This window comes from Chiloscyllium punctatum, chromosome 36, assembly GCF_047496795.1.
Source record: "Chiloscyllium punctatum isolate Juve2018m chromosome 36, sChiPun1.3, whole genome shotgun sequence".
NCBI classification, from domain to species: Eukaryota; Metazoa; Chordata; class Chondrichthyes; order Orectolobiformes; family Hemiscylliidae; genus Chiloscyllium; species Chiloscyllium punctatum.
Window position 1 is genome coordinate 4,957,312 of NC_092774.1, and position 144,179 is coordinate 5,101,490.

The window sequence follows — 144,179 nt, forward strand, 5'->3', positions numbered from 1 at the left end:
AGCGGCAGACACGCACACACAAACACACACACACGAATATTCATGCAACATATTCATGCAAATTATGTGTAATTGCTGTAAACTTTGAAGATTTTGATGCAAACTTGGTCTTTAAAATGGACTGAAACTTTGACTCCTGTTCTTTGCAGCCCTAAGACGTCCTGAAATCCCAGAATGGGAACTCTCAGGATGTGGCCAACTGGCTCCAGCTGCATCGCTGCTCCTGAAATGCATAATTCAGATCATCTCATTCCCCTATTCTCTCTACAGCACACATTGAAATATTTAACTTTTCTGCTACCTGTCCGCGTATTTTTTGGAAAAGGGAACTGAACAGTCTTCAGCATCCAACATTTATATCACTACAAATTACTGCTAAATTAAGCTATCTCCCTGTCACCCTCATTCCTTTGCGAAGTATATGTACCACTGTGAGTTCACAAGCTGTCGATAAATTGACAGGATTGTAAAGGAAAATTATTGTTTACAATGTTCCCAGAGTGCTAATTTTAGAATCTAACGAGTAGAGCAGGAAATGCTGAGTCACTGTATTTTCCAAATATGATGTTCCAGAAATCTTTTCAAAAATTCCCACATGAGGCATTATTGGCTAAGAGTCAATTTCAAGTTTCAAGGGATATCATGTTGGCATGGAACATAAATAGAAAAATATTTTTTTCCATTCACAGGATGAGGGTGTTGCTGGTAAGGCAGCACTTAATTGCCCAGATCGGAGTTAAGAGTGTATCACATGTGGATTTGGAGTCACATGTAGGCAAGACTAGGCTAGGATGGAAGAACACTTGCTGAAAGAACATTTTGAACTCAGATAGGTCCCCCGTACCCTCCGACAATCAGTTCACAGTTATAATTAGATTCTTAATTCCATATATTTATTAAAGGCAAATTCCACCATCTCTCTTGGCAGGATTCAAACGGGTCATCTGAAAGCGTCACCTGGATTTCTGGATTAATAGTCGAGCGATAATACCACGAGACCACGCTTCTCCTCAATGCAGAATCTGGAGTAGAAGAAGTGATAGGTCTTTTTATGCTGATGTTAAATTGGGCTCCGTTAATTATCAGACACTCGTGATACCTCATATATACCGAAATATGGCCTTCCACAAGTCAGAAATGAATGAGGATTGTTTGCTGGAGAGTTACTATGTAGGTTTAAAAAGATAGGTTTATGAATAAAGTATATTTTTGAAATAAATTCAGAGAGTAACTGTTAATTTTCCCAGTTTTCAAAATATTCTCAATGAGACGGTGCTGTTGTGCATCCCCGTGGGGACAGTAAGAAACCCATATATTTACATTAGGCGCCAATGGCAGAAAACTAAGATACGATGTCCTCAAACCCGACCTTTCCCTTCTGTGGATTCATAAAATCATGTCACTGATGATCAGAATCCACATAACCACCAAACCACTTGGTCAGTGGGAGACTGGAAGACAGAATGATTCAATTAACACAACCTCAGGAATCATGCTATCACTGAGATCTCTCCCTCTCCTTCTTGCTTTCTTCGCCAGTGCGTCGGTACAATTGCTTTTCTTTCACTCCAATTGTAACGTGATAATTCCGGTCCTCTGTTTATGCCTATCCTGGAGAGAGTTACAAGACCCGGAGTCACCCTGCTCTAAGAGATTCTGCTTTACTTTAATAGCCGTCCAGTCTGATGCGCTGTTGACTTAGTCAGAGGTAGCGACAAGAATCCAAGAATACTTTCTGAGGCATACCTGTAAAACCATTTGGTTTGACCTGGGCAGATACTGCATGTTTTGATACAGAGAACGCCTCGGTGATGGCCTGTAATGGCTAGTTTCATACTATTATGAATACACCAAAGGTTTAAATTCAGATCCTGAATAGCGAATTGCTGTTTTTAAAGACCTTAGGAACAACACATTTACTTTGCATATCTGGCCATTGAAGTTGTATGAAATACAGTGTATTATTGTGCACGCAACAGACTAAGACACATCAGCTCCAGAGCAGTGCAAAACACACGAGAGGAAATGCAGCAATTTACACTTAAAGCATCACAAACAAATCATTGACAGCATTTCATCGAATCGGCAGAGTGAAAAGTGCAAAGAGAGAGCATTTGGCCCTTTATATTTCTCATCTGATGTATCAACTAACTGACCAATGACTTTCTCTCCAGTAACATTTGTACAGGTTCAGTAGTTTGTCTCGATATTCATGATCACATTCAGAAAGCGCTGCTTTATTTTCCTCGCGAGGAGGCACAATGTCGTGCAGCCAATGTTAAACAAATCACTGCATAAATGTACATACCCAGGGACCTGTCTTCTCTTTTAGTTGAAAACATAAAGCCTTCGGAACACGGGTTAAAAATCATACAACAACATTTTATATTCCAACATGTTTAATTGGAAGCATTAACTTTCAGAGCGCTGCTTCTTCATTGGGTGGTTGTGGAGCAAGACTGTAAAACACAGCCTTTATAGCAAATGTTTACAGTGTGATGTAACTGAAATTATACATTGAAAAAAGACCTGGATTGTTTTCTTGCTAAAGAATTCCCAAGATTAATTTAGTTTTGAGAGAAAACGTTTCTCCTAATCTCACTCTGAAATGGGTTGTGCCTCCTTCGAAGATTGCACCATCTTGTTTTGGTCTTTCCTGCAGGGGAAAACTATTTTTCTGTATTAACCTGGCCAGGAGTACTGCACAGTCCTGGAGCAGTTGGCATGTTAACGCGAGCCTCCTGACTCAAAGGTAGGTACACTGCCCATGACGCCACAATAGCCCCTCACTCCTTCGGATTCTCCATGGAAGTATTGTCGTCATTCTGAAAAAGCCAAAGCACGTTTGTACCAATCATCTCTCTACAGACATGCAATCCTGGAATAACATAATCTAATTTTGTGTTACTTTAGTCTTGTTTTATCTGAACAGTTGCACATCTTAACATCCACTGGCGGGAATGAATGTCTAGTTTGCAAACAGTCACAAACAAATCAACAATGAAAGAAAGAATATTTTCCTGCAATCCCGTGGACAGCTTGAAGTGGAACCAACATTGTGGATAATCTAAATTTTTGTGTGCTGTAATGATCAAACTCATTGCATCGCCAGTTCTGCCCAGTGTGTTCAAAATTTCCTTCATCCACAAAGTGACTTAGAGCAAATGCACACTTTAAACAGAGTGTGGTCAAAATTCATCTGAACAAAGGGGAATTACGGCCAAGCGAGTTGAGAGCAGCAAAGATCTCATGCTGTCCCTTTGTGTGAATTGATGCTGCTGTCAGATTGAATGATGGTATCTGCTGGTATCCTCACTCTGACTGAATTCCCTGATATGTTTGATCTTCCTGATGTGCAGTAGCGGACATACACGAGCAGATGGCAGAATTTTAACATATGTAGAAAAATCAGGAAATAGACAGCGTTTTATTTCATTGATGCATTCATTCTCATTCCTCTCAACAACTTTTATTCCAAAGCAATTGCCAATTGTTTAAGTCCGGGTGTTAGACTCCTGAAGCAACACTCCAGCTGAAGTTTTGTAATCTTTTGAAAATGGTTCCGATAAGTTAATAGAACAGACAGAAAAGCAGAACGGCAAACACATTGAAACACAGACATAAATCTACAAAAACAAATGTGCACATCTAAATATTCGTACAGACACGAGGACACGCTGATTTAAGCACTTACGCCGAAATGCACAGACGCACAAATGCACACACTGGATGAAACACACAGAGGTACAAATAAACACTCGAACACGCGAATGGACACAAGCACACATACAGAAAACTACGAAATACGCACAAGCACAAACAGACAGACAGACACACACACGTCCACACACAGGTGCACACATGCTCTTTCTCTCACACACAAAAACATGCAGATACTGAGGTTGCCAGTAACTATGGAAACAAGTGTGAAATTTTTCAGTACAACATTGGATCCTGCTCCGTGAAGCCTCACTGTTTCGTGAGATAGTAAAACATGCAGCGAGCTGGAGGAATGATGGTGAAACCACTCAGTGAAGATATCTGAGAGGAACCAAACAAAAACCAGAGGGGTGATAATCTTGAGCACGAGTAGAGAAAACAGCAAGAGAGGAATAGAATAAAGGTGAATCCAGAACAAGTGATTTCAGAGATATTGCTGGATAAGTTTGAGATTAACGTCAGTGATGGGGGAGATTGAATTGGAGGGATGGTATTTTGAAAGAGGCAGTTTGTGAGCCCACAAGGATCACATGAACTGTCTAAATCCTTCGTGCAGCTTGTATGGTCAATTTCAGTGCACCCATTAACTGGTTTATCACAAGAATTGGCGTCAACTGGGGATAAGTGGCAGTAAAAGAAAAGGGTCTTGGGAGCATGACCACGAGGAATTGAGAAATTGCTCATCAGAGATGAAAGCCATTTTCTTAGAATGTGCAAGGACAGTTGCTGAGGACAGTTACTCCAACCCTGCTCGGCGAGTGTAAGTTAATCAGGAATTGTCTCTCCTCCTCCACGGTACCCAACATATCGCCGAGAAAAGGCAGTGAGTTGGGTACATGCTGAATTCCGGCAGGAAGTATATTGAGGGTGGACTCATAGAACAGCTGTCTTTAAACTCACAGCAGCCCTATTCCATTAAGGGCAAAGACAATGTGACAACTCAGTATCTGGGTTGTGTGGGGATCAATTCTAACAGGTAAGCACGGAGGAAATACAATTCATATTATATTATTTGCTCATATTTTGCATTGATGTCAGCCTGACATTCTGCAACGTATATCTGTTCTCTTTTCAGACCTGAGTCGTGGAAATTCAATCACTCAGTTACTCTCCTCAGATTGTCACACAGAAGGCGAGGCAATGACTCTAACTTGTATTTATAGTACGACAGAGAGCTATTATTGGTTATACTGGTACCGACAGCAACCAGGCACACAAACCGAGTATATACTGAGGAAACATGCAAATGGAAATGAGGATAAAGCAGATTTTGCTAAAAACCGTTTCTCTGTAGAACTCCAGACTGCAAACAAATTCACCAATTTGACTATCACGAGCCTACAACTGACAGACACTTTCGTGTACTACCGTGCTTTTAGGGACACAGTGATGAGGAACTGTCTCACCCCTGTTCAAAAACTGCTTTTTGACCAGAGGTTGATTTGTCTTTTGAGGTTTTCTCAGCATCTTGGAAGTTACTGTGTGCTGCAGGAAGTTAAACACACCGAAAGGAAGCCACATTAACATCAGGCTGTCAACATATTATAATGGGCACTGCTGAGAAAATAAACTGCAGATTCTTAGGTTGCTCACAGACAGGGAACATCATATATTTGGTCACACCCATTTCAATTGACGGCCTCATCTATTTGCTGTGGTTTGATTTGTCGCCAGTGAAGTTGCAGACGGCTCTCCTTCTCCAAGTTTCTCGCACAGGCCTCCACCAGGAAAGAATGAGTGGGATCATCCAGAAACACGACATCAGTTGGACGGTCGCTGGGGTTTAGAAGGGGGACCACTGAAGATGCTGATTCAGTGGAAGGAAAGTTTAGAATGATCTCACTGAAGAATTCTGAGAGGAATTGACAGAGACAGACAGAGATAATCTTGAGCCTGTGGAACAGAGAAAAATATTCAAGATATTGATGGATACTGTTGAGGTTGAGTCCAGTGCTGTGTAAGGAGAGGTAGCAATTTGTGAGGGGACAAATGTAGTAGTGAAGTTAATGTTTGAGGTGGAAATCTGGGGCTAGTGCGAGCAATTTGGGGCACTCGTTAATTGGTGATATAGAAACATAACTTCAGTTGAGGAATTTTCGAAGTAAAAGAGCAGAATTTCAAGAGTAAATTGTACAGCGAGTCTGAGTAATTGCTTATCTTGGACGGAGGTTAATCTATCAGAATTTTCAGTCCTCCATTTTTGATGCAGTGACTGCAACACAGATCGGGATGCATCATTTCACAAACAAATTCAAATTCGGCCATTGAGTTTAAATTATGCCACGAGATAATAAACTGCAATCAAGTTTCAATTTGGTATTTTGACCACCTAAAACCTAATGCTATGAAGCTATCTTTTGGTGTATAAATATTAAACAAATTAACCTGAAAAAAAGTTGTGGGAGCCAGATTGACAAGGTAAGGTGACGAGTTTATTTCATAATACTTTTTTAAAAATTAGTCACTTTGCGAGTTAGAATAGTGGGAATGGAGTTTAGGACAGTGGAAAGTTCCTCCTGCAGAATGTGGGCAGTAAGGCTCATCACTAGTGTCCCTGCTGACTACATCTGAGGGAAGTGCACCCTCCGCCAGGTGGTCAAAAACCACGTCAGGGAACTGGAGCTGGAGTTGGATGAAGTTCGGATCATTCAGGTGGCAGCGGGCGTTATTGACAGGGCTTACAGAGAAGTAGTCGCTCCCCACATAAAAGAAAAAGTCAGATGGGTGACAGTTAGGGGACAGAAAGAGAACTGGCAGGCAGTTCAGGGATCCAATGTGGCCATTCCCCTCAACAATAAGTATGCCGTTTTGGATACTGTTGGTGGGGGTGGGGACGACTTACCAGGTGAAAACAGTGGGACACCTGCTGCTCAGAAGAGAAGGGGGAAATGGAGCAAAGCAATAATCATTTGAGACTCGATAGTTCGGGGAACGGATAGGAGTTTCTGTGGGGACGAGAGAGACTCACGGTTAGTGTGTTGCCTCCCGGGTGCCAGGGTCCATGATGTTTCTGATCATGTTTTTGGGATCCTTCGAGGGGAGGGAGAGCAGCCCCAAGTCGTGGTCCACATTGGCACCAAAGACATAGGTCGGAAGAGAGATGGGGACTTGAGGCAGAAATTCAGGTAGCGAGAATAGAAGCTTAGAGCTAGGACAAACAGAGTTGTTTTCTCTGATTTGCTGCCCTTGCCACGTGCAAGTGAGGTGAGGAATAGGGAGAGGAAGAAGTTGAACACGTGATGACAGGGATGCTGCAGGTGGGAGGGTTTCGGGTTTTTGGATAATTGGAGCTCTTCCTGGGGTAGGTGGGACCTCCAAACCAGAGGGGTACCAATATCTTGAGTGGGAAATTCGCTTTACCATTAAGGTGGATTTAAACTAATACAGAAGGTGGATGGGAACCAAAATTGTAGGATAGGTACTGAAGATGATGAGAATAGGGAGTTCCCAAATCATGTATCTGACACTGGCAAGTGAGAACCTGGATTGAAGTGTGTGTACTTCAACGCGACGAGCATCCGAAATAAAGTGTGTGAGTTGGCAGGTGAGTTGGTACCTGGGACTTTGATGTTGTGGCCATTAGGGAGACACGGATAGAGCCGGGACAGGAATGGCTGTTGCAGGTTCCAGGAATCAGATGTTTGAGTAAGAACAGAGAAAATGGTAAAAGTGGTGAAGATGTGGCATTGTTGATCAGGGACATTATTACTGTTGTAGAAAAGATATTTGTGGACTCGTGAACTGAGGTAGTATGGGCTCAGGTTAGAAACAGGAAAGGAGAAGTCACCATGCTGGGAGTTTTTTAATAGTCCTCACAATAGTCCCAGAGATGTAGAGGAAAGGACAGCAAAAATGATTCTCTAAACGAGTGAGAGAGACAGGGTAGTTGTCATGGGGGACTTCAACTATCCAAATATTGACTGGGATCACTACAGTACGAGTACTATAGATGGGCCAGTTATTGTCCAGTGCGTGCAGGAGGGCTTCCTAACACAGTATGTAGACAGGTCTACAAGGGGGAAAACCACTTTAGATTTAGTACTGGGTACCGAGCCTGGCCAGTTGTTAGACTTAGAAGTTGGTGAGCACTTTGCAGACAGTGATCACAATTCTGTCAGGTTTCCTTTAGTGATGGAAAGATTTCCTTCACCGAGCAAGAGCTTCAGCTGGGGGAAGGGAAATTGCGATGCAATTCGGAAAGATTTAGGAAGTGTAGGATGGGGAAGGAAACTGCAGGGGATGTGCACATCAAAAATGTAGATCTTATTCAAGGAAAAGCTCCTGTATGTCCTCGATAAGTATGTGCCTGTCAGGCAGGGAGGAGGATACAGAATGCGTGAGCCGTGGTTTTCTAAGAAAGTGTAATCTTTGGTCAAGAAGAAGAAGATGGCTTATGTTAGGATAAAATGTGGAAACTCAGTTAGGGCACTTGAGGGTTACAAAGAAGTCAGGAAAGACATAAAAAGATAACTCAGAAGAGCCAGGAGGAGACTTGAGAATTTGTTGGCGATTAGGATCAGGGTTAACTCTCAGGCTGTCCCTAGGTATGTCAGGCATAAAGCAATAACGTGAGTTAAATTTGGGACAAACAAGTATAATTGTGGAAAGTTGTGTGTGGAGTCAGAGGAGATAGGGGAAACACTAAATAAATATTTCTCGACAGTGTTCACGATAGAAGAAGAAAATGTTGGCGAGGAAAATACAGAGATACTTGCATCTAGACTAGAAGAGATTGAGGTTCTCAATGAAGTGGTGTTAGAAATACTGCAGAGTGTGAAAATAGACATGTCTCCTGGGTCGGATGGGATCTATCCTAGGAACCTCTGGGAAGCAAGGGAAGAGATTGCCGAGCCTTTGGCATTGTTTTTCAAATCAACATTGTTTACAGGAGTAGTGCCTGAGGACTGGAGAATAGCAAATATGGCTCACTTGTTCAAAAAGGGAAGTAGGGACAACCCTGGAAAATACAGACCAGTGAGTCTCACTTCAGTTGTTGGGGAAGTGTTGGAAAAGGTTATAAGAGATAGGATTTATAACCATCTAGAAAATAATAATCTAATCAGGGACAGTCAGCACGGTTTTGTGAAGGCGAGGTCGTGCCTAAAGAATCTTATTGACTTTTTTGACAAAGTGACCAAACAGGTAAATGAGCGTAAACCAGTTGATGTGGTGTATATGGATTTCAGCAAGGCGTTCGATAAGGTTCCCCACGATAGGGTATTATACAAAATGCGGAGGAATGGGATTGTGTGAGACACAGCAGTTTGGATCCGCAATTGGCTTGCTGAAAGAAAACAGTGGGTTGTAGTTGATGGAACATGTGCATCTAGGTGTCCAGTTACGAGTGACGTACCACAAGTGTTGGTGTTGGGGCCACTGCTGTCCGTCATTTTGATAAATGACCTGAATGGGGCTGAGAAGGATGGGTTAGTAAATTTGCGGACGACACGAAGGTCGGTGGAGTTGTGGATAATGACGAAGGATGTAGTCGGTTGCAGAGAGACATAGACAGGATGCAGAGCTGCGCTGAAAGTTGGCAAATGGAGTTTAAAGTGGACAAGTGTGAGGTGATATACTTTGGACGGAGTAATCAGAATGCAAAATACTGGGCTAATGGTAAGATTCTTGGGAGCGCAGATGAGCAGAGAGATCTCAGTGTCCATATACACAGATCCTTGAAAGTTGACACCTAGATTGACAGGGCTGTTAAGAAGGCATACAGTGTTTCGGCCTTTATTAATAGAGGGATTGAGATCCAGAACCAGGAGGTTATGCTGCAGCTGTATATAGCTCTGGTCCGGTCACACTTGGAGTAATGTATCCTGTTCTGGTCACCGCATGATAAGAAGGATGTGGAAGGTTTGGAAAGGGTGCAGAGGAGATTTACTGGGATGTTGCCTATTATGGAAGGAATGGTTTTCGAGGAAAGGCTGAGGGCCTTGAGGCAGTTCTCGTTCGACAGAAGGTTGAGAGGTGACTTAATAGAGACTTACAAGATACTCAGAGGTTTAGATAGGGTGGACAGGAAGAACCTTTTTCCAAGTATGGGAACGGCAAACACGAGGGGACACAACTTTAAAGTGAGGGGAGATAGGGATAAGACCAATATCAGAGGTAGTTTCTTTACTCAGAGAGCAGTAAGGGTATGGAAACTGTTATAGTATAACTGGTAAGTTTCTTTAAGGTCTGAAATTCCATGTAGAAACGATATTATGGAAATTAGCTTCATAACCAGAACCATCAGGACCTTTCCCCACAATAGGTCCGGGTTGTATTTTCGGGCGCTGTCGGTTCGAGTAAGATGCATAGGAGCTCTCTGAACGTTCATATTTACAACTATGAGTCACCTCGTCTTATTCTGTCCAAACATCTGAGCGACAGAATGTCCATTTCTCAGATCGAAAAGAGAAAACAGAAATCAATTGTAAACCATCAGGGTATGGTCAGTTTAAAGTATGGCTTGATGAAGAAATGCGAAATGCACTTCCTTCGTATTTACCTGTAGGACTTGCTGCTGAGTGGCTGCATTGTCGATGTCCTCTGCAGAATGGAGATTTGAAGAGACTTATTCTGTAAGCTTTGTCCACGATATAATGCCATCGTATCCATCGAGATTGAAAAATGTATCAACTTTATCACCTAACGATAATTTTAGCAACTCCTTGATTTTTTTCCCTTGGACTATGCGATCGCCTCTGTCTGGCATAGTACTTAGACCTTGGAAGCTCTACCGTTTGTACACTGGCCCTTTGACCACACACGCCCTCTGCCAACTCCCTAAAGTGTAACCCACCCAGACCCATTTCCACATTCCTCTATCTAATGTACCTAACACTACGGGCAATTTGCCATGGCCAATCCTTCTTTCCCACACACTTTTGGATTATGGGAGGAAGCCAGCGGACCGGAAGGATATCTACACAGACACGGGAAAATGTACAAACTCGACACAGTCTTTTGCATAATGCTGGAATCGAACCGGGGTTACTGGTACTGGGAGGCTGCAGTGCCAGCTGCTGAGCCACCATGCCGCCCCACCCAAATATCCTGGAGGAGTTGGCAGTTGAATGTTTGAAACAGCTGCATCACTTAGTGTTGAGGTAAAGACAAGGTATTATTGGGGAAGAAAAGGCACTCTATTGATCCACTGATACTGAAGGATGGTTGATACATTTCTAAGGCAGATGGGGAGTGACTTAGAGGGTAACTTCCCGCTGATAGTTTGTCAATCAATCTGCTGCCCTATCCTTCCGCATGGATGTCCTCATTCATTTGGAAGATGCTAGCAAACCTTTTTAGAAATTGAGTAATAATATTGCCTCAAAATAAAAAAAAACGAAAAGACGAACTAACTAATGCTGGGGAAGGTGAGACATCTGTAAACAGGATGCTCTTCACTTGAAAGAGAGGGTTTCCAATAACATTGGTGGGAAATTTGTGGTTGGCATTCGGGTGGGTTTGAGCTCGCTCAGCAGAGGAATGGAAGTACTTCCCGTGCAGAGGAGGATGAGAGTCGGGAGGGGATGGACAGTATTTCATGGTCACACGAATGTGCTAGCAGTCAGCAAATTTGTTTGAAGTGTGTCTCCTTTAATGCCAGAAATGTCCAAAGTAAGGTAGGCGTGCTTGCAGCATGGATAGGGACCAGGGACTTCGATGTTGTGGCTAATTCTGAGACATGGATAGACCAGGGCCTGGAATGGATGTTGCATTTAGGATCTAGGATTTAGATCTTTCATTTAGAACAGGAAAGGTGGTAGAAGATGGGGAAGCGTGGCCTTGGTTTTCAAAGGCAGTATAACAGTGGCTGAAAAAACTTTTGACGAGGTCTTGTGAACTGAGGTGGTTTGGGCTGATGCTAGAACAGGCGAGGAGAGGTCACACAGCCTGGAGTTTTTCAGAGATGCCGGCAGAGTTCCATGGATATGGAGGAGAGGATCATTTAAAGGTTTGTGGTTAGGAATGAAAGGAACAGGATAGTCGTAATGGGGGAGTTTTACTTCCCAACATTGACTGGAAATGCCGTATATCGATTGCGTTGTATGGATCAGTTTTTGTCGACTGTGTACAGGAAGATTTCCTGACAAGTATGTGGAAGGTCCGATAAAAGAGAAGGGCATACTGGATCTGGTGTTTGATCATGAGCCAGGTCAGCAGTTTCTTTTAGTGGCCGGTGAGCACTTTGGAGAGAGTGACCATAATTCAGTTACGTTTAGTTTAGCGATGTAAAGGGTTAAGTACATGCCAAAGGGCAAGAGTTAGAGATGGGGGGAGGGCAATTAGAATGCGATTAGGCAACACTTAGGAAGCATGGAATGGTGTTGCAAAATGCACGGGATGGAGGCAATCGAAATGTGGAGCTGGTTTAAGGAATATATATTGTGTGTCCTTGATAGGTATGTCCCTGTCAGGCTGGAAGCAAGTCTTAATGTAAGGTAACCGTGTGTTACTGAAGAAATTTCATCTCTTCTTAAGCGGAAGAAGGAGGCAAATGTCACGTTGAGACGAGATGGCTCAGATGAGGCGATGGAGAGCTACAGAGTAGCGAGGAATGATTTAAAGAGAGAGTTATGAGGAGCGAGGAGAGAGTATGTGCAGTCTTTAGCAGGTAGAATAAAGGAGAATCCCAAAGGCTTCTATAGGTAAGTGAGGAAGAAATGGATGACTACAGTAGGAATAGGGCCAGCCAAAGATAGAATTGGGAAGCTGTGTGTGATCCATGCAAAGATCGGGAGAGGTGCTAAACGAATATTTCTCAACTGTTTTCACTCAGGAAAAGGAAAATGTTTTAGAGGAGAAGAATGAGATACTGGATATTAGACCAAAAATGATCGAGATTAGTAGGGAGGAGGTGTTATCAATTCCAGAAGGGGTACAGTTAGACAAGTCTTCTTGGCCGGATGAGTTTATCCAAGGATTCTCTGTTAAGCTGGGGAGGTGATGTTGGAGTCTTGGTCTTGATTATTGAGTTGTCATTGTCTAGAGGTTTAGTACCAGAAGACTGGAGGATTGCAAATGTTATGCCCTTGTTCAAGAAGGGAAGTAGAAATTATCCAGTTGATTATAGACCTGTGAGACTTATTTCTGTTGCAGGAAAAGTTTTGGAAAGGATGATGAGAGATAAAATTTATAATCATCTTGCAAGCAACAATTTGATTGCAGAAAGTTAACATGGTTTCGTCAAGGGTAGTCATGTCTCGTAAATCTCATTGAGTTTTCTGAGAAGGTGAGGAACCATGTGGATGAGGGTAGCGCATTTAACGTGGTATACATGGACTTCAGTAAAGCCATTTTGATAAGGTTCCACATGTTCGGCTGTTGCACAAAATGCAGAAGCATGGAGTTAATTTTGATTCAGCAGTTTGGATTAGAAACTTGCTTTCTGTAAGAAGGCAGAGAGTGGTGGTTGATGGAAAATTTTCAGTCTGGTGACTGGTTACGAGTGGTGTGCCACAAGGATCTGTTTTCGGACCATTGCTGTTTGCCATTTTGATACATGAGTTGGACACAGGTATAGGTGTATTGGTAAGTAAGTTTGTAGATGTCAATAAAGTCATGGAAAAGTGGACAGTGTTGGAGGTTGCAAGGGGACTTGGATAAATGGCTGAGTTGTCCTGAGAGGTGGCAAGTGGAATTCAGTGCAGACAAATGTGAGGTGATTCACTTCGGGAAGAATAACTGGAAGGCACAATACTGGGCCAATGGCAAGACTTCTGGTAGTGTGTATGTGCAGAGGGAACTTGGAGTCCATGTACACAGATCCCGGAATGCTGCCACCCAGGTTGATAGTGCTGTCAAGAAGGCATACAATGCGTTTGGTTTTATTGGTAGAGAATTGAGTTCTGGAACCGGTAATGTCATGCTGCAACTATACAAAATGCTAGTGCCGCTGCACTTGGAATATTGTGAAAAGTTCTGGTCGCTCCATTACAGGAAGGATGTGGAAGCATTGGAAATGGTGCAGAGCAGATTTACCAGGATTTTGCTTGGTCTGGAGAGAAGGTCTTATGAGGAAAGTCTGAGTGATCTGTGTCTGTTCTCTTTGCAGAGAAGAAGGCAAAGAGGGGATTTGATAGAGATGTACAAGGTGATCTGAGGTTAGATAGGGTCGACCATGAACGTCTTTTTTCCTAGGATGGTGACATCAGATTGTATGTGGAGGCATAGCCACAAGTTGAGGGGTGATATATTTACGATAAATGTCAGAGGCAAATTGTGGTAAGGGCATGGAATGCTCTGCTTTCCAATGTAGTTATCGAGTCACATTAGGGCATTTAAGCAATCCTTGGATTAGCACATAGATGATGATGGGATAGTGTCGGGGAATGGGCTTTCACAAGTTACCGCAACATCGAGGGCCAACGGGAATGATCGGCACTGTATTGCTCGATGTTTCATGTTCTATGCTTTCTGATTATCAATGTCAGCATAATTCATATGTTTCAATGCAAGCAGCATGGAGAGATCTTGTGACATTGTGGTCGTGTCCCTATTTGTGTCAGCAAGCTTACATTCGACTCTTGCATGCTCTCGATGTGTGGAATGAAAAATTGACAGAATGGATACAGAATGGTTGTTGCACTGATGGAGAGTCTGGGAGCAATGGCACACTCTCAGAATGAGAGGTCACACATTGAAGATGGAAATGAGGAGATATTTCTTCTCTCAAATAGACAAGAATCTGTGGAATTATTTATGGCAGAGTTTTGGGACTAAATATGCACAAGACTGAGATAGATATAGGAGGAGTGCACAGCCTCGTGTTCTATGCTCTGGAGGTTGCAAGATTGACACGTGATTGGATTGTGGTAGATAATGTCTAAAGAGGACTTGGTTCGGAGAGTATGTTATCCACATCTTAAGCACGTCTGTTGTTTTCCAGTATGATCATCTTTGTGATCTCTACATTGGCCATTCTGTAATTTTAACAGTTCCCATTTCTCTCATAACCACACTGACCCTGTTTATCTATGTATGTTTTTGACACTTCTTTCAGATTAGATGCTGATGTCTGTTACTGCTCTACCTCTGGTCACAGTTGTAGTAACTCCTAGCCGCCGGCAGAGAGTGACGTGGCATCATTTCAAGGCAACTTAACGTGCAACGCAGGTATGCTTTGACACTAACAAAGGCTTGGCTAGGATCTCCGATTGCCAGAAAGTTAGGCGAGCAATTGTACAGCCCCTCACACTGTCTCTTTTTCTCTAGCTCACACACACACACACACACACACACACACACACACAGATGCACACAGCCACACAGTGCATGAACCAAAGATAGTAACTGTAAAAGTATTCAGATATATGACAGGTTCTACTGTGTGAGATCTCTGCTTTCAGTGAGTCAGAAAACACCTGCAGAGGATGTAAAGGAATTAGAAACTGAGCTGAGTGACGAGGTATGAAAGGAACTAACACAGGGAGAAAATGATAATGATGAAGCTCAGGGCACAGAAGCAGGAAGAGGAGCCGAATAAAGGGAAATTCAACTAAAGTGACAGTAAAGATGCTGTTGAACAAGGCTAGATTGTTTTCAGCGTTGTAGAAGCAGGGCACTTGAAGATTTGTAAGTTAAGGGGGGACAGAAGATATACGGCGGAAATCTAGGGGTGGCATGTGTAATTTTGCCCACCCCCTCCCCCGCAAAATATGTTCAGGACAAAAGTTGGCGTCATTTGAGGATATGGGGCAGTGAAAAGTAATTGTGAGAGTAAATGATTCCCTGATTCTGGGACAGAGCTTATCGAAGATAGACCATTATCTGTCCGAAACCCCTGGGCCATAACTGTCACCTATCTCAGGATGTGTCAACTCACTGAGAGTCAGCTCTCTTCCTCCCACCCACACAGCATCACCATTCACATCAGCCAATGAGGTGCGAACATTCAGAAACACGTCAGCATTTTACATGGGAGCAGATTTAATAGAATGAGTGCTTTTAAACATCAGAGTGTCCAGCTGCACAGAGGATAGTGACAATGCGGCTATTGACCATGTGGTTTGTGTGGGGCGCAATTCTAACAGGTAAACATGGAGGAAATGCATTTCACATTTATTAATTAAATCATAGTTTTATCTGAACGCAGCGTGACAGTTTACATTTGATATCTGTTTTCCCTTTCAGACCTGAGTCACGGAGATTCTGTCACTCAGTCACTCCCCTCAGACGTTCGGACAGAAGGAGATGCGGTGACACTAACCTGTACGTATGATACTACATTCAGCAGCTATACCTTGCTCTGGTATCGACAGCACCAAGGTTCACAGCTCGAATTTATTTTGTTGAAAGATACTGGTGGTAATGAGCATAAAGCAAATTTTGTGCAAGATCGTTTCTCTATGGAACTTCAGAAGTCGAAGAAATTCACCAGTTTGACTATCGCCAGGCTACAGCTGTCTGACGTTGCGATGTATTACTGCACTTTCAGGAAAAGCACAGTGATGATAAGCAGTCTCACCCCTGTACAAAAACTTCCTTCAATCATAGATGTGCTTTGGATTTGAGTTAGTGTACTTGGTGGGCTGACACAACGTACTGTTACATATTCAAACTCGCAACAAGAGGAAACCAAATTAACCTCGGATTAAACTGTCACCCACTTGTTTCCCAGATCCGCAGGGAAAATTAACTAAAGACTCCTAGCGCTCACATAGACACAGAAAATATTCAGGCTTGAGCGCTCCCGCACAAATCAACATCCTCATGTGATCTGTTAGGAGGTGAGGAGAATTCACCCCAGTGAACACAGCCACATTATGATTGGAGAAGTACATAATGGAAAGGTGAAGAGGTACATGATGGCGTCGGTATTCTCAATTTATTAAGTCTCTTTGCAGCTGCATGTTCAGAGTGGATACTCTCTTTACTGACTCCAAAATTGTTACCCCGGAACATGTAATATGGTGGGTGAGAGGTCCTGGGAACTTGCATGTTCGTTAATGTGAAGGTGAAGGCATAACAGCTGCACTTCCTGCTCTGATCTGCCTCTTCCAGGAAGAGAAAATCCACTGTCAAAAGGACGTGAAGACGGAGGCTCAATTAACATTTTAATGTTGATATTCTTTATTATACTGAATGAAATCAACGCGGGTCAGTTGCACTTGAAAATTCTGAGGGGTTACTGATGTGCAGTGACAGTGTCCCTACCCCTGTTTATTGATTCAGCTAATCTAAAGGTGTGCACAACACCTCTGTATAGGTTGGTTGGAAAATGAATATACTCCAAATTCTGACTGATTATGATTCATGTGATACTTTCAAATTGAAAATAGGAGCTCCTGAACATTTATTTTCATTCAGTTACCAGTGGTCTTCTGTAAGGTTGTTTTTCTAAGGTGGTGAGACTGTTGGTAAAGCTCCTGCCTGTATGTGGTTTCTGTTCTGTCTGCTGATTGGTTTATTTCATGCTGAGGATGACTGCACAGAAGGTGATGGCCGGATCCTCCCTCCCATTGTCTCTGAGGGGTAGGTGCTGCATTTCAAAGTGCTGCATTTCCTGGCGCAGAGTTGCCTGAAACCTCGCTGCTCAGGCTATGCTGCAAGAAGCGGTGACCAGAAGCTGCTGCTACCATCACACCACCTCACAAGTTGAGTAAGGTGCAAGATATGCAGATCATTGCCATTGAGAAGTATTTCACGGCCATCACTGCAAAAAGAGACTGTGGGGTCAGCTGTTTGGGCTAGAAATTTGTCGCATGGAAACAAACCCCATCGCATTACTGGTGAGAGGAGATCAGTGTGCAAGCATCCTGCTCCCTGAAAACACATTGCATTTCCCAATTGGGAAGCTGACCGTTCATTCCAAAGGGCGTACCCTGATACATATACGTACATCATGGTTATTCTTAATCTTTTCTTACAGTGTGTTCTTTGAACACCATATTTTTGTCTATCTGGTTGCTTTTTTAAAAAAAGACAGAGCGTTAACCTTACTGTGCTATATGTCAGTCTCAGATTCTCAACATCATTTTGAGAAAATGTCTGTGTACAGAGACCAGCTCTGAGGAAGTGTCGCGAGACCCGAAAAGTTAAATGTGATTACACTGCACGGGTGTTGGCAGACCCACTGAAATTTTGAATAAATTCCTCAAATAGCCTTTTCACTCCCTTCCGTTCAGTGTGATATAATTCTACCTTCTGCTGGTGGATGTCAAACGAATGTTGAAATTCAGCGTGGATTCAGTTCGAGGGAAAGTAACAACGGCTGAAAACAGCATCAAATCACACGTGGGGGCAGTGTGCATTCTTTTCATGTCTCAACCTGCAGAACCAGCTGAAATTCATAAATTTTCTGTTTATATATTAAGGTCTATTTTATTCTTCGCGACACTTTGCCGAGATGCCTGTAATTCCGATAATACTTTTCATCTACCACATGTCAGTTAAACAAAATCAAAGCCAACATTTTGTCAAGCCGATATGCGACTTTGTGAACGAACTTTGGCTCATACAGAATGGACAGATCTCACAATGAAATCAATCTGATCCTTAAAATGCAGAATCAAATTTCAATTAATTTCAACGCTTCATCAGCTGCCTCCGTAATGTTGAAAAACGTGATTACTTTGTTGATTTGTTTGTGATGACCAACATGCCAGGCACCGTCTCCCTAAGTGGGCTCTAAAGTCTGGAACCATTCGCATGAGAACATCAGGAATGTAACAAACATTACAGAATTGTATTTGATGCCTGGAGGGCTGTGCAGAGGAGAGAGTAATCAAACATGCTTTTTGTATATCAGCATGCGAATAATTCTTCAGACCTGGAGTAAACTGCGTGGAGGCATCGTGTGATGTTGTGGTAACATCCCGAACTCGAGTCAGGAGGTCTAACTTCAAGTACCACAGCTGTAGAAATGTTTAATCAAAACTTGACTAAAACCTGGTGAAATCTGGAAATGTCGTTTCAAATTGTGAGAGTACATTGGAATGGAATGCATAACCTCAGAATATGAAGGCACACATTGAAGAAAGATGAGCAGGCATCCAGAGGAAAATGAAACTGTGGAATTATTTGCACGGAGGTGGGTCTGTAGGTGCATTCAAGACTGATACGGTTGGTATCAAAGCTAACAGGTTCTGCCTATGTCCTCTAGAGTGTAGAAGAGTCAACCATGAATGAACAAACAGCAAGAACAAGAAAGAACTGAAACCAAAAGACCATACGACCGTCAGACATAGGAGCAGAAATTAGGCCATTAAGCCTATCGAGTCTGCTTAACAGTTCTATCATGGCTGATACGTTCCTCAAACCCATTCTACCGCTTTTTCCCCATAACCCTTGATCTCCTTGACACACAAAATCTATTTACCTCAGTCTTTAATATACTCAATGACCTGACCTCCACAGTCTTCTTTGACAATGAATTCCATAATTGCATCACTGGCCGAAGTAGTTTCTCTCTAAATCCGTTTTGTAAGGCCTTCCCTTTACTCTAATGCTATGCCCTCGTTGCGGAGTGTCTCCTACCAATTCAATGATCTTCCCAATATTTACTCTGTCCAGGCCAATCAGTATGCTGTGTGCGTTTTAACGAGATCGACCCTCATTCTTCTAAACTCCATCCTGTTCAAACCAACAATGTTCAAACGCTTCTAATGTGTTACGCGTTTCATTTATGAACCCATTCTGATGAACATCCTCTGAAAACGCTCCAAGACCAGTACACCCTTCCTGTGATATGGGGCCCAAACCTAAATGTAAATTACAAACGTGGTCTGACCAGAGCCTTAAGGAGTCTCAGAATAACATCCCTGCTGTTATATTCAAGTCCTCTCGTCATAAATGCCACCATTGCATTTGCCTTCCTAACTGCTGCCTCATCCTACAAGATTTCCTTGAGAGAATCCTGGACTAAAACTCCCAAATCTGTTTTCACTTCAGGCCTCTGAATTTTCTCCCCATTTAGAAAACAGTCCATGTTTCTTCCTAAAAAGTGTATGACATCACACTTCCCCACGTTTTACTCTAACTGCCACTTCTTTGCTCACTCTCCTAACCTGTCCAACTGCTTCTGTAGCCTCCCCAATTCCTCAGTGCTACCGGTCCCTCGACCTATCTTTATATCATCTGACAAAGTAGCCAGAATGCCCTCAGTTGCTTCATCTAGATTGTTAATGCAAAAAGAGAAAGTTTGCATTCTCAACATTGGGTTTTGCAGAATACAACATGTCAGCCTGAGAAGGACACTTTTATCACTAGTCTCTGGTTTCTTCCAGATAGCCAGTCAATGGGATCCTTCACAATTACAGTGATTACTGCAAGATTAGCGGTAACGCCTCGGCTAGCGCTTCAGTCAGCTCCCTTAAAATTTTGGGATTCAGTCTATCTTGTCCAGTCTATCTTTATCGACCTTTGGCCATTCAGTGTTTCTAGCACTTTCTCCTTGGTGCTGGGCAACATTCTCAACTCTGCCCCCTCTCTCTTAACTGTTTAGGATATTTCTCGAGTCTTCTAGGTTTGAATGACGCAAAATAATTATTCGGTTCCTCAGCCAGTTCCCTGTTCCTTATTACTATCTCTCTTTCGTCATTTTCCAACAACCCAGTGTCCAACTTTGCCTTATATGTTTTCAAAGAGACACTTGCAGTCTTTCTACGTATTACTGGCTTGCTTACCGACACATTTAACCTGCTCCCTCCATATTTATTTTTTTGTTCTTCTCTTTTGGCCTTTGCTGGCTTCCCAAACCTATGGATTCCCACTGCCCTTCGCCACATTGTCCTCTTTCTGTATGGCTTTTATGATAGCCCTACCTTCCCAAGTCAGCCATGGTTACCTCATCCTCTCTAATCCAGGTTTCTTTATCCTCGGGATGAACGTCAGATGTGTCTCCTGAATAAATTTCAGAACCTCCTGCCGTTGCTGTTCCCCTGTCTTTCTTCCATGTTCCTCTCACAGTCAATTTTACCCAGGTCCTTCCTCATGCCGCTGCAGTTGCCTCTATTCCACTGTCATACCGTTAGCTCTGATTTTATCTTCCCCCTTTCAAATTATAGAGTAAATTCAACACATTATGATTACTGCCTCATAAGGTTTCCTTCACCTTACGATTCTTTATCAGGTCTGCTTCATTGTGCTACATTAAAACAAAGTAATGCGTGTTGCTTATCAGTTCCCACACAAGCTGTTCCAAAAAGCCAACTCGTAGACATTCCACAAATTCATTTCCTTGCACTCCACCACGACTGTGATTTTCCCAGCCCACCTTGCATATTGAAATCGGTCATGATCACTGGAACTTTGCCTTTCCGAATCATTTTCTATCACCTGTTGTATTTTGAATCCCTGTTCCAGTCTACAGCTTGGATTCCTGTACACAACTTCAATTCTGTTTCATTTTACCTATGCTGTTCCTCAATTCTACCCACACAGATTCGAAACTATCTGAACCTACTTCATTTCTTACAATTGATTTAGTTTAGATTTTTAATCACAAAGGCAAACCCACCCCCTTTGCCCACTGGCCTATCTTTTTGTTTGAATGTACATCCTTCAATATTCATCTCCCAATTCTGATCTCCTGTCAGACGCGTGTCCGTGATGCCCACCACGTCAAAACTGCCCATTTCGATGTGCATTACAAGCTATTTTCCCTTATTCCCTATACTGTCGCAGTCACTAACACGTCACTGCATGAACATACACACCAAACACCTACTCATCATTTCATTGCACAAAATTTTCCAGCTTCTGAATCTCCCACCCCCTTACCTCACCCTAAGCGCACTCCTCCCACTGTACTCTGCCCCTTTATCCTGACCCGACATGTTCATATTCCTTCCCAACTATCGGTTCGACATGTCCCACTGAACAATCAGATGCAAACCCCACCTGCATCCCATCTACCTCATCCAGTCCTACTCATTCCAGACCTTTATTTCATATCCCCATTTCCCTTCCCCAGCTCTGATGGAAGGTTCTGACCAGAAATATCGGCACCCCTTCTCCTGCAGTGCTGCTTGACCTTCTGTGCTTTTTCTCATCCAACTCTTCGTCCGCTCTGAAGCTTCAGCATCTCCTGTTCTCTCTACCTCCATCATAAAGCCTTAACAACGTAAGACATAGAAGTAATTGATGACCACTCATAACAAAGAAGCATGAAGTCTGGTAAATATTAAAGTCACTGCCCTGTTTTCTCCATAGAACGCTTAGTTACTCTAATATGAATGCAGTCCTCTGTCTCGGCGTTAAACTTACATCGCAGTCCAACCTCTGTGGTAATTTCTTTCTTTGACTTATTTCCCATCGAGAGACGAAATTTCTGTTAACCTCAGTTTGAAACGTATGAACCATGACCCCAAGATTCTGCTGTCGGTCCTCGGCTCTTGCACAGGGAGAACAACTTGTCTGCTCGACCTTGCCGAATTTTCATTGCACGCTCTGAAGCAGGTGGAACCTGAACTTGGGCAACTCAACTCAAAAGATGGGAAATTACCGTCACGCTGAGATGCCAAAGAGTTATTCTCAAAGCATATTAGTTCACACTCATTTCTCAGCAGCCATCAAGCCCTGAAATACCAGGATCGATTTTTCTATTATATCAGTGGTGATGTGTTGGGAAATTACCCAAACGGTTGTCAGGCGTCATGAAGAGTGTCTGGTGTGTTAATTGTCACCAACAAACCAATCATTAAAGAATATTTTCCAGGAAGAGGGAGGCCAGTCTGAAATGCAACTGATGTTGAGGAGAATCAAAATTTTTGCGTGTTTTGATGATCAAACGCATCACATTGGACACTTTATCCAGTGTAAGGCAAGTATCGTTCAATCACAAACTTATTTCGAGTATCATCATACTTTAACAAACTGTGGTCCATTTCTTCAGTTAAAAAAAAAATACATAGGAGATGAGGAAAGGGCTGTTCAGCATTGTCGGAATGCGAGGAAAGAGAGAAAAGGACAAAATAAACGTTAAGGTATCACCAGTGAATTTATGACTATCAGCTGGACATGCGGGTTGAGACTAGCAAAGATTCAGTTACTGTGTGTGAGTCATTGCTGCTATCAAATTTGAAAGCTGTTCTGTGTTGCTGGTATCCCTCGAACTGAATCTTTGGTAAGTTTGACGTTCCTCTTCTTCAGGAGCGCTGATCTGCCAGCTGACGGTAGTATTGTATCAAGCTTCAAATAGGAAAATCATGGAAAAACAGACTGCGAGGACTTTCAATCAATTCATACGCTATCATTCTTACAGATAACTTGTCTCCCAAAGCAATAGTCATCAACTTCTGAATTAATATCCCAGATCCTGCTGGATAAGTTTGAGTTTGTGTTTAATGCGCCACAAGGATTACGCGTCGGGTGGAAAGCCAGGAGGTGACGTATCTGGGTAATTTAGCAACATCCATTAACGTTTTGTTTGCAAATATTGTTGTTTGTTGGGGATGTGGGACAGTAAAGTGACAGAGTCTTCAAAGTAAGGGCACCAGGAATATGATGGCAAAAAGTGAGGACTGCAGATGCTGGAGATCAGTGCTGAAAATGTGTTGCTGGAAAAGCGTAGCAGGTCAGGCAGCATCCAAGGAGCAGGAGAATCGACGTTTCGGGCATCAGCCCTTCTTCAGGAATGAGGAAAGTGTGTCCAGCAGGCTAAGATAAAAGGTAGGTAGGAGGGACTTGGGGGAAGGGGCGTTCGGAATGCGATGGGTGGAGGGAGGTCAAGGTGAGGGTGATAGGCTTGGACTCCTCCATCGCCAAACCATGGCAACACAACGGTTGGAGGAAGAGTGCCTCATCTTCCGTCTGGGAACCCTCCAACCTCAAGGAATGAACTCAGATTTCTCCAGTTTCCTCATTTCTTCTCCCCCCACCTTGTCCCAGTCAAATCCCTCGAACTCAGCACCGCCTTCCTAACCTGTAATTTTCTTCCTGACCTCTCCGCCCCACCCCACTCCAGCCTATCACCCTCACCTTGACCTCCCTCCACCTGTTGCATTCCCAACGCCCTTCCCCCAAGGCAGACAGAACAAAACCATATGTGAATGCACCTATGCTATTCCCCAACAAATTTCATGCACAACTCGTGTGAATTGTGGATAGTGAGCGAGAAGAAAGTAACAGAGCAAGGTGTTAGAATGGATGTCCATGATTCTGTTGATGTCGTTGCGTTGAGGGAATACTAAATCAATACTTTCAGCGTGGATGTGATCACTTATATGTGTTTGCTTGCAACACAACACCGTTCTTGGCTCTGTGTGATTCTGCGGCTCTGCCTATGTGTGTGCGTTCATGCATCTCTGTGTGCCTATGTGATAGTGTGTGTATGAATGTGTGAAGGTTCAATTTAATGGTAAATTTTTATCAAAATTACTCCCACACAGCACTTTGTACCAATCTCCCTCTTTTGGTCTTTCCCAACATTAGTGCCAGAGCCGAGAGTATAGTGTCAGAAAAACACAACAGGTTCGTCAGCATCTGTGGAGCAGGAGAATCGACGTTTCAGGCATAAGACCGTAATGAAGTATCTTATGCTGCTAACGTCGATTCTCCTGCTCTTCTGATGCTTCCTGACCTGTTGTGCATTTCCAGCACCGCATACTTGACTGTGACTTCCAACATCTGTCGTCCTCAGTTTTCTTTTTCCTGCAGTAGAGGCAGCCAACTCACATTTATTGGTCTTACCACTAGCTTTTCTGTAAGTACTCAGCGCTGTCTTTATTGCCACCTTTTAGCTTTTATCACTCTTGACTCAGAGTTTCATCACCACTCTCTCGTTTTTGGCTATTGTCTCCATATTAGTGAACTCAGCCTCAATTTGATTGGAGACATCATATTGGAACATCGTCTTCTGCGACTTCACACCGCACCCCATCCGCCCCCGTCCTCTATCACTGAAAGAAATATAACATGGCAGCTTCTTTAACCAAAATTTATCGAGTCTTTTTTCAGCAAAATTTTAACTGGGGTACCGTTCGTTACTGATTCCAACATTGTTCTCTCCTGAATGCAGTTTGTAAGAGGACCCAAGTCCTTGCATGTCTATTCGTTTGTCAGTGTATAGAAGTATAACATTTCCTTCTCTCGATTCTGCTATGCACTCTAAAGAACAGAGCCACTATTACTTTCAATGTTATATTCCTGTCAATCGGATATGATGATGGCTGTGCAAGAAAGATTGGTTATACTGATTATCCTGAAATTAACTCAAGTTTATAACACCTAGGAATCTTAGGGCCACTGATGTGCAGAGAAACCGTCTCTCACTGTGGATCAAATAGATCTGTTTCCCAGCGTCACCTGGTCTAGAAGTGTCTAAACATCTACGAACAGTCTGTTTAGAAAATAGATGCAGTCTTGATTCTCACTGGGAGAAATTCATTTAATGTTTCTATATTGACCATGAGGGCTCCACAAAATTCATTTCCATTCATTAATTGCTGCTCCTTTGTAAGATTCGTGTAGTTGAAATGGTGAGGCTGTTGATATCCCTACTGTATTCCCAGGTTTCTGAACTGGCTGCTCGTTGTGTTGCATCACGGTTAAAATCACCAGGCAGAGGTCAACGGCAATATCCTCCATCCCGATGTCTCTGATAGTCAAAGTGCTCTGTTTGTTTCCCCCTGAACATTACCATGAGCCCTCTCTGCTCTGACCACACCGACCAAAGCGATAATCAGTTTCTGTCTCCCATCCTCCAAGCCAAAGTTTGTCACGATAAACACAGACGAATGAAAATGACACAAAAGCTTGTCCTATTTTAACTTCAATAATATCCCAGACAAAACGTGCCAGTTCACAGAGAGACGCACAAACATAATGATAGATTTTGTATACACTGAGACATGGACATAGAAACACGCACAAAGAAATACAAAGCGGCAGACACGCACACACAAACACACACACACACGAATATTCATGCAACATATTCATGCAAATCATGTGTAATTGCTGCAAACGTTGAAGATGTTGATGCAAACTTGGTGGATGTAATGGACTGAAACTTTGACTCCTGTTCTTTGCAGCCCTATGACGTCCTGAAATCCCAGAATGGGAACTCTCAGGATGTGGCCAACTGGCTCCAGCTGCATTGCTGCTCCTGAAATGCATAATTCAGATAATCTCATTCCCCTATTCTCTCTACAGCACACATTGAAATATTTAACTTTTCTGCTACCTGTCCGTCTATTTTTTGGAAAAGGGAACTGAAGTGTCTTCAGCATCCAACATGTATAGCACTACAAATTACTGCTAAATTAAGCTATCTCCCTGTCATCCTTCCTCCTTTGCGAACTATATGTACCGCTGTGAGTTGGGGATTTCACAACGTGTCGAAAAATTGACGGGATTGTAAAGGAAAATTATTGTTTACAATTTTCCCAGAGTTCTAATTTTAGAATCTAACGAGGAGAGCAGGTAATGTTGAGTCACTGTATTTTCAAAATATGATGTTCCAGAAATCTTTTGAAAAATTCCCACATGAGACATTATTGGCTAAGATTCAACTTCAAATTTCAAGGGATATTATGTTGGCATGGAATATAAATAGACAATTTTTTTTTCCATTCACAGGATGAGGGTGTTGCTGGCGAGGCAGCACTTAATTGCCCAGATCGGAGTTTAGAGTGTATGATATGTGGATTTGGAGTCACATGTAGGCAGGACTAGGCTAGGATGGAAGAACACTTTCTGAAAGAACATTTTGAACTCAGATAGGTCCCCCATACCCTCCGACAATCAATTCACAGTTATCATTAGATTCTTAATTCCAGATATTTATTAAAGGCAAATTCCACCATCTCTCTTGGTAGGATTCAAACGGATGTTCCCAAAGCGTCAGCTGGATTTCTGGATTAATAGTCGAGCGATAATACCACGAGACCACGCTTCTTCTCAATGCAGAAACTGGAGGAGAAGAAATGATAGGGCTTTTTATGCTGATGTTAAATTGGGCTCCGTTCATGATTAGACACTCGTGATACCTCATATATACCGAAATATGGCCTTCTGCAAGTAAGAAATGAATTAGGATTGTTTGCTGGATAGTTAATATGTAGGTTTAAAAAGGTAGGTTTATGAATAATGTATAATTTTAAATAAATTCAGAGAGTAACTGTTAATTTACCCAGTTTTCAAAGAATTCTCAATGAGACGGTGCTGTTGTGCAGCCCAGTGTGGATAGTAAGAAACCCATATGTTTACATTAGCCGACAATGGCAGGAAACTACGATACGATGTCCACAAACCCGACCTTCCCCTTCTGTAGATTCATAAAATCATGTCACTGATGATCAGAATCCACATATCCACCAAACCACTTGGTCAGTGAGTGACTGGAAGACAGAATGATTTAATTAACACAACCTCAGGAATCATGCTATCATTGAGATCTCTCCCTCTCCTTCTTGCTTTCTTCTCCAGTGCGTAGGTCCAATTGCTTTTCTTTCACTCCAATTGTAACGTGATACTTCCGTTTCTCTGTTAATTCCTATCCTGTAGAGAGTTACAAGAACCGGAGTCACCCTGCTCTAAGAGATTCTGCTTTACTTGAATAGTCGTCCAGTCTGATGTGCTGTTGACTCAGTCAGAGGTAGCGACAAGAATCCAAGAATACTTTCTGAAGCATACTTATAAAACCAGTTGGTTTGACCTGGGCAGACACAGCATGTTTTGATGCAGAGAACGCCTCGGTGATGGCCTGCAATGGCTAGTTTCGTAGTATTATTAATACACCAAAGGTTTAAATTCAGATCCTGATGAGCGAATTGCTGTTTTTAAAGACCTTAGGAACAACAAATTTACTTTGCATATCTGGCCATTGAAGTTGTATAAAGTACAGTGTATTATTGTGCACGCAACAGACTAAGACACATCAGCTCCAGAGCAGTGCAAAACCCACGAGAGGAAATGCAGCAATTTACACTTAAAGCATCAACAAACAAATCATTGACAGCATTTCATCGAATTGGCAGAGTGAAAAGGGCAAAGAGAGAGCATTTGGACCTTTATATTTCTCATCTCTTGTATCAACTGACTGACCAATGACTTTCTCTCCAGTAACATTTGTACAGGTTCAGTAGTTTGTCTCGATATTCATGATCACATTCAGAAAGCGCTGCTTTCTTTTCCTCTCGAGAAGGCACAAGGTCGTGCAGGCAATGTTAAACAAATCACTGCATAAATGTACATACCCAGGGGCCTGCCTTCTCTTTTAGTTGAAAACATAAAGCCTTCGGAACATCGGTTAAAAATCATACAACACCAGTTTATATTCCAACATGTTTAATTGGAAGCATTAACTTTCAGAGCGCTGCTTCTTCATTGGGTGGTTGTGGAGCAAGACTGTAATACACAGCCTTTATAGCAAATGTTTACAGTGTGATGTGACTGAAATTATACATTGAAAAAAGACCTGGATTGTTTCCTTGCAAAAGAATTCCCAAGATTAATTTAGTTTTGAGAGAAAACGTTTCTCCTAATCTCACTCTGAAATGGGGTTGTGCCTTATTCTAAGATTACACCGTCTGGTTTTGGACTTTGCTGCAGGGGAAAACTATTTTTCTGTATTAAGCTGGCCAGTAGTACTGCACAGTACTGGAGCAGTTGGCATGTTAAGGCGGGCCTCCTGACTCAAAGGTAGGTACACTGCCCACGACTCCACAAGAGCTCCTCACTCCTTCCGATTCTCCATGGAAGTATTGTCGTCATTCTGACAAAGCCAAAGCATGTTTGTACCAATCATCTCTCTACAGACATGCGATCCTGGAATAACATAATCTAATGTTGTGTTACTTTAGTCTTGTTTTATCTGAATAGTTGCACATCTTAACATCCACTGGCGGGATTGCATGTCTAGTTTGCTAACAGTCACAAACAAATCAACAATGAAAAAAAGAATATTTCCCTGCAATACCGTGGACAGCTTGAAGTGGAACCGACATTGTGGATAATCTAAATTTTTGTGTGCTGTAATGATCAAACTCATTGCATCGTCAGTTCTGCCCACTGTGCCCAAAATTTCCCTCATCCACAAAGTGACTTTGAGCAAATGCACACTTTAAACAGACTGTGGTCAAAATTCATCTGAACAAAGGGGAATTACGGACAAGCGAGTTGGGAGCAGCAAAGATCTCATGCTGTCCCTTTGTGCGAATTGATGCTGCTGTCAGATTGAATGATGGTATCTGCTGGTATCCTCACTCTGACTGAATTCCCTGATATGTTTGATCTTCCTGATGTGCAGTAGCGGACATACACGAGCAATTTTAACATATGTAGAAAAATCAGGAAATAGACAGCGTTTTATTTCATTGATGCATTCATTATCATTCCTCTCAACAACTTTTATTCCAAACCAATTGCCAATTGTTTAAGTCCGGGTGTTAGACTCCTGAAGCAACACTCCACGCAGTCACCCTGCCTTAAGCAGTTATGCTGAAATGCACAGACGCACAAATACACACACTGGATGAAACACACAGAAGTCCAAATAAACACTCGAACACGCGAATGGACACAAGCACACATACAGAAAACTACGAAACACACACAAGCACAAACAGACACATACACACACACGCGCTCACACACATGTGCACACATGCTCTCTTTCTCTCACACACACAAACATGCAGATACTGAGGTTGCCAGTAATTACGGCAACAAGTGTGAAATTGTTCAGTCCTACATTGGATCCTGCTCCGTGAAGCCCCCCTGTTTCGAGAGATAGAAAAACATGCAGCGAACTGGAGGAATGATGGTGAAACCACTCAGTGAAGATATCTGAGAGGAACCAAACAAAAACCAGAGGGGTGATAATCTTGAGCACGAGTAGAGAAAACAGCAAGAGAGGAATAGAATAAAGGTGAATCCAGTAAAAGTGATTTCAGAGATATTGCTGGATAAGTTTGAGATTGACGTCAGTGATGGGGGGAGATTGAATTTCAGGGATGGTATTTTGAAAGAGGCAGTTTGTGAGCCCACAAGGATCACATGAACTGTCTAAATCCTTCGTGCAGCTTGCATGGTCAATTTCAGTGCACCCATTAACTGGTTTATCACATGAATTGGCGTCATCTGGGGATGAGTGGCAGGAAAAGCAAAGGGTCATGGGAGCATGTCCACGAGGAATTGAGAAATTGCTCATCAGAGATGAAAGCCATTTTCTTAGAATGTACAAGGACAGTTGTTGAGGAAAGTTACTCCAACCCTGCTCGGCAAGTGTAAGGTAATCGGGAATTGTCTCTCATTCTCCACTTTACCCAACATATCACCGAGAAAAGGCAGTGAGTTGGGTACATGCTGGATTCCGGCAGGAAGTATATTGAGGGTGGAGTCATAGAACAGCTGTCTTTAAACACACAGCAGCCCTCTTCCATTAAGGGCAAATACAATGTGGCTACTCAGTATCTGGGTTGTGTGGGGATCAATTCTCACAGGTAAGCACGGAGGAAATACAATTCATATTCCCTTATTTGCTCATATTTTGCATTGATGTCAGCCTAACATTCTGCAACGTATATCTGTTCTCTTTTCAGACCTGAGTCATGGAAATTCAATCACTCAGTTACTCTCCTCAGATTGTCGCACAGAAGGCGAGGCAATGACTCTAACTTGTATTTATAGTACGACAGAGAGCTATTATTGGTTATACTGGTACCGACAGCACCCAGGCACACAACCCGAGTATATACTGAGGAAACATGCAAATGGAAATGAGGATAAAGCAGATTTTGCTAAAAACCGTTTCTCTGTAGAACTCCAGACTGCAAACAAATTCACCAATTTGACTATCACGAGCCTACAACTGACAGACACTTTCGTGTACTACCGTGCGATCAGGGACACAGTGATGAGGAACTGTCTCACCCCTGTTCAAAAACTACTTTTTGACCAGAGGTTGATTTGTCTTTTGAGGTTTTCTCAGCATCTTGGAAGTTACTGTGTGCTGCAGGAAGTTAAACACACCGAAAGGAAGCCACATTAACATCAGGCTGTCAACCCATGATTCTGGGCACTGCTGAGAAAATAAACTGCAGATTCTTAGATTGCTCACAGAAAGAGAACATCATATATTTGGTCACACCCATTTCAAATGACGGCCTCATCTATTTGCTGTGGTTTGAGTTGTAGCCAGTGAAGTTGCAGACGGCTCTCCTTCTCCAAGTTTCTCGCACAGGCCTCCACCAGGAAAGAATGAGTGGGACCATCCAGAAACACGACATCAGTTGGACGGTCGCTGGGGTTTAGAAGGGGGATCACTGAAGATGCGGATTCAGTGGAAGGAAAGTTTAGAATGATCTCACTGAAGAATTCTGAGAGGAATTGACAGAGACAGACAGAGATAATCTTGAGCCTGTGGAACAGAGAAAAATATCAAAGATATTGATGGATACTGTTGAGGTTGAGTCCAGTGCTGTGTAAGGAGAGATTGCAATTTGTGAGGGGAGAAATGTAGGACTGTAAAGATAATGTTTGAGGTGGAAATCTGGGGCTAGTGCGTGCAATTTGTGTCACTCGTTAATTGGTGATATACAAATATAACTTCCGTTGAGGAATTTTCGTAGTAAAAGAGCAGAATTTTAAGAGTGAATGGTACAGCGAATCCGAGTAATTGCTTATCTTGGACGGAGGTTAATCTATCAGAATTTTCAGTCCTCCATTTTTGATGCAGTGACTGCAACACAGATCGGGATGCATCATTTCATCATCCTTTTTTTAAAAATAGTCACTTCGGGAGTTAGATTAGTGGGAATGGAGTTTAGGACAGTGGAAAGTTCCTCCTGCAGAATGTGGGCAGTAAGGTTCACCACCAGTGGCCCTGCTGACTACATCTGTGGGAAGTGCATCCAACACCAGGTGCTCAAAAACCGCGTTAGGGAGCTGGAGCTGGAGTTGGATGAACTTCGGATCATTCAGGAGGCAGCGGGGGTTATTGACAGGACTTACAGAGAGGTAGTCGCTCCACAGATAAAAGATAAAGTCAGATGGGTGACAGATAGGGGACACAAACGGAACTGGCAGGCAGTTCAGGGATCCACTGTGCCCATTCCCCACAACAATAAGTATAATGTTTTGGATACTGTTGCAGGGGGATGACTTTCCAGGGGAAAGCAGTGGGGCACCTGCTGCTCAGAAGGGAAGGGGGAAAAGGAGCACAGCAATAGTCATTTGAGCCTCGATGATTAGGGGGACAGATCGGAGTTTCTGTGGGGACGAGAGAGACTCACGGTTGGTGTGTTGCCTCCCGGGTGCCAGTGTCCATGATGTTTCTGATCGTGTTTTTGGGATCGTTCGTGGGTTGGGAGAGCAGCCCCAAGTCGTGGTCCCAATTGGCACCAACGACATGGGTCAGAAGACAGATGGGGACTTGAGGCAGAAATTCAGGTAACGAGAATAGAAGCTTAGAGCTAGGACAAACAGAGTTGTTTTGTCTGATTTGCTACCCTTGCCACGTGCAAGTGAGGTGAGGAATAGGGAGAGGAAGGAGTTGAACACGTGGCTACAGGGATGCTGCAGGAGGGAGGGTTTCTGGTTTTTGGATAATTGGAGCTCTTCCTGGGGTAGGTCGGACCTCTAAACCAGAGGGCGACCAATATCATGGTTGGGAAATTCGCTGAACTATTAAGGTGGATTTAAACTAATACAGAAGGTGGATGGGAACCAAAATTGTCGGATAGGTACAGAAGATGATGAGAATAGGGAGTTCCCAAATCAAGTATCTGACACTGGCAGGTGATCACCTGGATTGAAGTGCGTGTACTTCAACGTGAGGAGCATCTGAAATAAAGTGTGTCAGTTAGCAGGTGAGTTGGTACCTGGGACTTTGATGTTGTTGCCATTACGGAGGCATGGATAGAGCAGGGACAGGAAGGCTGTTGCAGGTTCCAGGATTCAGATGTTTCAGTCAGAACAAAGAAGATGGTAAAAGAGGGGGAGGTGTGGCATTGTTGATCAGGGACATTATTATAGTTGTAAAAAAGATATTTGGGGACTCATGAACTGCGGTAATATGGGCTGCAGTTAGAAACAGGAAAGGAGAAGTCACCATGCTGGGAGTTTTTTAATCGGCCTCCGAATAGTCCCAGAGACGTAGAGGAAAGGACGGCAAAAATGATTCTCTAAACGAGTGAGAGAGACAGGGTAGTTGTCATGGGGGACTTCAACTATCCAAATGTTGATTGGGATCACGACAGTACGAAGACTATAGATGGGCCAGTTTTTGTCCAGTGCGTGCAGGAAGGCTTCCTAACACAGTATGTAGACAGGTCTACAAGGGGCGAATAGTACTGGGTAACGAGTCTGGCCCGGTGTTAGACTTAGAAGTCGGTGAGCACTTTGGAGACAGTGATCACAATTCAGTCAGGTTTAGTTTAGTGATGGAAAGTGATAGGTGTACTCCACCGAGCAAGAGTTACAGCTGGGGGAAGGGAAATTACGATGCCATTAGGAAAGATTTCGGACGTGTAGAATGGGGAAGGAAACTGGAGGGGATGTGCACATCAAAAATGTAGATCTTATTCAAGGAAATGTTCCTGTATGTCCTAGATAAGTATGTGCCTATCAGGCAGGGAGGAGGATACAGAACGCGTGAGCCGTGGTTTTCTCAGGAAGTTGAATCCTTGGTCAAAAGAAGAAGATGGCTTGTGTTAGGATAAAATGTGGAAACTCAGTTAGGGCACTTGAGGGTTACAAAGAAGTCAGGAAAGACCTAAAAAGATAACTCAGAAGAGCGAGGAGGAGACATGAGAAGTTGTTGGCGGATAGGATCAGGGTTAACCCTAAGGCTTTCCCTAGGTATGTCAGGCATAAAACAATGACGTGAGTTAAATTCGGGCCAATCAAGTATAATAGTGGAAAGTTGTGTGTGGAGTCAGAGGAGATAGGGGAAACACGAAATAAATATTTCTCGACAGTGTTCAAGATGGAAGAAGAAAATGTTGGCGATGCAAATACAGAGATACTTGCATCTAGACTAGATTAGATTGAGGTTCTCAAGGAAGAGGCATTAGAAATACTGCAGAGTGTGAAAATAGACATGTCTCCTGGGCCGGATGGGATCTATCCTAGGATCCTCTGGGAAGCAAGGGAAGAGATTTCCGAGCCTTTGGCATTGTTTTTCAAATCAACATTGTTTACAGGAATAGGGCCTGAGGACTGGAGAATAGCAAATGTGGCTCCCTTGTTCAAAAAGGGGAGTAGGGACAACCCTGGAAAATACAGACCAGTGAGTCTCACTTCAGTTGTTGGTAAAGTGTTTTAAAAGGTTATAAGAGATTGGATTTATAACCATCCAGAAAATAATAATCTAATCAGGGACAGTCAGCACGATTTTGTGAAAGCTTTGTCGTGCCGAACGACTCTTATTGACTTTTTTGACAAAGTGACCAAACAGGTAAATGAGAGTAAACAAGTTGATGTGGTGTATATGGATTTCAGCAAGGCATTCGCTAAGGTTCCCCATGGTATGCTATTATACAAAATGCGGAGGAATGGGATTGTGGGAGACATAGCAGTTTGGATCAGTAATTGGCTTGCTGAAAGAAAACAGTGGGTTGTAGTTGATGGAACATGTTCATCTCGGTGTCCAGTTACTAGTGACGGATCACAAGGGTTGGTGTTGGGTCCACTGCTGTTCGTCATTTTGATAAATGACCTGGATGGGGCTTAGAAGGATGGGTTACTAAATTTGCGGACGATACTAAGGTCGGTGGAGTTGTGGAGAATGAAGAAGGTTGTAGTAGGTTGCAGAGAGACATAGATAGGATGCAGAGCTGGGCTGAAAGTTGGCAAATGGAGTTTAAAGTGGACAAGTGTGAGGTGATACACTTTAGGTGGAGTAATCAGAATGCAAAGTACTGGGCTAATGGTAAGATTCTTGGGAGTGCAGATGAGCAGAGAGATCTCAGTGTCCATGTACACAGATCCTTGAAAGTTGACACCTAGATTTACAGGGCTGTTAAGAAGGCATACAGTGTTTCGGCCTTTATTAATAGAGGGATTGAGATCCAGAACCAGGAGGTTATGCTGCAGCTGTACATAGCTCTGGTCCGGCCAGACTTGAAGTATTGTATACTGTTCTGGTCACCGCAGTATAAGAAGGATGTGGAAGGTTTGGAAAGGGTGCCAAGGAGATTTACTGGGACGTTGCCTATTTTGGAAGGAATGCTATTCGAGGAAAGGCTGAGGGTCTTGAGGGTGTTCTCGTTCGACAGAAGGTTGAGAGGTGACTTAATAGAGACTTACAAGATACTCAGAGGTTTAGATAGGGTGGACAGGAAGAACCTTTTTCCAAGTATGGGAACGGCAAACACGAGGGGACGCAACTTTAAAGTGAGGGGAGATAGGGATAAGACCGATATCAGAGGTTGTTTCTTTACTCAGAGAGTAGTACGGGTATGGAACGCTTTGCCTGCAACTATCGTAGATTTGCCAAGTTTACGTGCATTTAGTTGTCGTCATTGCACAAGCATATGGAAGTACATGAAATAGTGTAGGTGGGTCGGGCTTCAGATTAGTTTGACAGGGCGGCGCAACATCGAGGGCCGAAGGGCCTGTACTGCCCTGTAAAGTTTTATGTTCTATAAATTGAACAGTTAGAGGAGAATTGCCAAGCCACCAACTATTCAGACTGTCCGAAGAACAGCTTTCTAAAGGGTACCTTTATCTGTCGACCTAATGTGTAAAACAATCCTTTCGAAGATGAAAAGAAGGCAGATGAGGACAGAAAGGAAAGATTCGACAGCTGGCTGGTTTTGAAATTTGAATTTCTTTGGTAAATCTTAATGGGGGGTTTTATCGGACCAGTATTACAGAAGTGGATGTAAAATATAGTTTGAAGAAAGGAGCCTTAAATAGTTGTTAGTTTTTTCTTCTGTTTTTGACATTCAAAAGTCAGATTTTACTTTAAATAGCGACTTTTGGGACAGTTCTTGGCCTCTCGAGTTTTAACAGATTACAGCACGGGTAACTTACTTTTGTGTTGCAGTTTTCAATTAGCGGGAGGGGCGGGTGGGCTGGTTTACCCCATGTCATAACAACTCTGGGACTCTAAATTATGGACAGATTCTCATTAAAATCCCACTAACCTTGCATAACAGTACTTTGTATTGTTCCCGAGCTGGATGTCTGAAGAGAAATTGATGATTGAAATCTTCCTTTGTGTTTATCAACACCACAATAATTCGTCAGTGTCTGTGAAGCTTGGGAACTGAGGGTTCTGCTACTTCCACGCTTCCTGTCTCCAACTCACATGACAGGAAAGTGTTGACCGTGGAATTCGAAGGTGAATGTTCAAACATGACTCTCTTCTGTGCGTGTATGAGTGCTCAGAATCTTCAATATTTTTCTCTCAGAGCTCCGGGAAAACTTTGTCTAACAGTTTGACCAAGGTTAATTTGATTTCCTCTCTGAACGACTTTGAACAGATCGTTGCAACAGCCTGTGAATCATGCCAAGTGCCACAGGCAGAGAGCCAACTTATGGTTCAGAGAAGTTTCGTCTGCAGGAGTGATGCACTTTCTCATCACTCCATCAACCAATACCGTGCAGGAGTACATGGCAGATTCAGACAGCTGTAACCTGTTATAGTATGACTGGTAAGTTTCTTTAAGGTCTGAAATTCCATTTAGAAACGATATAATGTAAATTTGCTTCATAACCAGAACCATCAGTACCATTCCCCACAATAGATCTGGGTTGTACGTTTGGGTGCTGTCGGCTAGAGTAAAATGCATAGGAGCTCTCTGCAGGTTCATAATTACAACTTAGAGACACCTCGTCTTATTATGTCCAAACATCTGAGCGACAGAATGCCCATGACTCAGATCGAAAAGAGAAAGCCGAAATCAATTTTAAACCATCAGGCTATGGTCAGTTTAAACTATGGCTTGATGAAGAAATGTGAAATGCACTTCCTTGGTATTTACCTGTAAGACTTGCTGCTGAGTGGCTGCATTGTCGCTGTCCTCTGCAGAATGGAGATTTGAAGACACTCATTCTATAAGCCCCGCCCACGATGAAATGCCATCGTATCCATTGAGATTGAAAAATGTCTCAACTTTGATCGCCTCTGTCTGGCATAAAACTGATACCTTGGAAGCCCTACCGGTTGCACACTGGCCCTTTGACCACACACGCCCTCTGCCAACTCCCTGAAGTGTAACCCACCCAGACCCATTTCCTCATTTCTCTAACTAATGTACCTAACCGTATGGGCAGTTTGCCATGGTGGATCCATCTTTTCCATACGCCTTTGGATTAAGGGAAGAAGCCAGCGCACTGTGATCTACACAGACACGGGAAAGATTTACAAACTCCACACAGTCATTTGCATAATGCTGGAATCGAACCGGGGTTACTGGTACTGTGAGGCTGTAGTGCCAGCTGCTGAGCCACCATGCCGCCCCACCCAAATACCCTGGAGGAGATGGCGGTTAACTGTTTAAACAGCTGCATTACTTGGTGTTGAGGTAAAGACAAGGTATTATTAGGGAAGAAAAGGCACTCTATTGATCCACTGATACTGAAGGGTTGGGTGAGACATTTCCAAGGCAGATGGGGAGTGACTTAGAGGGGAACTTCCCGCTGATATTTTGTCAATCTCTCTGCTGCCCTCTCCTTCCGCATGGATGTACACATTCATTTGGAAGATGCTCGCAAACCTCTTTAGAAATTGAGTAATAATGTTGCCTCAAAATAAAAATGAAAAAGACGAACTGACATCTGACGATGAGAATTGAAAATATGACTCCAGTGGGATGATTGCTTTCACATTCCGGATAAATGCCAGAGGCAAATTGTGGTAAGGGCATGGAATGCTCTGCCTTCCAATGAAGTTATCTAGTCACATTAGGGCATTTAAGCAATCCTTGGATTAGCACATAGATGATGATGGGAAAGTGTTGGGGAATGGGCTTTCAAAAGTTACCGCAACATCGAAGGCCAACGGGGATGTTCTGCACTGTATTGCTCGATGTTTTATGTTCTATGCTTTCTGATTATCAATGTCAGCATGATTCATCTGTTTCTATGCAAGCAGCATGGAGAGATCTTGTGACATTGTGGTCGTGTCCCTATTTGTGTCAGCAAGCTCACATTCGACTCTTGCATGCTCTCGATGTGTGGAATGAAAAATTGACAGAATGGATACAGAATGGTTGTTGCACTGATGGAGAGTCTGGGAGCAATGGCACACTCTCAGAATGAGAGGTCACACATTGAAGATGGAAATGAGGAGATATTTCTTCTCTCAAACAGAGAAGAATCTGTAAAACTATTTATGGCAGAGTTTTGGGACTAAATATGCACAAGACTGAGATAGATATAGGAGGAGTGTACAGCCTTGTGGTATATGCTCTGGAGGTTGCAAGATTGACACGTGATTGAATTGAGGTAGATAATGTCTAAAGAGGACTTGATTAAGAGAGCCTGTCATCCACATCTTAAGCACGTCTGTTGTTTTCCAGTATGATCATCTTTGTGATCTCTACATTGGCCATTCTGTAATTTTAACAGTTCCCATTTCTCTCACAACCACACTGACCCTGTTTATCTATGTCTGCTTTATGACACTTCTGTCAGATTCGATGCTGATGTCTGTTCCTGCTCTCCCTCTGGTCACAGTTGTAGTAACTCCTAGCCGCCAGCAGAGAGTGACGTGGCATCATTTCAAGGCAACTTGATGTGCAACGCAGGTAGGCTTTGACACTAACAAAGGCTTGGCAAGGATCTCCGATTCCCAGAAAGTTAGGCGAACAATTGTACAGCCCCTCACACTGTCTCTTTTTCTCTAGCTCACACACAGACACACACACAGACACACACAGACACAGACACACACACACACACACAGATGCACACAGCCACACATTGCATGAACAAAAGACAGCGACTGTAAAAGTATTCAGATATACAACAGGTCCTACTGTATGAGACCTCTGCTTTCAGTGAGTCAGAAAAGAGCTGCAGAGTGGGGTAAAGGAATGAGAAACTGAGCTGAGTGACGAGTGATGAAAGGAACTAACACAGGGAGAAAATGATAATGATGAAGCTGAGGGCACAGAAGCAGCAAGAGGAGCCGAATAAAGGGAAATTCAACTAAAGTGATAATAAAGATGCCGTTGGGTAAGGCTGAGATTGGTTTCAGTGATGTAGAAGCAGGGCACTTGAAGATTTGTAAGTTAAGGGGGGACAGAACATATACGGTGGAAATCTAGGTGTGGCGTGGGTATTTTTGCCCACCCCTACCCTGCAAAAAATGTTAAGGATAAAAGTTTGCGTCATTTGAGGTTATGGGGCAGTGAAAAGTAATTGTGAGAGTAAACGATTCCCTGATTCTGGGGAAGAGCTTATCGAAGATAGACCATAATCTTTCAGGACCTCCGGTGCCACAACTGTCACCTATCTCAGGATGTGTCAACTCACTCAGAGTCAGCTCCCTTCCTCCCACCCACACAGCATCACCGTTCACATCAGCCAGTGAGGTGCGAACATTCAGAAACACGTCAGCATTTCACATGGGAGCAGATTTAATAGAATAAGTGCCTTTAAACATCCGAGTGTCCAGCTGCACAGAGGATAGTGACAATGCGTCTATTGACGATGGGGTTTGTTTGGGGCGCAATTCTAACAGGTAAACAAGGAGGAAATGCATTTCACATTTATTAATTAAATCATAGTTTTATCTGAGCGCAGCGTGACAGTTTACATTTGATATCTGTTTTCCCTTTCAGACCTGAGTCACGGAGATTCTGTAACTCAGTCACTCCCCTCAGACGTTCGGACAGAAGGAGATGCGGTGACACTAACCTGTACCTATGATACTACATTGAGTGGCTATGCATTGCTCTGGTACCGACAGCACCAAGGTTCACAGCCCGAATTTATTTTTCGGAAAGGTTCTGCTGGTCGTGAATATAAAGCAAATTTTGTGCAAGATCATTTCTCTATGGAACTTCAGAAGTCGAAGAAATTCACCAGTTTGACTATCGCCAGGCTACAGCTGTCTGACGTTGCGATGTATTACTGCGCTTTCAGGCAAAGCACAGTGACGATAAGCAGTCTCACCCCTGTACAAAATCTTCCTTGAATCATCGATGTGCTTTGTATTTGAGTTAGTGTACATGGTGGGCTGACACAACGTACTGTTACATATTCAAACTCGCAACAAGAGGAAACCAAATTAACCTCGGATTAAACTGTCACCCAGTTGTTTCCCAGATCCGCAGGGAATATTAAATAAAGACTCCTAGCGCTCACATAGACACAGCAAATATTCAGGTTTGAGCGCTCCCACACAAATCAACATCCTCATGTGATCTGTCAGGAGGTGAGGAGGATTCACCCCAGTGAACCCAGCCACATTATGATTGGAGAAGTACATAATGGAAAGGTGAAGAAGTACATGATGGTGTCGGTATTCTCAATTTATTAAGTCTCTTTGCAGCTGCATTTTCACACTGGATACTCTCTTTACTGACTCCAAAATTGTTACCCCGGAACATTAAATATGGTGAGTGAGAGGTCCTGGGAACTTGCATGTTCGTTAATGTAACGGTGAAGGCATAACAGCTGCACTTCCTGCTCTGATCTGCCTCTTCCAGGAAGAGAAAATCCACTCTCAAAGGACGTGATGATGGAGGCTCAATTAACATTTTAATGTTGATATTCTTTATTATACTGAATGAAATCAACGCAGGTCAGTTGCACTTGAAATTCTGAGGGGTTACTGATGTGCAGTGACAGTGTCCCTACCCCTGTTTATTGCTTCAGCTCATCTAAAGGTGTGCACAACACCTCTGAATCGGTTGGTTGGAAAATGAATGTACTCTAAATTCTGACTGATTATGAATCATATAATACTTTCAAATTGAAAACAGGAGCTCCTGAACATTTATTTTCATTCAGTTACCGCTGGTCTTCTGTGAGGTTGTTTTTCTAATGTGGTGAGACTGTTGGTAAAACTTCTGCCTGTATGTGGTTTCTGTTCTGTCTGCTGATTGGTTTGTTTCATGCTGAGGATGACTGCACAGAAGGTGATGGTGGGATCCTCCCTCCCATTGTCTCTGAGGGGTAGGTGCTGCATTTCAAAGTGCTGCATTTCCTGACGCAGAGTGGCCTGAAACCTCGCTGCTCAGGCTATGCTGCAAGAAGCGTTGACCAGAAGTTGCTGCTAACAACACGCCACTTCACAAGTTGAGTAACGTGCAAGATATGCAGATCATTGCCACTGAGAATCCTTCCACGGCCATCACTGCAAAAAGTGACTGTGGGGTCAGCTGTTTGGGCAAGATATTTGTCGCATGGAAACAAACCCCATCGCATTACTGGTGAGAGGAGATCAGGATGCAAGCATCCTGCTCGCTGAAAACACATTGCATTTCCCAATTGGGAAGCTGACCATTCATTCCAAAGGACGTACCCTGATACATATACGTACACCATGTTTATTCTTAATCTTTTCTTAAAGTCTGTTCTTTGAACACCATATTTTTGTCTCTCTGGTTGCTTTTTAAAAAAAAGACAGAGCGTTAACATTACTGTGCTATATGTCAGTCTCAGATTCTCAACATCATTTTGAGAAAATGTCTGTGTACAGAGCCCAGCTCTGAGGAAGTGTCACGTGACCCGAATAGTTATATGTGATTTCACTGCACGGGTGTTGGCAGGCCTACTGAAATTTTCAAGAAATTTCTCGAATAGCCTTTTCACTCCCTTCTGTTCAGTCTGATACAATTCTACCTTCTGCTGGTGGATGCCAAGCGAATTTTGAAATTTAACGTGGATTCAGTTAGAGGGAAAGTAACAACGGCTGAAAACAGCATCAACTCACACGTGGGGGCAGTGCGCATTCTTTTCATCTCTCAACCTGCATAACCAGCTGCAATTCATAAATTTTCTGTTTATATTTTAAGGTCTATTTTATTCTTCGCTACACTTTGCTGAGATGCCTGTAATTCCGATAATACCTTTCATCTACCCTGTGTCAGTTTAGCAAAATGAAAGCCCACATTTTGTCAAGACGATATGCGACTGTGTAAACGTACTTTGTGGCTCATACAGAATGGACAGATCTCAGAATGAAATCAATCTGATCCTTAAAATGCAGAATCAAATTTCAATTAATTTCAATGCTTCATCAGCTGCCTCCTTAATGTTGGAAAACGTGATTACTTTTTTGATTTGTTTGTGATGACCAGCATGCCAAGCAACCGTTTCCCTATGGACTCTAAAGTCTGGAACCATTACCATTAGAACATCAGGAATGTAACAAGCATTACACAATGTTATTTGATGCCTGGAGGGCAGTACACAAGAGAGAGTAATCAAATATGCTTTTTGTTTCTCAGCATGCGACTAATTCTTCAGACCTGGAGTAAACTGCTTGGAGGCATCGTGTGATGTTGTGGTAACATCCCGAACTTGAGTCAAGAGGTCTAACTTCAAGTACCACAGCTGTAGAAATGTTTAATCAAAACTTGACTAAAACCTGATGAAATCTGGAAATGTCGTTTCAAAGTTTGAGAGTACATTGGAATGGAATGCATAACCTCAGAATATGAAGGCACACATTGAAGAAAGATGAGCAGGCATCCAGAGAAAAATGAAACTGTGGAATTATTTGCACGGAGGTGATTCTGTAAGTGCATTCAAGACTGATACGGGTGGTATCAAAACTAACAGGCTCTGCCTATGTCCTCGAGAGTGTAGAAGAGTCAACCATGAATGAACAAACAGCAAGAACAAGAAAGAATTGAAACCAAAAGACCATACGACCATGAGACATAGGAGCAGAAATTAGGCCATTAAGCCTATCGAGTCTGGTCACAGTTCTATCATGGCTGATACGTTTCTCAAACCCATTCTAACGCTTTTCCCCCATAACCCTTGATCTCCTTGACACACAAAATCTATTTATCTCAGTCTTTAATATACTCAATGACCTGGCCTCCACAGTCTTCTTTGACAATGAATTCCATAATTGCACCACTGGCCGAAGTAGTTTCTCTCTAAATCCGTTTAGTAAGGCCTTCCCTTTAATCTAAGGCTATGCCCTCGGTGCGGAGCCAATCCTATCAATTGAATCATCTTCCCAATATTTACTCTGTCCAGGCCAATCAGTATGCTGTGTGCGTTTCAACTAATACCACCCTTATTCTTCTCAACTCCATCCAGTTCAAACCAACAATGTTCAAACGCTTCTCATGTGTTACGCTTTCATTTATGAACCCATTCTCATGAACATCCTCTGAAAACGCTCCAAGACCAGTACACCCTTCCTGTGATATGGGGCCCAAACCTAAATGCAAATTACAAATGTGGTCTGACCAGAGCCTTAAGGAGTCTCAGAATAACATCCCTGCTGTTATATTCAAGTTCTCTCGATATAAATGCCATCATGACATTTGCCTTCCTAACTGCTGGCTCATCTGACAAGTTTTCCTTGAGAACATCCTGGACTAAAACTCCCAAATCTGTTTGCACTTCAGATCTCTGAATTTTCTCCCCATTTAGAAAACAGTCCATGTTTCTTCCTAAAAGGTGCATGATATCACACTTCCCCACGTTGTACTCTAAATGTCACTTCTTTGCTCACTCTCCTCACCTGTCCATCTGCTTCTGTAGCCTCCCCAATTCCTCAGTGCCACCGGTCCCTCGACCTATCTTTATATCATCTAACAACGTAGCCAGAATGCTCTCAGTTGCTTCATCTGGATTGTTAATGCAAAAAGAGAAAATTTGCATTCTCAATATTGGGCCTTGCAGAATACAACATGTCAGCCTGAGAAGGACACTTTTATCACCACTCCCTGGTTTCTTCCAGATAGCCAGTTAATGGGATCCTTCACAATTACAGTGATTACTGCCAGATCACCAGTAACGCCTCTGCTATCGCTTCAGTCAGCTCCCTTAAAACTTTGGGATTCAGTCGATCTTGTCCAGGTGATTTATCGACCTTCGGCCATTCAGTGTTTCTAGCACTTTCTCCTTGGTGCTGGCCAACATTCTCAACTCTGTCCCCTCTCTCTTGACTTTTAAGGATATTCCTCGATTCTTCTAGGTTTGAATGACGCAAAATAATTACTCGGTTCCTCAGCCAGTTCCCTGTTCCTTACTACTATCTCTCTATCGTCATTTTCCAACAGCCCAGTGTCCAACTTTGCCTTACATGTTTTTAAAGAGACACTTGCAGTCTTTCTACGTCTTACTGGCTCGCTTACCGACACATTTAACCTGCTCCCTCCTTATTTCTTTCTTTTGTTCTTCTCTGTTGGCCTTTGTCGGCTTCCCAAACCTTTGGTTTCCCACTGCCCTTCACCACATAGTACGCTTTCTCTATGGCTTTTATGATACCCCTAACTTCCCAAGTCAGCCATAGTTACCTCCTCCTCTCTAATCCAGGTTTCTTTATCCTCGGGATGAACCTCAAATGTGTCTCCTGAATAACTTTTAGAAACTCCTACCGTTGCTGTTTCCCTGTCTTTCTTCCATGTTTCTCTCATAGTCAATTTTACCCAGCTCCTTCCTCATGCCACTGCAGTTGCCTCTATTCCACTGTCATACCGTTACCTCTGATTTTATCTTCCCCCTCTCAAATTATAGAGTAAATTCAACACATTATGATTATTGCCTCATAAGGTTTCCTTCACCTTACGATTCTTTATCAGGTCTGCTTCATTGTGCAACATTAAAAAAACGTAATGCGTGTTGCTTCTCAGTTCCCACACAAGGTGTTCCAAAAATCCATCTCGTAGACATTCCACAAATTCATTTCCTTGCACTCCACCACGACTGTGATTTTCCCAGCCCACCTGCATATTGAAATCGGTCATGATCAATGGAACTTTGCATTCCTGAATCATTTTCTATCACCTGCTATATTTTGCATCCCTGTTCCTGACTACAGCGTGGATTCCTGTACACAACTTCAATTCTCTTTTATATTACCTATGCTGGTCCTCAATTCTACCCACACAGATTCTAAACTATCTGAACCTACTTGATTTCTTACAATTGATTTAATTCAATTTTTTACTCAAAAGGCAAACCCACCCCCTTTGCCCACTGGCCTATCTTTTCGTTTGGATGTACATCCTTCAATATTCATCTCCCAATTCTGATCTCCTGTCAGACGCGTGTCCGTGATGCCCACCACGTCAAAACTCCCCATTTCGATGCACATTACAAGCTATTTTCCCTTATTCCCTATACTGTCACAGTTACTAACACGTCACTGCATGAACATACACACCAAACACCTACTCATCATTTCATTGCACAGAATTTTCCAGCTTCTGAATCTCCCACCCCCTTACCTCATCCTAAGCGCACTCCTCCCACTGTACTCTGCCCCTTTATCCTGACCCGACATGCTCATATTCCTTCCCATCTATCGGCTCCACATGTCCCACTGAACAATCAGATGCAAACCCCACCTGCATCCCATCTACCTCCCCCAGTCCTACCCATTCCCGACCTTTATTTCATATCCCCATTCCCCTTCCCCAGCTCTGATGGAAGGTTCTGGCCTGAAATGTCGGCACCGCTTCTCCTGCAGTGCTGCTCGGACCTTCTGTGCTTTTTCTTATCCAACTCTTCGTCCGCTCTGAAGCTTCAACATCTTCTGTTCTCTCTACCTCCATCATAAAGCCTTAATAGCGTAAGACATAGAAGTAATTGATGACCACTCATAACAAAGAAGCATGAATTCTGGTAAATATTAAAGTCACTGCCCTGTTTTCTCCATAGAACGCTTAGTTACTCTACTATGAATACAGTCCTCTGTCTCGGCGTTAAACTTACATCACAGCACAACCTCTGTGGTAATTTTTTTCTTTGACTTATTTCACTTCGAGAGACGAAATTTCTGTTAACCTCAGTTTGAAACGTATGAACCATGACCCCAAGATTCTGCTGTCGGTCCTCGGCTCTTGCACAGGGAGAACAACTTGTCTGCACTACCTTGCCGAGTTTTCATTGCACACTCTGAAGCAGGTGGAACCAGAACTTGGGCAACCCAACTCAAAAGATGGGAAATTACCGTCACGCTTAGATACCAGGGAGTTATTCTCAAAGCATATTAGTTCACACTCATTTCTCAGCAGCCATCAAGCCCTGAAATACCAGGATCGAATTTTCTATTATATCAGTGGTGATGTGTTGGGAAATTACCCAAACGGTTGTCAGGCGTCATGAAGAGTGTCTGGTGTGTTAATTGTCACCAACAAATCAATCATTCAAGAATATTTTCCAGGAAGAGGGAGGACAGTATGATATGCAACTGACGTTGAAGAGAATCCAAATTTTTGCGTGTTTTGATGATCAAACGCATCACATTGGACACTTTATCCAGTGTAAGGCAAGTATCGTTCAATAACGAACTTAGTTCGTGTATCATCATACTTTAACAAACTGTGGTTCATTACTTCAGTATAAAAAAACATTACATAGCAGATGAGGAAAGGGATGTTCAGCATTGTCGGAAGGCGAGGAATGGGAGAAAAGGACAAAATAAACGTTAAGATATCACCAGTGAATTTATGACTATTAGCTGGCCATGCGGGTTGAGACTAGCAAAGATTCTGTTACTGTGTGTGAGTCATTGCTGCTATCAAATTTGAAAGCTGTTCTGTGTTGCTGATCTCCCTCTAACTGAATCTTTGATAAGTTTGACGTTCCTCTTCTTCAGGAGCGCTGATCTGCCAGCTGACGGGAGTATTGTATCAAGCTTCAAACAGGAAAAACATGGAAAAACAGACTGTGAGGACTTTCAATCAATTCATTCGCTGTCATTCTTACAGATAACTTGTCTCCCAAAGCAATAGTCATCTACTTCTGAATTAATATGCCAGATCCTGCTGGATAAGATTGAGTTTGTGTTTAATGCGCCACAAGGATTATGCATCGGGTGGAAAGCCATGAGGTAATGTATCTCGTTAATTTAGCACCATCCATTAACGTTTTGTTCGTAAATATTGTTGTTTTTTGGGGATGTGGGACAGAAAAGTGACAGAGTCTTTAAAGTAAGGGCACCAGGAATATGATGGTAAAAAGTGAGGACTGCAGACGCTGGAGATCAGAGCTGAAAATGTGTTGTTGGAAAAGCGCAGCAGGTCAGGCAGCATCCAAGGAACAGGAGAATCGACTTTTCGGGCATCAGCCCTTCTTCAGGAATGAGGAAAGTGTGTCCAGCTGGCTAAGATAAAAGGTAGGGAGGAGGGTCTTGGGGGAAATGGCGTTGGGAATGCGATAGGTGGAGGGAGGTCAAGGTGAGGGTGATAGGCTTGGACTCTTCCATCGCCAGACCATGGCAACACGATAGTTGGAGGAAGAGCACCTCATCTTCTCTCTGGGTACCCTCCAACCACAAGGAACGAACTCAGATTTCTCCAGTTTCCTCATTTCCCCTCCCCCCACCTTGTCCAGTCAAATCCCTCGAACTCAGCACCGCCTTCCTAACCTGCAATTTTCTTCCTGACCTCCCCGCTCCCAACCCACTCCGGCCTATCACCCTCACATTGACCACCCTCCACCTATTGCATTCCCAAAGCCCTTCCCCCAAGTCCCTCCTCCCTACCTTTTATCTTAGCCTGCTGGACACATGTCCTCAAACCCGACCTTCCCCTTCTGTGGATTCATAAAATCTTGTCACTGATGATCAGAATCCACATATCCACCAAACCACTTGGTCAGTTGGAGACTGGAAGACGGAATGATTCAATTAACACAACCTCAGGAGTCATGCTATCACTGAGATCTGTCCTTCTCCTTCTTGCTTTCTTCTCCAGTGCGTAGGTCCAATTGCTTTTCTTTCACTCCAATTGTAACGAGATACTTCCGTTTCTCTGTTAAATCCTTTCCTGGAGAGAGTTACAAGACCCGGAGTCACCCTGCTCTAAGAGATTCTGCTTTACTTTAATAATTGTCCAGTCTGATGTGCTGTTGACTTCGTCAGAGGTAGCGACAAGAATCCAAGAACACTTTCTTAGGCATACCTGTAAAACCAGTTGGTTTGACCTGGGCAGATACTGCATGTTTTGATACAGAGAACGCCTCGGTGATGGCCTGTAATGGCTAGTTTCGTACTATTATGAATACACCAAAGGTTTAAATTCAGATCCTGAACAGCGAATTGCTGTTTTTAAAGATCTTAGGAACAACACATTTAGTTTGCATATCAGGCCATTGAAGTTGTACAAAATACAGTGTATTATTGTGCACGCAACAGACTAAGACACATCAGCTCCAGAGCAGTGCAAAACACACGAGAGGAAATGCAGCAATTTACACTTAAAGCATCACAAACAAATCATTGACAGCATTTAATCGAATTGGCAGAGTGAAAAGTGTAAAGGGAGAGCATTTGGCCCTTTATATTTCTCACCTGTTGTATCAACTTACTGACCAATGACTTTCTCTCCAGTAACATTTGTACAGGTTCAGTAGTTTGTCTCGATATTCATGATCACATTCAGAAAGCGCTGCTTTATTTTCCTCTCGTGGAGGCACAAGGTCATGCAGGCAATGTTAAACAAATCACTGCATAAATGTGCATACCCAGGGGCCTTCCTTCTCTTTTAGTTGAAAACATAAAGCCTTCGGAACATGGGTTAAAAATCATATAACACCAATTTTATTCCGACATGTTTAATTGGAAGCATTAACTTTCAGAGCGCTGCTTCTTCATTGGGTGGTTGTGGGGCAAGACTGTAATACACAGCTTTTATAGCAAATTTTTACAGTGTGATGTAACTGAAATTATACATTGAAAAAAGAACTGGATTGTTTCCTTCCTAAAGAATTCCCACGATTAATTTAGTTTTGAGAGAAGACGTTGCTCCTCATCTCACTCTGAAATGGGGTTGTGCCTTATTCTAGGATTGCACCCTCTGGTTTTGGACTTTCCTGCAGGGGAAAACTATTTTTCTGTTTTAAGCTGGCCAGTTGTACTGCACAGTACTGGAGCAGTTGGCATATTGTGGGCGGCATGGTGGCGCAGTGGTTAGCACTGCTGCCTCACAGCGCCAGAGACCCGGGTTCAATTCCCGCCTCAGGCGACTGACTGTGTGGAGTTTGCACATTCTCCCCATGTCTGCGTGGGTTTCCTCCGGGTGCTCCGGTTTCCTCCCACATTCCAAAGATGTGCAGGGCAGGTGAATTGGCTATGCTAAATTGTCCGTAGTGTTAGGTAAGGGGCAGATGTAGGGGTATGGGTGGGTTGCGCTTCGGCGGGGCAGTGTGGACTTGTTGGGCCGAAGGGCCTGTATTCCATACTGTAAGTAATCTAATCTAATCTAAATATTAACGCGGGCCTCCTGACTCAAAGCTAGGTAGGTACACTGTCCACGACGCCACAAGAGCCCCTCACTCCTTCGGATTCTCCATGGAAGTATTGTCGTTTTTCTAACAAAGCCAACGCATGTTTCTTCCAATCATCTCTCTACAGACATGCAATCCTGGAATAACATAATCTGATTTTGTGTTACTTTAGTCATGTTTTATCTGAATAGTTGCACATCTTAACATCCACTGGCGGAAATGAATGTCTAGTTTGCTAACAGTCACAAACAAATCAACAATGAAAGAAAAAAATATTTTCCTGCAACACCGGGGACAGATTGAAGTGGAACCGACATTGTGGATAATGTAAATTTTTGTGTGCTGTAATGATCAAACTCATTGCATCGTCAGTTCTGCCCACTGTCAACAGAATTTCCCTCATCCACAAAGTGACATTGAGCAAATGCACTCTTTAAACAGAGTGTGGTCAAAATTCATCTGAACAAAGGGGAATTACGGCCAAGCGAGTTGAGAGCAGCAAAGATCTCATGCTGTCCCTTTGTGTGAATTGATGCTGCTGTCAGATTGAATGATGGTATCTGCTGGTATCCTCACTCTGACTGAATTCCCTGATATGTTTGATCTTCCTGATGTGCAGTAGCGGACATACACGAGCAGATGGCGGAATTTTAACATATGTAGAAAAATCAGGAAATAGACAGCGTTTTATTTCATTCATGCATTCATTATCATTCCTCTCAACAACTTTTATTCCAAAGCAATTGCCAATTGTTTACGTCCGTGTGTTAGGCTCCTAAAGCAACACTCCAGCTGAAGTTTTGTAATGTTTTGAAAATGGTTCCGATAAGTTAATAGAACAGACAGAAAAGCAGAACGGCAAACACATTGAAACATAGACATAAATCTACAAAAACAAATGTGCACATCTAAATATTCGTACAGACATTTCATAAGCAGTTATGCTGAAATGCACAGACGCACAAATACACACACTGGATGAAACACACAGCAGTACAAATAAACACTCGAACACGCGAATGGACACAAGCACACATACAGAAAACTACGAAACACACACAAGCACAAATAGACACCCACACACACACGCGCACACACACGTGCACATATGCTCTCTTTCTCTCTCACACACAAACATGCAGATACTGAGGTTGCCAGTAACTACGGAAACAAGTGTGAAATTGTTCAGTCCAACACTGGATCCTGCTCCGTGAAGCCTCCCTGTTTCGAGAGATAGAAAAACATGCACCCAGCTGGAGGAATGATGGTGAAACCACTCAGTGAAGATATCTGAGAGGAACCAAACAAAACCCAGAGGGGTGATAATCTTGAGCACGAGTAGAGAAAACAGCAAGAGAGGAATAGAATAAATGTGAATCCAGTAAAAGTGATTTCAAGTTTGAGATTGACGTCAGTGATGGGGGAGATTGAATTTGAGGAATGGTATTTTGAGAGAGGCAGTTTGTGAGCCAACAAGGATCACATGAACTGTCTAAATCCTTCGTGCAGCTTGCATGGTCAATTTCAGTGCACCCATTAACTGGTTTATCACAAGAATTGGCGTCAACTGGGGATAAATGGCAGTTAAAGAAAAGGGTCTTGGGAGCATGTCCACTAGGAATTGAGAAATTGCTCATCATAGATGAAAGCCATTTTCTTAGAATGTGCAAGGACAGTTGTTGAGGACAGTCACTCCAACCCTTCTTGGCGAGTGTAAGTTAATCGGGAATTGTCTCTCCTCCTCTGCTGTACTCAACATATCGCCGAGAAAAGGCAGTGAGTTGGGTACATGCTGGATTCCGGCAGGAAGTATATTGAGGTTGGAGTTATAGAACAGCTGTCTTTAAAGACACAGCAGCCCTCTTCCATTAAGGAGAAAGACAATGTGGCTACTCTATTCATATTCCCTTATTCGCTCATAGTTTGCATTGATGTCAGCCTAACATTCTGCAACGTATATCTGTTCTCTTTTCAGACCTGAGTCATGGAAATTCAATCACTCAGTTACTCTCCTCAGATTGTCGCACAGAAGGCGAGGCAAAGACTCTAACTTGTATTTATAGTACGACAGAGAGCTATTATTGGTTATACTGGTACCGACAGCACCCAGGCACACAACCCGAGTACATACTGAGGAAACATGCTAAAGGAAATGAGGATAAAGCAGATTTTGCTAAAAACCGTTTCTCTGTAGAACTCCAGACTGCAAACAAATTCACCAGTTTGACTATCATGAGCCTACAACTGATAGACACTTTCGTGTACTACCGTGCGATCAGGGACACAGTGATGAGGAACTGTCTCACCCCTGTTCAAAAACTACTTTTTGACCAGAGGTTGATTTGTCTTTTGAGGTTTTCTCAGCATTTTGGAAGTTACTCTGTGCTGCAGGAAGTTAAACACACCGAATGGAAGCCACATTAACATCAGGCTGTCAACCCATGATTATGGACACTGCTGACGAGAGAGACTCACGATTGGTGTGTTGCCTCCCGGGTGCCAGGGTCCATGATGTTTCTGATAAAGTTTTTGGGATCCTTCGTGGAGAGGGAGAGCAGCCCCAAGTCGTGGTCCGCATTGGCACCAACGACATGGGTCAGAAGAGAGATGGGGACTTGAGGCAGAAATTCAGGTAAAGAGAACAGAAGCTTAGAGCTCGGACAAACAGAGTTGTTTTGTCTGATTTGCTGCCCTTGCCACGTGCAAGTGAGGTGAGGAATAGGGAGAGGAAGGAGTTGAACACGTGGCTACAGGGATGCTGCAGGAGGGAGGGTTTCGGGTTTTTGGATAATTGGAGCTCTTCCTGGGGTAGGTCGGACCTCTCAACCAGAGGGCTACCAATATCATGGTTGGGAAATTCGCTAAACTATTAAGGTGGATTTAAACTAATACAGAAGGTGGATGGGAACCAAAATTGTAGGATAGGTACTGAAGATAATGGGAATAGGGAGTTCCAAAATCAAGTATCTGACACTGGCAGGTGAGAACCTGGATTGAAGTGTGTGTACTTCAACGTGAGGAGCATCTGAAATAAAGTGTGTGAGTTGGCAGGTGAGTTGGTACCTGGGATTTTGATGTTGTGGCCATTACGGAGACATGGATAGAGCAGGGACAAGAATGGCTGTTGCAGGTTCCAGGATTCAGATGTTTCAGTCAGAACAAAGAAGATGGTAAAAGAGGGGGAGGTGTGGCATTGTTGATCAGGGACAGTATTATAGTTGTAGAAAAGATATTTGGGGACTCATGAACTGCGGTAGTATGGGCTGAAGTTAGAAACAGGAAAGGAGAAGTCACCATGCTGGGAGTTTTTTAATCGGCCTCCGAATAGTCCCAGAGATGTAGAGGAAAGGACAGCAAAAATGATTCTCTAAACGAGTGAGAGAGACAGGGTAGTTGTCATGGGGGACTTCAACAGTCCAAATATTGACTGGGATCACGACAGTACGAAGACTATAGATGGGCCAGTTTTTGTCCAGTGCGTGCAGGAAGGCTTCCTAACACAGTGTGTAGACAGGTCTACAAGGGGCGAATAGTACTGGGGAACGAGCCTGGCCCGGTGTTAGACTTAGACGTCGGTGAGCACTTTGGAGACAGTTCTGTCAGGTTTACTTTAGTCATGGAAAGGGATAGGTGTACTCCACCGAGCAAGAGTTACAGCTGGGGGAAGGGAAATTACGATGCCATTAGGAAAGATTTCGGACGTGTAGAATGGGGAAGGAAACTGCAGGGGATGTGCACATCAAAAATGTAGATCTTATTCAAGGAAATGTTCCTGTATGTCCTAGATACGTATGTGCCTATCAGGCAGGGAGGAGGATACAGAATGCGTGAGCCGTGGTTTTCTCAGGAAGTTGAATCCTTGGTCAAAAGAAGAAGATGGCTTGTGTTAGGATAAAATGTGGAAACTCAGTGAGGGCACTTGAGGGTTACAAAGAAGTCAGGAAAGACCTCAAAAGATAACTCAGAAGAGCGAGGAGGAGACATGGGAAGTTGTTGGCGGATAGGATCAGGGTTAACCCTAAGGCTTTCCCTAGGTATGTCAGGCATAAAACAATGACGTGAGTTAAATTAGGGCCAATCAAGTATAATAGTGGAAAGTTGTGTGTGGAGTCAGAGGAGATAGGGGAAACACTAAATAAATATTGCTCAACAGGGTTCACTATGGAAGAAGAAAATGTTGGCGAGGAAAATACAGAGATACTTGCATCTAGACTAGATGTGATTGAGGTTCTCAAGGAAGAGGCATTAGAAATACTGCAGAGTGTGAAAATAGACATGTCTCCTGGGCCGGATGAGATCTATCCTAGGATCCTCTGGGAAGCAAGGGAAGAGATTGCCGAGCCCTTGGCATTGTTTTTCAAATCAACATTGTTTACAGGAATAGTTCCTGAGGACTGGAGAACACCACATGTGGCTCACTTGTTCAAAAAGGGTATTAGGGACAACCCTGCAAAATACAGACCAGTGAGTCTCACTTCAGTTGTTGGTAAAGTGTTGGAAAAGGTTATAAGAGATTGGATTTATAACCATCCAGAAAATAATAATCTAATCAGGGACAGTCAGCACGATTTTGTGAAAGCTAGGTCGTGCCGAACGACTCTTATTGACTTTTTTGACAAAGTGACCAAACAGGTAAATGAGAGTAAACCAGTTGATGTGGTGTATATGGATTTCAGCAAGGCATTCACTAAGGTTCCCCATGGTATGCTATTATACAAAATGCGGAGGAATGGGATTGTGGGAGACATAGCAGTTTGGATCAGTAATTCGCTTGCTGAAAGAAAACAGTGGGTTGTAGTTGATGGAACATGTTCATCTCGGTGTCCAGTTACTAGTGACATACCACACGGGTTGGTGTTGGGTCCACTGCTGTTCGTCATTTTGATAAATGACCTGGATGGGGCTTAGAAGGATGGGTTACTAAATTTGCGGACGATACTAAGGTCGGTGGAGTTGTGGATAATGAAGAAGGTTGTAGTAGGTTGCAGAGAGACATAGATAGGATGCAGAGCTGGGCTGAAAGTTGGCAAATGGAGATTAAAGTGGACAAGTGTGAGGTGATACACTTTGGGCGGAGTAATCAGAATGCAAAGTACTGGGCTAATGGTAAGATTCTTGGGAGTGCAGATGAGCAGAGAGATCTCAGTGTCCATGTACACAGATCCTTGAATGTTGACACCTAGATTTACATGGCTGTTAAGAAGGCATACAGTGTTTCGGCCTTTATTAATAGAGGGATTGAGATCCAGAACCAGGAGGTTATTCTGCAGCTGTACATAGCTCTGGTCCGGCCACACTTGGAGTATTGTATACTGTTCTGTTCACCGCATTATAAGAAGGATGTGGAAGCTTTGGAAAGGGTGCCGAGGAGATTTACTGGGATGTTGCGTATTATGGAAGGAATGCTTTTCGAGTAACAGCTGAGGGCCTTGAGGCTGTTCTCGTTAGACAGAAGGTTGAGAGGTGACTTAATAGAGACTTACAAGATACTCAGAGGTTTAGATAGGGTGGACAGGAAGAACCTTTTTCCAAGTATGGGAACGGCAAACACGAGGGGACACAACTTTAAAGTGAGGGGAGATAGGGATAAGACCGATATCAGGGGTAGTTTCTTTACTCAGAGAGGAGTAAGGGTATGGAACGCTTTGCCTGCAACTATCGTAGATTTGCCAAGTTTAAGTGCATTTAGTTGTCGTCATTGGATAAGCATATGGAAGTACATGGAATAGTCTAGGTGGGATGGGCTTCAGATTAGTTTGATAGGGCGGCGCAACATCGAGGGCCGAAGGGCCTGTACTGTGCTGTAAAGTTTTATGTTCTATAAATTGAACAGTTAGAGGAGAATTGCAAAGCCACCAACTGTTCAGACTGTCCGAAGAACTGCTTTCTAAAGGGTACCTTTATCTGTCGACCTAATGTGAAAAACAATCCTTTAGAAGAAGAAAAGAAGACAGATGAGGATAGAAAGGAAAGATTCGACAGCTGGCTGGTTTTCAAATTTGAATTTCTTTGTTAAATCTTAATGGGGGGTTTTATCGGACCAGTATTACAGAAGTGAATGTAAAATATAGGTTGAAGAAAGGAGCTGTAAATAGTTGTTAGTTCTTTCTTCTGTTTTTGATATTCAAAAGTCAGATTTTACTTTTAATTGCGACTTTTGGGACAGTTCTTGGCCTCTCGAGTTTTAACAGATTACAGCACGGGTAACTTACTTTTGTGTTGCAGTTTTAAATTAGCGGGAGGGACGGGTGGGTGGTTTAACCCATGTCATAACATCTCTGGGACTCTAAATTATGGACAGATTCTCATTAAAATCCCACTAACCTTGCATAACAGTACTTTGTATTGTTCCCGAGCTGGATGTCTGAAGAGAAATTGATGATTGAAATCTTCCTTTGTGTTTATCAACACCACAATAATTCGTCAGTGTCTGTGAAGCTTGGGAACTAAGGGTTGTGCTACCTCCACGCTTCCTGTCTCCAACTCACATGACAGGAAACTGTTGACCGTGGCATTCGAAGGTGAATCTTCAAACATGACTCTCTTCTGTGCGTGTATGTGTGCTCAGAATCTTCAATATTTTTTTCTCAGAGCTCCGGGAAACCTTTGTCTAACAGTTTGACCAAGGTTAATTTGATTTCCTCTCTGAACGACTTTGAACAGATCGTTGCAACAGCCTGTGAATCATGCCAAGTCCCAGAGGCAGAGAGCCAACTTATGGTTCAGGGAAGTTTCGTCTGCAGGAGTGATGCAGTTTCTCATCACTCCGTCAACCAATACAGTGCAGGAGTACATGGCAGTTTCAGACAGCTGTAACCTGTTATAGTATAACTGGTAAATTTCTTTAAGGTCTGAAATTCCATTTAGAAACGATATAATGCAAATTTGCTTCATAACCAGAACCATCAGTACCTTTCCACACAATAGGTCCGGGTTGTAGTTTTGGGTGCTGTCGGCTAGAGTAAAATGCATAGGAGCTCTCTGCAGGTTCACAGTTACAACTTAGAGTCACCTCGTCTTATTCTGTCCAAACATCTGAGCGACAGAATGTCGATGACTCAGATCGAAAAGAGAAAACTGAAATCAATTGTAAACCATCAGGCTATGGTCAGTTTAAACTATGGCTTGATGAAGAAATGTGAAATGCACTTCCTTGGTATTTACCTGTAAGACTTGCTGCTGAGTGGCTGCATTGTCGCTGTCCTCTGCAGAATGGATATTTGAAGACACTCATTGTATAAGCCCCGTCCACGATAAAATGCCATCGTATCCATAGAGATTGAAAAATGTATCAACTTTATCACCTAACGATAATATTAGCAACTCCTTGATTTTTTTTTCTCTTGGACTATGCAATCGCCTCTGTCTGGCAGAGTACTTAGAACTTGGAGCCCTAACGTTTGCACACTGGCCCTTTGACCACACACGCCCTCTGCCAACTCCCTGAAGTGTCACCCACCCAGAGCCACTTCCTCATTTCTCTAACAAATGTACCTAACACTACGGGCAGTTTGGAATGGACAATCCTTCTTTCCCACAAACTTTTGGATTATGGGAGGAAGCCAGCGCACTGGAAGGATATCTGCACAGACACGGGAAAATGTGCAAACTATACACAGTCATTTGCAAAATGCTGGAATCGAACCGGGGTTACTGGGCTTGTAAGTCTGTCGTGCTAGCTGCTGAGCCACCATGCCGCCCCACCCAAATATCTTTGAGAAGATGGCAGTTAACTGTTTTAAACAGATGCATCACTGAGTGTTGAGGTAACGACAAGGTCTTATTTGGGAAGAAAAGGCACTCTATTGTTCCACTGACACTGAAGGGTTGGGTGAGACATTTCCAAGGCAGATGGCGAGTGACTTAGAGGGGAACTTCCCGCTGATATTTTGTCAATCAATCTGCTGCCCTCTCCTTCCACATGGATGTCCGCATTCATTTGGAAGATGCTCGCAAACCTTTTTAGAAATTGAGTAATAATATTGCCTCAAAATAAAAATGAAAAAGACGAACTGACGTCTGACGATGAGAATTGAAAATATGACTCCAGTGGGATGATTGCTTTCACATTCCGAATAATCAATGGCAATTACACCTGCATTTTCACGCTCTATTTTCAGGAGCACAACACCGATATAAACAGCCGCTCTCCTCTTTACAAAGCAAAAATAGCCAGTGCAGGAAGTGCTTTTGTCACACTTTAACAAGCATACTAACCAGAAGGCAACGAGCTGGGATTCCAATCATTTCAATCTGCAAATGCATGTATTAATGCAAATGTTTATTTGTGTGTGTGTATTTGTATGTGCGTGTGTGTGTGTGTGTGTAAACGTATGTAAACATAAGAACATTTATTTGCGCATATTTGATTTGATATCTTTACATATGTGTTTCAACCTGCTCGACTGCACATTGTTCTGTCTGTCTTACTGTCTGATGGGAAACACACTCCAAAGTTGAGAAACGTGCATCTGGAGAGTTTTATCACGGATCTACTGTGAGCCCAGCGGCCTGACTGTCACCTTTCGAGATAAATTGACTGGAGTGGTAAAAGTGAAAGTGTAGATTACAGAAAAACTCAAAGTCTTTTTCTTGTTTCACTCCCTCCTCCTCAACTCGATATAATGCCACTGTCTGCAGGCAGATGTCCGTTTCTGCACAAGAGGAAGGTCAAATTAATCAGTGATTCAATCAGAGAGACGATAGCAACCTGCAGCACAACTCAAACGCACAGTATGAACAACGCACATACAACTTCAATGTGCAGCATTTGCTGATCTCAACTCGAATGAGCAGCAATGATTCATAAATTCACTGCAGACATTCTCACGTTTATTTTGTTCTTTGTTTCTCTTGTTTCACACGCCTATCATTCTGACCCGACCTTTTCACATCTCCCATGTTCGGTTCTCGGAGTAGCAATCAACAGGTTGGTTAGAGGGTGCGTTTGTTAAAGGTTAGTTTTTGAATCAGGGATGCATTGTGCACATTGGACAGATCTTGCAATGTGATGAAGCTAATCCTTAAGTCAGAGTCCATGTTAGATCTTCTTGAATGATCTACATTAGCTATCTCCCAATGCTGGAAAACTCGATCAGATTCTTCACTTGTTCATGACCATTAAGAGACATTCATTTCCACTTTTGGATTCGAAATGATCGTCCTGCATGATGTTTGAGGTGAGGGACGCCATTAGTGCCCCATCCAAGTACATCTGCAGGAAGTGCAAACAACTCTCACTCTTCCAAGACCGCGTTAGGGAACTGTAGCTTGAGCCGGATAAACTTCGGATCATTCGGAAGGCAGAGGCTGTGATAGAGATGCCTTAAAGGGAAGTAGTCATTCCCAGGCATGAAGAAAGCTGGGTAACTGTTCGAAGGTGGAAAAAGAAATCAGTGTTGGAATCCTCTGTAGTCGTTCTCCTGAAAAACAAATATACTGTTTTGGATAGTTTGGAGGGGAGTGGGTGGGGGATGGGGGCAGACAACTCACCAAGGGCATGCTGTGGGGTGCATGTCACTGGCACATAATCTGTCCCTGTTGCACAGAAGGGAAGGTGGGAAATGAGGAGACTCATTGGGGACTCAATAGTTAGAGGTTCAGAGAGAAGTGTTGTTGGGAACGAACGTGACTCAGGGTTGGTGTGTTGTCTCCCAGGTGCCAGGGTCTGTGATGTCTCAGATCGTGTTTTTCGGGTCCTGAAGGGAGAGGGTAACCATCCCCAAGTCGTGTTCCTCATCGGTACGACGACATAGTTAGAAAGAGGGATAGGGGTGTAAGGCAGGATTTCAGGGAGCGAGAGTGGAAGTTGAGAGCTAGAATACACAGAGTTCTTATCTCTGATTTGTTACTGGAGCCATGTGACAACGAGGTAAGGAATCGGGAGAGATATGAGCTGAACACGTGGCTACAGGATGGTGCAGGAGGTAGGGTTTCAGGTACACGGATATTTGGAGCTCATTCTGGGGAAGGTGAGACATCTGTAAACAGGATGGTCTTCACTTGAAAGAGAGGGTTACCAATAACATTGGTGGGAAATTTGCTGTTGGCATTCTGGTGGGTTTGAGCTAGCTCAGCAGAGGAATGGATGTAGTTCCCGTGCAGAGGAGGATGAGAGTCGGGAGGGGATGGACAGTATTTCATGGTCACACGAATGTGCGGGCAGTCAGCAAACTTGTTTGAAGTGTGTCTACTTCAATGCCAGATGTGTCCGAAATAAGGTAGGCATTCTTGCAGCATGGATAGGGACCTGGGACTTCGATGTTGTGTCCATTTCGGACACATGGATAGAGCAGGGCCTGGACTGGATGTTGCAGCTTCTAGCATTTAGATCTTTCATTTAGAACAGGAAAGGCGGTAGAAGAGAGGGAAGCGTGACCTTGGTATTCAAAGGCAGTATAACAGTGGCTGAAAGAACTCTTGACGAGGTCTCGTCTACTGAGGTGGTATAGGCTGAGTTCAGAAACAGGAAAGGAGAGGTCAAACTGCCGGGGTTTTTTTTTAGAGATGCCGGCAGAGTTCCATGGATATGGAGGAGAGGATCAGTTAAATGTTTCTGGTTAGGAAGGAAAGGAACAGGATCGTTGTTATGGGTGAGTTTAACTTCCCTGATATTGATTGGAAATGCCGTACATCTAGTGCGTCGGATGGATCAGTTTTTGTCCAATGTGTACAGGAAGGTTTCCTGACACAGTTTGTGGAAGGACCGACAAGAGGGAAGGGAACATTGGATCTGTTGTTTGATCATGAGCCAGGTCAGCAGTTTGGTTTAGTGGTAGGTGAGCACTTTAGAGAGCGTGACCACAGTTCGGTTATGTTTAGTTTAGCGATGTAAAGGGACATGTACCTGTCAAAGGGCAAGAGTTAGAGATGGGGGAAGGGCAATTAGAATGCGATTAGGCAAGACTTAGGATGCATGGAATGGGGTAGCAAAATGCACGGGATGGAGGCAATCGAAATGTTGAGCTGGTTTAAGGAATATATATTGTGTGTCCTTGATAGGTATGTCCCTGTCAGGCTGGAAGCAAGTCATAATGTAAGGTAACCGTGTGTTAATAAAGAAATTTCATGTCTTCTTAAGCAGAAGAAGAAGGCAAATGTGACGTTGAGATGAGATGTTTCAGGTGAGGCCATGGAGAGCTACAGATTAGCTCGGAATGATTTAAAGAGAGAGTTAAGACAGCGAGGAGAGAGTATGTGCAGTCTTTAGCAGGTAGAATAAAGGAGAATCCCAAAGGTTTCTATTGGTAAGTGAGGAATAAATGGATGACTACAGTAGGAATAGGGCCAGCCAAAGATAGAAGTGGGTAGCTGTGTGTGGTCCATGCAAAGATCGGGAGAGGTGCTAAACGAATATTTCTCAACTTTTTTCACTCAAGGAAAGGAAAATGTTTTAGAGGAGAAGAATGAGATACTGGATATTTGACCAAAAAGGATCGAGATTAGTCAGGAGGAGGTGTTACCAATTCCAGAAGGGGTACAGTTAGACAAGTCCTCTGGGCCGGATGAGATTTATCCGAGGAATCTCTCGGAAGATGGTGGGGTGATGTTGGAGTCTTGTCCTTGATCATTGAGTCGTCATTGTCTAGAGGTTTAGTACCAGAAGACTGGAGGTTTGCAAATGTTGTGCACTTGTTCAAGAAGGGAAGTGGAGATGACCCAGGCAATTGGAGACCCGTGAGACTTACGTCCATTGCAGGACAAGTTTTGAAAAGGATGATAAGAGATAGAATTTATAATAATCTTGCAACGACAATTTGATTGCGGATAGTCAACATGATTTCGTCAAGAGCAGTCATGTCTCGCAAATCTCAGTGAGTTTTCTGAAAAGGTGAGGAACTATGTGGATGAGGGTAACGAATTTGATGTGGTATACATGGATATCAGTCAAGCCTTTGATAAGGTTCCATATGGTAGGCTGTTGGAGAAAATACAGAAGTATGGGGTTGATTTTGATTCAGCAGTTTGGATTAGAAACTGGCTTTCTGTAAGAAGGCAGCGAGTGGTGGTTGATGGAAAATTTTCAGTCTGGAGACCGGTTACGAGTGGTGTGCCACAAGGATCTGTTTTGGGACCATTGCTGTTTGTCATTTTTATGAAGAGTTGGACGCAGGTATAGGTGTATTGGTAAATAAGTTTGCAGATGACACTAAAGTCGGTGGAGAAGTGGACAGTGTGGAAGAATGTTGGAGGTTGCAAGGGGACTTGGATCAACTGCAGAATTGTGCTGAGAGGTGGCAAGTGGATTTCAATGCAGACAAATGTGAGGTGATTCACTTCGGGAAGAATAACATGAAGGCACAATATCGGATCCATGGCAAGACTTTTGGTCGTGTTGATGTTCAGAGGGAACTTGGAGTCATGCACATAGATCCCTGAAAACTGCCACCCAGGTTGATAGTGCTGTTAAGATGGCATACAATGTGTTTGGTTTTATTAGTAGAGGGATTGTGTTCTGGAACCCTAATGTCATGCGGCAGCTATATAAAATGTTAGTGCAGCTGCACTTGGAATATTGTGTACAGTTCTGGTTGCTCCATTACAGGAAGGATGTCGAAGCACTGGAAGAGGTGCAGAGCAGATTTACCAGGATGTTGTTTGGTCTGGAGAGAAGGTCTTATGAGGAAAGGCTGAGACTTGGGTCTGTTCTCTTTGCAGAGAAGAAGACTAAGAGGGGATTTGATAGAGATGTGCAAGGTGATCAGAGATTAGATAGGGTCGACCGTGACGTCGTTTTCCAAGGATGATGACGGCAGCTTGCATGTGGAGGCATAGCTACAAATTGAGGGGTGATATATTTAAGATAAATGCCAGAGGCAGATGGTCTACTCAGAGAGTGGTAAGGATGTGGAATGCTCTGCCTGCCAATGTAGTTATCTAGTCACATTGGGGCATTAATGCAATCCTTGGATTAGCACATAGATGATGATGGGAAGTGTTGGACGATGGGCTTACATTAGGTCACAGGTTACCAAAACATCGAGGGCCAAAGGGCATGTTCCGCACTGTACCGCTCTATGTTCTATGCCATCTATTTATCAATGTCAGCATAATTCATCTATTTCTATGCAAAATTCATGGAGAGATCTTGTGACATTGTCGTCATGTCCCGATTTGTATCAGCAGGCTCACATTCAACTCTTGCATGCTGTCGATGTGTGGAATGAAAACTTGGCAGAGTGGGTACAGAAAGGTTGTTGCACTGATGGAGAGTCTCAGAGCAATGGCACACTCTCAGAATGAGAGGTCACACATTGAAGATGGAAATGAGGAGATATTTCTTCTCTCAAATAGAGAAGAATCTGTGGAATTATGTATGACAGAGCTTTTGCGCTAATTATGCACAAGACTGAGATAGAGATGGGAAGAGTGTATAGCCTGGCGGTGTATTCTCTGAAGGTTGCAAGATTGACACGTGATTGAATTGAGGTATATAAAGTCCAAAGAGGACTTGATTAGGAGAGTATGTAATTAATATCTTAAAAACGTCTGTTTTTTTTCCTGAATGATCATCTTTGTGAACCCCACATTGGCCGTTTTGTAATTTTCACAGTGACCACTTCCCTCGTAACCACACTGACCCTATTTATCTATGCATGCTCTATAACGCTTCTGTCAGACTGGATGATGATCTCTGTTGGTGCCCTACCGCTGGTCGCAGTTGTAGTAACTCCGAGCCGCCAGCAGAGAGTGACATGGCATCACTTCAAGGCAAGTTGATGTGCAACGCAGGTAGGCTTTGACCCGAACAAAGGCCTGGCAAGGACCTCCGATTGCCAGAGAGTTCGCCGAGCAATCTGACAAACCCTCTCGCCGTCTGTCTTTCTCTAACCCTGTCTCTCTCTCTCTCTTTCACACACGCACATATATGCCTACACACACAGATGGACACAGAACTGTGCATGAACCAAAGATAGCAACTGTAAAATTATTCAGATAAACAGCAGGTCCTACTGTGTGAGGTCTCTGTTTTCAGTAAGTCAGAAAACACCTACAGAGGGTGAGAAAGAATGTGAAACTGAGCTGAGTGACCAATGATGCAAGGAAGTAACACAGGGAGAAAATGTTAATGATGAACCTAAGGGCTAAGAAGCAGCAAGTGAATCCGAATAAAGTGCGAATTCAGCTAAAGTGATAACAAAGATGCTGTTGGACAAGGCTGAGATTGCTTTCAGTGATGTAGAAGCAGGGCACTTGAAGATTTGTAAGTTAAGGGGGGACAGAACATATACGGCGGAAATCTAGGGTTGGCGAGGGTAATTTTGCCCACTCCCTCCCCCGCAAAAAATCTTAAGAACAAAAGTTGGCGTCATTTGAGGATATGGGGCAGTGAAAATTAATTGTGAGAGTGAATGATTCCCTGATTCTGGGGAAGATCTTATCGATGATAAACCATAATCTGTCAGAATCTTCAGTGCCGTGACTTTCACCTATCTCAGGATGTGTCAATTCACTGAGAGTCAGCTCTCTTCCTCCCACCCAAACAGCATCACCATTCACATCAGCCAGTGAGGTGCGAACATTCAGAAACACGTCAGCATTTTACATGGGAGCAGATTTAATAGAATGAGTGCCTTGAAACATCCGAGTGTCCACCTGCACAGACGATAGTGACAATGCGGCCATTGACCATGTGGTTTGTGTGGGGCGCAATTCTAACAGGTAAACATGGAGGAAATGCATTTCACATTTATTAATTAAATCATAGTTTTATCTGAGCGCAGCGTGACAGTTTACATTTGATATCTGTTTTCCCTTTCAGACCTGAGTCACGGAGATTCTGTCACTCAGTCACTCCCCTCAGACGTTCAGACAGAAGGAGATGCGGTGACACTAACCTGTACCTATGATACTACATTCAGCAGCTATACATTGCTCTGGTACCGACAGCACCAAGGCTCACAGCCCGAATTTATTTTGTTGAAAGATACTTATGGTCGTGATCATAAAGCAAATTTTGTGCAAGATCGTTTCTCTATGGAACTTCAGACCTCGAAGAAATTCACCAGTTTGACTATCGCCAGGCTACAGGTGTCTGACGTTGCCGTGTATTACTGCGCTTTCAGCAAAGCACAGTGATGATAAGCAGTCTCACCCCTGTACAAAATCTTCCTTGAATCATAGATGTGCTTTCTATTTGAGTTGGTGTACATGGTGGGCTGACACAACGTACTGTTACATATTCAAACTCGCAACAAGAGGAAACCAAATTAACCTCGGATTAAACTGTCACCCAGTTGTTTCCCAGATCCGCAGGGAAAATTAACTAAAGACTCCTAGCGCTCACATAGACACAGAAAATATTCAGGCTTGAGTGCTCCCGCACAAATCAACATCCTCATGTGATCTGTTAGGAGGTGAGGAGAATTCACCCCAGTGAACCCAGCCACATTATGATTGGAGAAGTACATAATGGAAAGTTGAAGAAGTACATGATGGTGTCGGTATTCTCAATTTATTAAGTCTCTTTGCAGCTGCATGTTCAGAGTGGATACTCTCTTTACTGACTCCAAAATTGTTACCCCGGAACATGTAATATGATGGGTGAGAGGTCCTGGGAACTTGCATGTTCGTTAAAGTGAAGGTGAAGGCATAACAGCTGCACTTCCTGCTCTGATCTGCCTCTTCCAGGAAGAGAAAATCCACTGTCAAAAGGACGTGAAGACGGAGGCTCAATTAACATTTTAATGTTGATATTCTTTATTATACTGAATGAAATCAACGCGGGTCAGTTGCACTTGAAAATTCTGAGGGGTTACTGATGTGCAGTGACAGTGTCCCTACCCCTGTTTATTGATTCAGCTAATCTAAAGGTGTGCACAACACCTCTGAATAGGTTGGTTGGAAAATGAATGTACTCCAAATTCTGACTGATTATGATTCATGTGATACTTTCAAATTGAAAATAGGAGCTCCTGAACATTTATTTTCATTCAGTTACCGCTGGTCTTCTGTAAGGTTGTTTTTCGAAGGTGGTGAGACTGTTGGTAAAGCTCCTGCCTGTATGTGGATTCTGTTCTGTCTGCTGATTGGTTTATTTCATGCTGAGGATGACTGCACAGAAGGTGATGGCCGGATCCTCCCTCCCATTGTCTCTGAGGGGTAGGTGCTGCATTTCAAAGTGCTGCATTTCCTGGCGCAGAGTTGCCTGAAACCTCGCTGCTCAGGCTATGCTGCAAGAAGCGGTGACCCGAAGCTGCTGCTACCATAACACCACCTCACAAGTTGAGTAAGGTGCAAGATATGCAGATCATTGCCATTGAGAAGTATTTCACGGCCATCACTGCAAAAAGAGACTGTGGGGTCAGCTGTTTGGGCTAGAAATTTGTCGCATGGATACAAACCCCATCGCATTACTGGTGAGAGGAGATCAGTGTGCAAGCATCCTGCTCCCTGAAAAGACATTGCATTTCCCAATTGGGAAGCTGACCGTTCATTCCAAAGGGCGTACCCTGATACATATACGTACATCATGGTTATTCTTAATCTTTTCTTACAGTGTGTTCTTTGAACACCATATTTTTGTCTCTCTGGTTGCTTTTTAAAAAAAAGACAGAGCGTTAACTTTACTGTGCTATATGTCAGTCTCAGATTCTCAACATCATTTTGAGAAAATGTCTGTGTACAGAGACCAGCTCTGATGAAGTGTCGCGAGACCCGAAAAGTTAAATGTGATTACACTGCACGGGTGTTGGCAGACCCACTGAAATTTTGAATAAATTCCTCAAATAGCCTTTTCACTCCCTTCCGTTCAGTGTGATACAATTCTACCTTCTGCTGGTGGATGTCAAACGAATGTTGAAATTCAACGTGGATTCAGTTCGAGGGAAAGTAACAACGGCTGAAAACAGCATCAAATCACACGTGGGGGCAGTGTGCATTCTTTTCATGTCTCAACCTGCAGAACCAGCTGAAATTCATAAATTTTCTGTTTATATATTAAGGTCTATTTTATTCTTCGCGACACTTTGCCGAGATGCCTGTAATTCCGATAATACTTTTCATCTACCACATGTCAGTTAAACAAAATCAAAGCCAACATTTTGTCAAGCCGATATGCGACTTTGTGAACGAACTTTGGCTCATACAGAATGGACAGATCTCACAATGAAATCAATCTGATCCTTAACATGCAGAATCAAATTTCAAATAATTTCAACGCTTCATCAGCTGCCTCCGTAATGTTGGAAAACGTGATTACTTTGTTGATTTGTTTGTGATGACCAACATGCCAGGCACCGTCTCCCTAAGTGGGCTCTAAAGTCTGGAACCATTCGCATGAGAACATCAGGAATGTAACAAACATTACAGAATTGTATTTGATGCCGGGAGGGCTGTGCAGAGGAGAGAGTAATCAAACATGCTTTTTGTATATCAGCATGCGAATAATTCTTCAGACCTGGAGTAAACTGCGTGGAGGCATCGTGTGATGTTGTGGTAACATCCCGAACTCGAGTCAGGAGGTCTAACTTCAAGTACCACAGCTGTAGAAATGTTTAATCAAAACTTGACTAAAACCTGGTGAAATCTGGAAATGTCGTTTCAAATTGTGAGAGTACATTGGAATGGAATGCATAACCTCAGAATATGAAGGCACACATTGAAGAAAGATGAGCAGGCATCCAGAGGAAAATGAAACTGTGGAATTATTTGCACGGAGGTGGGTCTGTAAGTGCATTCAAGACTGATACGTTTGGTATCAAAGCTAACAGGTTCTGCCTATGTCCTCTAGAGTGTAGAAGAGTCAACCATGAATGAACAAACAGCAAGAACAAGAAAGAACTGAAACCAAAAGACCATACGACCGTCAGACATAGGAGCAGAAATTAGGCCATTAAGCCTATCGAGTCTGCTTAACAGTTCTATCATGGCTGATACGTTCCTCAAACCCATTCTACCGCTTTTTCCCCATAACCCTTGATCTCCTTGACACACAAAATCTATTTACCTCAGTCTTTAATATACTCAATGACCTGGCCTCCACAGTCTTCTTTGACAATGAATTCCATAATTGCATCACTGGCCGAAGTAGTTTCTCTCTAAATCCGTTTTGTAAGGCCTTCCCTTTACTCTAATGCTATGCCCTTGTTGCGGAGAGTCTCCTACCAATTGAATCATCTTCCTAATATTTACTCTGTCCAGGCCAATCAGTATGCCGTGTGCGTTTTAACGAGATCGACCCTCATTCTTCTAAACTCCATCCTGTTCAAACCAACAATGTTCAAACTCTTCTAATGTGTTACGCGTTTCATTTATGAACCCATTCTCATGAACATCCTCTGAAAACGCTCCAAGACCAGTACACCCTTCCTGTGATATGGGGCCCAAACCTAAATGCAAATTACAAACGTAGTCTGACCAGAGCCTTAAGGAGTCTCAGAATAACATCCCTGCTGTTATATTCAAGTTCTCTCGTCATAAATGCCACCATTGCATTTGCCTTCCGAACTGCTGCCTCATCCTACAAGATTTCCTTGAGAGAATCCTGGACTAAAACTCCCAAATCTGTTTTCACTTCAGGCCTCTGAATTTTCTCCCCATTTAGAAAACAGTCCATGTTTCTTCCGAAAAAGTGTATGACATCACACTTCCCCACGTTTTACTCTAACTGCCACTTCTTTGCTCACTCTCCTAACCTGTCCAACTGCTTCTGTAGCCTCCCCAATTCCTCAGTGCTACCAGTCCCTCGACCTATCTTTATATCATCTGACAAAGTAGCCAGAATGCCCTCAGTTGCTTCATCTAGATTGTTCATGCAAAAAGAGAAAGTTTGCATTCTCAACATTGGGTTTTGCAGAATACAACATGTCAGCCTGAGAAGGACACTTTTATCACCAGTCTCTGGTTTCTTCCAGATAGCCAGTCAATGGGATCCTTCACAATTACTGCAAGATTAGTGGTAACGCCTCCGCTAGCGCTTCAGTCAGCTCCCTGAAAATTTTGGGATTCAGTCTATCTTGTCCAGTCTATCTTTATCGACCTTAGGCCATTCAGTGTTTCTAGCACTTTCTCCTTGGTGCTGGGCAACATTCTCAACTCTGCCCCCTCTCTCTTAACTGTTTAGGATATTTCTCGAGTCTTCTAGGTTTGAATGACGCAAAATAATTATTCGGTTCCTCAGCAAGTTCCCTGTTTCTTATTACTATCTCTCTTTCGTCATTTTCCAACAGCCCAGTGTCCAACTTTGCCTTATATGTTTTTAAAGAGACACTTGCAGTCTTTCTACGTATTACTGGCTTGCTTACCGACACATTTAATCTGCTCCCTCCATATTTCTTTTTTTGTTCTTCTCTTTTGGCCTTTGCTGGCTTCCCAAACCTATGGATTCCCACTGCCCTTCGCCACATTGTACTCTTTCTCTATGGCTTTTATGATACCCCTACCTTCCCAAGTCAACCATGGTTACCTCATCCTCTCTAATCCAGGTTTCTTTATCCTCGGGATGAACCTCAGATGTGTCTCCTGAATAAATTTCAGAACCTCCTGCCGTTGCTGTTGCCCTGTCTTTCTTCCATGTTCCTCTCACAGTCAATTTTACCCAGCTCCTTCCTCATGCCACTGCAGTTGCCTCTATTCCACTGTCATACCGTTAGCTCTGATTTTATCTTCCCCCTTTCAAATTATAGAGTAAATTCAACACATTATGATTACTGCCTCATAAGGTTTCCTTCACCTTACGATTCTTTATCAGGTCTGCTTCATTGTGCTACATTAAAACAAAGTAATGCGTGTTGCTTATCAGTTCCCACACAAGCTGTTCCAAAAAGCCAACTCGTAGACATTCCACAAATTCATTTCCTTGCACTCCACCACGACAGTGATTTTCCTAGTCGACCTTGCATATTGAAATCGGTCATGATCACTGGAACTTTGCCTTTCCGAATCATTTTCTATCACCTGTTGTATTTTGAATCCCTGTTCCAGTCTACAGCTTGGATTCCTGTACACAACTTCAATTCTGTTTCATTTTACCTATGCTGTTCCTCAATTCTCCCCACACAGATTCGAAAATATCTGAACCTACTTCATTTCTTACAATTGATTTAGTTTAGATATTTAATCACAAAGGCAAACCCACCCCCTTTGCCCACTGGCCTATCTTTTTGTTTGAATGTACATCCTTCAATATTAATCTCCCAATTCTGATCTCCTGTCAGACGCGTGTCCGTGATGCCCACCACGTCAAAACTACCCATTTCGATGTGCATTACAAGCTATTTTCCCTTATTCCCTATACTGTCGCAGTTACTAACACGTCACTGCATGAACATACACACCAAACACCTACTCATCATTTCATTGCACAGAATTTTCCAGCTTCTGAATCTCCCACCCCCTTACCTCATCCTCAGCGCACTCCTCCCACTGTACTCTGCCCCTTTATCCTGACCCGACATGCTCATATTCCTTCCCATCTATCGGTTCCACATGTCCCACTGAACAATCAGATGCAAACCCCACCTGCATCCCATCTACCTCCCCGAGTCCTACCCATTCCCTAACTTTATTTCATATCCCCATTCCCCTTCCCCAGCTCTGATGGAAGGTTCTGACCTGAAATGTCGGTTCCCCTTCTCCTGCAGTGCTAATCGACCTTCTGTGCTTTTTCTTATCCAACTCCTCGTCCGCTCTGAAGCTTCAGCGTCTCCTGTTCTCTCTATCTCCATCATAACGCCTTAACAGCGTAAGACATAGAAGTAATTGATGACCACTCATAACAAAGAAGCATGAAGTCTGGTAAATATTAAAGTCACTGCCCTGTTTTCTCCATAGAACGCTTAGTTACTCGACTATGAATACAGTCCTCTGTCTCGGATTTAAACTTACATCGCAGCCCAACCTCTGTGGTAATTTTTTTCTTTGACTTATTTCACTTCGAGAGACGAAATTTCTGTTAACCTCAGATTGAAACGTATGAACCATGACCCCAAGATTCTGCTGTCGGTCCTCGGCTCTTGCACAGGGAGAACAACTTGTCTGCTCGACCTTGCCGAGTTTTCATTGCACGCTCTGAAGCAGGTGGAACCTGAACTTGGGCAACCCAACTCAAAAGATGGGAAATTACCGTCACGCTGAGATCCCAAAGAGTTATTCTCAAAGCATATTAGTTCACACTCATTTCTCAGCAGCCATCAAGCCCTGAAATACCAGGATCGAATTTTCTATTATATCAGTGGTGAAGTGTTGGGAAATTACCCAAACGGTTGTCAGGTGTCATGAAGAGTGTCTGGTGTGTTAATTGTCACCAACAAATCAATCATTCAAGAATATTTTCCAGGAAGAGGGAGGACAGTCTGATATGCAACTGACGTTGAAGAGAATCCAAATTTTTGCGTGTTTTGATGATCAAACGCATCACATTGTCACTTTATCCAGTGTAAGGCAAGTATCGTTCAATAACAAACTTAGTTCGTGTATCATCATACGTTAACAAACTGTGGTTCATTACTTCAGTATAAAAAAAATTACATAGCAGATGAGGAAAGGGCTGTTCAGCATTGTCGGAAGGCGAGGAATGAGAGAAAAGGACAAAATAAACGTTAAGATATCACCAGTGAATTTATGACTATTAGCTGGCCATGCGGGTTGAGACTAGCAAAGATTCTGTTACTGTGTGTGAGTCATTGCTGCTATCAAATTTGAAAGCTGTTCTGTGTTGCTGATCTGCCTCTAACTGAATCTTTGATAAGTTTGACGTTCCTCTTCTTCAGGAGCGCTGATCTGCCAGCTGACGGGAGTATTGTATCAAGCTTCAAACAGGAAAAACATGGAAAAACAGACTGTGAGGACTTTCAATCAATTCATTCGCTGTCATTCTTACAGATAACTTGTCTCCCAAAGCAATAGTCATCTACTTCTGAATTAATATGCCAGATCCTGCTGGATAAGATTGAGTTTGTGTTTAATGCGCCACAAGGATTATGCATCGGGTGGAAAGCCATGAGGTAATGTATCTCGGTAATTTAGCACCATCCATTAACGTTTTGTTCGTAAATATTGTTGTTTTTTGGGGATGTGGGACAGAAAAGTGACAGAGTCTTTAAAGTAAGGGCACAAGGAATATGATGGTAAAAAGTGAGGACTGCAGACGCTGGAGATCAGAGCTGAAAATGTGTTGTTGGAAAAGCGCAGCAGGTCAGGCAGCATCCAAGGAACAGGAGAATCGACGTTTCGGGCATCAGCCCTTCTTCAGGAATGAGGAAATTGTGGAGTGGGCCGGAGTGGGTTGGGAGCGGGGAGGTCAGGAAGAAAATTGCAGGTTAGGAAGGCGGTGCTGAGTTCGAGGGATTTGACTGAACAAGGTGGGGGGAGGGGAAATGAGGATACTGGAGAAATCTGAGTTCGTTCCTTGTGGTTGGAGGGTACCCAGAGAGAAGATGAGGTGCTCTTCCTCCAACTGTCGTGTTGCCATGGTCTGGCGATGGAAGAGTCCAAGCTCCAGAGCAGTGCAAAACACACGAGAGGAAATGCAGCAATTTACACTTAAAGCATCACAAACAAATCATTGACAGCATTTAATCGAATTGGCAGAGTGAAAAGTGTAAAGGGAGAGCATTTGGCCCTTTATATTTCTCACCTGTTGTATCAACTTACTGACCAATGACTTTCTCTCCAGTAACATTTGTACAGGTTCAGTAGTTTGTCTCGATATTCATGATCACATTCAGAAAGCGCTGCTTTATTTTCCTCTCGTGGAGGCACAAGGTCATGCAGGCAATGTTAAACAAATCACTGCATAAATGTGCATACCCAGGGGCCTTCCTTCTCTTTTAGTTGAAAACATAAAGCCTTCGGAACATGGGTTAAAAATCATATAACACCAGTTTTATTCCGACATGTTTAATTGGAAGCATTAACTTTCAGAGCGCTGCTTCTTCATTGGGTGGTTGTGGGGCAAGACTGTAATACACAGCTTTTATAGCAAATGTTTACAGTGTGATGTAACTGAAATTATACATTGAAAAAAGACCTGGATTGTTTCCTTCCTAAAGAATTCCCACGATTAATTTAGTTTTGAGAGAAGACGTTGCTCCTCATCTCACTCTGAAATGGGGTTGTGCCTTATTCTAGGATTGCACCTTCTGGTTTTGGACTTTCCTGCAGGGGAAAACTATTTTTCTGTTTTAAGCTGGCCAGTTGTACTGCACAGTACTGGAGCAGTTGGCATATTGTGGGCGGCATGGTGGCGCAGTGGTTAGCACTGCTGCCTCACAGCGCCAGAGACCCGGGTTCAATTCCCGCCTCAGGCGACTGACTGTGTGGAGTTTGCACATTTTCCCCATGTCTGCGTGGGTTTCCTCCCACATTCCAAAGATGTGCAGGGCAGGTGAATTGGCTATGCTAAATTATCCGTAGTGTTAGGTAAGGGGCAGATGTAGGGGTATGGGTGGGTTGCGTTTCGGCGGGGCAGTGTGGACTTGTTGGGCCGAAGGGCCTGTTTTCCACACTGTAAGTAATCTAATCTAATCTAAATATTAACGCGGGCCTCCTGACTCAAAGCTAGGTAGGTACACTGCCCACGACACCACAAGAGCCCCTCACTCCTTCGGATTCTCCATGGAAGTATTGTCGTTTTTCTAACAAAGCCAACGCATGTTTCTTCCAATCATCTCTCTACAGACATGCAATCCTGGAATAACATAATCTGATTTTGTGTTACTTTAGTCATGTTTTATCTGAATAGTTGCACATCTTAACATCCACTGGCGGAAATGAATGTCTAGTTTGCTAACAGTCACAAACAAATCAACAATGAAAGAAAAAAATATTTTCCTGCAACACCGGGGACAGATTGAAGTGGAACCGACATTGTGGATAATGTAAATTTTTGTGTGCTGTAATGATCAAACTCATTGCATCGTCAGTTCTGCCCACTGTCAACAGAATTTCCCTCATCCACAAAGTGACATTGAGCAAATGCACTCTTTAAACAGAGTGTGGTCAAAATTCATCTGAACAAAGGGGAATTACGGCCAAGCGAGTTGAGAGCAGCAAAGATCTCATGCTGTCCCTTTGTGTGAATTGATGCTGCTGTCAGATTGAATGATGGCATCTGCTGGTATCCTCACTCTGACTGAATTCCCTTATATGTTTGATCTTCCTGATGTGCAGTAGCGGACATACACGAGCAGATGGCAGAATTTTAATATATGTAGAAAAATCAGGAAATCGACAGCGTTTTATTTCATTGATGCATTCATTATCATTCCTCTCAACAACTTTTATTCCAAAGCAATTGCCAATTGTTTACGTCCGTGTGTTTGGCTCCTAAAGCAACACTCCAGCTGAAGTTTTGTAATGTTTTGAAAATGGTTCCGATCAGTTAATAGAACAGACAGAAAAGCAGAACGGCAAACACATTGAAACATAGACATAAATCTACAAAAACAAATGTGCACATCTAAATATTCGTACAGACATTTCATAAGCAGTTATGCTGAAATGCACAGACGCACAAATACACACACTGGATGAAACACACAGCAGTACAAATAAACACTCGAACACGCGAATGGACACAAGCACACATACAGAAAACTACGAAACACACACAAGCACAAATAGACACACACACACACACGCACACACACGTGCACATATGCTCTCTTTCTCTCTCACACACAAACATGCAGATACTGAGGTTGCCAGTAACTACGGAAACAAGTGTGAAATTGTTCAGTCCAACACTGGATCCTGCTCCGTGAAGCCTCCCTGTTTCGAGAGATAGAAAAACATGCACCCAGCTGGAGGAATGATGGTGAAACCACTCAGTGAAGATATCTGAGAGGAACCAAACAAAACCCAGAGGGGTGATAATCTTGAGCACGAGTAGAGAAAACAGCAAGAGAGGAATAGAATAAATGGGAATCCAGTAAAAGTGATTTCAAGTTTGAGATTGACGTCAGTGATGGGGGAGATTGAATTTGAGGGATGGTATTTTGAGAGAGGCAGTTTGTGAGCCCACAAGGATCACATGAACTGTCTAAATCCTTCGTGCAGCTTGCATGGTCAATTTCAGTGCACCCATTAACTGGTTTATCACAAGAATTGGCGTCAACTGGGGATAAATGGCAGTTAAAGAAAAGGGTCTTGGGAGCATGTCCACTAGGAATTGAGAAATTGCTCATCATAGATGAAAGCCATTTTCTTAGATGTGCAAGGACAGTTGTTGAGGACAGTCACTCCAACCCTTCTTGGCGAGTGTAAGTTAATCGGGAATTGTCTCTCCTCCTCCACTGTACTCAACATATCGCCGAGAAAAGGCAGTGAGTTGGGTACATGCTGGATTCCGGCAGGAAGTATATTGAGGTTGGAGTTACAGAACAGCTGTCTTTAAAGACACAGCAGCCCTCTTCCATTAAGGAGAAAGACAATGTGGCTACTCAATTCATATTCCCTTATTTGCTCATAGTTTGCATTGATGTCAGCCTAACATTCTGCCACGTATATCTGTTCTCTTTTCAGACCTGAGTCATGGAAATTCAATCACTCAGTTACTCTCCTCAGATTGTCACACAGAAGGCGAGGCAAAGACTCTAACTTGTATTTATAGTACGACAGAGAGCTATGATTGGTTATACTGGTACCGACAGCACCCAGGCACACAACCCGAGTATATACTGAGGGAACATGCAAATGGAAATTAGGATAAAGCAGATTTTGCTAAAAACCGTTTCTCTGTAGAACTCCAGACTGGAAACAAATTCACCAATTTGACTAGCACGAGCCTACAACTGATAGACACTTTCGTGTACTACCGTGCGATCAGGGACACAGTGATGAGGAACTGTCTCACCCCTGTTCAAAAACTACTTTTTGACCAGAGGTTGATTTGTCTTTTGAGGTTTTCTCAGCTTCGTGGAATTTACTATGTGCTGCAGGAAGTTAAACACACCGAAAGGAAGTCACATTAACATCAGGCTGTCAACCTATGATTCTGGGCACTGCTGAGAAAATAAACTGCAGATTCTGAGATTGCTCACAGAAAGAGAACATCATATATTTGGTCACACCCATTTCAATTGACGGCCTCATCTATTTGCTGTGGTTTGATTTGTAGCCAGTGAAGTTGCAGACGGCTCTCCTTCTCCAAGTTTCTCGCACAGGCCTCCCCCAGGAAAGAATGAGTGGGACCATCCAGAAACACGACATCAGTTGGACGGTCGCTGGGGTTTAGAAGGGGGATCACTGAAAAGGCTGATTCAGTGGAAGGAAAGTTTAGAATGATCTCACTGAAGAATTCTGAGAGGAATTGACAGAGACAGACAGAGATAATCTTGAGCCTGTGGAACAGAGAAAAATATTCAAGATATTGATGGATACTGTTGAGGTTGAGTCCAGTGCTGTGTAAGGAGAGGTAGCAATTTGTGAGGGTAGAAGTGTAGTACTGTGAAGTTAATGTTTGAGGTGGAAATCTGGGGCTAGTGCGAGCAATTTGGGGCACTCGTTAATTGGTGATATAGAAACATAACTTCAGTTGAGGAATTTTCGAAGTAAAAGAGCAGAATTTCAAGAGTAAATTGTACAGAGAATCCGAGTAATTGCTTATCTTGGACGGAGGTTAATCTATCAGAATTTTCAGTCCTCCATTTTTGATGCAGTGACTGCAACACAGATCGGGATGCATCATTTCACAAACAAATTCAAATTCGGCCATTGAGTTTAAATCATGCCCCGAGATAATAAACTGCAATCAAGTTTCAATTTGGTATTTTGACCACCTAAAACCTAATGCTATGAAGCTATCTTTTGGTGTATAAATATTAAACAAATTAACCTGAAAAAAAGTTGTGGGAGCCAGATGGACAAGGTAGGGTGACGAGTTTATTTACTTTATTTACTTTATTTAAAAATAGTCACTTTGGGAGTTAGAATAGTGGGAATGGAGTTTAGGACAGTGGAAAGTTCCTCCTGCAGAATGTGGGCAGTAAGGCTCATCACTAGTGTCCCTGCTGACTACATCTGAGGGAAGTGCACCCTCCGCCAGGTGGTCAAAAACCACGTCAGGGAACTGGAGCTGGAGTTGGATGAAGTTCGGATCATTCAAGTGGCAGCGGGCGTTATTGACAGGGCTTACAGAGAAGTAGTCGCTCCCCAGATAAAAGAAAAAGTCAGATGGGTGACAGTTAGGGGACAGAAAGAGAACTGGCAGGCAGTTCAGGGATCCAATGTGGCCATTCCCCTCAACAATAAGTATGCCGTTTTGGATACTGTTGGTGGGGGTGGGGACGACTTACCAGGTGAAAGCAGTGGGACACCTGCTGCTCAGAAGAGAAGGGGGAAATGGAGCAAAGCAATAATCATTTGAGACTCGATAGTTCGGGGAACGGATAGGAGTTTCTGTGGGGACGAGAGAGACTCACGGTTAGTGTGTTGCCTCCCGGGTGCCAGGGTCCATGATGTTTCTGATCATGTTTTTGGGATCCTTCGAGGGGAGGGAGAGCAGCCCCATTCGTGGTCCACATTGGCACCAAAGACATAGGTCGGAAGAGAGATGGGGACTTGAGGCAGAAATTCAGGTAGCGAGAATAGAAGCTTAGAGCTAGGACAAACAGAGTTGTTTTCTCTGATTTGCTGCCCTTGCCACGTGCAAGTGAGGTGAGGAATAGGGAGAGGAAGGAGATGTACACGTGGCGACAGGGATGCTGCAGGTGGGAGGGTTTCGGGTTTTTGGATAATTGGAGCTCTTCCTGGGGTAGGTGGGACCTCCAAACCAGAGGGGTACCAATATCTTGAGTGGGAAATTCGCTTAACCATTAAGGTGGATTTAAACTAATACAGCAGGGGGATGGGAATCAAAATTGTAGGATAGGTACTGAAGATGATGAAAATAGGGAGTTCCCAAATCATGTATCTGACACTGGCAAGTGAGAACCAGGATTGAAGTGTGTGTACTTCAACGCGACGAGCATCCGAAATAAAGTGTGTGAGTTGGCAGGTGAGTTGGTACCTGGGACTTTGATGTTGTGGCCATTAGGGAGACATGGATAGAGCCGGGACAGGAATGGCTGTTGCAGGTTCCAGGAATCAGATGTTTCAGTAAGAACAGAGAAAATGGTAAAAGTGGTGAAGATGTGGCATTGTTGATCAGGGACATTATTACTGTTGTAGAAAAGATATTTGGGGACTCGTGAACTGAGGTAGTATGGGCTCAGGTTAGAAACAGGAAAGGAGAAGTCACCATGCTGGGAGTTTTTTAATAGGCCTCCCAATAGTCCCAGAGATGTAGAGGAAAGGACAGCAAAAATGATTCTCTAAACGAGTGAGAGAGACAGGGTAGTTGTCATGGGGGACTTCAACTATCCAAATATTGACTGGGATCACTACAGTACGAGTACTATAGATGGGCCAGTTATTGTCCAGTGCGTGCAGGAGGGCTTCCTAACACAGTATGTAGACAGGTCTACAAGGGGGAAAACCACTTTAGATTTAGTATTGGGTACCGAGCCTGGCCAGTTGTTAGACTTAGAAGTCGGTGAGCACTTTGCAGACAGTGATCACAATTCTGTCAGGTTTCCTTTAGTGATGGAAAGATTTCCTTCACCGAGCAAGAGCTTCAGCTGGGGGAAGGGAAATTGCGATGCAATTTGGAAAGATTTAGGAAGTGTAGAATGGGGAAGGAAACTGCAGGGGATATGCACATCAAAAATGTAGATCTTATTCAAGGAAAAGCTCCTGTATGTCCTCGATAAGTATGTGCCTGTCAGGCAGGGAGGAGGATACAGAACGCGTGAGCCGTGGTTTTCTAAGAAAGTGTAATCTTTGGTCAAGAAGAAGAAGATGGCTTATGTTAGGATAAAATGTGGAAACTCAGTTAGGGCACTTGAGGGTTACAAAGAAGTCAGGAAAGACCTAAAAAGATAACTCAGAAGAGCCAGGAGGAGACATGAGAATTTGTTGGCGGTTAGGATCAGGGTTAACTCTCAGGCTGTCCATAGGTATGTCAGGCATAAAGCAATAACGTGAGTTAAATTTGGGACAAACAAGTATAATTGTGGAAAGTTGTGTGTGGAGTCAGAGGAGATAGGGGAAACACTAAATAAATATTTCTCGACAGTGTTCACGATAGAAGAAGAAAATGTTGGCGAGGAAAATACAGAGATACTTGCATCTAGACTAGAAGAGATTGAGGTTCTCAATGAAGTGGTGTTAGAAATACTGCAGAGTGTGAAAATAGACATGTCTCCTGGGTCGGATGGGATCTATCCTAGGAACCTCTGGGAAGCAAGGGAAGAGATTGCCGAGCCTTTGGCATTGTTTTTCAAATCAACATTGTTTACAGGAGTAGTGCCTGAGGACTGGAGAATAGCAAATATGGCTCACTTGTTCAAAAAGGGAAGTAGGGACAACCCTGGAAAATACAGACCATTGAGACTCACTTCAGTTGTTGGTAAAGTGTTGGAAAAGGTTATAAGAGATAGGATTTACAACCATCTAGAAAATAAGAATCTAATCAGGGACAGTCAGCACGGTTTTGTGAAGGCGAGGTCGTGCCTAAAGAATCTTATTGACTTTTTTGACAAAGTGACCAAACAGGTAAATGAGCGTAAACCAGTTGATGTGGTGTATATGGATTTCAGCAAGGCGTTCGATAAGGTTCCCCACGATAGGGTATTATACAAAATGCGTAGGAATGGGATTGTGTGAGACACAGCAGTTTGGATCCGCAATTGGCTTGCTGAAAGAAAACAGTGGGTTGTAGTTGATGGAACATGTGCATCTAGGTGTCCAGTTACGAGTGACGTACCACAAGTGTTGGTGTTGGGGCCACTGCTGTCCGTCATTTTGATAAATGACCTGGATGGGGCTGAGAAGGATGGGTTAGTAAATTTGCGGACGACACGAAGGTCGGTGGAGTTGTGGATAATGACGAAGGATGTAGTCGGTTGCAGAGAGACATAGATAGGATGCAGAGCTGCGCTGAAAGTTGGCAAATGGAGTTTAAAGTGGACAAGTGTGAGGTGATATACTTTGGACGGAGTAATCAGAATGCAAAATACTGGGCTAATGGTAAGATTCTTGGGAGCGCAGATGAGCAGAGAGATCTCAGTGTCCATGTACACAGATCCTTGAAAGTTGACACCTAGATTGACAGGGCTGTTAAGAAGGCATACAGTGTTTCGGCCTTTATTAATAGAGGGATTGAGATCCAGAACCAGGAGGTTATGCTGCAGCTGTACATAGCTCTGCTCCGGTCACACTTGGAGTAATGTATACTGTTCTGGTCACCGCAATATAAGAAGGATGTGGAAGGTTTGGAAAGGGTGCAGAGGAGATTTACTGGGATGTTGCCTATTATGGAAGGAATGGTTTTCGAGGAAAGGCTGAGGGCCTTGAGGCTGTTCTCGTTAGACAGAAGGTTGAGAGGTGACTTAATAGAGACTTACAAGATACTCAGAGGTTTAGATAGGGTGGACAGGAAGAACCTTTTTCCAAGTATGGGAACGGCAAACACGAGGGGACACAACTTTAAAGTGAGGGGAGATAGGGATAAGACCAATATCAGAGGTAGTTTCTTTACTCAGAGAGCAGTAAGGGTATGGAAACTGTTATAGTATAACTGGTAAGTTTCTTTAAGGTCTGAAATTCCATATAGAAACGATATTATGGAAATTAGCTTCATAACCAGAACCATCAGGACCTTTCCCCACAATAGGGTCGGGTTGTATTTGCGGGCGCTGTCGGTTCGAGTAAGATGCATAGGAGCTCTCTGAAGGTTCATATTTACAACTATGAGTCACCTCGTCTTATTCTGTCCAAACATCTGAGCAACAGAATGTCCATGACTCAGATCGAAAAGAGAAAACAGAAATCAATTGTAAACCATCAGGCTATGGTCAGTTCAAACTATGGCTTGATGAAGAAATGCGAAATGCACTTCCTTCGTATTTACCTGTAGGACTTGCTGCTGAGTGGCTGCATTGTCGATGTCCTCTGCAGAATGGAGATTTGAAGAGACTTATTCTGTAAGCTTTGTCCACGATATAATGCCATCGTATCCATCGAGATTGAAAAATGTATCAACTTTATCACCTAACGATAATTTTAGCAACTCCTTGATTTTTTTCCCTTGGACTATGCGATCGCCTCTGTCTGGCATAGTACTTAGACCTTGGAAGCTCTACCGTTTGTACACTGGCCCTTTGACCACACACGCCCTCTGCCAACTTCCTAAAGTGTAACCCACACAGACCCATTTCCACATTCCTCTATCTAATGGACCTAACACTACGGGCAATTTGCCATGGCCAATCCTTCTTTCCCACACACTTTTGGATTATGGGAGGAAGCCAGCGGACCGGAAGGATATCTACACAGACACGGGAAAATGTACAAACTCGACACAGTCATTTGCATAATGCTGGAATCGAACCGGGGTTACTGGTACTGGGAGGCTGCAGTGCTAGCTGCTGAGCCACCATGCCGCCTCACCCAAAATACCCTGGAGGAGTTGGCAGTTAAATGTTTGAAACAGCTGCATCACTTAGTGTTGAGGTAAAGACAAGGTATTATTTGGGAAGAAAAGGCACTCTATTGATCCACTGATACTGAAGGATGGTTGATACATTTCGAAGGCAGATGGGGAGTGACTTAGAGGGGAACTTCCCGCTGATATTTTGTCAATCAATCTGCTGCCCTATCCTTCCGCATGGATGTCCTCATTCATTTGGAAGATGCGAGCAAACCTTTTTAGAAATTGAGTAATAATATTGCCTCAAAATAAAAAAAACGAAAAGACGAAATAACTCATGCTGGGGAAGGTGAGACATCTGTAAACAGGATGCTCTTCACTTGAAAGAGAGGGTTTCCAATAACATTGGTGGGAAATTTGTGGTTGGCATTCGGGTGGGTTTGAGCTCGCTCAGCAGAGGAATGGAAGTACTTCCCGTGCAGAGGAGGATGAGAGTCGGGAGGGGATGGACAGTATTTCATGGTCACACGAATGTGCTAGCAGTCAGCAAATTTGTTTGAAGTGTGTCTCCTTTAATGCCAGAAATGTCCAAAGTAAGGTAGGCGTGCTTGCAGCATGGATAGGGACCAGGGACTTCGATGTTGTGGCTAAATCTGAGACATGGATAGACCAGGGCCTGGAATGGATGTTGCATTTAGGATCTAGGATTTAGATCTTTCATTTAGAACAGGAAAGGTGGTAGAAGATGGGGAAGCGTGGCCTTGGTTTTCAAAGGCAGTATAACAGTGGCTGAAAAAACTTTTGACGAGGTCTTGTGAACTGAGGTGGTATGGGCTGATGCTAGAACAGGCGAGGAGAGGTCACACAGCCTGGAGTTTTTCAGAGATGCCGGCAGAGTTCCATGGATATGGAGGAGAGGATCATTTAAAGGTTTGTGGTTAGGAATGAAAGGAACAGGATAGTCGTAATGGGGGAGTTTTACTTCCCAACATTGACTGGAAATGCCGTATATCGATTGCGTTGTACGGATCAGTTTTTGTCGACTGTGTACAGGAAGATTTCCTGACAAGTATGTGGAAGGTCCAATAAAAGAGAAGGGCATACTGGATCTGGTGTTTGATCATGAGCCAGGTCAGCAGTTTGTTTTAGTGGCCGGTGAGCACTTTGGAGAGAGTGACCATGATTCAGTTACGTTTAGTTTAGCGATGTAAAGGGTTAAGTACATGCCAAAGGGCAAGAGTTAGAGATGGGGGGAGGGCAATTAGAATGCGATTAGGCAACACTTAGGATGCATGGAATGGTGTTGCAAAATGCACGGGATGGAGGCAATCGAAATGTGGAGCTGATTTAAGGAATATATATTGTGTGTCCTTGATAGGTATGTCCCTGTCAGGCTGGAAGCAAGTCTTAATGTAAGGTAACCGTGTGTTACTGAAGAAATTTCATCTCTTCTTAAGCGGAAGAAGGAGGCAAATGTCACGTTGAGACGAGATGGCTCAGATGAGGCGATGGAGAGCTACAGAGTAGCGAGGAATGATTTAAAGAGAGAGTTATGAGGAGCGAGGAGAGAGTATGTGCAGTCTTTAGCAGGTAGAATAAAGGAGAATCCCTAAGGCTTCTATAGGTAAGTGAGGAAGAAATGGATGACTACAGTAGGAATAGGGCCAGCCAAAGATAGAATTGGGAAGCTGTGTGTGATCCATGCAAAGATCGGGGAGGTGCTAAACGAATATTTCTCAACTGTTTTCACTCAGGAAAAGGAAAATGTTTTAGAGGAGAAGAATGAGATACTGGATATTAGACCAAAAATGATCGAGATTAGTAGGGAGGAGGTGTTATCAATTCCAGAAGGGGTACAGTTAGACAAGTCTTCTGGGCCGGATGAGTTTATCCAAGGATTCTCTGGTAAGCTGGGGAGGTGATGTTGGAGTCTTGGTCTTGATTATTGAGTTGTCATTGTCTAGAGGTTTAGTACCAGAAGACTGGAGGATTGCAAATGTTATCCCCTTGTTCAAGAAGGGAAGTAGAAATTATCCAGTTAATTATAGACCTGTGAGAATTATTTCTGTTGCAGGAAAAGTTTTGGAAAGGATGATAAGAGATAAAATTTATAATCATCTTGCAAGCAACAATTTGATTGCAGATAGTTAACATGGTTTCGTCAAGGGTAGTCATGTCTCGTAAATCACATTGAGTTTTCTGAGAAGGTGAGGAACCATGTGGATGAGGGTAGCGCATTTGACATGGTATACATGGACTTCAGTAAAGCCGTTTTGATAAGGTTCCACATGTTCGGCTGTTGTACAAAATGCAGAAGCATGGAGTTAATTTTGATTAAGCAGTTTGGATTAGAAACTTGCTTTCTGTAAGAAGGCAGAGAGTGGTGGTTGATGGAAAATTTTCAGTCTGGTGACTGGTTACGAGTGGTGTGCCACAAGGATCTGTTTTGGGACCATTGCTGTTTGCCATTTTGATACATGAGTTGGACACAGGTATAGGTGTATTGGTAAGTAAGTTTGTAGATGTCAATAAAGTCATGGAAAAGTGGACAGTGTTGGAGGTTGCAAGGGGACTTGGATAAATGGCTGAGTTGTCCTGAGAGGTGGCAAGTGGAATTCAGTGCAGACAAATGTGAGGTGATTCACTTCGGGAAGAATAACTGGAAGGCACAATACTGGGCCAATGGCAAGACTTCTGGTAGTGTGTATGTGCAGAGGGAACTTGGAGTCCATGTACACAGATCCCGGAATGCTGCCACCCAGGTTGATAGTGCTGTCAAGAAGGCATACAATGCGTTTGGTTTTATTGGTAGAGAATTGAGTTCTGGAACCGGTAATGTCATGCTGCAACTGTACAAAATGTTAGTGCCGCTGCACTTGGAATATTGTGAAAAGTTCTGGTCGCTCCATTACAGGAAGGATGTGGAAGCATTGGAAAAGGTGCAGAGCAGATTTACCAGGATTTTGCTTGGTCTGGAGAGAAGGTCTTATGAGGAAAGTCTGAGTGATCTGTGTCTGTTCTCTTTGCAGAGAAGAAGGCAAAGAGGGGATTTGATAGAGATGTACAAGGTGATCTGAGGTTAGATAGGGTCTACCATGAACGTCTTTTTTCCTAGGATGGTGACATCAGATTGTATGTGGAGGCATAGCCACAAGTTGAGGGGTGATATATTTACGATAAATGTCAGAGGCAAATTGTGGTAAGGGCATGGAATGCTCTGCTTTCCAATGTAGTTATCGAGTCACATTAGGGCATTTAAGCAATCCTTGGATTAGCACATAGATGAGGATGGGATAGTGTCGGGGAATGGGCTTTCACAAGTTACCGCAACATCGAGGGCCAACGGGAATGATCGGCACTGTATTGCTCGATGTTTCATGTTCTATGCTTTCTGATTATCAATGTCAGCATAATTCATATGTTTCAATGCAAGCAGCATGGAGAGATCTTGTGACATTGTGGTATTGTCCCTATTTGTGTCAGCAAGCTTACATTCGACTCTTGCATGCTCTCGATGTGTGGAATGAAAAATTGACAGAATGGATACAGAATGGTTGTTGCACTGATGGAGAGTCTGGGAGCAATGGCACACTCTCAGAATGAGAGGTCACACATTGAAGATGGAAATGAGGAGATATTTCTTCTCTCAAATAGAGAAGAATCTGTGGAATTATTTATGGCACAGTTTTGGGAGTAAATATGCACAAGACTGAGATAGATATAGGAGGAGTGCACAGCCTCGTGGTCTATGCTCTGGAGGTTGCAAGATTGACACGTGATTGAATTGTGGTAGATAATGTCTAAAGAGGACTTGGTTCGGAGAGTATGTTATCCACATCTTAAGCACGTCTGTTGTTTTCCAGTATGATCATCTTTGTGATCTCTACATTGGCCATTCTGTAATTTTAACAGTTCCCATTTCTTTCATAACCACACTGACCCTGTTTATCTATGTATGTTTTTGACACTTCTTTCAGATTAGATGCTGATGTCTGTTACTGCTCTACCTCTGGTCACAGTTGTAGTAACTCCTAGCCGCCGGCAGAGAGTGACGTGGCATCATTTCAAGGCAACTTAACGTGCAACGCAGGTAGGCTTTGACACTAACAAAGGCTTGGCTAGGATCTCCGATTGCCAGAAAGTTAGGCGAGCAATTGTACAGCCCCTCACACTGTCTCTTTTTCTCTAGCTCACACACAGACACACGCACACACACACACACACACACACGTATACACACACACACACACACACACACACACATACACACAGATGCACAAAGCCACACAGTGCATGAACCAAAGATAGCAACTGTAAAAGTATTCAGATATACAACAGGTTCTACTGTGTGAGATCTCTGCTTTCAGTGAGTCAGAAAACACCTGCAGAGGCGGTAAAGGAATTAGAAACTGAGCTGAGTGACGAGTTATGAAAGGAACTAACACAGGGAGAAAATGATAATGATGAAGCTCAGGGCACAGAAGCAGCAAGAGGAGCCGAATAAAGGGAAATTCAACTAAAGTGACAGTAAAGATGCTGTTGAACAAGGCTAGATTGTTTTCAGCGTTGTAGAAGCAGGGCACTTGAAGATTTGTAAGTTAAGGGGGGACAGAACATATACGGCGGAAATCTAGGGGTGGCATGGCTAATTTTGCCCACCCCCTCCCCCGCAAAAAATGTTCAGTACAAAAGTTGGCGTCATTTGAGGATATGGGGCAGTGAAAAGTAATTGTGAGAGTAAATGATTCCCTGATTCTGGGAAAGAGCTTATCGAAGATAGACCATAATCTGTCCGAACCTCCGGGGCCATAACTGTCACCTATCTCAGGATGTGTCAACTCACTGAGAGTCAACTCTCTTCCTCCCACCCACACAGCATCACCATTCACATCAGCCAATGAGGTGCGAACATTCAGAAACACGTCAGCATTTTACATGGGAGCAGATTTAATAGAATGAGTGCTTTTAAACATCAGAGTGTCCAGCTGCACAGAGGATAGTGACAATGTGGCTATTGACCATGTGGTTTGTGTGGGGCGCAATTCTAACAGGTAAACATGGAGGAAATGCATTTCACATTTATTAATTAAATCATAGTTTTATCTGAACGCAGCGTGACAGTTTACATTTGAAATCTGTTTTCCCTTTCAGACCTGAGTCACGGAGATTCTGTCACTCAGTCACTCCCCTCAGACGTTCGGACAGAAGGAGATGCGGTGACACTAACCTGTACCTATGATACTACATTCAGCAGCTATACCTTGCTCTGGTATCGACAGCACCAAGGTTCACAGCTCGAATTTATTTTGTTGAAAGATACTGGTGGTAATGAGCATAAAGCAAATTTTGCGCAAGATCGTTTCTCTATGGAACTTCAGAAGTCGAAGAAATTCACCAGTTTGACTATCGCCAGGCTACAGCTGTCTGACGTTGCGATGTATTACTGCACTTTCAGGAAAAGCACAGTGATGATAAGCAGTCTCACCCCTGTACAAAAACTTCCTTGAATCATAGATGTGCTTTGTATTTGAGTTAGTGTACTTGGTGGGCTGACACAACGTACTGTTACATATTCAAACTCGCAACAAGAGGAAACCAAATTAACCTCGGATTAAACTGTCACCCAGTTGTTTCCCAGATCCGCAGGGAAAATTAACTAAAGACTCCTAGCGCTCACATAGACACAGAAAATATTCAGGCTTGAGTGCTCCCGCACAAATCAACATCCTCATGTGATCTGTTAGGAGGTGAGGAGAATTCACCCCAGTGAACACAGCCACATTATGATTGGAGAAGTACATAATGGAAAGGTAAAGAGGTACATGATGGCGTCGGTATTCTCAATTTATTAAGTCTCTTTGCAGCTGCATGTTCAGAGTGGATACTCTCTTTACTGACTCCAAAATTGTTACCCCGGAACATGTAATATGGTGGGTGAGAGGTCCTGGGAACTTGCATGTTCGTTAATGTGAAGGTGAAGGCATAACAGCTGCACTTCCTGCTCTGATCTGCCTCTTCCAGGAAGAGAAAATCCACTGTCAAAAGGACGTGAAGACGGAGGCTCAATTAACATTTTAATGTTGATATTCTTTATTATACTGAATGAAATCAACGCGGGTCAGTTGCACTTGAAAATTCTGAGGGGTTACTGATGTGCAGTGACAGTGTCCCTACCCCTGTTTATTGATTCAGCTAATCTAAAGGTGTGCACAACACCTCTGTATAGGTTGGTTGGAAAATGAATGTACTCCAAATTCTGACTGATTATGATTCATGTGATACGTTCAAATTGAAAATAGGAGCTCCTGAACATTTATTTTCATTCAGTTACCAGTGGTCTTCTGTAAGGTTGTTTTTCTAAGGTGGTGAGACTGTTGGTAAAGCTCCTGCCTGTATGTGGTTTCTGTTCTGTCTGCTGATTGGTTTATTTCATGCTGAGGATGACTGCACAGAAGGTGATGGCCGGATCCTCCCTCCCATTGTCTCTGAGGGGTAGGTGCTGCATTTCAAAGTGCTGCATTTCCTGGCGCAGAGTTGCCTGAAACCTCGCTGCTCAGGCTATGCTGCAAGAAGCGGTGACCCGAAGCTGCTGCTACCATCACACCACCTCACAAGTTGAGTAAGGTGCAAGATATGCAGATCATTGCCATTGAGAAGTATTTCACGGCCATCACTGCAAAAAGAGACTGTGGGGTCAGCTGTTTGGGCTAGAAATTTGTCGCATGGAAACAAACCCCATCGCATTACTGGTGAGAGGAGATCAGTGTGCAAGCATCCTGCTCCCTGAAAAGACATTGCATTTCCCAATTGGGAAGCTGACCGTTCATTCCAAAGGGCGTACCCTGATACATATACGTACATCATGGTTATTCTTAATCTTTTCTTACAGTGTGTTCTTTGAACACCATATTTTTGTCTATCTGGTTGCTTTTTTAAAAAAGACAGAGCGTTAACCTTACTGTGCTATATGTCAGTCTCAGATTCTCAACATCATTTTGAGAAAATGTCTGTGTACAGATACCAGCTCTGAGGAAGTGTCGCGAGACCCGAAAAGTTAAATGTGATTACACTGCACGGGTGTTGGCAGACCTACTGAAATTTTGAATAAATTCCTCAAATAGCCTTTTCACTCCCTTCCGTTCAGTGTGATACAATTCTACCTTCTGCTGGTGGATGTCAAACGAATGTTGAAATTCAGCGTGGATTCAGTTCGAGGGAAAGTAACAGCGGCTGAAAACAGCATCAAATCACACGTGGGGGCAGTGTGCATTCTTTTCATGTCTCAACCTTCAGAACCAGCTGAAATTCATAAATTTTCTGTTTATATATTAAGGTCTATTTTATTCTTCGCGACACTTTGCCGAGATGCCTGTAATTCTGATAATACTTTTCATCTACCACATGTCAGTTAAACAAAATCAAAGCCAACATTTTGTCAAGCCGATATGCGACTTCGTGAACGAACTTTGGCTCATACAGAATGGACAGATCTCACAATGAAATCAATCTGATCCTTAAAATGCAGAATCAAATTTCAATTAATTTCAACGCTTCATCAGCTGCCTCCGTAATGTTGGAAAACGTGATTACATTTTTGATTTGTTTGTGATGACCAACATGCCAGGCACCGTCTCCCTAAGTGGGCTCCAAAGTCTGGAACCATTCGCATGAGAACATCAGGAATGTAACAAACATTACAGAATTGTATTTGATGCCTGGAGGGCTGTGCAGAGGAGAGAGTAATCAAACATGCTTTTTGTATATCAGCATGCGAATAATTCTTCAGACCTGGAGTAAACTGCGTGGAGGCATCGTGTGATGTTGTGGTAACATCCCGAACTCGAGTCAGGAGGTCTAACTTCAAGTACCGCAGCTGTAGAAATGTTTAATCAAAACTTGACTAAAACCTGGTGAAATCTGGAAATGTCGTTTCAAATTGTGAGAGTACATTGGAATGGAATGCATAACCTCAGAATATGAAGGCACACATTGAAGAAAGATGAGCAGGCATCCAGAGGAAAATGAAACTGTGGAATTATTTGCACGGAGGTGGGTCTGTAGGTGCATTCAAGACTGATACGGTTGGTATCAAAGCTAACAGGTTCTGCCTATGTCCTCTAGAGTGTAGAAGAGTCAACCATGAATGAACAAACAGCAAGAACAAGAAAGAACTGAAACCAAAAGACCATACGACCGTCAGACATAGGAGCAGAAATTAGGCCATTAAGCCTATCGAGTCTGCTTAACAGTTCTATCATGGCTGATACGTTCCTCAAACCCATTCTACCGCTTTTTCCCCATAACCCTTGATCTCCTTGACACACAAAATCTATTTACCTCAGTCTTTAATATACTCAATGACCTGGCCTCCACAGTCTTCTTTGACAATGAATTCCATAATTGCATCACTGGCCGAAGTAGTTTCTCTCTAAATCCGTTTTGTAAGGCCTTCCCTTTACTCTAATGCTATGCCCTCGTTGCGGAGAGTCTCCTACCAATTGAATCATCTTCCCAATATTTACTCTGTCCAGGCCAATCAGTATGCTGTGTGCGTTTTAACGAGATCGACCCTCATTCTTCTAAACTCCATCCTGTTCAAACCAACAATGTTCAAACGCTTCCAATGTGTTACGCGTTTCATTTATGAACCCATTCTGATGAACATCCTCTGAAAACGCTCCAAGACCAGTACACCCTTCCTGTGATATGGGGCCCAAACCTAAATGCAAATTACAAACGTGGTCTGACCAGAGCCTTAAGGAGTCTCAGAATAACATCCCTGCTGTTATATTCAAGTTCTCTCGTCATAAATGCCACCATTGCATTTGCCTTCCGAACTGCTGCCTCATCCTACAAGATTTCCTTGAGAGAATCCTGGACTAAAACTCCCAAATCTGTTTTCACTTCAGGCCTCTGAATTTTCTCCCCATTTAGAAAACAGTCCATGTTTCTTCCTAAAAAGTGTATGACATCACACTTCCCCACGTTTTACTCTAACTGCCACTTCTTTGCTCACTCTCCTAACCTGTCCAACTGCTTCTGTAGCCTCCCCAATTCCTCAGTGCTACCGGTCCCTCGACCTATCTTTATATCATGTGACAAAGTAGCCAGAATGCCCTCAGTTGCTTCATCTAGATTGTTAATGCAAAAAGAGAAAGTTTGCATTCTCAACATTGGGTTTTGCAGAATACAACATGTCAGCCTGAGAAGGACACTTTTATCACTAGTCTCTGGTTTCTTCCAGATAGCCAGTCAATGGGATCCTTCACAATTACAGTGATTACTGCAAGATTAGCGGTAACGCCTCGGCTAGCGCTTCAGTCAGGTCCCTTAAAATTTTGGGATTCAGTCTATCTTGTCCAGTCTATCTTTATCGACCTTAGGCCATTCAGTGTTTCTAGCACTTTCTCCTTGGTGCTGGGCAACATTCTCAACTCTACCCCCTCTCTCTTAACTGTTTAGGATATTTCTCGAGTCTTCTAGGTTTGAATGACGCAAAATAATTATTCGGTTCCTCAGCCAGTTCCCTGTTCCTTATTACTATCTCTCTTTCGTCATTTTCCAACAACCCAGTGTCCAACTTTGCCTTATATGTTTTCAAAGAGACACTTGCAGTCTTTCTACGTATTACTGGCTTGCTTACCGACACATTTAACCTGCTCCCTCCATATTTATTTTTTTGTTCTTCTCTTTTGGCCTTTGCTGGCTTCCCAAACCTATGGATTCCCACTGCCCTTCGCCACATTGTCCTCTTTCTGTATGGCTTTTATGATAGCCCTACCTTCCCAAGTCAGCCATGGTTACCTCATCCTCTCTAATCCAGGTTTCTTTATCCTCGGGATGAACCTCAGATGTGTCTCCTGAATAAATTTCAGAACCTCCTGCCGTTGCTGTTGCCCTGTCTTTCTTCCATGTTCCTCTCACAGTCAATTTTACCCAGGTCCTTCCTCATGCCGCTGCAGTTGCCTCTATTCCACTGTCATACCGTTAGCTCTGATTTTATCTTCCCCCTTTCAAATTATAGAGTAAATTCAACACATTATGATTACTGCCTCATAAGGTTTCCTTCACCTTACGATTCTATATCAGGTCTGCTTCATTGTGCTACATTAAAACAAAGTAATGCGTGTTGCTTATCAGTTCCCACACAAGCTGTTCCAAAAAGCCAACTCGTAGACATTCCACAAATTCATTTCCTTGCACTCCACCACGACTGTGATTTTCCCAGCCCACCTTGCATATTGAAATCGGTCATGATCACTGGAACTTTGCCTTTCCGAATCATTTTCTATCACCTGTTGTATTTTGAATCCCTGTTCCAGTCTACAGCTTGGATTCCTGTACACAACTTCAATTCTGTTTCATTTTACCTATGCTGTTCCTCAATTCTACCCACACAGATTCGAAACTATCTGAACCTACTTCATTTCTTACAATTGATTTAGTTTAGATTTTTACTCACAAAGGCAAACCCACCCTCTTTGCCCACTGGCCTATCTTTTTGTTTGAATGTACATCCTTCAATATTAATCTCCCAATTCTGATCTCCTGTCAGACGCGTGTCCGTGATGCCCACCACGTCAAAACTGCCCATTTCGATGTGCATTACAAGCTATTTTCCCTTATTCCCTATACTGTCGCAGTTACTAACACGTCACTGCATGAACATACACACCAAACACCTACTCATCATTTCATTGCACAGAATTTTCCAGCTTCTGAATCTCACAACCCCTTACCTCACCCTAAGCGCACTCCTCCCACTGTACTCTGCCCCTTTATCCTGACCCGACATGTTCATATTCCTTCCCAACTATCGGTTCGACATGTCCCACTGAACAATCAGATGCAAACCCCACCTGCATCCCATCTACCTCATCCAGTCCTACTCATTCCAGACCTTTATTTCATATCCCCATTTCCCTTCCCCAGCTCTGATGGAAGGTTCTGACCAGAAATATCGGCACCCCTTCTCCTGCAGTGCTGCTTGACCTTCTGTGCTTTTTCTCATCCAACTCTTCGTCCGCTCTGAAGCTTCAGCATCTCCTGTTCTCTCTCCCTCCATCATAAAGCCTTAACAACGTAAGACATAGAAGTAATTGATGACCACTCATAACAAAGAAGCATGAAGTCTGGTAAATATTAAAGTCACTGCCCTGTTTTCTCCATAGAACGCTTAGTTACTCTAATATGAATGCAGTCCTCTGTCTCGGCGTTAAACTTACATCGCAGTCCAACCTCTGTGGTAATTTCTTTCTTTGACTTATTTCCCATCGAGAGACGAAATTTCTGTTAACCTCAGTTTGAAACGTATGAACCATGACCCCAAGATTCTGCTGTCGGTCCTCGGCTCTTGCACAGGGAGAACAACTTGTCTGCTCGACCTTGCCGAATTTTCATTGCACACTCTGAAGCAGGTGGAACCTGAACTTGGGCAACTCAACTCAAAAGATGGGAAATTACCGTCACGCTGAGATGCCAAAGAGTTATTCTCAAAGCATATTAGTTCACACTCATTTCTCAGCAGCCATCAAGCCCTGAAATACCAGGATCGATTTTTCTATTATATCAGTGGTGATGTGTTGGGAAATTACCCAAACGGTTGTCAGGCGTCATGAAGAGTGTCTGGTGTGTTAATTGTCACCAACAAACCAATCATTAAATAATATTTTCCAGGAAGAGGGAGGCCAGTCTGAAATGCAACTGATGTTGAGGAGAATCAAAATTTTTGCGTGTTTTGATGATCAAACGCATCACATTGGACACTTTATCCAGTGTAAGGCAAGTATCGTTCAATCACAAACTTATTTCGAGTATCATCATACTTTAACAAACTGTGGTCCATTACTTCAGTAAAAAAAAAAATACATAGGAGATGAGGAAAGGGCTGTTCAGCATTGTCGGAAGGCGAGGAATGAGAGACAAGAACAAAATAAACGTTAAGGTATCACCAGTGAATTTATGACTATCAGCTGGACATGCGGGTTGAGACTAGCAAAGATTCAGTTACTGTGTGTGAGTCATTGCTGCTATCAAATTTGAAAGCTGTTCTGTGTTGCTGGTATCCCTCGAACTGAATCTTTGGTAAGTTTGACGTTCCTCTTCTTCAGGAGCGCTGATCTGCCAGCTGACGGTAGTATTGTATCAAGCTTCAAATAGGAAAATCATGGAAAAACAGACTGCGAGGACTTTCAATCAATTCATACGCTATCATTCTTACAGATAACTTGTCTCCCAAAGCAATAGTCATCAACTTCTGAATTAATATCCCAGATCCTGCTGGATAAGTTTGAGTTTGTGTTTAATGCGCCACAAGGATTACGCGTCGGGTGGAAAGCCAGGAGGTGACGTATCTGGGTAATTTAGCAACATCCATTAACGTTTTGTTTGCAAATATTGTTGTTTGTTGGGGATGTGGGACAGTAAAGTGACAGAGTCTTCAAAGTAAGGGCACCAGGAATATGATGGCAAAAAGTGAGGACTGCAGATGCTGGAGATCAGTGCTGAAAATGTGTTGCTGGAAAAGCGTAGCAGGTCAGGCAGCATCCAAGGAGCAGGAGAATCGACGTTTCGGGCATCAGCCCTTCTTCAGGAATGAGGAAAGTGTGTCCAGCAGGCTAAGATAAAAGGTAGGTAGGAGGGACTTGGGGGAAGGGGCGTTCGGAATGCGATGGGTGGAGGGAGGTCAAGGTGAGGGTGATAGGCTTGGACTCCTCCATCGCCAAACCATGGCAACACAACGGTTGGAGGAAGAGTGCCTCATCTTCCGTCTGGGAACCCTCCAACCTCAAGGAATGAACTCAGATTTCTCCAGTTTCCTCATTTCTTCTCCCCCCACCTTGTCCCAGTCAAATCCCTCGAACTCAGCACCGCCTTCCTAACCTGTAATTTTCTTCCTGACCTCTCCGCCCCCACCCCACTCCAGCCTATCACCCTCACCTTGACCTCCCTCCACCTGTTGCATTCCCAACGCCCTTCCCCCAAGGCAGACAGAATAAAACCATATGTGAATGCACCTATGCTAATCCCCAACAAATTTCATGCACAACTCGTGTGAATTGTGGATAGTGAGCGAGAAGAAAGTAACAGAGCAAGGTGTTAGAATGGATGTCCATGATTCTGTTGATGTCGTTGCGTTGAGGGAATACTAAATCAATTCTTTCAGCGTGGATGTGATCACTTATATGTGTTTGCTTGCAACACAACACCGTTCTTGGCTCTGTGTGATTCTGCGGCTCTGCCTGTGTGTGTGCGTTCATGCATCTCTGTGTGCCTATGTGATAGTGTGTGTATGAATGTGTGAAGGTTCAATTTAATGGTAAATTTTTATCAAAATTACTCCCACACAGCACTTTGTACCAATCTCCCTCTTTTGGTCTTTCCCAACATTAGTGCCAGAGCCGAGAGTATAGTGTCAGAAAAACACAACAGGTTCGTCAGCATCTGTGGAGCAGGAGAATCGACGTTTCAGGCATAAGACCGTAATGAAGTATCTTATGCTGGTAACGTCGATTCTCCTGCTCTTCTGATGCTTCCTGACCTGTTGTGCATTTCCAGCACCGCATACTTGACTGTGACTTCCAACATCTGTCGTCCTCAGTTTTCTTTTTCCTGCAGTAGAGGCAGCCAACTCACATTTATTGGTCTTACCACTAGCTTTTCTGTAAGTACTCAGCGCTGTCTTTATTGCCACCTTTTAGCTTTTATCACTCTTGACTCAGAGTTTCATCACCACTCTCTCGTTTTTGGCTATTGTCTCCATATTAGTGAACTCAGCCTCAATTTGATTGGAGACATCATATTGGAACATCGTCTTCTGCGACTTCACACCGCACCCCATCCGCCCCCGTCCTCTATCACTGAAAGAAATATAACATGGCAGCTTCTTTAACCAAAATTTATCGAGTCTTTTTTCAGCAAAATTTTAACTGGGGTATCGTTCGTTACTGATTCCAACATTGTTCTCTCCTGAATGCAGTTTTTAAGAGGACCCAAGTCCTTGCATGTCTATTCGTTTGTCAGTGTATAGAAGTATAACATTTCCTTCTCTCGATTCTGCTATGCACTCTAAAGAACAGAGCCACTATTACTTTCAATGTTATATTCCTGTCATTCGGATATGATGATGGCTGTGCAAGAAAGATTGGTTATACTGATTATCCTGAAATTAACTCAAGTTTATAACACCTAGGAATCTTAGGGCCACTGATGTGCAGAGAAACCGTCTCTCACTGTGGATCAAATAGATCTGTTTCCCAGCGTCACCTGGTCTAGAAGTGTCTAAACATCTACGAACAGTCTGTTTAGAAAATAGATGCAGTCTTGATTCTCACTGGGAGAAATTCATTTAATGTTTCTATATTGAACATGAGGGCTCCACAAAATTCATTTCCATTCATTAATTGCTGCTCCTTTGTAAGATTCGTGTAGTTGAAATGGTGAGGCTGTTGGTATCCCTACTGTATTCCCAGGTTTCTGAACTGGCTGCTCGTTGTGTTGCATCACGGTTAAAATCACCAGGCAGAGGTCGACGGCAATATCCTCCATCCCGATGTCTCTGATAGTCAAAGTGCTCTGTTTGTTTCCCCCTGAACATTACCATGAGCCCTCTCTGCTCTGACCACACCGACCAAAGCGATAATCAGTTTCTGTCTCCCATCCTCCAAGCCAAAGTTTGTCACGATAAACACAGACGAATGAAAATGACACAAAAGCTTGTCCTATTTTAACTTCAATAATATCCCAGACAAAACGTGCCAGTTCACAGAGAGACGCACAAACATAATGATAGATTTTGTATACACTGAGACATGGACATAGAAACACGCACAAAGAAATACAAAGCGGCAGACACGCACACACAAACACACACACACACGAATATTCATGCAACATATTCATGCAAATCATGTGTAATTGCTGCAAACGTTGAAGATGTTGATGCAAACTTGGTGGATGTAATGGACTGAAACTTTGACTCCTGTTCTTTGCAGCCCTATGACGTCCTGAAATCCCAGAATGGGAACTCTCAGGATGTGGCCAACTGGCTCCAGCTGCATTGCTGCTCCTGAAATGCATAATTCAGATAATCTCATTCCCCTATTCTCTCTACAGCACACATTGAAATATTTAACTTTTCTGCTACCTGTCCGTCTATTTTTTGGAAAAGGGAACTGAAGTGTCTTCAGCATCCAACATGTATAGCACTACAAATTACTGCTAAATTAAGCTATCTCCCTGTCATCCTTCCTCCTTTGCGAACTATATGTACCGCTGTGAGTTGGGGATTTCACAACGTGTCGAAAAATTGACGGGATTGTAAAGGAAAATTATTGTTTACAATTTTCCCAGAGTTCTAATTTTAGAATCTAACGAGGAGAGCAGGTAATGTTGAGTCACTGTATTTTCAAAATATGATGTTCCAGAAATCTTTTGAAAAATTCCCACATGAGACATTATTGGCTAAGATTCAACTTCAAATTTCAAGGGATAGTATGTTGGCATGGAATATAAATAGACAATTTTTTTTTCCATTCACAGGATGAGGGTGTTGCTGGCGAGGCAGCACTTAATTGCCCAGATCGGAGTTTAGAGTGTATGATATGTGGATTTGGAGTCACATGTAGGCAGGACTAGGCTAGGATGGAAGAACACTTGCTGAAAGAACATTTTGAACTCAGATAGGTCCCCCATACCCTCCGACAATCAATTCACAGTTATCATTAGATTCTTAATTCCAGATATTTATTAAAGGCAAATTCCACCATCTCTCTTGGCAGGATTCAAACGGATGTTCCCAAAGCGTCAGCTGGATTTCTGGATTAATAGTCGAGCGATAATACCACGAGACCACGCTTCTTCTCAATGCAGAAACTGGAGGAGAAGAAATGATAGGGCTTTTTATGCTGATGTTAAATTGGGCTCCGTTCATGATTAGACACTCGTGATACCTCATATATACCGAAATATGGCCTTCTGCAAGTAAGAAATGAATTAGGATTGTTTGCTGGATAGTTAATATGTAGGTTTAAAAAGGTAGGTTTATGAATAATGTATAATTTTAAATAAATTCAGAGAGTAACTGTTAATTTACCCAGTTTTCAAAGAATTCTCAATGAGACGGTGCTGTTGTGCAGCCCAGTGTGGATAGTAAGAAACCCATATGTTTATATTAGCCGACAATGGCAGGAAACTACGATACGATGTCCACAAACCCGACCTTCCCCTTCTGTAGATTCATAAAATCATGTCACTGATGATCAGAATCCACATATCCACCAAACCACTTGGTCAGTGAGTGACTGGAAGACAGAATGATTTAATTAACACAACCTCAGGAATCATGCTATCATTGAGATCTCTCCCTCTCCTTCTTGCTTTCTTCTCCAGTGCGTAGGTCCAATTGCTTTTCTTTCACTCCAATTGTAACGTGATACTTCCGTTTCTCTGTTAATTCCTATCCTGTAGAGAGTTACAAGAACCGGAGTCACCCTGCTCTAAGAGATTCTGCTTTACTTGAATAGTCGTCCAGTCTGATGTGCTGTTGACTCAGTCAGAGGTAGCGACAAGAATCCAAGAATACTTTCTGAAGCATACTTATAAAACCAGTTGGTTTGACCTGGGCAGACACAGCATGTTTTGATGCAGAGAACGCCTCGGTGATGGCCTGCAATGGCGAGTTTCGTAGTATTATTAATACACCAAAGGTTTAAATTCAGATCCTGAATAGCGAATTGCTGTTTTTAAAGATCTTAGGAACAACAAATTTACTTTGCATATCTGGCCATTGAAGTTGTATAAAGTACAGTGTATTATTGTGCACGCAACAGACTAAGACACATCAGCTCCAGAGCAGTGCAAAACCCACGAGAGGAAATGCAGCAATTTACACTTAAAGCATCAACAAACAAATCATTGACAGCATTTCATCGAATTGGCAGAGTGAAAAGTGCAAAGAGAGAGCATTTGGACCTTTATATTTCTCATCTCTTGTATCAACTGACTGACCAATGACTTTCTCTCCAGTAACATTTGTACAGGTTCAGTAGTTTGTCTCGATATTCATGATCACATTCAGAAAGCGCTGCTTTCTTTTCCTCTCGAGAAGGCACAAGGTCGTGCAGGCAATGTTAAACAAATCACTGCATAAATGTACATACCCATGGGCCTGCCTTCTCTTTTAGTTGAAAACATAAAGCCTTCGGAACATGGGTTAAAAATCATACAACACCAGTTTATATTCCAACATGTTTAATTGGAAGCATTAACTTTCAGAGCGCTGCTTCTTCATTGGGTGGTTGTGGAGCAAGACTGTAATACACAGACTTGATAGCAAATGTTTACAGTGTGATGTGACTGAAATTATACATTGAAAAAAGACCTGGATTGTTTCCTTGCTAAAGAATTCCCAAGATTAATTTAGTTTTGAGAGAAAACGTTTCTCCTAATCTCACTCTGAAATGGGGTTGTGCCTTATTCTAAGATTACACCGTCTGGTTTTGGACTTTCCTGCAGGGGAAAACTATTTTTCTGTATTAAGCTGGCCAGTAGTACTGCACAGTACTGGAGCAGTTGGCATGTTAAGGCGGGCCTCCTGACTCAAAGGTAGGTACACTGCCCACGACTCCACAAGAGCTCCTCACTCCTTCCGATTCTCCATGGAAGTATTGTCGTCATTCTGACAAAGCCAAAGCATGTTTGTACCAATCATCTCTCTACAGACATGCGATCCTGGAATAACATAATCTAATGTTGTGTTACTTTAGTCTTGTTTTATCTGAATAGTTGCACATCTTAACATCCACTGGCGGGATTGCATGTCTAGTTTGCTAACAGTCACAAACAAATCAACAATGAAAAAAAGAATATTTCCCTGCAATACCGTGGACAGCTTGAAGTGGAACCGACATTGTGGATAATCTAAATTTTTGTGTGCTGTAATGATCAAACTCATTGCATCGTCAGTTCTGCCCACTGTGCGCAACATTTTCCTCATCCACAAAGTGACTTTGAGCAAATGCCCACTTTAAACAGACTGTGGTCAAAATTCATCTGAACAAAGGGGAATTACGGACAAGCGAGTTGAGAGCAGCAAAGATCTCATGCTGTCCCTTTGTGTGAGTTAATGCTGCTGTCAGAGTGAATGATGGCATCTGCTGCTATCCTCACTCTGACTGAATTCCCTGATATGTTTGATCTTCCTGATGTGCAGTAGCGGACATACACAAGCAGATGGCGGAATTTTAACATATGTAGAAAAATCAGGAAATAGACAGCGTTTTATTTCATTGATGCATTCATTCTCATTCCTCTCAACAACTTCTATTCCAAAGCAATTGCCAATTGTTTAAGTCCGGGTGTTAGACTCCTGAAGCAACACTCCAGCTGAAGTTTTGTAATCTTTTGAAATTGGTTCCGATAAGTTAATAGAACAGACAGAAAAGCAGAACTGCAAACACATTGAAACACAGACATAAATCCAGAAAAACAAATGTGCACATCTAAACATTCGTACAGACATGTGGTCACCCTGCCTTCAGCAGTCACGCCGAAATGCATAGACGCACAAATACAAACACTGGATGAAACACACAGAAGTACAAATAAACACTCGAACACGCGAATGGGCACAAGCACACATACAGAAAACGACGAAACACACACAAGCACTAACAGACACACACACGCGCTCACACAGGTGCACACATGCTCTCTTTCTCTCACACACACAAACATGTAGATACTGAGGTTGCCAGTAACTACGGCAACAAGTGTGAAATTGTTCAGTCCAACACTGGATCCTGCTCCGTGAAGCCCCCCTGTTTTGAGAGATAGAAAAACATGCAGCGAGCTGGAGGAATGATGGTGAAACCACTCAGTGAAGATATCTGAGAGGAACCAAACAAAAACCAGAGGGGTGATAATCTTGAGCACGAGTAGAGAAAACAGCAAGAGAGGATTAGAATAAATGTGAATCCAATAAAAGTGATTTCAGAGATATTGCTGGATAAGTTTGAGATTGACGTCAGTGACAGTGGAGATTGAATTTGAGGGATGGTATTTTGAAAGAGGCAGTTTGTGAGCCCACAAGGATCACATGAACTGTCTAAATCCTACGTGCAGCATGCATGGTCAATTTCAGTGCACCCATTACCTGGTTTATCACAAGAATTGGCGTCAACTGGGGATAAGTGGCAGGAAAAGAAAAGTGTCTTGGGAGCATGTCCACTCGGAATTGAGAAATTGCTTATCAGAGATGAAAGCCATTTTCTTAGAATGTGCAAGGGCAGTTGTTGAGGACAGTTCCTCCAACCCTGCCTGGCGAGTATAAGTTAATCGGGAATTGTCTCCTCCTCTACTGTACCCAACATATCACCGAGAAAAGGCAGTGAGTTGGGTACATGCTGGATTCCGGCAGGAAGTATATTGAGGGTGGAGTCATAGAACAGCTGTCTTTAAAGACACAGCAGCCCTCTTATTTAAGGGCAAAGACAATGTGGCTACTCAGTATCTGGGTTGTGTGGGGATCAATTCTAACAGGCAAGCACGGAGGAAATACAATTCATGTGCCCTTATTTGCTCATAGTTTGCATTGATGTCAGCCTAACATTCTGCAACGTATATCTGTTCTCTTTTCAGACCTGAGTCATGGAAATTCAATCACTCAGTTACTCTTCTCAGATTGTCACACAGAAGGCGAGGCAATGACTGTAACTTGTATTTATAGAACGACAGAGAGATATTATTGGTTATACTGGAACCGACGGCACCCAGGCACACCACCCGAGTATATACTGAGGAAACATGCAAATGGAAATGAGGATAAAGCAGATTTTGCTTCAAACCGTTTCTCTGTAGAACTCCAGACTGCAAACAAATTCACCAATTTGACTATCACGAGCCTACAACTGATAGACACTTTCGTGTACTACCGTGCTTTTAGGGACACAGTGATGAGGAACTGTCTCACATCTGTTCAAAGACTGCTTTTTGACCAGAGGTTGATTTGTCTTTTGAGGTTTTCTCAGCATCTTTGAAGTTACTGTGTGCTGCAGGAAGTTAAACACACCGAAAGGAAGTCACATTAACATCAGGCTGTCAACCAGTGATTCTGGCCACTGCTGAGAAAATAAGCTGCATATTCTTAGATTGCTCACAGATAGGGAACATCATATATTTGGTCACACCCATTTCAATTGACGGCCTCATCTATTTGCTGTGGTTTGATTTGTCGCCAGTGAAGCTGCAGACGGCTCTCCTTCTCCAAGTTTCTCGCTCAGGCCTCCACCAGGAAAGAATGAGTGGGATCATCCAGAAACACGACATCAGTTGGACGGTCGCTGGGGTTTAGAAGGGGGATCACTGAAGATGCTGATTCAGTGGAAGGAAAGTTTAGAATGATCTCACTGAAGAATTCTGAGTGGAATTGACAGAGACAGACAGAGATAATCTTGAGCCTGTGGAACAGAGAAAAATATTCAAGATATTGATGGATACTGTTGAGGTTGAGTCCAGTGCTGTGTAAGGAGAGGTAGCAATTTGTGAGGGGACAAATGTAGTACTGTGAAGTTAATGTTTGAGGTGGAAATCTGGGGCTAGTGCGAGCAATTTGGGGCACTCGTTAATTGGTGATATAGAAACATAACTTCAGTTGAGGAATTTTCGAAGAAAAAGAGCAGAATTTCAAGAGTAAATTGTACAGAGAATCCGAGTAATTGCTTATCTTGGACGGAGGTTAATCTATCAGAATTTTCAGTCCTCCATTTTTGATGCAGTGACTGCAACACAGATCGGGATGCATCATTTCACAAACAAATTCAAATTCGGCCATTGAGTTTAAATCATGCCCCGAGATAATAAACTCCAATCAAGTTTCAATTTGGTATTTTGACCACCTAAAACCTAATGCTATGAGGCTATCTTTTGGGGTATAAATATTAAACAAATTAACCTAAAAAAAAGTTGTGGGAGCCAGAATGACAAGGTAAGGTGATGGGTTTATTTCATAATCCTTTTTTTTTTAAATAGTCACTTTGCGAGTTAGAATAGTGGTAATGGAGTTTAGGACAGTGGAAAGTTCCTCCTGCAGAACGTGGGCAGTAAGGCTCACCACTAGTGTCCCTGCTGACGACATCTGAGGGAAGTGCACCCTACGCCAGGTGCTCGAAAACCATGTTAGGGAACTGGAACTGGATTTGGATGAACTTCGGATCATTCAGGAGGCAGCGGGTGTTATTGAAATGGGCTTCCAGAGAAGTAGTCGCTCCCCAGATAAAAGAAAAAGTCAGATGGGTGACAGTTAGGGGACAGAAATCGAAATGGGATCCACTGTGGCCATTCCCCTCAACAATATGTATACTGTTTTGGATAGTGTTGGTGGGGGGTTGACTTACCAGGTGAAAGCAGTGGGACACCTGCTGCTCAGAAGGGAAGGGGGAAATGGATAGAGCAATAATCATTTGAGACTCGATAGTTAGGGGAACAGATAGGAGTTTCTGTGGGGACGAGAGAGACTCACGGTTGGTGTGTTGCCTCCCGGGTGCCAGGGTCCATGATGTTTCTGATCATGTTTTTGGGATCCTTCGTGGGGAGGGAGAGCAGCCCCAAGTCGTGGTCCACATTGGCACCAACGACATAGGTCGGAAGAGAGATGGGGACTTGAGGCAGAAATTCAGGTAGCGAGAATAGAAGCTTACAGCTCGGACAAACAGAGATTTTTTCTCTGATTTGCTGTCCTTGCCACGTGCAAGTGAGGTGAGGAATAGGGAGAGGAAGAAGGTGAACACGTGGCTACAGGGATGCTGCAGGTTGGAGGGTTTCGGGTTTTTGGAGAATTGGAGCTCCTCCTGGGGTAGGTGGGTCCTGTAAACCAGAGGGGTACCAATATCCTGGGTGGGAAATTCGCTCAACTATTAAGGTGGATTTAAACTAATACAGCAGGGGGATGGGAACCAAAATTGTAGGACAGGTACAGAAGATGATGAGAATAGGGAGTTCCCAAATCATGTATCTAACACTGGCAAGTGAGAACCAGGATTGAAGTGTGTGTACTTCAACGTGACGAGGATCCGAAATAAAGTGTGTGAGTTGGCAGGTGAGTTGGTACCTGGGACTTTGATGTTGTGGCCATTAGGGAGACATGGATCGAGCCGGGACAGGAATGGCTGTTGCAGGTTCCAGGAATCAGATGTTTGAGTAAGAACAGAGAAAATGGTAAAAGTGGTGTAGGTGTGGAATTGTTGATCAGGGACATTATTACAGTTGTAGAAAAGATATTTGGGGACTCGTGAACTGAGGTAGTATGGGCTCAGGTTAGAAACAGGAAAGGAGAAGTCACCATGCTGGGAGTTTTTTAATAGGCCTCCCAATAGTCCCAGAGATGTAGAGGAAAGGACAGCAAAAATGATTCTCTAAACGAGTGAGAGAGACAGGGTAGTTGTCATGGGGGACTTCAACTATCCAAATATTGACTGGGATCACTACAGTACGAGTACTATAGATGGGCCAGTTATTGTCCAGTGCGTGCAGGAGGGCTTCCTAACACAGTATGTAGACAGGTCTACAAGGGGGAAAACCACTTTAGATTTAGTACTGGGTAACGAGCCTGGCCAGTTGTTAGACTTAGAAGTCGGTGAGCACTTTGCAGACAGTGATCACAATTCTGTCAGGTTTCCTTTAGTGATGGAAAGTTTTACTTCACCGAGCAAGAGCTACAGCTGGGGGAAGGGAAATTGCGATGCAATTTGGAAAGATTTAGGAAGTGTAGAATGGGGAAGGAAACTGCAGGGGATGTGCGCATCAAAAATGTAGATCTTATTCAAGGAAAAGCTCCTGGATGTCCTAGATAAGTATGTGCCTATCAGGCAGGGAGGAGGATACAGAACGCGTGAGCCGTGGTTTTCTAAGGAAGTGGAATCCTTGGTCAAAAGAAGAAGATGGCTTGTGTTAGGATAAAATGTGGAAACTCAGTTAAGGCACTTGAGGGTTACAAAGAAGTCAGGAAAGTCCTAAAAAGATAACTCAGAAGAGCCAGGAGGAGACATGAGAAGTTGTTGGTGGATACGATCAGGGTTAACCCTCAGGCTTTCCCTGGCTATTTCAGGCATAAAACAATGACATGAGTTAAATTAGGGCCAATCAAGTATAATTGTGGAAAGTTGTGTGTGGAGTCAGAGGAGATAGGGGAATCACTAAATAAATATTTCTCGACAGTCTTCACGATAGAAGAAGAAAATGTTGGCGAGGAAAATACAGAGATACTTGCATCTAGACGAGAAGAGATTGAGGTTCTCAAGGAAGAGGTATTAGAAATAATGCAGAGTGTGAAAATAGACATGTCTCCTGGGCCGGTTGGGATCTATCCTAGGATCCTCTGGGAGGCAAGGGAAGAGATTGCCGAGCCTTTGGCATTGTTTTTCTAATCAACATTGTTTACAGGAATAGTGCCTGAGGACTGGAGAATAGCAAATGTGGCTCCCTTGTTCCAGAAGGGTAGTAGGGACAACCCTGGAAAATACAGAGAAGTGTGTCTCACTTCAGTTGTTGGTAAAGTGTTGGAAAAGGTTATAAGAGATAGGATTTATAACCATCTAGAAAATAAGAATCTAATCAGGGGCAGTCAGCACGGTTTTGTGAAGGCGAGGTCGTGCCTAACGAATCTTATTGACTTTTTTGACAAAGTGACCAAACAGGTAAATGAGAGTAAACCAGTTGATGTGGTGTACATGGATTTCAGCAGGGCGTTCGATAAGGTTCCCCACGATAGGGTATTATACAAAATGCGGAGGAATGGGATTGTGTGAGACACAGCAGTTTGCATCAGTAACTGGCTTGCTGAAAGAAAACAGTGGGTTGTAGTTGATGGAACATGTGCATCTAGGTGTCCAGTTACGAGTGACGTACCACAAGTGTTGGTGTTGGGTCCACTGCTGTTCGTCATTTTGATAAATGATCTGGATGGGGCTCAGAAGGATGGGTTAGTAAATTTGTGGACGACACTAAGGTCGGTGGAGTTGTGGATAATGACGAAGGATGTAGTCGGCTGCAGAGAGACATAGATAGGATGCAGAGCTGGGCTGAAAGTTGGCAAATGGAGTTTAAAGTGGACAAGTGTGAGGTGATACACTTTGGACGGAGTAATCAGAATGCAAAGTACTGGGCTAATGGTAAGATTCTTGGGAGTGCAGATGAGTAGAGATCTCAGTGTCCATGTACACAGATCCTTGAATGTTGACACCTCGATTGACAGGGCTGGTAAGAAGGCATACAGTGTTTCGGCCTTTATTAATAGAGGGATTGAGATCCAGAACCAGGAGGTTATTCAGCAGCTGTACATAGCTCTGGTACGGCCACACTTGGAGTATTGTATATTGTTCTGGTCACCGCATTATAAGAAGGATGTGGAAGGTTTGGAAAGGGTGCAGAGGGGATTTACTGGGTTATTGCCTGGTATGGAAGGAATGCTTTTCGAGAAAGGCTGAGGGCCGTGAGCCTGTTCTCGTTAGACAGAAGGTTGAGAGGTGACTTAATAGAAACTGACAAGATACTCAGAGGTTTAGATAGAGTGGACAGGAAGAACCTTTTTCCAAGTATGGGAACGGCAAACACGAGGGGACACAACTTTAAAGTGAGGGGAGATGGGGATAAGACCGATATCAGAGGTAGTTTCTTTACTCAGAGAGTAGTAAGCGTATGGAAACTGTTATAGTATAACTGGTAAGTTTCTTTAAGGTCTGAAATTCCATATAGAAACGATATTAAGGAAATTAGCTTCATAACCAGAACCATCAGTACCTTTCCCCACAATAGGTCCGGGCTGTATGTTTGGGCGCTGTCGGTTAGAGTAAAATGCATAGGAGCTTTCTGAAGGTTCATAGTTACACCTATGAGTCACCTCGTCTTCTTCTGTCCAAACATCTAAGCGACAGAATGTCCATGACTCAGATCGAAAAGAGAAAACAGAAATCAATTGTAAACCATCAGGGTATGGTCAGTTTAAACTATGGCTTGATGAAGAAATGCGAAATGCACTTCCTTCGTATTTACCTGGAGGACTTGCTGCTGAGTGGCTGCATTGTCGCTGTCCTCTGCAGAATGGAGAGTTGAAGACACTTATTCTGTAAGCTTTGTCCACGATATAATGCCATCGTATCCATAGTGATTGAAAAATGTCTCAACTTTATCACCTAACGATAATATTAGCAACTCCTTGATTTTTTTCCCTTGGACTATGCGATCGCCTCTGTCTGGCATAGTACTTAGACCTTGGAAGCCCTACCGTTTGTACACTGGCCCTTTGACCACACACGCCCTCTGCCAACTCCCTAAAGTATAACCCACCCAGACCCATTTCCATATTTCTCTATCTAATGTACCTAACACTACAGGCAATTTGCCACGGACAATCCTTCTTTCCCACACACTTGGATTATGGGAGGAAGCCAGCGCACCGGAAGGATATCTACACAGACACGGGAAAATGAACAAACTCCACACAGTCATTTGCATAATGCGGGAATCGAACCGGGGTTACTGGTATTGGGAAGCTGCCGTGTTAGCTGCTGATCCACCATGCCACCCCACCTCAATACACTGGAGGAGTTGGCAGTTGAATGTTTCAAACAGCTGCATCACTTAGTGTTGAGGTAAAGACAAGGTATTATTTGGGAAGAAAAGGCACTCTATTGATCCACTGATACTGAAGGATGGTTGATACATTTCCAAGGCAGATGGGGAGTGACTTCGAGGGGAACTTCCCGCTGATATTTTGTCAATCAATCTGCTGCCCTATCCTTCCGCATGGATGTCCTCATTCATTTGGAAGATTCTAGCAAACCTTTTTAGAAATTGAGTAATAATGTTGCCTCAAAATAAAAAAACGAAAAGACGAACTAACGTCTGGCGATGAGAAGCGAAAATATGACTCCAGTGGGATGATTGCTTTCACATTCCGGATAATCAATGACAATTGCACCTGCATTTTCATGCTCTATTTTCAGGAGCACAACACCGAAATAAACAGCGGCTCTCCTCTTTCCAACGCAAAAATAGCCAGTGCAGGAAGTTTTTTTGTTACACTTTTACAAACATACCAACCAGAAGGCATCGAGCTGGGATTACAATCATTTAAATCTGCAAATGCATGTATTAATGCATATGTCTATTTCTTTGTGTTTGTGTGTGTGTATGTGTGTGTGTGCGTGCACGTGTGTGTGTATAAGAACATTTCCTTGTGCATACCTGATTTGATATCTTTATATATGTGATTCAACCTGCTCGACTGCGCATTGTGCTGTCTATCGTATTGTCTGATGGGAAACACAATCCAAAGTTGAGAAATGTGTGGAGAGTTTTATCACAGATCTACTGTGAGCCCAGCGGCCTGACTGTCGCCTTTCGAGATAAATTGACTAGATTGGTAACAGTGAATGTGTAGATTGAAGAAAAACTCAAAGTCTTTTTCTTGTTTCACTCCCTCCTCCTCAACTCGATATAATGCCACTGTCTGCAGGCAGATGTCCGTTTCTGCACAAGAGGAAGGTCAAATTAATCAGTGATTCAATCAGAGAGGCGATAGCAACATGCAGCATAACTCAAACGGACAGTATCAACAACGCACATACAGCTTCAATGTACAGCATTTGCTGATCTCAACTCGTATGAGCAGCAATGATTCATAAATTCACTGCAGACATTCTCACGTTTATTTTGTTCTTTGTTTCTCTTGTTTCACACGCCTATCATTCTGAGCCGATCTTTCCATATCTCCCATGTTAGTTTCTCGGAGTAGCGATCCACAGGTTGGTTAGAGAGTGCGTTTGTTGAAGGTTAGTTTTTGAATCAGGGATGCATTGTGCACATCAGACAGATCTTGCAATGTGATGAAGCTAATCCTTAAGTCAGAGTCAAAGTTAGATCTCCTGGAATGACAAGTTGTACATTAGCTATCTCCCAATGTTGGAAACCTAGATCAGATTCTTCACTTGTTCATTGACCATTAAGAGACATTCATTTCCACTTTTGGATTCGAAATGATCGTCCTGCATGATGTTCGAGGGGAGGGACCGCATTAGTGCCCCATCCAAGTACATCTGCAGGAAGTGCACACAACGCTCGCACTTCCAAGACCGCGGTTGGGAACTGAAGCAGGAGCCGGAGAAACTTCGAAGTAGTCATTCCCAAGCATGGAGAAAGCTGGGTAACTGTTGGAAGGTGGAAAAAGAAATCAGTGCTGGAATCCTGTGTAGTCATTCTCCTGGAAAACAAATACATTGTTTTGGATATTTCGTGGTGGGCGGGGGGGGGTGTGTGTGGGGGATGGCGACAGACACCTTACCAAGGGCATGGGGTTGGGTGCATGTCTCTGGCACATAACCTGTCCCTGTTGCACAGAAGGGAAGGTGGGAAATGAGGAGACACATTGGGGACTCAATCGTTAGCGGTTCAGAGAGGAGTGTTGTTGGGAATGAATGTGACTCAGGGTTGGTGTGTTGTCTCCCAGGTGCCAGGGTCTGTGATGTGTCAGATCGTGTGTTTCGGGTCCTGAAGGGAGAGGGTGACCATCCCCAAGTCGTGGTCCACGTAGGTAAAACGACATAGTTAGAAAGAGGGATAGGGATGTAAGGCAGGATTTCAGGGAGCGAGAGTGGTAGTTGAGAGCTAGAATGCACAGAGTTCTTATCTCTGATTTGTTACTGGTGCAATGTGACAACGAGGTAAGGAATCGGGAGAGATCTCAGCTCAGCACGTGGCTACAGGATGGTGCAGGAGGTAGAGTTTCAGGTACCCGGATATTTGGAGCTCATGCTGGGGAAGGTGAGACATCTGTAAACAGGATGGTCTTCACTTGAAAGAGAGGGTTACCAATAACATTGGTGGGAAATTTGTGGTTGGCATTCGGGTGGGTTTGAGCTAGCTCAGCAGAGGAATGGATGTATTTCCCGTGCAGATGAGTATGAGAGTCGGGAGGGGATGGACAGTATTTCATGGTCACACGAATGTGCTAGCAGTCAGCAAATTTGTTTGAAGTGTGTCTACTTCAATGCCAGAAATGTCCAAAGTAAGGCGTGCTTGCAGCATGGATAGGGACCAGGGACTTCGATGTTGTGGCTATTTCTGAGACATGGATCGGCCAGGTCCTGGAATGGATGTTGCATTTAGGATCTAGGATTTAGATCTTTCATTTAGAACAGGAAAGGTGGTAGAAGATGGGGAAGCGTGGCCTTGGTCTTCAAAGGCAGTACAACAGTGGCTGAAAAAACTTTTGACGAGGTCTTGTGTACTGAGGTGGTATGGGCTGATGCTAGAACAGGCGAGGAGAGGTCACACAGCCTGAATTTTTTTGGAGATGCCGGCAGAGTTCCATGGATATGGAGGAGAGGATCAGTTAAAGGTTTGTGTTTAGGAATGAACGGAACAGGATAGTCGTTATAGCGGAGTTTAACTTCCCTAACATTGACTGGAAATGCCGTCTATCGATTGCGTTGGATGGATCAATTTTTGTCGAATGTGTACAGGAAGATTTCCTGTCAAGTATGTGGAAGGTCCGATAAAACAGAAGGGCATATTGGATCTGGTGTTTGATCATGAGCCAGGTCAGCAGTTTGATTTAGTGGTTGATGAGCACTTTGGAGTGAGTGACCATAATTCAGTTACGTTTAGTTTGGAAATGTAAAGGGCTAAGTACATGCCAAAGGGCAAGAGTTATAGATGGGGGAAGGGCAATTAGAATGCGATTAGGCAAGACTTAGGATACATGGATTGGGGTAGCAAAATGCACGGGATGGAGGCAATCGAAATGTGGAGCTGGTTTAAGGAATATATATTGTGTGTTCTTGATAGGTATGTCCCTGTCAGGCTGGAAGCAAGTCATAATGTAAGGTAACCGTGTGTTACTAAAGAAATTTCATCTCTTCTTCAGCTGAAGAAAGAGGCAAATGTCACGTTGAGACGAGATGGTTCAGATGAGGCGATGGAGAGCTACAGAGTAGCAAGGAATGATTTAAAGAGAGAGTTAAGAGAGCGAGGAGAGAGTATGTGCAGTCTTTAGCAGGTAGAATAAAGGAGAATCCCAAAGGTTTCTATAGGTAAGTGAGGAATAAATGGATGACTACAGTAGGAATAGGGCCAGACAAAGATAGAAGTGGTTAGCTGTGTGTGATCCATGCAAAGATCGGGAGAGGTGCTAAACGAATATTTCTCAATTGTTTTCACTCAGGAAAAGGAAAGTGTTTTAGAGGAGAAGAATGAGATACTGGATATTAGACCAAAAAGGATCGAGATTAGGAAGTTATCAATTCCAGAATGGGTACAGTTAGACAAGTCTTCTGGGCCGGATGAGTTTATCCAAGGATTCTCTGGGAAGCTGGGGAGTTGATGTTGGAGTCTTGGTCTTGATCATTGAGTCGTCATTGTCTTGAGGTTTAGTACCAGAAGACTGGAGGATTGCAAATGTCCTGCCCTTTTTAAGACGGGAAGTAGAAATTATCCAGTTAATTATAGACCAGTGAGACTTACGTCTGTTGCAGGAAAAGTTTTGGAAAGGATGATAAGAGATAAAATTTATAATCATCTTGCAAGCAACAATTTGATTGCAGATAGTTAACATGGTTTCGTCAAGGGCAGTCATGTCTTGTAAATCTCATTGAGTTTTCTGAGAAGGTGAGGAACCATGTGGATGAGGGTAGCGCATTTGACGTGGTATACGTGGACTTCAGTGAAGCCTTTTGATAAGGTTCCACATGTTAGGCTGTTGTGCAAAATGCAGAAGCATCGAGTTAATTTTGATTCAGCAGTATGGATTAGAAACTTGCTTTCTGTAAGAAGGTAGCGAGTGGTGGTTGATGGAAAGTTTTCAGTCTTGTGACTGGTTACGAGTGGTGTGCCACAAGGATCTGTTTTGGGACCATTGCTGTTTGCCACTTTTATAAATGAGTTGGACACAGGTATAGGTGTATTGGTAAGTAAGTTTGTAGATGTCACTAAAGTCATGGAAAAGTGGACAGTGTTGGAGGTTGCAAGGGGACTTGGATAAATGGCTGAATTGTCCTGAGAGGTGGCAAGTGGAATTCAGTGCAGACAAATGTGAGGTGATTCATTTCGGGACGAATAACTGGAAGGCACAACACTGGGCCAATGGCAAGTCTTCTGGTAGTGTTTATGTGCAGAGGGAACTTGGAATCCATGTACATAGATCCCGGAATGCTGCCACCCAGGTTGATAGTGCTGTCAAGAAGGCATACAACGCGTTTGGTTTTATTGGTAGAGAATTGAGTTCTGGAACCGGTAATGTCATGCTGCGACTATACAAAATGCTAGTGCAGCTGCACTTGGAATATTGTGAAAAGTTCTGGTCGCTCCATTACAGGAAGGATGTGGAAGCATTGGAAAAGGTGCAGAGCAGATTTACCAGGACTTTGCTTGGTCTGGAGAGAAGGTCTTATGAGGAAAGTCTGAGAGATCTGTGTCTGATCTCATTGCAGAGAAGAAGGCTAAGAGGGGATTCAATAGAGATGTACAAGGTGATCAGAGGTTCGATAGGGTCGACCATGAACGTCTTTTTCCTAGGATGGTGACATCAGATTGTATGTGGAGGCATAGCTACAAGTTGAGGGGTGATATATTTACGATAAATGCCAGAGGCAAAGTGTGGTAAGGGCATGGAATGCTCTGCCTTCCAATGAAGTTATCTAGTCACATTAGGGCATTTAAGCAATCCTTGGATTAGCACATAGATGATGATGGGAAAGTGTTGGGGAATGGGCTTTCACAAGTTACTGCAACATCGCAGGCCAACGGGGATGTTCTGCACTGTATTGCTCGATGTTTTATGTTCTATGCTTTCTGATTATCAATGTCAGCATGATTCATCTGTTTCTATGCAAGCAGCATGGAGAGATCTTGTGACATTGTGGTCGTGTCCCTATTTGTGTCAGCAAGCTCACATTCGACTCTTGCATGCTCTCGATGTGTGGAATGAAAAATTGACAGAATGGATACAGAATGGTTGTTGCACTGATGGAGAGTCTGGGAGCAATGGCACACTCTCAGAATGAGAGGTCACACATTGAAGATGGAAATGAGGAGATATTTCTTCTCTCAAACAGAGAAGAATCTGTAAAACTATTTATGGCAGAGTTTTGGGACTAAATATGCACAAGACTGAGATAGATATAGGAGGAGTGTACAGCCTTGTGGTATATGCTCTGGAGGTTGCAAGATTGACACGTGATTGAATTGAGGTAGATAATGTCTAAAGAGGACTTGATTAAGAGAGCCTGTCATCCACATCTTAAGCACGTCTGTTGTTTTCCAGTATGATCATCTTTGTGATCTCTACATTGGCCATTCTGTAATTTTAACAGTTCCCATTTCTCTCACAACCACACTGACCCTGTTTATCTATGTCTGCTTTATGACACTTCTTTCAGATTCGATGCTGATGTCTGTTCCTGCTCTTCCTCTGGTCACAGTTGTAGTAACTCCTAGCCGCCAGCAGAGAGTGACGTGGCATCATTTCAAGGCAACTTGATGTGCAACGCAGGTAGGCTTTGACACGAACAAAGGCTTGGCAAGGATCTCCGATTCCCAGAAAGTTAGGCGAACAATTGTACAGCCCCTCACACTGTCTCTTTTTGTCTAGCTCACACACAGACACACACACAGACACACACAGACACAGACACACACACACACACAGATGCACACAGCCACACATTGCATGAACAAAAGACAGCGACTGTAAAAGTATTCAGATATACAACAGGTCCTACTGTATGAGATCTCTGCTTTCAGTGAGTCCGAAAACAGCTGCAGAGGGGGTAAAGGAATGAGAAACTGAGCTGAGTGACGAGTGATGAAAGGAACTAACAGAGGGAGAAAATGATAATGATGAAGCTGAGGGCACAGAAGCAGCAAGAGGAGCCGAATAAAGGGAAATTCAACTAAAGTGATAATAAAGATGCCGTTGGGTAAGGCTGAGATTGACTTCAGTGAAATAGAAGCAGGGCACTTGAAGATTTGTAAGTTAAGGGGAGACAGAACATATACGGTGGAAATCTAGGTGTGGCGTGGGTATTTTTGCCCACCCCCTACCCCGCAAAAAATGTTAAGGATAAAAGTTTGCGTCATTTGAGGTTATGGGGCAGTGAAAAGTAATTGTGAGAGTTAACGATTCCCTGATTCTGGGGAAGAGCTTATCGAAGATAGACCATAATCTTTCAGGACCTCCGGTGCCATAACTGTCACCTATCTCAGGATGTGTCAACTCACTCAGAGTCAGCTCCCTTCCTCCCACCCACACAGCATCACCATTCACATCAGCCAGTGAGGTGTGAACATTCAGAAACACGTCAGCATTTCACATGGGAGCAGATTTAATAGAATAAGTGCCTTTAAACATCCGAGTTCCAGCTGCACAGAGGATAGTGACAATGCGTCTATTGACGATGGGGTTTGTTTGGGGCGCAATTCTAACAGGTAAACATGGAGGAAATGCATTTCACATTTATTAACTAAATCATAGTTTTATCTGAGCGCAGCGTGACAGTTTACATTTGATATCTGTTTTCCCTTTCAGACCTGAGTCACGGAGATTCTGTCACTCAATCACTCCCCTCAGACGTTCGGACAGAAGGAGATGCGGTGACACTAACCTGTACCTATGATACTACATTGAGTGGCTATGCATTGCTCTGGTACCGACAGCACCAAGGTTCACAGCCCGAATTTATTTTTCGGAAAGGTTCTGCTGGTCGTGAATATAAAGCAAATTTTGTGCAAGATCGTTTCTCTATGGAACTTCAGAAGTCGAAGAAATTCACCAGTTTGACTATCGCCAGGCTACAGCTGTCTGACGTTGCGATGTATTACTGCGCTTTCTGGGAAAGCACAGTGACGATAAGCAGTCTCACCCCTGTACAAAATCTTCCTTGAATCATAGATGTGCTTTGTATTTGAGTTAGTGTACATGGTGGGCTGACACAACGTACTGTTACATATTCAAACTCGCAACAAGAGGAAACCAAATTAACCTCGGATTAAACTGTCACCCAGTTGTTTCCCAGATCCGCAGGGAATATTAAATAAAGACTCCTAGCGCTCACATAGACACAGCAAATATTCAGGTTTGAGCGCTCCCGCACAAATCAACATCCTCATGTGATCTGTTAGGAGGTGAGAAGGATTCACCCCAGTGAACCCAGCCACATTATGATTGGAGAAGTACATAATGGAAAGGTGAAGAAGTACATGATGGTGTCGGTATTCTCAATTTATTAAGTCTCTTTGCAGCTGCATTTTCACAGTGGATACTCTCTTTACTGACTCCAAAATTGTTACCCCGGAACATTAAATATGGTGAGTGAGAGGTCCTGGGAACTTGCATGTTCGTTAATGTAACGGTGAAGGCATAACAGCTGCACTTCCTGCTCTGATCTGCCTCTTCCAGGAAGAGAAAATCCACTCTCAAAGGACGTGATGATGGAGGCTCAATTAACATTTTAATGTTGATATTCTTTATTATACTGAATGAAATCAACGCAGGTCAGTTGCACTTGAAATTCTGAGGGGTTACTGATGTGCAGTGACAGTGTCCCTACCCCTGTTTATTGCTTCAGCTCATCTAAAGGTGTGCACAACACCTCTGAATCGGTTGGTTGGAAAATGAATGTACTCTAAATTCTGACTGATTATGATTCATATAATACTTTCAAATTGAAAACAGGAGCTCCTGAACATTTATTTTCATTCAGTTACCGCTGGTCTTCTGTAAGGTTGTTTTTCTAATGTGGTGAGACTGTTGGTAAAACTTCTGCCTGTATGTGGTTTCTGTTCTGTCTGCTGATTGGTTTGTTTCATGCTGTGGATGACTGCACAGAAGGTGATGGTGGGATCCTCCCTCCCATTGTCTCTGAGGGGTAGGTGCTGCATTTCAAAGTGCTGCATTTCCTGACGCAGAGTGGCCTGAAACCTCGCTGCTCAGGCTATGCTGCAAGAAGCGTTGACCAGAAGTTGCTGCTAACAACACGCCACTTCACAAGTTGAGTAAGGTGCAAGATATGCAGATCATTGCCACTGAGAATCCTTCCACGGCCATCACTGCAAAAAGTGACTGTGGGGTCAGCTGTTTGGGCAAGATATTTGTCGCATGGAAACAAACCCCATCGCATTACAGGTGAGAGGAGATCAGGATGCAAGCATCCTGCTCGCTGAAAACACATTGCATTTCCCAATTGGGAAGCTGACCATTCATTGCAAAGGACGTACCCTGATACATATATGTACACCATGTTTATTCTTAATCTTTTCTTAAAGTCTGTTCTTTGAACACCCTATTTTTGTCTATCTGGTTGCTTTTAAAAAAAAAGACAGAGCGTTAACATTACTGTGCTATATGTCAGTCTCAGATTCTCAACATCATTTTGAGAAAATGTCTGTGTACAGAGCCCAGCTCTGAGGAAGTGTCACGTGACCCGAAAAGTTAAATGTGATTACACTGCACGGGTGTTGGCAGGCCTACTGAAATTTTCAAGAAATTTCTCGAATAGCCTTTTCACTCCCTTCTGTTCAGTCTGATACAATTCTACCTTCTGCTGGTGGATGCCAAGCGAATTTTGAAATTTAACGTGGATTCAGTTAGAGGGAAAGTAACAACGGCTGAAAACAGCATCAACTCACACGTGGGGGCAGTGCACATTCTTTTCATCTCTCAACCTGCATAACCAGCTGCAATTCATAAATTTTCTGTTTATATTTTAAGGTCTATTTTATTCTTCGCTACACTTTGCTGAGATGCCTGTAATTCCGATAATACCTTTCATCTACCCTGTGTCAGTTTAGCAAAATGAAAGCCCACATTTTGTCAAGACGATATGCGACTGTGTAAACGTACTTTGTGGCTCATACAGAATGGACAGATCTCAGAATGAAATCAATCTGATCCTTAAAATGCAGAATCAAATTTCAATTAATTTCAATGCTTCATCAGCTGCCTCCTTAATGTTGGAAAACGTGATTACTTTTTTGATTTGTTTGTGATGACCAGCATGCCAAGCAACCGTTTCCCTATGGACTCTAAAGTCTGGAACCATTACCATTAGAACATCAGGAATGTAACAAGCATTACACAATGTTATTTGATGCCTGGAGGGCAGTACACAAGAGAGAGTAATCAAATATGCTTTTTGTTTCTCAGCATGCGACTAATTCTTCAGACCTGGAGTAAACTGCTTGGAGGCATCGTGTGATGTTGTGGTAACATCCCGAACTTGAGTCAAGAGGTCTAACTTCAAGTACCACAGCTGTAGAAATGTTTAATCAAAACTTGACTAAAACCTGATGAAATCTGGAAATGTCGTTTCAAAGTTTGAGAGTACATTGGAATGGAATGCATAACCTCAGAATATGAAGGCACACATTGAAGAAAGATGAGCAGGCATCCAGAGGAAAATGAAACTGTGGAATTATTTGCACGGAGGTGATTCTGTAAGTGCATTCAAGACTGATACGGGTGGTATCAAAACTAACAGGCTCTGCCTATGTCCTCGAGAGTGTAGAAGAGTCAACCATGAATGAACAAACAGCAAGAACAAGAAAGAATTGAAACCAAAAAACCATACGACCATGAGACATAGGAGCAGAAATTAGGCCATTAAGCCTATCGAGTCTGGTCACAGTTCTATCATGGCTGATACGTTTCTCAAACCCATTCTAACGCTTTTCCCCCATAACCCTTGATCTCCTTGACACACAAAATCTATTTATCTCAGTCTTTAATATACTCAATGACCTGGCCTCCACAGTCTTCTTTGACAATGAATTCCATAATTGCACCACTGGCCGAAGTAGTTTCTCTCTAAATCCGTTTAGTAAGGCCTTCCCTTTAATCTAAGGCTATGCCCTCGGTGCGGAGCCAATCCTATCAATTGAATCATCTTCCCAATATTTACTCTGTCCAGGCCAATCAGTATGCTGTGTGCGTTTCAACTAATTCCACCCTTATTCTTCTAAACTCCATCCAGTTCAAACCAACAATGTTCAAACGCTTCTCATGTGTTACGCTTTCATTTATGAACCCATTCTCATGAACATCCTCTGAAAACGCTCCAAGACCAGTACACCCTTCCTGTGATATGGGGCCCAAACCTAAATACAAATTACAAATGTGGTCTGACCAGAGCCTTAAGGAGTCTCAGAATAACATCCCTGCTGTTATATTCAAGTTCTCTCGATATAAATGCCATCATGACATTTGCCTTCCTAACTGCTGGCTCATCCGACAAGTTTTCCTTGAGAGCATCCTGGACTAAAACTCCCAAATCTGTTTGCACTTCAGATCTCTGAATTTTCTCCCCATTTAGAAAACAGTCCATGTTTCTTCCTAAAAGGTGCATGATATCACACTTCCCCACGTTGTACTCTAAATGTCACTTCTTTGCTCACTCTCCTCACCTGTCCATCTGCTTCTGTAGCCTCCCCAATTCCTCAGTGCCACCGGTCCCACGACCTATCTTTATATCACCTAACAACGTAGCCAGAATGCTCTCAGTTGCTTCATCTGGATTGTTAATGCAAAAAGAGAAAATTTGCATTCTCAATATTGGGCCTTGCAGAATACAACATGTCAGCCTGAGAAGGACACTTTTATCACCACTCCCTGGTTTCTTCCAGATAGCCAGTTAATGGGATCCTTCACAATTACAGTGATTACTGCCAGATCACCAGTAACGCCTCTGCTATCGCTTCAGTCAGCTCCCTTAAAACTTTGGGATTCAGTCGATCTTGTCCAGGTGATTTATCGACCTTCGGCCATTCAGTGTTTCTAGCACTTTCTCCTTGGTGCTGGCCAACATTCTCAATTCTGCCCCCTCTCTCTTGACTGTTAAGGATATTTCTTGAGTCTTCTAGGTTTGAATGACGCAAAATAATTATTCGGTTCCTCAGCCAGTTCCCTGTTCCTAATTACTATCTTTCTTTCGTCATTTTCCAACAACCCAGTGTCCAACTTTGCCTTCGATGTTTTTAAAAAGACACTTGCCGTCTTTCGACGTATTACTTGCTAGCTTACCGACACATTTAACCTGCTCCCTCCTTATTTCTTTTTTTTTCTTCTCTGTTTGGCCTTTGTCGGCTTCAGAAACCTTTGGATTCCCACTGCCTTTCGCCACATGGTACGCTTCCTCTATGGCTTTTATGATACCCCTAACTTCCCAAGTCAGCCATGGTTACCTCCTCCTCTGTAATCCAGGTTTCTTTATCCTCGGGATGAACCTCAAATGTGTCTCCTGAATAACTTTCAGAAACTCCTGCCGTTGCTGTTCCCCTGTCTTTCTTCCATGTTTCTCTCACAGTCAATCTTACCCAGGTCCTTCCTCATGCCGCTGCAGTTGCCTCTATTCCACTGTCATACAGTTACCTCTGATTTTATCTTCCCCCTCTCAAATTATAGAGTAAATTCAACACATTATGATTACTGCCTCATAAGATTTCCTTCACCTTACGATTCTTTATCAGGTCTGCCTCATTGTGCAACATTAACTCCAGTAATGTGTGTTGCTAATCAGTTACCACGCAAGCTGTTCCAAAAATCCATCTCGTAGCCATTCCACAAATTCATTTCCTTGCACTCCACCACGGCTGTGATTTTCCCAGTCCACCTGCATATTGAAATCGGTCATGATCACTGGAACTTTGCCTTTCCGAATCATTTCCTATCACCTGTTGCATTTAGCATCCCTGTTCCTGACAACAGCTTGGATTACTGTACACAACTTCAATTCTGTTTTATTTTACCTATGGTGTTCCTCAATTCTACCCACACAGATTCTAAACTATCTGAACCTACTTCATTTCTTACAATTGATTTTATTTAGTTTTTTACTCATAAGGCAAACCCACCCCCTTTGCCCACTGGCCTATCTTTTCGTTTGGATGTACATCACTCAATATTCATCTCCCAATTCTGATCTCCTGTCAGATGTGTGTCCGTGATGCCCACCACGTCAAACCTCCCCATTTCGATGTGCAATACAAGCTATTTTCCCTTATTCCCTATACTGTCGCAGTTACTAACACGTCACTGCATGAACATACACACCAAACACCTACTCATCATTTCATTGCACAGAATTTTGCAGCTTCTGAATCTCCCACCCCCTTACCTCATCCTAAGCGCACTCCTCCCACTGTACTCTGCCCCTTTATCCTGACCCGCCATCCTCATATTCCTTCCCATCTATCGGTTCCACATGTCACACTCAACAATCAGATGCAAACCCCACCTGCATCCCATCTACCTCCCCCAGTCCTACCCATTCCCGACCTTTATTTCATATCCCCATTTCCCTTCCCCAGCTCTGATGGAAGGTTCTGACCTGAAATGTCGGCACCCCTTCTCCTGCAGTGCTGCTCGATCTTCTGTGCTTTTTCTTATCCAACTCTTCGTCTGCTCTGAAGCTTCAGCATCTCCTGTTCTCTCTACCTCCATCATAAAGCCTTAACAGCGTAAGACATAGAAGTAATTGATGATCACTCATTACAAAGAAGCATGAAGTCTGGTAAATATAAAAGTCACTGCCCTGTATTCTCCATAGAACGCTTAGTTACTCTACTATGAATACAGTCCTCTGTCTCGACGTTAAACTTACATCGCAGCCCAACCTCTGTGGTAATTTTTTTCTTTGACTTATTTCCCTTCGAGAGACGAAATTTCTGTTAACCTCAGTTTTGAACGTATGAACCATGACCCCAAGATTCTGCTGTCGGTCCTCGGCTCTTGCACAGGAAGAACAACTTGTCTGCACTACCTTGCCGAGTTTTCATTGCAGACTCTGAAGCAGGTGGAACCTGAACTTGGGCAACTCAACTCAAAAGATGGGAAATTACCGTCACGACTAGATACCAAAGAGTTATTCTCAAAGCATATTAGTTCACACTCATTTCTCAGCAGCCATCAAGCCCTGAAATACCAGGATCGAATCTTCTATTATATCAGTGGTGATGTGTTGGGAAATTACCTAAACGGTTGTCAGGCGTCATGAAGAGTGTTTTGGTGTGTTAATTGTCACCACCAAATCAATCATTAAAGAATATTTTCCAGGAAGAGGGAGGACAGTCTGAAATGCAACTGACGTTGAGGAGAATCCAAATGTTTGCGTGTTTTGATGATCAAACGCATCACATTGGACACTTTATCCAGTGTAAGGCAAGTATCGTTCAATCATGAACTTATTTCGAGTATCATCAAACTTTAACAAACTGTGGTTCATTACTTCAGTAAAAAAAAATTACATAGGAGATAAGGAAAGGGCTGTTCAGCATTGAAGGAATGAGAGACAAGGACAAAATAAACGTTAAGTTATCACCTGTGAATTTATGGCTATCAGCTCGACATGCGGGTTGAGACCAGCAAAGATTCTGTTACTGTGTGTGAGTCATTGCTGCTATCAAATTTGAAGGCTGTTCTGTGTTGCTGGTCTCCCTCTAACTGAATCTTTGACAAGTTTGACGTTCCACTTCTGCAGGAGCGCTGATCTGCCAGCTGAAGGTAGTATTGTATCAAGTTTAAAATAGGAAAAACATGGAAAATCAGACTGTGAGGACTTTCAATCAATTCATTCTGTGTCATTCTTACAGATAACTTGTCTCCCAAAGCAATAGTCATCAACTTCTGAATTAATATCCGAGATCCTGCTGGATAGGTTTGAGTTTGCGTTTGATGTGCCACAAGGATTATGCGTCGTGCGGAAACGCAGGAAGTGACGTGCCTGTGTAATTTGGCACCATCCATTAACGTTTTGTTTCGGGCATCAGCCCTTCTTCAGGAATGACGAAAGTGTGTCCAGCAGGCTAAAATAAAGTTTGGGAGGAGGGACTTGGGGGAAGGGGCGTTGGGAATGCGATAGGTGGAGGGAGGGCAAGGTATGGGTGATAGGCTTGAACTCCTCCACTACCAGACCATGCCAACACAACGTTTGGAGGAAGAGCGCCTCATCTTCCGTCGGGGTACCCGATAACCACAAGGAATGAACTAAGATTTCTCCAGTTTTCTCATTTCTCCTCCCCCACCTTGTCCCAGTCAAATCCCTCGAACTCAGCACCACCTTCCTAACCTGCAATTTTCTTCCTGACCTCTCCGCCCCCACCCCACTCCGGCCTATCACCCTCACCTTGACCTCCCTCCACCTATCGCATTCCCAACGCCCTTCCCCCAAGTCCCTCCTCCCTACCTTTTATCTTAACCTGCTGGACACACTTTCCTCATTCCTGAAGAAGGGCTGATGCCCGAAACGTCAATTCTCCTGCTACTTGGATGCTGCCTGACCTGCTGCGCTTTCCAGCAACACATTTTCAGATCACCAGGAATATGATGAATTGCTTCTCATGGGTGGAATACAATCCATCAGAATGCTTGACCCTTCTCTTTAAGATCAGTAATTGTAGCACAGTTAGTGGTCTGAGATCGTCCATAACTCCTCCCATCTGACAGAAGCACTGCTGAACCAAGACAAACACTTTTCACTGGATTGGGCGAAATGCATGTGACAACAAAACATTCATTCATTAGATGAGGTTGAAACATCCAGGATCACGACAAAATTGAGGCAGGGATTCAAAATGGGTATCTTCAAATATCCCACATCATTGTTACACAGTTGTTCGTGAAAATAAATAAGATCCGCATCAGGTTTGTGTTGGGACCAATTCATCCTGGTAGATGTAGAGGGAGAGCATCTCCAGTAGCTTTATTTAATCATCTTCCAAACTGACACCAGTCAGACGTTTTAAAATTTCTATCTATTTTACCTTTCAGACCTGAGTCGTGGCAATTCTGTATGAGGTGCACTCTGTGAAATTGTATTGTGAGAAGGGACGGTTTGTGACAGTTTGTAGGGATTGTGGGTGGGTTAAATATCTGAGGAATAGCGTGGCACTGGGGGCAACCGTGAACTGGTGAATAACACAAAATGGACTTATTTAGGAAAATTAGCAGAAAAAAGATGAGTAGTGACAGTTAGGCTCATGTGAATCTGGGGAAGTGCTTATCATGGATAGATTTCAATCTATCAGAATTCTAAGTGGTACATTTTGAGTGCAGTGCCCGTGACCCAGATCAGGATGTGTCAATTCTCTGTGAGTCTTCTCACTTCCACCTGCCCTTAATGCATTGGGCTGAGAATTTCCAGAGACATGTCAGTATGTGATTGAAGGCGAGTTTATAGACTGTGCGAGTTGAAATATCCGACTACCCTGCTACACAGGCAAGAGCGACATGTGGCTCCTCAGCGTTTGCACTGGATGGGGAGCAATTCGAACAAGTACATTTGGAGCAAAACCGTTTTACGTTCCTTTCTCAAATCATATATTATGATGCCAGTTTGATATTTAAGAGAATTGATTTTTTTTTCTCATTTCTGACATGAGTCATGAAGATTCTGTCACTCAGTCAATCTCCCCAAATATTCGGTCAGAAGGACAGGCAGTGACTCTAAACTGCTATTATGATACTACAACGAACAGCTGTCTTGCAGATATCCAGACACACAATCAGAGTAAAAACTGAAGAAAGCAGATAACGGTTATAAGCATTCAGCTAATTTTTCTGCATGTCACTTGTCTGCAGACTTCGAACAAATTCACCAGTTTGACGATTATCGGATTACACCTGACTGACGTTGCTGTGTATTACTGCGCTTTTAACGTTGGCACGGTGATAGGAAGCAGCTGCACATCTGAAAAAAAGACTGTCCTTGGACCAGAGAAAGATTTCTATCTTCTGGAATTGGTATGACTTTCCCTGTTGATCCAATGTGCCGAGCTGAGCTCCGAGTCTCGCTCAGTGCAAACCAAATTAATCTGATGTCAAAGTGTCACCCTACTTTTTCCCGGAGTTGAAGAGAAAAACAAAATGCAGACTCCAAATATTCACACAGACAGACAGAACAAAACCATATGTGAATGCACCTCTGCTAATCCCCTATCATAGTCATGCACAACTCGTGTGAATTCTGGATAGTGAGCGAGAAGACAGTAACAGAGCAAGGTGTTAGAATGGATGTCCATGATTCTGTTGAGTTAGTTGCGTTGAGGGAATACTAAATCCATTCTTTCAGTGTGGATGTGATCACTTATATGTTTTTTGGTTGCAACATAACACCGTGCTTGGCTCTGTGTGATTCTGCGGCTCTGTCTATGTCTGTGCGTTCATGCATCTCTGTGTGCCTCTGTGATAGTGTGTGTGTGAATGTGTGAAGGTTCAATTTAATGGTAAAATTTTTATCAACATTACTCCCACACAGCACTTTGTACCAATCTCCCTCTTTTGGTCTTTCCCAGCATTAGTGCCAGAGTCAGGAGTATAGTGTCAGAAAAGCACAACAGTTTCGTCAGCATCTGTGGATCAGAAGAATCGACGTTTCAGGCATAAGACCGTAATGAATTATCTTATGCGGGTAACGTCGATTCTCCTGCTCTTCAGATGCTACCTGACCTGTTGTGCACTTCCAGCACCGCATTCTTGACTGTGACTTCCAGCATCTGTCGTCCTCAGTTTTCTTTTTCCTGCATTAGAGGCGGCCAACTCACATTTATTGGTCTTCCCACTAGCTCTTCTGTCGGTACTCAGCGCTGTCTTTATTGCCACCTTTTAGCTTTTATCACTCTTTACTCTGAGTTTCATCACCACTCTCTAATGTTTGGTTATTGTTTCCATATCAGTGAACTCAGCCTCAATTTGATTGGAGACATCATATTGGAACATCGTCTTCTGCGAATTCACACCGCAACCCCCCGTCCCAATCACTGAAAGAAATATAACATGGCAGTGTCTTTAATCACAATTTATCGAGTCTTTTTTCAGCAAACTTTTCACTGGGGTACCGTTCGTTCCTGATTATAATATTATTCTCTCCCTAATGCGGTGTGTAAGAGGACCCAAGTCCTTGCATGTCGATTCGTGTGTCTGTGTATAGAAGTATAACATTTCCTTCTCTTGTGTCTGCTGTGCACGATAAAGAACAGAGCCACGATTACTTTCAATGTTGTATTCCTGTCAATGGGATATGATGATGGATGTGCAAGAAAGATTGGTTATCCTGATTATCCTGAAATTAACTCAAGTTTATAACACCTAAGAATCTTAGGGCCACTGATGTGCAGAGAAACCGTCTCTCACTGTGGATCAAATAGATCTGTTTCCCAACGTCACCAAGTCTAGAAGTGTCTAAACATCTACGAACAGTCTGTTTTGAAAATAGATGCATCTTGATTCTCACTGGTTGAAATTATTTAATGTTTCTATATTGAACATGAGGGCTCCACAAAATTCATTTCCATTTAGTAATTGCCGCTGCTCTGTAAGATTCGTGTAGTTTAAATAGTGAGGCTGTTTCTATACATACTGTCTTCCCAGGTTTCTGTACTGGCTGCTCGTTGTGTTGCATCATGGTAATAATCACCAGGCAGAGGTCGACGGCAATATCCTCCATCCCGATGTCTCTGATAGTCAAAGTGCTCTGTTTGTTTCCCCGTGAACATTACCCTGATCCGTCTTTTCTGACCACACCGACCAAAGCGATAATCAGTTTCTGTCTCCCATCCACCAAGTCAAAGTTTGTCACGATAAACGCAGACTGATGAAAATGACACAAAGGCTTGTCCTATTTTAACTTCAATAATATCCCTGACAAAACGTGCCAGTTCACAGAGAGATGCACAAACATAATGATAGATTTTGTATACACTGAGACATGGACATTGAAACACGCACAAAGAAATACAAAGCGGCAGACACGCACACACAAACACACACACACAAACGAATATTCATGCAACATATTCATGCAAATTATGTGTAATTGCTGCAAACTTTGAAGATGTTGATGCAAACTTGGTCGATGTAATGGACTGAAACTTTGACTCCTGTCCTTTACAGCCCTAAAACCTCCTTAAATCCCAGAATGGGAACTCTCAGGATGTGTCCAACAGGCTCCAGCTGCATTGCTGCTCCTGAAATTCATAATTCAGATAATCTCATTCCCCTGTTCTCTCCACAGCACACATTGAAATATTGAACTTTTCTGCTACCTGTCCGTCTATTTTTTGGAAAAGGGAACTGAAGAGTCTTCAGCATCCAACATTTATATCACGACAAATTACTGCCAGATAAAGGTATTTCCCTGTCATCCTTATTCCTTTGAGAAGTATATGTACCACTGTGAGTTGGGGATTTCACAACGTGTCGAAAAATTGACGGGATTGAAAAAGAAAATTATTGTTTACAATGTTACCAGAGTTTTAATTTTAGAATCTAACGAGTAGAGCAGGTAATGCTGAGTCACTGTATTTTCAAAATATGATGTTCCAGAAATCTTTGGAAAAATTCCCACATGAGGCATTATTGGCCAAGAGTCAACTTCAAGTTTCAGGGGATATCATGTTGGCATGGAACATAAATAGACATTTTTTTTTCAATTCACAGGATGAGGGTGTTGCTGGCGAGGCAGCACTTAATTGTCCAGATCGGAGATAAGATTACATCATATGTGGATTTGGAGTCACATGTAGGCAAGACTAGGCAAGCATGGTAGAACACTTCCTGAAAGAACATTTTGAACTCAGATTGGTCCCCCATACCCTCCGACAATCAATTGACAGTTATAATTAGATTCTTAATTCCAGATATTTATGAAAGGCAAATTCCACCATCTCTCTTGGCAGGATTCAAACGGGTGTTCCCAAAGCGTCACCTGGATTTCTGGATTAATAGTCGAGCGATAATACCACGAGTCCATGCTTCTCCTCAATGCAGAATCTGGAGTAGGAGAAAGGATAGGTATTTTTATGCTGATGTTAAATTGGGCTCCGTTAATTATCAGACACTCGTGATACCTCATATATACCGAAATATGGCCTTCCGCAATAAGAAATGAATTCGGATTGTTTGCTGGATAGTTACTATGTAGGTTTTAAAAGATAGGTTTATGAATAAAGTATATTGTTGAAATAAATTCAGACAGTAACTGTTAATTTACCCAGTTTTCCAATATTCTCAATGAGACGGTGCTGTTGTGCAGCCCAGTGGGGACAGTAAGAAACCCATATATTTACATTAGGCGCCAATGGCAGGAAACTAAGATACGATGTCCTCAAACCCGACCTTCCCCTTCTGTGGATTCATAAAATCATGTCACTGATGGTCAGAATCCACATATCCACCAAACCACTTGGTCAGTGGGAGACTGGAAGACAGAATGATTCCATTAACACAACCTCAGGAATCATGCTTTCACTGAGATCTCCCTCTCCTTTTTGCTTTCTTCTCCAGTGCATAGGTCCAATTGCTTTTCTTTCACTCCAATTGTAACGTGATACTTCCGTTTCTCTGTTAAATCCTTTCCTGGAGAGAGTTACAAGACCCGGAGTCACCCTGCTCTAAGAGATTCTGCTTTACTTTAATAGTCGTCCAGTCTGATGTGCTGTTGACTCAGTCAGAGGTCCCGACACGAATCCAAGAATACTTTCTTAGACATACTTGTAAAACCAGTTGTTTTGACCTGGGCAGAGACTGCATGTTTTGATACAGAGAACGCCTCGGTGATGGCCTGTAATGGTTAGTTTCGTACTATTTTGAATACACCAAAGGTTTAAATTCAGATCCTGAATAGCGAATTGCTGTTTTTAAAGACCTGAGGAACAACCCATTTACTTTGCATATCTGGCCATTGAAGTTGGATAAAGTACAGTGTATTATTGTGCACGCAACAGACTAAGACACATCAGTTCCAGAGCAGTGCAATACACACGAGAGGAAATGCAGCAATTTACACTTAAAGCATCACAAACAAATCATTGACAGCATTTCATCGAATCGGCAGAGTGAAAAGTGTAAAGAGAGAGCATTTCGCCCTTTACATTTCTCATCTATTGTATCAACTTACTGACCAATGACTTTCTCTCCAGTAACATTTGTACAGGTTCAGTAGTTTGTCTCGATATTCATGATCACATTCAGAAAGAGCTGCTTTCTTTTCCTCTCGAAGAGGCACAAGATCATGCAGCCAATGTTAAACAAATCACTGCATAAATGTTCATACCCAGGGGCCAGCCTTCTCTTTTAGTTGAAAACATAAAGCCTTCGGAACATGGGTTAAAAATCATACAACACCAGTTTATATTCCAACATGTTTAATTAGAAGCATTAACTTTCAGAGCGCAACTTCTTCATGGGTTATTTTGGAGCAAGACTGTAAAACACAGCCTTTGTAGCAAATGTTTGTAGTGTCATGTAACTGAAATTATACATTGAAAAACGACCTGGATTGTTTCCTTGCTAAAGAATTCCCAAGATTAATTTAGTTTTGAGAGAATACGTTTCTCCTAATCTCACTCTGAAATGGGGTTGTGCCTTATTCTAAGATTGCACCCTCTGGTTTTGGACTTTCCTGCAGGAGAAAAATATTTTTCTGCATTAAGCTGGCCAGGAGTACTGCACAGTACTGGAGCAGTTGGCATGTTAACACGGGCCACCTGACTCAAAGGTAGGTACACTGCCCACGACGGCACAAGAGCCCCTCACTCCTTCGGATTCTCCATGGAAGTATTGTCGTCATTCTGACAAAGCGAACGCACGTTTCTTCCAATCATCTTTCTACAGATATGCAATCCTGGAAAAACATAATCTAATTTTGTGTTACTTTAGTCTTGTTTTATCTGAACAGTTGCACATCTTAACATCCACTGGCGGGAATGAATGTCTAGTTTGCTTACAGTCACAATCAAATCAACAATGAAAGAAAGAATATTTTCCTGCAATACCGTGGACAGCTTGAAGTGGAACCAGCATTGTGGATAATCTAAATTTTTGTGTGCTGTAATGATCAAACTCATTGCATCGTCAGTTCTGCCCACTGTGTACAAAATTTCCCTCATCCATAAAGTGACTTTGTGCAAATGCACACTTTAAACAGAGTGTGGTCAACATTCATCTGAACAAAGGGAAATTACGGACAAGCGAGTTGAGAGCAGCAAAGATCTCATGCTGTCCCTTTGTGTGAGTTGATGCTGCTGTCAGATTGAATGATGGTATCTGCTGGTATCCTCACTCTGACTGAATTCCCTGATATGTTTGATCTTCCTGATGTGCAGTAGCGGACATACACGAGCAGATGGCGGAATTTTAACAGATGTAGAAAAATCAGGAAATAGACAGCGTTTTATTTCATTGATGCATTCATTCTCATTCCTCTCAACAACTTTTATTCCAAAGAAATTGCCAATTGTTTAAGTCCTGGTGTTAGACTCCTGAACCAACACTCCAGCTGAAGTTTTGTAATCTTTTGAAAATGGTTCCAATTAGGTAATAGAACAGACAGAAAAGCAGAACGGCAAACACATTGAAACACTGACATAAATCTACAAAAACAAATGTGCACTTCTAAACATTCGTACAGACACGCGGTCACCCTGTCTTAAGCACTTACGCCGAAATGCGCAGACGCACAAATACACACACTGGGTGAAATTCACAGAAATAGAAATACACACTTGAACACGCGAATGGACACAAGCACACATACAGAAAACTGCAAAACACACACAAGCACAAACACACACCCACACACACACACACACACACACACGCGTACACACAGGTGCACACAAGCTCTCTTTCTCTCACACACACAAACATGCAGATACTGAGGTTGCCAGTAACTACGGCAACAAGTGTGAAAGTGTTCAGTACAACAATGGATCCTGCTCCATGAAGCCTCCCTGTTTCGAGAGATAGAAAAACATTGCAGCGAGCTGGAGGAATGATGGTGAAACCACTCAGTGAAGATATCTGAGAGGAACCAAACAAAAACCAGAGGGGTGATAATCTTGAGCACGAGTAGAGAAAACAACAAGAGAGGAATAGAATAAAGGTGAATCCAGTAAAAGTGATTTCAGAGATATTGCTGGATAGGCTTGAGATTGACGTCAGTGATGGGGAAGATTGAATTTGAGGGATTGTATTTTGAAAGAGGCAGTTTGTGAGCCCACAAGGATCACATGAACTGTCTAAATCCTTCATGCAGCTTGCATGGTCAATTTCAGTGCACCAATTAACTGGTTTATCACAAGAATTGGCGTCAACTGGGGATAAGTGGCAGTAAAAGCAAAGCCTCTTGGGAGCAGGTCCACGAGGAATTGAGAATTTGCTTATCATAGATGAAAGCCATTTTCTTAGAATGTGCAAGGACAGTTGTTGAGGACAGTTACTCCAACCCTGCTTGGCGAGTGTAAGTTAATCGGGAATTGTCTCTCCTCCTCCACTGTACCCAATATATCACCGAGAAAAGGCAGTGAGTTGGGTACATGCTGGATTCCGGCAGGAAGTATATTGAGGGTGGAGTCATAGAACAGCTGTCTTTAAAGACACATCAGCCCTATTCCATTAAGGGCAAAGACAATGTGGCTACTCAGTATCTGGGTTGTGTGGGGAACAATTCTAACAGGTAAGCACGGAGGAAATACAATTCATATTCACTTATTATCTCTAATTTCGCATTGATGTCAGTCTGACATTCTCCAACGTATATCTGTTCTTTTTTCAGACCTGAGTCATGGAAATTCAATCACTCAGTTACTGTCCTCAGATTGTCTCACAGAAGGCGAGGCAATGACTCTAACTTGTATTTATAGAACGACAAAGATCTATTATTGGTTATATTGGTACCGACGGCACCCAGGCACAAAACCCGAGTATATACTGAGGAAACATGCTCTTGGAAATGATGATAAAGCAGATTTTGCTAAAAACCGTTTCTCTGTAGAACTCCTTACTGCCAACAATTTCCCCAATTTGACGATCACGAGCCTACAACTGATAGACACTTTCGTGTACTACCGTGCGATCAGGGACACAGTGATGAGGTTCTGTCTCACCCCTGTTCAAAAACTACTTTTTGACCAGAGGTTGATTTGTCTTTTGAGGTTTTCTCAGCATCTTGGAAGTTACTGTGTGCTGCAGGAAGTTAAACACACCGAAAGGAAGCCACATTAACATCAGGCTGTCAACCTATGGTTCTGGGCACTGCTGAGAAAATAAACTGCAGATTCTTAGATTGCTCACAGAAAGAGAACATCATATATTTGGTCACACCCATTTCAATTGACGGCCTCATCTATTTGCTGTGGTTTGATTTGTAGCCAGTGAAGTTGCAGACGGCTCTCCTTCTCCAAGTTTTTCGCACATGCCTCCACCAGGAAAAAATGAGTGGGAGCATCCAGAAACACATCAGTTGGACGGTCGCTGGGGTTTAGAAGGGGGATCACTGAAGATGCTGATTCAGTGGAAGGAAAGTTTAGAATGATCTCACTGAAGAATTCTGAGAGGAATTGACAGAGACAGACAGAGATAATCTTGAGCCTGTGGAACAGAGAAAAATATTAAAGATATTGATGGATACTGTTGAGGTTGAGTCCAGTGCTGTGTAAGGAGAGATTGCAATTTGTGAGGGGAGAAATGTAGTAATGTAAAGATAATGTTTGAGGTGGAAATCTGGGGCTAGTGCGTGCAATTTGGGTCACTCGTTAATTGGTGATATACAAATATAACTTCCGTTGAGGAATTTTCGTAGTAAAAGAGCAGAATTTTAAGAGTAAATGGTACAGCGAATCTGAGTAATTGCTTATCTTTGACGGAGGTTAATCTATCAGAATTTTCAGTCCTCCATTTTTGATGCAGTGACTGCAACACAGATCGGGATGCATCATTTCATCATCCTTTTTTTAAAATAGTCACTTTGGGAGTTAGAATAGTGGGAATGGAGTTTAGGACAGTGGAAAGTTCCTCCTGCCGAATGTGGCAGTAAGGTGCACCACCAGGGGCCCTGCTGACTGCATCTGTGGGAAGTGCATCCAACACCAGGTGCTCGAAAACCGCGTTAGGGAACTGGAGCTGGAGTTGGATGAACTTCGGATCATTCAGGAGGCAGTGGGGGTTATTGACAGGACTTACAGAGAGGTAGGCGCTCCCCAGATAAAAGATAAAGTCAGATGGGTGACAGATAGGGGACACAAAGGGAACTGGCAGGCAGTTCAGGGATCCACTGTGGCCATTCCCCTCAACAATAAGTATACTGTTTTGGATACTGTTGGGGGGGGGGGGGGAAGACTTTCCAGGGGAAAGCAGAGGGGCACTTGCTGCTCAGAAGGGAAGGGGGAAAAGGAGCACAGCAATAGTCATTTGAGCCTCGATAATTAGGGGGACAGATAGGAGATTCTGTGGGGACGAGAGAGACTCACGGTTGGTGTGTTGCCTCCCGGGTGCCAGGGTACATTATGTTTCTGATCGTGTTTTTGGGATCCTTCGTGGGGATGAAGAGCAGCCCCAAGTCGTGGTACCCATTGGCACCAACGACATGGGTCAGAAGAACGGTGGGGACTTGAGGCAGAAATTCAGGTAGCGAGAATAGAAGCTTAGAGCTAGGACAAACAGAGTTGTTTTGTCTGATTTGCTGCCCTTGCCACGTGCAGGTGAGGTGAGGAATAGGGAGAGGAAGGAGTTGAAAACGTGACTACAGGGATGCTGCAGGAGGGAGGGTTTCGGGTTTTTGGATAATTGGATCTCTTCCTGGGGTAGGTCGGACCTCTAAACCAGAGGGCTACCAATATCATGGTTGGGAAATTCGCTAAACTATTAAGGTGGATTTAAACTAATACAGCAGGGGGATGGGAACCAAAATTGTAGGAGAGGTACCGAAGATGATGAGAATAGGGAGTTCCCAAATCATGTATCTGACACTGGCAGGTGAGAACCTGGATTGAAGTGTGTGTACTTCAACGTGAGGAGCATCCGAAATAAAGTGTGTGAGTTGGCAGGTGAGTTGGTACCTGGGACTTTGATGTTGTGGCCATTACGGAGACATGGATAGAGCAGGGACAGGAATGGCTGTTGCAGGTTCCAGGATTCAGATGTTTCAGTCAGAACAAAGAAGATGGTAAAAGAGGGGGAGGTGTGGCATTGTTGATCAGGGACATTATTACAGTTGTAGAAAAGATATTTGGGGACTCGTTAACTGAGGTAGTATGGGCTGAAGTTAGAAACAGGAAAGAAGAAGTCACCATGCTGGGAGTTTTTTAATCGGCCTCCGAATAGTCCCAGAGATGTAGAGGAAAGGACAGCAAAAATGATTCTCTAAACGAGTGAGAGAGACAGGGTAGTTGTCATGGGGGACTTCAACTATCCAAATATTGACTGGGATCACTACAGTCCGAGTACTTTCGATGGGCCAGTTTTTGTCCAGTGCGTGCAGGAGGGCTCCTAACACAGTATGTAGACAGGTCTACAAGGCGCGAATAGTACTGGGTAACGAGCCTGGCCAGGTGTTAGACTTAGAAGTCGGTTAGCACTTTGGAGACAGTGATCACAATTCTGTCAGGTTTACTTTAGTGATGGAAAGGGATAGGTGTACTCCACCGAGCAAGAGTTACAGCTGGGGGAAGGGAAATTACGATGCAATTAGGAAAGATTTAGGACGTGTAGAATGGGGAAGGAAACTGGAGGGGATGTGCACATCAAAAATGTAGATCTTATTCAAGGAAATGTTCCTGTATGTCCTAGATAAGTATGTGCCAAGCAGGCAGGGAGGAGGATACAGAACGCGTGAGCCGTGGTTTTCTAAGGAAGTGGAATCCTTGGCTTGTGTTAGGATAAAATGTGGAAACTCAGTTAGGGAACTTGAGGGTTACAAAGAAGTCAGGAAAGTCCTAAAAAGATAACACAGAAGAGCCAGGGGGAGACATGAGAAGTTGTTGGCGGATAGGCTCATGTTTAACCCTAAGGCTTTCCCTAGGTATGTCAGGCATAAAACAATGACGTGAGTTAAATTAGGGCCAATCGAGCATAATAGTGGAAAGTTGTGTGTGGAGTCAGAGGAGATAGGGGAAACACTAAATAAATATTTCCCGACAGTGTTCACGATAGAATAAGAAAATGTTTGCGAGGAAAATACAGATATACTTGCATCTAGACTAGATGTGATTGAGGTTCTCAAGGAAGAGGCATTAGAAATACTGCAAAGTGTGAAAATAGACATGTCTCCTGGGCCGGATGGGATCTATCCTAGGATCCTCTGGGAAGCAAGGGAAGAGGCTGCCGAGCCTTTGGCATTGTTTTTCAAATCAACATTGTTTACAGGAATAGTGCCTGAGGACTGGAGAATAGCAAATGTGGCTCACTTGTTCAAAAAGGGTTGGAGGGACAACCCTGGAAAATACAGACCAGTGAGTCTCACTTCAGTTGTTGGTAAAGTGTTGGAAAAGGTTATAAGAGATTGGATTTATAACCATCTAGAAAATAATAATCTAATCAGGGACAGTCAGCCCGATTTTGTGAAGGCGAGGTCGTGCCTAACGAATCTTATTGACTTTTTTGTCAAAGTGACCAAACAGGTAAATGAAAGTAAACCAGTTGATGTGGTGTATATGGATTTCAGCAAGGCATTCGCTAAGGTTCCCCATGGTAGGGTATGATACAAAATGCAGAGGAATGGGATTGTGGGAGACATAGCAGTTTGGATCAGTAATTGGCTTGCTGAAAGAAAACAGTGGGTTGTAGTTGATGGAACATGTTCCTCTCGGTGTCCAGTTACTAGTGACGTACCACAAGGGTTGGTGTTGGGTCCACTGCTGTTCGTCATTTTGATAAATGACCTGGATGGGGCTTAGAAGGATGGGTCACTAAATTTGCGGACGATACTAAGGTCGGTGGAGTTGTGGATAATGAAGAAGGTTATAGTAGGTTGCAGAGAGACATAGATAGGATGCAGAGCTGGGCTGAAAGTTGGCAAATAGTTTAAAGTGGACAAGTGTGAGGTGATACACTTTGGACGGAGTAATCAGAATGCAAAGTACTCGGCTAATGGTAAGATTCTTGGGAGTGCAGATGAGCAGAGAGATCTTAGTGTCCATGTACACAGATCCTTGAAAGTTGACACCTGGATTGACAGGGCTGTTAAGAAGGCATACAGTGTTTCGGCCTTTATTAATAGAGGGATTGAGATCCAGAACCAGGAGGTTATGCTGCAGCTGTACATAGCTCTGGTCCTGCCACACTTGGAGTATTGTATACTGTTCTGGTCACCGCATTATAAGAAGGATGTGGAAGGTTGGAAAGGGTGCAGAGGAGATTTACTGGGATGTTGCGTATTATGGAAGGAATGCTTTTCGAGTAACAGCTGAGGGCCTTGAGGCTGTTCTCGTTAGACAGAAGGTTCAGAGGTGACTTAATAGAGACTTACAAGATACTCAGAGGTTTAGATAGCGTGGACAGGAAGAACATTTTTCCAAGTATGGGAACGGCAAACACGAGGGGACACAACTTTAAAGTGAGGGGAGATAGGGATAAGACCGATATCAGAGGTAGTTTCTTTACTCAGAGAGTAGTAAGGGTATGGAACCCTTTGCCTACAACTATCGTAGATTTGCCAAGTTTAAGTGCATTTAGTTGTCGTCATTGGACAAGCATATGTAAGTACATGGAATAGTGTAGGTGGGATGGGCTTCAGATTAGTTTGACAGGGCGGCGCAACATCGGGGGCCGAAGGGCCTGTACTGCGCTGTAAAGTTGTATGTTCTATAAATTGAACAGTTAGAGGAGAATTGTCAAGACACCAACTATTCAGACTGTCCGAAGAACATCTTTCTAAAAGGTACATTTATCTGTCGACCGAATGTGAAAAACAATCCTTTAGAAGAAGAAAAGAAGACAGATGAGGATAGAAAGGAAAGATTCGACAGCTGTCTGGCGTTGAAATTTGAATTTCTTTGGTAAATCTTAATGGGGTTTTTTATCGGACCAGTATTACAGAAGTGAATGTAAAATCTCGGTTGAAGAAAGGAGCCGTAAATAGTTGTTCATTTTTTCTTCTGTTTTTGACATTCAAAAGTCAGATTTTACTTTTAATAGCGACTTTTGGGACAGTTCTTGGTCTCTCGAGTTTTAACAGATTACAGCACGGGTAACTTACTTTTGTGTTGCAGTTTTAAATTAGCGGGAGGGGCGGGTGGGCTCGTTTACCCCATGTCATAACAACTCTGGGACTCTAAATTATGGACAGATTCTCATTAAAATCCCACTAACCTTGCATAAACGTTCTTTGTATTGTTCCCGAGCTGGATGTCTGAAGAGAAATTGATGATTGAAATCTTCCTTTGTGTTTATCAACACCACAATAATTCGTCAGAGTCTGTGAAGCTTGTGAACTGAGGGTTCTGCTACTTCCACGCTTCCTGTCTCCAACTCACATGACAGGAAAGTGTTGACTGTGGAATTCGAAGGTGAATGTTCAAACATGACTCTCTTCTGTGCGTGTATGAGTGCTCAGAATCTTCAATTTTTTTTCTCAGAGCTCCGGGAAACCTTTGTTTAACAGTTTGACCAAGGTTAATTTGATTTCCTCTCTGAACGACTTTGAACAGATCGTTGCAACTGCCTGTGAATCATGCCAAGTCCCTCAGGCAGAGAGCCAACTTGTGGTTCAGGGAAGTTTCGTCTACAGGAGTGATGCAGTTTCTCATCACTCCATCAACCAATACAGTGCAGGAGTACATGGCAGTTTCAGACAGCTGTAACCTGTTATAGTATGACTGGTAAGTTTCTTTAAGGTCTGAAATTCAATTTAGAAACGATATAATGCAAATTTGCTTCATAATCAGAACCATCAGTACCTTTCCCCACAATAGGTCCGGGTTGTAGGTTTGGGTGCTGTCGGCTCGAGTAAAATGCATAGGAGCTCTCTGCAGGTTCATAGTTCCAACTGAGAGACACCTCGTCTTATTCTGTCCAAACATCTCAGCAACAGAATGCCCATGACTCACATCGAAAAGAGAAAACAGAAATCAATTGTAAACCATCAGGCTATGGTCAGTTTAAACTATGGCTTGATGAAGAAATGTGAAATGCACTTCCTTCGTATTTACCTGTAAAACTTGCTGCTGAGTGGCTGCATTGTCGCTGTCCTCTGCAGAATGGAGGTTTGAAGACACTCATTCTATAAGCCCCGCCCACGATGAAATGCCATCGTATCCATTGAGATTGAAAAAATGTCTCAACTTTGACCGCCTCTGTCTGGCAAAGAACTGATACCTTGGAAGCCCTACTGGTTGCACACTGGCTCTTTGACGACACACGCCCTCTGCCAACTCCCCTGAAGTGTAACCCACCCAGACCCATTTCCTCATTTCTCTAACTAATGTACCTAACACTATGGGCAGTTTGCCATGGTGGATCATTCTTTTCCACACACCTTTGGATTAAGGCAAGAAGCCAGCGCACTGTGATCTACACAGACACGGGAAAGATATACAAACTCCACACAGTCATTTGCATAATGCTGGAATCGAACCGGGGTTACTGGTACTGTGAGGCTGTAGTGCGATCTGCTGAGCCACCATGCCGGCCCACCCAAATACCCTGGAGGAGTTGGCGGTTAACTGTTTAAACAGCTGCATTGCTTAGTGTTGAGGTAAAGACAAGGTATTATTAGGGAAGAAAAGGCACTCTATTGATCCACTGATACTGAAGGGTTGGGTGAGACATTTCCAAGGCAGATGGGGAGTGACTTAGAGGGGAACTTCCCGCTGATATTTTGTCAATCTCTCTGCTGCCCTCTCCTTCCGCATGGATGTACACATTCATTTGGAAGATGCTCGCAAACCTTTTTAGAAATTGAGTAATAATGTTGCCTCAAAATAAAAATGAAAAAGACGAACTGACATCTGACGATGAGAATTGAAAATATGACTCCAGTGGGATGATTGCTTTCACATTCCGGATAATCCATGGCAATTGCACGTGCATTTTCATGCTCTATTTTCAGGAGCACAACACCGTAATAAACAGCGGCTCTCCTCTTTACAACGCAAAAATAGCCAGTGTAGGAAGTGCTTCTGTTACACTTTTACAAACATACTAACCAGAAGTCATCGAGTTGGGATTCAAATCATTTAAATCTGCAAATGCACGTATTAATGCAAATGTCTATTTGTGTGTGTGTGTGTGTGTGTGTAAACGTATGAGTGTCGAAGAACATTTCCTTGCGCATATCTGATTTGATACCTTTACATATGTGTTTCAACCTGCTCGACTGCGCATTGTTCTGTCTGTCTTATTGTCTGATGGGAAACACACTCCAAAGTTGAGAAACGTGCGTGTGGAGAGTTTTATCACGGATCTACTGTGAGCCCAGCGGCCTGACTGTCGCCTTTCGAGATAAATCGAGATAGAGTGTTAACAGTGAATGTGTAGATTAAAGAAAAACTCAAAGTCTTTTTTCTTGTTTCATTCCCTCCTCCTCAACTCGATATAATGCCACTGTCTGCAGGCAGATGTCCGTTTCTGCACAAGAGGAAGGTCAAATTAATCAGTGATTCAATCAGAGAGACGATAGCAACCTGCAGCACAACTCAAACGGACAGTATGAACAACGTACATACAACTTCAATGTGCAGCATTTGCTGATCTCAACTCGTATGAGCAGCAATGATTCATAAATTCACTGCAGACATTCTCACGTTTATTTTGTTCTTTGTTTCACTTGTTTCACACGCCTATCATTCTGACCCGGCCTTTTCACATCTCCCATGTTCGGTTCTCGGAGTAGCAATCCACAGGTTGGTTAGAGGGTGCGTTTGTTAAAGGTTAGTTTTTGAATCAGGGATGCATTGTGCACATTAGACAGATCATGTAATGTGATGAAGCTAATCCTTAAGTCAGAGTCCATGTTAGATCTCCTTGAATGAAAAGTTGTACGTTAGCTATCTCCCAATGCTGGAAAACGAGATCAGATTCTTCACTTGTTCATGACCATTAATAGACATTCATTTCCACTTTTGGATTCGAAATGATCGTCCTGCATGATGTTTGAGGTGAGGGACGCCATTAGTGCCCCATCCAAGTACATCTGCAGGAAGTGCACACAACGCTGGCTCTTCTAAGACCGCGTTAGGGAACTGAAGAGGTAGCCGGAGAAACTTCGGACCATTCGGGAGGCAGAGGGTGTGACAGAGAAGCCTTAAAGGGAAGTAGTCATTCCCAGGCATGAAGAAAGCAGGGTAACTGTTCGAAGGTGGAAAAAGAAATCATTGCTGGAATCCTCTGTAGTCGTTCTCCTGAAAAACAAATATACTGTTTTGGATATTTTGGGGGGGTGGTGGGGGATGGGGGCAGACAACTTACCAAGGGCATGCGGTGCGGTGCATGTCACTGGCACATAATCTGTCTCTGTTGCACAGAAGGGAAGGTGGGAAATGAGGAGACTCATTGGGGACTCAATAGTTAGAAGTTCAGAGAGAAGTGTTGTTGGGATCGAACGTGACTCAGGGTTGGTGTGTTGTCTCCCAGGTGCCAGGGTCTGTGATGTCTCAGATCGTGTTTTTCGGGTCCTGAAGGGAGAGGGTAACTATCCCCAAGTCGTGGTCCACGTAGGTAAAACTACATAGTTCGAAAGAGGAATAGGAATGTAAGGCAGCATTTCAGGGAGCGAGAGTGGAAGTTGAGAGCTAGAATGCACAGAGTTCTTATCTCTGATTTATTACTGGTGCCATGTGACAACGAGGTAAGGAATCGGGAGAGATATCAGTTGAGCACGTGGCTACAGGATGGTGCAATAGGTAGGGTTTCAGGTACACGGATATTTGGAGCTCATTCTGGGGAACGTGAGGCATCTGTAAACAGGATGGTCTTTACTTGAAAGAGAGGGTTACCAATAACATTGGTGGGAAATTTGCGGTTGGCATTCGGGTGGGTTTGAGCTAGCTCAGCAGAGGATTGGATGTATTTCCCGTGAAGAGGATGATGAGAGTCGGGAGGGGATGGACAGTATTTCATGGTCACACGAATGTGCTAGCAGCGTGTCTACTTCAATGCCATAAGTGTCCTAAATAAGGTAGGCGTGCTTGCAGCATGGATAGGTACCTGGGACTTCGATGTTGTGGCTATTTCTGAGACATGGATAGGCCAGGGCCTGGAATGGACGTTTCATTTAGGATCTAGGATTTAGATCTTTCATTTAGAACAGGAAAGGCGCGAGAAGATGGGGAAGCGTGGCCTTGGTCTTCAAAGGCAGTATAACAGTGGCTGAAAGAACCTTTGACGAGGTCTTGTCGACTGAGGTGGTATGGGCTGATGCTAGAACAGGCGAGGAGAGGTCACACAGCCTGGAGTTTTTTAGAGATGCCGGCAGAGTTCCATGGATATGAAGGAGAGGATCAGTTAAACGTTTCTGGTTAGGAATGAAAGGAACCGGATAGTCGTAATGGGGGAGTTTAACTTCCCTAACATTGACTGGAAATGCCGTATATCGATTGCGTTGGATGGATCAGTTTTTGTCCAATGTGTCCAGGAAGATTTCCTGACAAGTATGTGGAAGATCCGATAAAACAGAAGGGCATATTGGATCTGGTGTTTGATCATGAGCCAGGTCAGCAGTTTGATTTAGTGGTAGGTGAGCACTTTGGAGAGAGTGACCATAATTCGGTTACATTTAGTTTAGCGATGTAAAGGGATAAGTACATGCCAAAGGGCAAGAGTTAGAGATGGGGGAAGGGCAATTAGAATGCGATTAGGCAAGACTTAGGATGCATGGAATGGTGTAGCAAAATGCACGGGATGGAGGGCAATCGAAATGTGGAGGTGGTTTAAGGAATATATATTGTGTGTCCTTGATAGGTATGTCCCTGTCAGGCTGGAAGCAAGTCATAATGTAAGGTAACCGTGTGTTACTAAAGAAATTTCATCTCTTCTTCAGCAGAAGAAGGAGGCAAATGTCACGTTGAGAGGAGATGGTTCAGATGAGGCGATGGAGAGCTACAGAGTAGCTAGGAATGATTTAAAGAGAGAGTTAGGAGGAGCGAGGAGAGAGTTTGTGCAGCCTTTAGCAGGTAGAATAAAGGAGAATCCCAAAGGCTTCTATCGGTAAGTGAGGAATAAATGGATGACTACAGTAGGAATAGGGCCAGCCAAAGATAGAAGTGGTTAGCTGTGTGTGATCCATGCAAAGATCGGGAGAGGTGCTAAACGAATTTTTCTCAACTGTTTTCACTCAGGAAAAGGAAAATGTTTTAGAGGAGAAGAATGAGATACTGGATATTAGACCAAAAATGATCGAGATTATTAAGGATGAGGTGTTATCGAATCCAGAAGGGGTACAGTTAGACAAGTCTTCTGGGCCGGATGAGTTTATCCAAGGATTCTCTGGGAAGCTGGGGAGGTGATGTTGGAGTCTTGGTCTTGATCATTGAGTCGTCATTGTCTCGAGGTTTAGTACCAGAAGACTGGAGGATTGCAAATGTTATGCCCTTGTTCAAGAAGGGAAGTAGAAATTATCCAGTTAATTATAGACCAGTGAGACTTCCGTCTGTTGCAGGAAAAGTTTTGGAAAGGATGATAAGAGATAAAATTTATAATCATCTTGCAAGCAACAAATTGATTGCAGATAGTTCATATGGTTTCGTCAAGGGCAGTCATGTCTTGTAAATCTCATTGAGTTTTCTGAGAAGGTGAGGAACCATGTGGAATAGGGTAGCGCATTTGACGTGGAATACATGGACTTCAGTAAAGCCGTTTTGATAAGGTTCCACATGTTAAGCTGTTGTACAAAATGCAGAAGCATGGAGTTAATTTTGATTCAGCAGTTTGGATTAGAAACTAGCTTTCTGTAAGAAGGCAGCGAGTGGTGGTTGATGGAAAATTTTCAGTCTTGTGACTGGTTTCGAGTGGTGTGCCACAAGGATCTGTTTTGGGACCATTGCTGTTTGCCATTTTGACACATGAGTTGGACACAGGTATAGGTGTATTGGTAAGTAAGTTTGTAGATGTCACTAAAGTCATGGAAAAGTGGACAGTGTTGGAGGTTGCAAGGGGACTTGGATAAATGGCTGAATTGTCCTGAGAGGTGGCAAGTGGAATTCAGTGCAGACAAATGTGAGGTGATTCACTTCGGGAAGAATAACTGGAAGGCACAATACTGGGCCAATGGCAAGACTTCTGGTAGTGTGTATGTGCAGAGGGAACTTGGAGTCCATGTACATAGATCCTGGAATGCTGCCACCCAGGTTGATAGTGCTATCAAGAAGGCATACAATGCGTTTGTTTTTAATTGTAGAGAATTGAGTTCTGGAACCGGTAATGTCATGCTGCAACTATGCAAAATGCTAGTGCAGCTGCACTTGGAATATTGTGAAAAGTTCTGGTCGCTCCATTACAGGAAGGATGTGGAAGCATTGGAAAAGGTGCAGAGCAGATACCAGGATTTTGCTTGGTCTGGAGAGAAGGTCTTATGAGGAAAGTCTAAGTGATCTGTGTCTGTTCTCTTTGCAGAGACGAAGGCTAAGAGGGGATTTGATAGAGATGTACAAGGTGATCAGAGGTTAGATAGGGTCGACCATGAACGTCTTTTTCCTAGGATGGTGACATCAGATTGAGGGGTGATATATTTACGATAAATGCCAGAGGCAAATTGTGGTAAGGGCGTGGAATGCTCTGCCTGCCAATGTAGTTATCTAGTCACATTAGGGCATTGAAGCAATCCTTGGATTAGCACATAGATGATGATGGGATAGTGTCGGGAAATGGGCTTTCACAAGTTACCGCAACATCGAGGGCCAACGGGCATGTTCTGCACTGTATTGCTCGATGTTTTATGTTCTATGCTTTCTGATTATGAATGTCAGCATAATTCATCTGTTTCGATGCAAGCAGCATGGAGAGATCTTGTGACATTGTGGTCGTGTCCCTATTGCGTCAGCAAGCTCACATTCGACTCTTGCATGCTCTCGATGTGTGGCATGAAAAATTGACAGAATGGATACAGAATGGTTGTTGCACTGATGGAGAGACTGGGAGCAATGGCACACTCTCAGAATGAGAGGTCACACATTGAAGATGGAAATGAGGAGATATTTTTTCTCTCAAATAGAGAAGAATCTGTGGAATTATTTATGGCAGAGTTTTGGGACTAAATATGCACACGACTGAGATAGATATAGGAGGAGTGTACAGCCTGCTGGTACATGCTCTGGAGGTTGCAAGATTGACACGTGATTGAATTGTGGTAGATAATGTCTAAAGAGGACTTGGTTCGGAGAGTATGTTATCCACATCTTAAGCACGTCTGTTGTTTTCCAGTCTGATCATCTTTGTGATCTCTACATTGGCCATTCTGTAATTTTAACAGTTCCCATTTCTCTCATAACCACACTGACCCTGTTTATCTATGTATGCTTTATGACACTTCTGTCAGATTAGATGCTGATGTCTGTTACTGCTCTACCTCTGGTCACAGTTGTAGTAACTCCTAGCCGCCGGCAGAGAGTGACGTGGCATCACTTCAAGGCAACTTGACGTGCTACGCAGGTAGGCTTTGACACTAACAAAGGCTTGGCAAGGATCTCCGATTGCCAGAAAGTTAGGCGAGCAATTGTACAGACCCTCACACTGTCTCTTTTTCTCGAGCTCACTCACAGACAAAGACACACACACACACACAGATGCACACAGCCACACAGTGCATGAACAAAAGACAGCGACTGTAAAAGTATTCAGATATACAACAGGTCCTACTGTGTGAGATCTCTGCTTTCAGTGAGTCAGAAAACAGCTGCAGAGGGGGTAAAGGAATGAGAAACTGAGCTGAGTGACGAGTGATGAAAGGAACTAACACAGGGAGAAAATTATAATGATGAAGCTAAGGGCACCGAAGCAGCAAGAGTAGACGAATAAAGGGAAATTCAACTAAAGTGATAATAATGATGTCGTTGGGTAAGGCTGAGATTGATTTCAGTGAAATAGAAGCAGAGCACTTGAAGATTTGTAAGTTAAGGGGAGACAGAACATATACGGCAGAAATCTCGGGGTGGCGTGGGTATTTTTGCCTGACCCCTCCCCCGCAAAAAATCTTAAGTTCAAAAGTTGGCGTCATTTGAGGATATGGGGCAGTTAAAAATAATTGTGAGAGTAAACGATTCCCTGATTCTGGGAAAGAGCTTATCGAAGATAGACCATAATCTTTCAGAAGCTCCGGTGCAATAACTGTCACCTATCTCAGGATGTGTCAACTCACTGAGAGTCAGCTCTCTTCCTCCCACCCACACAGCATCACCATTCACATCAGCCAGTGATGTGCGAACATTCAGAAAGACGTCAGCATTTAACATGGGAGCAGATTTAATAGAATGAGTGCCTTTAAACATCCGAGTGTCCAGCTGCACAGAGGATAGTGACAATGCGGCTATTGACCATGTGGTTTGTGTGGGGCGCAATTCTAACAGGTAAACATGGAGGAAATGCATTTCACATTTATTAATTAAATCATAGATTTATCTGAGCGCAGCGTGACAGTTTACATTTGATATCTGTTTTCCCTTTCAGACCTGAGTCACGGAGATTCTGTCACTCAGTCACTCCCCTCAGACGTTCGGACAGAAGGAGATGCGGTGACACTAACCTGTTCCTATGATACTGCATGGAGCAGTTATACATTGCTCTGGTATCGACATCACCAATATTCACAGCCCGAATTTATTTTTTGGAAAGATACTGTTGGTAGTGATCATAAAGCAAATTTTGTGCAAGATCGTTTCTCTATGGAACTTCAGAAGGACAAGAAATTCACCAGTTTGACTATCGCCAGGCTACAGCTGTCTGACGTTGCCGTGTATTACTGCACTTTCTGGGAAAGCACAGTGATGATAAGCAGTCTCACCCCTGTACAAAAACTTCCTTGAATCATAGATGTGCTTTGTATTTGTGTTGGTGTACATGGTGGGCTGACACAACGTACTATTCCATATTCAAACTCGCAACAAGAGGAAACCAAATTAACCTCGGATTAAACTGTCACCCAGTTGTTTCCCAGATCCGTAGGGAAAATTAAATAAAGACTCCTAGCGCTCACATAGACACAGAAAATATTCAGGTTTGAGCGCTCCCGCACAAATCAACATCCTCATGTGATCTGTTAGAAGGTGAGGAGGATTCACCCCAGTGAACCCCCCCACATTATGATTGGAGAAGTACATAATGGAAATTTGAAGAAGTACATGATGGTGTCGGTATTCTCAATTTATTAAGTCTCTTTGCAGCTGAAATTTCACAGTGGATACTCTCTTTACTGACTCCAAAATTGTTACCCCGGAACATTAAATATGGTGGGTGAGAGGTCCTGGGAACTTGCATGTTCGTTAATGTAAAGGTGAAGGCATAACAGCTGCACTTCCTGCTCTGATCTGCCTCTTCCAGGAAGAGAAAATCCACTGTCAAAAGGAAGTGAAGATGGAGGCTCAATTAACATTTTATTATTGATAATCTTTATTATACTGAATTGAATCAACGTGGGTCAGTTGCACTTGAAATTCTGAGGGGTTACTGATGTGCAGTGACAGTGTCCCTACCCCTGTTTATTGATTCAGCTAATCTAAAGGTGTGCACAACACCTCTGTATAGGTTGGTTGGAAAATGAATGTACTGTAAATTCTGACTGATTATGATTTATGTGATACTTTCAAATTGAAAATAGGAGCTCCTGAACATTTATTTTCATTCAGTTACCGCTGGTCTTCTGTAAGGTTGTTTTTCTAAGGTGGTGAGACTGTTGGTAAAGCTCCTGCCTGTATGTGGTTTCTGTTCTGTCTGCTGATTGGTTTGTTTCATGCTGAGGATCACTGCACAGAAGATGATGGTGGGATCCTCCCTCCCATTGTCTCTGAGGGGTAGGTGCTGCATTTCAAAATGCTGCATTTCCTGACGCAG